Source organism: Sylvia atricapilla, chromosome 1, assembly GCF_009819655.1.
Source record: "Sylvia atricapilla isolate bSylAtr1 chromosome 1, bSylAtr1.pri, whole genome shotgun sequence".
Classification (NCBI taxonomy): domain Eukaryota; kingdom Metazoa; phylum Chordata; class Aves; order Passeriformes; family Sylviidae; genus Sylvia; species Sylvia atricapilla.
The window spans coordinates 48,750,844-48,895,022 of record NC_089140.1 but is presented as its reverse complement, the minus strand read 5'-3'; positions in this window follow the sequence as shown (position 1 = coordinate 48,895,022).

The following is a 144,179-nucleotide window of genomic DNA, read 5'->3' as shown; positions in this document are numbered from 1 at the left end:
AGTCAGAGAGAGAACTAAGGGCTGAACTGACTTTGCTCTGATTCACTGCAGCCTATTTTCTCCTTTGGTCTCTGCAGATTATTGTTTAACTATCATTGAGATCTTTTTTCTAGGTGTGATAATATGATATGATTCTTGATATGTTCCTATTTTTGATAATGTGTAATTTTGAGACTTTATTCATTTTATCTCCTTTGTCTGTAGGACACCTAGTAAAAATATATGAAACCACATTTCTAACTAGGTCCTTTCAAAAGTGTTTATTTACAAGTTCTGAAAGGATCTGAAAACTATCCTCCCAATAATATAGAATATTTAGTTTTGATAAAATAACACAGGGGTGGTTAATAGCTTTACACATCCAGACCAATTAAGACAGCAGCAGATAAAACAGGATTTATTTCAGACCTCACTGTATTTTTGCCCTGGTAACAAGTAAAAGTAGTTCAGTTTAAATTCATATTGCTATTTTTTTAAACTTCACTCCTAGCCCTTTTGTTCTACCCAAATCAATAAGAGAGAGAATCACTAAACAAGATCCTGTTAAAAGAGTGACTTGTACTTCAGTGCTATCCAGATGGGTTTAAAAAGTCAAGCAATCATTTCTCTGAGGTGTTTTGACCTTGCTTGCAAAGATTCCCTCCTGGAGTACATACCAGGAGCAATCTGAAGTCATCTTTATACAAGTTTGTACTGGATGAAACTCATATGTAGGATCTTTTTCATTTTTTGGATCTGTTTTAAAGAATTCCGTCTGTCATAAACCACTTCCTAAAGTAAAACTGCAGCTTTGCAAAGGCCTCGAGTAAAAGATATGTGGATGTGGCTCTTAGGGATGTGGTTTGGTGGTGGACTTGGCAGTGTTAGGTTAATGATTGAACCTGATGACCTTTAAAGGCCTTTTCCAACTGAAATAATTTTATTAAGTATATCCTGCCAGAAATTTCCTAACAGACGTTCTCTCATTCAAAAACGCCAATTGATCAGAAGTTGAACTAAGCCCCAGTTTGAGTTGGATCAATAAAACCCCCAAAGCAAACACCACAACCATAATTCCAAAGCCTCAACAGAGCCCTGTGAAAACAGGAGTAAGGAACACACTTAGAATTTTGTCTTCAGATACATGTGGCCTGAACCTTTCAAATTGTGCTTTATGATTGAGGAAGTTGGAATCACAATGTTGCACTTAGCTCTTTTGAACTGAACAGTTTGGTCTAGATCTTTTATGATGAAGTGGTTGGGTTTTTCGGTCATTACTAATTTTATTACTTTTATGATTCTGCTCCTGGTGTAGACCTCTTTCGATGTGGACTTTTTTCTGAATTTAAATCAGAGGAGGTTTGTAAAGGAGAGACAAAATACAGATCCTGGAGTTCTTTGAGTAAAGGAGACCTGTATTTCTGCCTAGGTGAGAGGAACAGCCATCTAGAACATCAAAGAGAGGATGTCACCAAAATTAAAGGGCATACTGCTGGCTCTTTTATAGCAGTAAGTTTTTCTTGTTCAGAGGAGGTGAAGCAAGGACAGCTGTAGTTGACATAGGTGGGAAGAAGGAGCAGAAAAAGTGGAGTTTGTACCTGTGCAGGACATGATTGTATCCCAACCTTGTTTCTCAACCAGGAAATCTGTATCTGGGTGATGCAGTTCAAGGACAAACTCCTCTGGTTTTGGTGATTTTTAGAAGTAGATACACTTCTGCTGTTTTTCTTTCACAAGGCCATCCTGGGGTTCTCCTGGTTGTACCTTTGCATGCCTGGTGAGAACTGGAGCTCCCTGTCACACATATGACCTATAAGTGTTGTATTCTGGGAATCATCCATGTCGTGACCTTAGGTATTCTATACACAGTCATAGAGCAGAAAATTATAGTCTATTTCTTATCCAACTGTCTGCCTTATATAAAATGAGTGTGTCTGTAATTGGGCATGAAGTATTTTAAATTGGGCCATCAACCAAACTGCATCTGTTGTTCTTTTTATTATTATTCATTACACATCACAGACACTGATGTTGTGTTTTCATTAATTTTTCTATTAACTTTACCCCATCAATGTGATTAAAGATTCATTATTCTGAAACACAGTAAAACAACCTGCCACCAACTTCCAAACCTGAGATCAAATCAAAACCATCCTGCATATGACATTAGACAAAAATGGATTCAGCCTTATAAAAATGATTTCATATCTCTGAGAGCAGATATGTTAGCAAAGGATTAGCTGTTCAAATGGTCAAGTCAAACAAGGGGTAATCAGGGCTAACTTTACTGCTCCTCCTCATTTCACTTCTCCCATCTGTGATTTCGCAATCCTTTAGATGGGAGTTTAACTTAGTACCAATTATCTTGTACCAATTATCTATGTATTTAATTTGGCTATGTAATTGGCAGACATTTCCAGCTTAGCTAGTTTTTTTAATATGCTGTGTATTTAATGGAGCTGAAGGATTTTTTATTCCCTTTTGTTGTGATCTTTTAAGAAATATGTGAGCTCCTGCCGCTTCTTTTCTTCTGACTCTTATAAAAAATATTGCCCTTAAGTCTGAGAAGTACCCTTTCTAGAAGCTTAAAGAACATTCTATAAAAAATGAGAAAGTGATAGAAATAGAGCTTAGATTGTCCCTAGATGTGGTGCATTCATATGGACAATCAACTGTAAAGTTAGAAACCCGTTGATGACTGTAGTTTCATCACTGTTACTGTGTTAATAGAAGCATGCAGACATCAGTGATTCCACAATATAAGCCCTTCTGCCCCTATCCCAATAAGCCGCCAGTGAATACCTTAAGGATATCCACATTTTGGAAAAGCATATAAACTCTGTTGATTAAATGGCTTTTTCCAACCTTGTATGGAACATTGCGTGTGTGTGTATATGGGTTGTCCTTTATTTGGAGACCTGTGAGAGTACAGTTCTTCTTACTGTTCTCTTCTCCTGGGAAACAGTTGAGAAATAAAGCCATAAATTTAAAGCATTAATCTGAAATGGAAATGTGGAGAAGAAAGCTTTTGTTTGGGCTGTGGCTGTATAAGAGAGCTGAAAGGAAGTTGCTGTCCCAAGGTTACACTGAATTAAGGAATCAGTCCATCTAGGGGTTGTGTATCACCTGTGCTCCAGCTTATAGCTTTACTCCACCCAAATACTTTGCATATGTGTAGTGGTAACTGATATGCTTTCAGGAAAACAATATCTAGCTAGATCTTAATGTAGATGTGCTTCTCTTAGAGCTCCCTGTCTTTGCCAAGTCAGCTTCTGAAGCCAGGATTTTCAAAGGATCCTCAATTCAAAGGAGTTGCTCAATGAACTCTAATGATAACCTGCTGCTGTCAATAATGGCCTGGCTAATAACATTGTCCCATACCAATTTTCAGACATCTCAGTGCACAAACTGAGCAAGTGCTCAGTGAAAGAGCCGTGGCATGTTCTTGATGCATATGAAATGTGTGAATGTTGATGTCAGTCTCTGTATGGACCACCGTTCCTGGGAACAGGGACTTTCCTCCAGGTCCTGTGGTTGGTACCAGCTCTTCTCTAACAACATATTAATGGATCAACATCACAGTTCTAGAGAAGAACAAATTTCGTTTACTGTAAGGCAAAATTGACAAAACTTAGGTCTGCAGGCAGAGACCAATTAGAAAAAGGCAGGCTTGATAGCAAAATGATTCTGAAAGTTATCTTTAGTTTCACTCATCTCTCTGGTTGGGGTCGATGTTATTTGCAAAACTTTAGATGTTGTTTTAGATCATGCTTTCAATGACCATGTTTTGGGTGAAGCCTCTGCTGTTTTCTCATTGGAGAGGTCTTCAGCTTTCAGAATTTGCAATTCATTAAGGCATCAGGAGGAGGGAAGAGGGGAAACTTCTTGTTTCTTGCACTTTTTTGTCTCCAGGTGTACTTCTTGTCCCTGCTTAATTTTGAAAGAAGAAAAAAGTGCTGTTGTCCTCCAGACATGGCTGCATAGGGCCATCTTCTGGTCAGGCAATAAATGAAACTCTTTACTGACTGTTAATGCAGCCCAATGGCTAGGCACTAGCTTGGCTGTAAACACAGTTTTATACAGATAAATAAATGAGGCCAATGCAGGCCCATATTCCTCTTTTAAGGTGCTATACCATAGCATTTCACAGGTTTGAGATGACAAATTCTGCACGGGAAAATTCTTCAGGGGTATCCTAGGTCATATTTATATTATACTACATGTGAGCTCTAGGGTTTCATTGTTATACATGAATTTTTCATTTCAATTTTTTAAGAGAAGCGTGAAATGCATGTACTGGAAGTACTCAACTGAAATTCATTCAGCCTTCATGAGACAGTTAAGCACAGTACATCTGGAGGAAAGACAGACATGAGGCAATGGCCTAAAATTGTGTCAGGAGACATTTAGATTGGATATTTAAAAAAATTTCTTCACCCAGAGTGTGGTCAGGCACTGGAATAGGCTCTGCAGGGAAGCGGTCACAGCTCCAAGCCTGACAGAGTTCAAAAAGTGTTTGTACAATGCTGTCAGGTGCATGTTGGGGCTCTTGGGGCTGTCCTTTGCAGGTCAAAGAATTGGACTCTAATGATCCTTGTGAGTGCTTTCCAACTCAGCGTTTTCTGTGATTCTGTGAGAGTTTTATCTTAATTTACTGTACTGCTAATGATGGAGGAAGAGAATTGCCTGGAAATTTTCAATTTCATCATAATTGAGTACTGAAGAAAAGGCTATGTGGACTAGCTCTGGTCAAGTCGAAATGGCAGAGAAGTTGATATATAGATATAGATGCAGATACATACACACACACATCTTTAAGGTTTTACTTGATCTGATACCTGTGATTACATTTGGCACACAAATAGTACACTTAAAAGTGATGTGCTATTCAGCTGGAAAGAATTACAATTTAAGGTAGAATTGAATGGAAGAGATACAAGCAAAATTGTTTACAACTCTAAGAAAACATTTAGTACTTGGATGATGAAAAGTTAAACCACAAATTATAGGAGTAATATTGCAGTCAAGAGAGATATTGTTTCCCCTGGAGACAAGCCAGTAGGAGTTAACTGTATGGCTCTTCAGAGATGATGTCTTTTTATTCCCTTTTTTAACTTGTGAGGTAAATGCACTGCCTGAAGATGCCATGTACATCTGTGATCCTTTTAACATGACAAATTGCCAGAAATTCTGTGCTCCCTAAATGCTGACTGTACAATTTGTGTCTCCTGCTTGCTGTAACTATGTAAAGGCTATGGGGTACAAGATGGGAGTTTGATACACAGTGATGCAGGGAAGGAGCCCACCTCCTGGAGCAAGGAGACAGGTAAGGCAGAACAGTCAGCTGCAAGAGGTGCACTGCTGAGGGGTGTGGTGCATAGCAAAGCCCGGAAGTCGACACTGACTAGGAATGATGTTGTCTTCAAGTTTAAGGGGTTTGAATCCAGTATCCAACTGTTGGTGTGTATGATTTTGCTAGGATTTATTGCTTCTTGATGTGAACCTACACATGAACAAAAAAAAAAAAAAAAAAAAAAAAAAAAAAAAATTGGTGCCTGACTTATTCCAGTGTTTTAACAGACAGTAAAAGGCAACCTGGAAAATGCTGCATCATTTCTGTACATAAGCTCACCTCCACTCCTCCATGCTTACTGACCTCTCTTCCTAGTGCTTCAGCAAAACAGTACCTAAACAATTCTGTAGCTTCTAAGTGCATCATAAATTATCTATTTTACAGCTTATAAAGAGGATCACATGAAAAGGACTCATGAATTCACAAGTCCTATTTTTTTGTATTTTCATCAATTGGAAGCAAATTAATGAAACAGTTTATCCAACTCATTAAATGAACTGACCCCTGAAGGTTAATGTAGAGTGTCGAGAGTGCCCAAGTGATTAGCCAGAGCAGTATCAGAATGACAAAGGCACAGGCAACAATTTATTGCCTCTGTGCAGGGAGGGCTGTGGGGTGGGATTCAGTGGAATGACTGCTTTGTTTTTACCTCACTTCCTGAATAGTAGAACAGCTTGTTTCCCAAAATACCCCCTTGTGGTAGCAAGCAGCTTCTCCTATGTACTGTCCAAAAGCCATAGGTCTGAAACATGATGAGTTATACTCATCACAGGAAATGCAACATTTGTTGAACATAGAAGAATAAAAGCACACCACATGTAAAATAATAATGAAATCATAGAATGGTTTGTGTTGGAAGGGACTTAAAGATCATCTAGTTCCAATGCCCCTGCCATGAGTAGGGATACCTTCCACTGGACCAGGTTGCTCAATGCCTCATTCAGCCTGGCCTTGAACATTTCCAGGGATGGGGCATCCACAATCTCTGGACAGACTCTTCCACCCTTACACTAAAGAATTTCTTCCTAATATTTAACCTAATCCTACTATCAGTTTGATCCCATTCCCACTTGTCCTGGCACTACCTGCTACTGTGAGAATCTCTTCCTTCCTTGTAGGCTCACTTCAAGATTCTGGCAAGCTGCGATGAGGTCATTCCAAAAGAATAGTGATAAGAGCTGTTAACTACATATGGTTAACAGATGAATGGCAGCATACAGTGGGTGTTTCTGCTCCCAGATATCAGTTGTACAGTGGTGCAATTTTACTATATGCCTAAACCTAACTCTTTTATCTGAATAATAGAAGTGACAGGATATTTATTTAATGACATGCCAAACAAAACAACTTCCCATGCAGTAGATATAACTTGAAGTTGTCTGACTTATCTGACATGAGAAAAAAATAAACATCTCCCCAGCCACCGAATGTCTCTTCACAGATATGTCCATGACATGCTTATTCTTCTAGCCATGGTATCTCTAAAAATAATTCTGGATAATATATCAGAAAGAAAAAGGTAAAGAAAGTGTTAATCGTTCAGATGCAGCACATGCTTAAAATGTTGCTGTCTCAATTCAGTTTGCAGAAAGCAGGGGGTCGTGTGGGAGCAGGAAGGCTGGGATATCTCCAGCTGTTTGAAGAATTTCTGCTATTAGGCGTATACCTAAGGTCTGAAGATAAACTTTTTAAAGTGCACTTCCTGTTGATCTCTATTTCACTTAGGCTGATGTTCAGTGTTGACAACAAGCTGTTCTCTAGTAGCTCTTGTTATTTTCTCAGACAGCACCCTTAGGACTGTATAAATGACAGCCACAGGAAAAAAATATTGAGAACATCATTATTCTCTAAGTGAGTTTCTATTGTTGCTACAGAACTTGGAGAGTCAGGAGCACTGAGAATCATAAAAGTGTCTTTGATTTTTAGTTCTTATGATTTAATTTTTTTTTTCCTGTGTTGGAAATGAGCTGGGATCTTGAACGAAACATGCATTTAAGATGATGGTGTTTCCTGGAATTTATGGAACATACACTACAGCATGATGAATTGTTATAATATGTTTATCTTGAGTTTTCATAAGATAGAAATACTTATTTCACACTTACATGAAGAAAATTAGAAGTAGCTTAGAACTAAATCTAATGCCGGAAAAAAAAAAATCTTATAGGATATAAAGTAAGGAAAAATGTTGAAGAAAGGCTCCTTTTTTTTTTTTTTTCCTCTCCTTAAAACCACTGAAAATCGTGGTACTTTGTTTACTTATTTTCCTCACAGGTTTAAAAATATTTAACATTCCTATGTGCAAAATCCAAATGTAAGGAGCACTTGGTAATGCATCTACCTGCTTATCTTTTGAAATGTCACAACAGTTTAAGCTAGCTTGTGATGATGCACACATTGGCCAATATTACTGATGGCATCAGCATAACTGGCTTGAGAATTAAATTTTCTGCTTGCAAAAGATTTAGGTAAGACATATAATCTTGAGCAAGCTACCAAATCTGTTCCTGGAGACAGAAAGTTGGGTTGTTGTGGATTTTTTTTGTTTGTTTTGGGTTTTTTTCCTTTGTTTGGTTGGTGTTTTGTTATGGTTTGTTTTTAATTTAACTGCCTGGAGATGGGGTGAATTCTAAGGAAAGGAGCTGTCCTTCATGACAAGAAACTTTCAGTGCTCTTAGGCATCTCAGACTATCCATAACACCTCAAGATACCAGATGACATCTGGGTTCTAACTAAATGCTTGGTGTGTACAGCCTGAGTTATAACTGGGCTGCAACTCTCTGTACATGCACTTCTGGTGACCAGGAAATGTGAGGTAATTTACTCTTGCCCGCCTTGCAAAGGAAGAGTGTATAGTTGAGCTGTATTACCTTGCTTCTCCTGTGGGCTAATAACAGCTAATAGCAATCAGATCTTGGTAAGAGAAAGGCTTTTCCCTTCTTAAGAAGGCCCTTTTTAATGCAAACCAGGAGAAAGGTGTCTTGAGATTTTCCTTGTCTTCCTCACAGGTCTTAGAGTACCTTATTATCTGATCAGGCTTTTCCATGTTCATTGATGTCATACTTAGGGATGTAGTTAAATAATTATATAAATTCTTCCCAGGGAAAATTTAAAGACTTACCAGGTTTGACAGAGGCTCTTAGGCTCTTTCTCCACAAGGAATTCCAGGCAGGCAAATCTTTTGCTCCATGTTATTTCCATAATAAATGCAGCTCTTTGTGTGCTGCTGTCCCTCTCGCTAGAAGTTGGACTCAAAACCAGATAGATCCAGGCATACTATTGCAGCCCAGGCATAGGAACTGCCAGCTCATTTCTGTCATATGAACAAGTGATGGGACTGACAAGAGTGAAGCCTCTATTATGGGTTATAACCAACATGATACTTCACTGCCTCAATCTCTTCTTGCATGCTAAATTTCTTCAGAAAAAATGTTGGCTTATCTGCATAATTATTTCCAGCCTCGTTTTGCCAGGCTTTGTCCATTAAAATATTGTCATTGGCATTAAATAAAAGTATTGTCATTAAATTATTCAGGCTTTGTCATTAAAATACTGTCTGTTACTGAGCAAAATCCTGAGGACAAATCTCTTCAGGGCTTGTTTATGCAAAGTAAAACAGTTCAGAGACTGCTGCCCTTGTACCAAAAGGGATGGATTTGAAACCAAAACTGGCACAAGTACACCCCTAACAGACAGTTATTTGTCTAGGGTACAGAAATAGTCTGCTGTGCTTCTGAGATGCATACGGTTGCCTGCAAAGCAGCAGTCAGGCCTTTAGAGAGAATCTGGAGAGCTTTTGTGGCATATCATGGACGTATCTGTAAAGGTTGTTCCAACACCCAATCAGAGGAACAAATTGCTAGACAAATGTTGAACCTGAAGAAATATGATCACTGAAATTTGGGGTCATACCAGAAATTATTTCCCCATAAGTTCGGTGTAAAGTTGTAAAACTTAATTATTCTCTCACCATAGATTGCTGTACTGGCTGTTTTCCTTTAGGATGACTGCACAAAGGGTACTGATTGAGCAAGACCTTCTCAATCTGTGTGGTTTCTTGTGGCCTATATATCTTAGGCTCCTGTAGTCCTTGCAATATTTCCCCACGAAAAAGCTCTAAATGGCCAACAGTCAGTTATTGCAGGAGGTATTCAGAGCCAAGGCAGAGGAACTTTAGCTCCACGCTGTAAATGTAATGGATGTTGCAATGAATCCCCTGCTGCAGCAAGGTACCCAGCAGAAGGACACCTACTGACATACAGTACTGGGGAATATGTTAATCATGATGACATAGGAAAAGTAGCCAGCTGTCAACAAATATCACTGCAAAGCAGGGCAGCTGCGGTTTCTGCAGGTGTATAGAAAGTGTCCTACGATGCTGTGAGAGACTAATCCACAATCTGTTAGGTACTTCATGATAAAATGGATACCTGGAAGAGACTACTTGTTTTTTTATGATTTCCCTTGGTCAAAGCCATAATTTTGTTGTCTACTGCAAGGGGAATAGGTGGATAAGATGTTGTAAAAGCTGTGCAGGAGCTGCCTTTTATGATGAGGTTTCAGCTGAAGGTCAAGGCATATATCTACACGAGTCTATTAGATGAAGTTGTTAGTAAGATGATGCTCCTTGAAGAAATTCCTTTCACTGAGAAAGGCCAGTTGACAGTGGATATGTTTCGGAGGAGAAATTGCACAACTGGAACTGGAAACTGGAACTACAGCGCTAAGGAAATGAGTGAGCAAGATTTTGGCATCTGCTACAGGTTTCCTCCTAGAGGAAGCTTCTAGGGTGCTAAGAAAATAACTGTTAAGCAAAAGCAAAGTTTGCAAAGTAAACCTTCTTGACAGACAAGTACAAACCTGAATATAGCAAATGCTGCTACAGAACAACATATGTTCCTGACTAGGAAATGTTGCTGTAGAACCCCAGACAATTGTCCCACTTGGCTAAGGATAAAAAGGTGTTTGCTGAGGGAAAATTGATTTGAGTGGCTGCCCTCTTGACTTAGTTTCCTTGAAGCTGTAGTATCAGAACTAGACCATGCCATCATGAGAGCAGGATGAGATGCTGCAAGGTGGTTCCAGGTGGCTTCAGGCTCAGAGTGGAGAAGCACTGTGGTGGCATTTTCACCTGGAAAACTTTGATAAGATATGATGTGCTAGACTGGACAAAACACAGCTGAGTCAACTCCCTTCCTTGCAGGGGATTTAGTGTGGCTGGCAATGCTTGGTGAGCCTAGTTCATATCTGTAGCCCACCACAAAAAGTCACTTTCCCTGAGTGGTGAAAGAAGGCTTTGTGTAGCCTTTCACTGCCATATTTGAGTTTTCGTCTTCTGCTTGGTCTTGTTGCTTTAAGTGCTCAGCTGCAATCTTGGTGGATGGAAATTGGGCATTTCTCAGGGGCTAAATTTTTTTTTTAGTAGCTCTGCATTAAAAGCCTTTATACAAGCAATGTAATTAATCTTTGCTAAATTGAAAGCTGCAACTTTCCATTTGAAGAGAAACTGAATAAAAATTGAGTTCTCTGAAAGTCTTTCCCTTGTCTTAAATTTTTGACCTTGTTTTTTCCCTCAAGCTACAGAGAAGCATGTGGTCAAGGTAGATGACTCATATGTGTGCCCTTCATTTTCTCATTAGAAAATGTAAGATCAGAGATCTGCTCATAATTCTTCTTTGTCCTCTTAGCAACACTTCTTTTGCATAAAATTTTATTATGACTTTAGGATTTCCCATTACACTCCAGAAAAAATTATCAGTTTGCTGATCAAGTTTGGGAAATCTGAGTTCTTTCTCTCAATACTGACCTCAAGTTCAAGCTCTTCTTGTAACTCTGTGCTATGGAGAAAGCCTGGAGTTGTCTGATTACTTCATTCTGCTCTGCAATGACAGATAGTTAACCATTTCCTGCTTAAAGGGGCAACATCCTTCACATGCATTTTGTTTGCTTTCAAAGACTGTTCTCATCCATCTTCACCCTGATATATCAGTGTTGTAGCTGCAGCTCAGCAAGCCAGCAGTAACACAGGGGGAAAAGGGCTGCCTCTTTCCTGGCTGTAATAGTCTGCAAAGTGGTGTGTGTCACTTCGAATTTTACACCAGCTGAAAGTCTTTGGTGATTTGTGTCTTGCAGTTATTCCCAGGGTGGGAATACATCTTCCCATGTAATTGTGCCTTGATTGGTAGTGGGAGAGGTTAGCTTGCTTCACTGTTGGTGAGCAAATGGGGATAAGAATGCAATCATTACTAAACAAGGCTCAACACCTTACCTTCTTTCCTTTTTTAGGGATATTAAGATTCCCACACTTGACCACATTAATCATTTCATTGGAGATTTGTTGTTGTTTGGTTTTTCTAACCCGGTGAGTGATTTATTGACATTACAATTAAATAATCTCCAGGAAAATCACTGTAGTGTACTTCAGCAGAAACAGAATTTAATATGTCAGTTTTATTAAGCAAGAGTGATTATGTAGTTAAATACTAGAGTGAAGATTTCCATGTAAGGCTGAGCGCAGTGTGCTTTCCTAGAAACTGTACTCATGGCCTAATAAATGGATTTAAAAGTTTAAAGTGGGTGTAATAATGGAAACAGTCTCTTGCTCCTAAGAAGGAAGAAGAGTCAACGGTAGAAAGTATACTGTAAATAAATCTCCTTCATTGCCTATAAACTCAAGCAGTACATGAGCTTGTGTTAGCTCTGTGCAAAGGCTGGAATTGAAATCTCTACCAAGAGCAGCACCCAAAGCAGCACATGAAGCTTCTGGGTTTAAGCAGTGACAGCACTCTTGGAAATAGAATAAAAGAGTTTGGTGGGATAACTTCTAGCAGAACTTGCAAAGTCACACAGTTCAGCCTCCAATTCTGAATCAACCTTTGCAAGGGTCTCCTGGTCTCCATTCAAGGCAGAGGGAATGTAGACATTCAGAAGAGTGATTATATTATTATATTATTATTATTATTATTATTATTATCATCATCATCATCATCATCATCAAAGTTTTCTCCTCCTCCACACTAGGAAACTACATGAGGTTGAAACTGGAATTATCCCATCACAACAGAAGTTTTAAAGGATATTTTCACTGCAAGCACACTTCAAAAAAAAAAAAAAAAAAGGCATTTTTAATGTCTGAACACAACTATGGACTCAAACCAGTGACTAGTGTTTCTTGTCTGGCAGGCTCCATGCTTACCTGATTTCTCCATCTCCAAAGAAGCGTACTGTGGTTCAGATGTGGCTTCATGCGTGGTTTACATGCATAGAAACTTCTTTTCTATGCATCCTTATGCCTGGGATAGACACCATCACAGAACAGACCTACAGTCATCTAAGGGGTCAGAAATTTGAATGGTGAGGCCCAAAAGGCCCAATCAGTCTGACACTTTAAACCACTGGATCATGACCTGTGTCAAAGATAGCTTCTAATTTTCATAGCATGGTGGTCATTGAAAAAAAAAAAAAAAAAAAAAAAAAAACAAAAAAAAAAAATATTAATGGTGTTAAACACTGAAGAAAAGCATAAGATATCCAAATTTTGTGCCATTGTTTTTGAGTTCATAGATTGTCCAGATGCAACAAGTGTTTAATCACTTTTTCCTGTTAAAGCAGAATGTTGTCTTTGAAGTTATCCAGATAAAGTCAGGGTTCAACACTTCCCTTTTTACTAAAAATAATAGTTATGATCATATTTCTGAGATTTCCTTGACTAAGGCTCCACTTTCTGGGATGGATGCTGTGTTTATGTGTGCAGTAATCAATGCTGAACTGGGGTTCTTTGCAGCATCACTTCTGGGAATCCCATGGCTGCTACAACAACAATTCTAGCTATTGAACCAGTCTCCTAGGTAATCAGACTCTCCCATATCATGTGCAAGATTTCTTTTTAATTAGAAAAAATGCTGTTTCTTACAAGCAAAGGGCTTCTGTCATTAGCAGTGTGTGTCTGTCTGGGCATTTGGTCCCAGATTAATTTAGAAGCTGAAGCAGGAGCAGTCTCCTGAGCGAATTGAGGTTTTTCCCCTGTCATCGTGAAAGATCAGTACTGCTCTAAAACACTTTCAGGAAGGTCCCGCTTTGAAATGGCCTTTAAACCAGCGATTTCTAATGGGATGCTGAAATATGACAGCAGGAATGTGTGCAATGAGTTCCAAAAGTCTAATGACAGTCTAACATTTATCTTTTGTGTTGCTAATCTCTTTGCCGACAGCAGAATAAATTTTGGCATGTTGAAATAAAAGCCCATTCACCCTTTCAGGTCCCAATGCTGTATAATTATATGGACGTTCTGCTTGCTCTTTTCTGTCTGTGGGTACCTTATTACATTTTTTACTTTTTGCTTTTTGTGCTGTTTTGTCGGCCCTTTTTGTTCTCCTGTTATCTCTTCACACAACAAATAAGTATGGATCCAGTTCAGCTTGCCACTTCCCAATTTCCAGCTTGTTTTGATGTTTCCCATTTACACCTGAACCTGTTCCTGTATGGATCCACCTTTCTGGTAAAATCTACCCCATCCACCAGCTCTTTTTCTTTGCTCACCACCAGTAGACACTGCTAAAGCAGAGTTTTGCCCAGGCCTTACTGCAACTCCAAATATTGCGCCAGTGTGTCTGAGTAACGTGGCCTCTTGCTCTTTGCTCATCTGACCATATTTTTGTCTTCCTGCCTCTCAGGGAATTCAAATGGAAAGAGGTTAAATGGCAGCTACTGTGGGATTATAGCCTTTTCTTCATAAAACTGGTTTACAAACCTATGCTGTACCACGATTAAAGTGACACTATTACTTGGCTGAGGAGACTAACAACATGTTTTGCATGCAGATCATATTCTTCAGGATGTTCTTCATTTAGGTTTTTCTTGCAATATTGTCTTCCAATGTTTGGTCTCATTTGTGTCACTTGGCAGAGATTAATGATGCTGCAGCTCTGAATAATTTCATTACCTACTAGTGTGTATTGACGCTAATGAATTATGCTGTTCCTGCACCATTATGTGTTATCATCCTTCAGTACAATTGAGACACAATGTATCAGTTCTTGAAAGATGTCCTGCCACTTCTTGTGACTTGAATTGTATTTTATTTCTGTGGGTTTAGATCTTAAACTTTACTTGATTTATCCGGCTCATCTGATGGTACATTGTGAAGTCCCTGAATGACTGCCTAGAAACTATTTCTTTCAGAAAAAATACAGATTATGAAACATTTAGGACCATGTTCAGACTTCACAATGTATTCCCATCAACCCAGTGATGTGAAAATTCATTCATTCTCAGATATGTTTTTTGGAATTTTTTACTATATTTCACAGGTAAATTTGGACTCATTGATTCAATATAGTGTGCAAGGTTATATGTTTTAGGCACCACAAAGTTAACTGAATTAAGCAATTCGAAAATCTTTGGAGATTAATGTTATAGTTTAGGTTTGCTTATCTGAGTCACGACACCATTTGTGTGGTGGTTTTACATGTGCTGAATTTGTTTGCTAACTGGGAGATAGGATTTTGGGAGAAAAAGGCAAAAGCGGGCTCAACTTAGAAGTAAAAACAGATAGATTTTATTAACATACACTAAGAGAAGAAAATAAGAAAATATAAAAAAAACCAAAAATTAAATTCTAAAACCAAACCCTTCTCTCACTACAAATTGTTCATTTTCTACAAACAATGTAAAGAGGCAAAACTCAGAACTCCAGATCAGTACCACTTATAAAACAGTCTTTTATTCAGTCTTTGAGAGAGAGAAGTCATTCCTGCTCGGTAACTTTCCACAAGAGAAACAGTTTGCTTGTGGCTTCCAACTCACACAAAAGCAGCCTGCCTGGGGAACTTCTGCCATTGCAGAACTTCCCATATCACATAGCCTTTCCCATGACTACATATGGGCCATAGATTCACAGATAGGGGTGATACCTTTTAGAAATGAGCTATTTCAAAAAGCAAAAGATCTTTTTCTACTCAGGGAACAGAGATGATCTTCTCATTCTCTCATGGCAGAGGGGCTTCTTCTCATCTCTCTCTGTTCAACCTCTCATGGCGGCACAAAAAATATTCACTCAGGTCATCACAGATAGTTTTGCTCAAATCCACAAATCATCTCCTCAATTTATAATATCCACGATTTAAAAGATTATCCTGTTACCAAAATCCATAGGATCCATATAAAATCATTTAACTACAGTCATACTGGTCTGTAACAAAAATAATGTTATTTTTACTGGGGAAGTGGGAAGAACAGTAAATAAACTACACTGTTGCTGTAATAACTGTCTTGATTTGTTTGTTGTTGTTTAGTGTCCTTCAGAACTATGTCATTTGAGCAGTACTGCTAGTAAGAAATCAATTTGCTCAGACAATTACCAAATAAGGCAATTGTGTAAGATACGTTGTGTTGGTAGTCATAAAAAGAATGAAACATTGTCTCTGAAGGTAATAAAAAACTGCCATGGCAAGCCTGGCTAATTATGTTTTCCTGCAATTTTAGTTGATAAAACCACCTCAATAGGTATTTAAACTTCTGAATGACTAAACTAATTTGGGGGCAAGGGAGATGATATCCACAGCATTTACCAGGTTATGAGGTCATATAGATAGAGTATTAATTTTAGGTAAAGTCTGCTGTCACATGGAGTATCAGCCAATGTAGGTTTGTTCAGGTAAAATGGAAATGTTTTTCTTCAACATGATGAAATTTTTATTAAAAAGGTGAAACAGGTAAATCACTAGCTCAAACTGTCAAGCTTCCATAAATTCATCCCTACTTGTGATGCTAGACTCTATGTTAGTAATGAAGTTTGATTTTTAGGATAGGTGATCTTTTAATTCTAGGTGGTTTTAAAATGTTTGAAGGGATAGGTTTTTTTCTACAACCAAAATAAATGTTGTAGAAAAGTACCAGGGCAGGGACCTGGGAGATAAGTTGTGGACTGGGTCTTAGGTGGATCCTCAAAGAGCTTTTCCTCAAAAGCCGGCATTTGCAGCATCGCGTTTCCCTGCAAATTTTCAGCTTCTCAAGATGCACATGCTAATTCTCGACACTTTCAAACTCACCTAAACTTACAGGAGTAGTGTATCTGCATGATATTTCTATTCCTTTTCTCTGATAAGGCAGCCTCACCTAAACACCTGTAGTCCTTTAGGAAACTGTAAGTTATTTTTATTCAAGTCAATGTACTCCGGAGCACAGAACTGGGAAAGAAGTTATGAATTAAATAAAAATCTCCAGCACTAACCTCTCTTCAACCTGCAATTAGTGTGTTATAGACAGATTTCTGAGTTTTCCCACACCTTCCCTTTATGGTTTTTTGACACTTAGGATGAACTAGGTGCTACATCTGGAAATTTTAACATCTTTCTAAATCTGTAAGCCTGTGAACTCTACAGCATAAGGAAACTTCCATGAGCTAAACAACTAATGCAACCTTTAATTAAATAGAGTAGGTTTTGTTGTTGTGTTGTGTTTTTTTATTGTCTGGATGATGCACATGCTTCTAGTTTAAAAACATTAGTATTTGTAATTATTTAACAAGTTGTCTCTAGGAGCATATTCAAACCTGTTAGGTATTTCTGCTACTGCATTTACAATGTTATTTTCATGGCAAGCAAGAGGCCATGCACTGATTGAATTTCCTAGCTGCAGCATGCCAGCCACAATGTATTATGGCTCTTTCAATGTAATTTCCCATTTGCCTGGACAGTTATGATAATTTCCATGGATGTTCCTAAAGATAAAATCCACCAGAGAGTAGTAGATACCAAATACATGGAGGGGGAAGTTTTAGCCAGTTCTTTTTCCACCAATAAGTATTCACAAACATTAGACTTTGCAGAATTTCCTAGAGGCATTGATAGATTTGATATATAGGGATATACAGGTATTTCACAAAATAGCCGGATATTAAAACTTTTAAGCCCCAAGTCAGAACTTCACAGACGACCACATCAAATAAAGAGGATTTATTGCTAAAAGTGGAATTAAATGCTAAGACTTGGAGCAGAATAAAGAACAGACAGTATAAAAGAGCAAATCAGAAGAGAAAGAGGGGTTCAGAGGAAAGAGGGATCGGTTAGAAGAATAAGGACTTTTAGCAGTTTTATTTTCATAAATAGTGGCACACAGAAGATATGTCCTAGTGCAATAGCACACACATATATAATGTAATTTTCTGCAACCACTTCCAGGATTTCATTTTAATTTTTCTTTATTTCAGCTCTGGCCAGCATTATTCTAGGTCCATAGACATTTATCCATTCATGTCCTTCACATCCACTCACTACTGTCTCCTCAAGTTCCTTTTTAACAGCTTTTTTGCAGTCATCTTTCTGTCTTTGTCTTTACAAACGTCCATCCACCTATTGTTAGAACTTTGGAGGGTAACACACCTACATCTATCTCACCCCCTCTAAATGCCCTTTTTATCTCTCTCTCCTCCCATTTTCCCACTACTTTCCATGTGACTACTTCTGGTGATATCTTTCAGAGTTTCCATCTTTCCCTGCTGCTTTTGTTCATCTTGCCATTGCAATTTTTTGCCCTGCAGTTGTCTATCCTTCCTGTAGCAAATGGAAAAAACTGGAGTGATGCAGAAAATCTGTTGTATTTCTTTCATTCCTCTCCAGGAACAGTCTAATTTCCTCACCTGATGCCCAGCATGACCCCATAAACTGTGGTGTCAGCAGAGCTGAGGGGTTGGAATTGTGATGTAAAGGCTTGGACTTTGCCCTTGCCAATGTTATGTTGCAGCTGGAAGTTTTTCTCTCCAGCACCCCTACCTCTTAGAACCAGCTTCCTTGACACATGGAAGACGTCACTGCAGGCTTTTCTGTTGCTTTTAGTAGCAATAGAATACAGACCCTTTTAAAGAGAGGCTAGAAACATCTAACACAGTAGCTACCTTGATGATGAGTGCAGTATTATTCCAGGCAAGGCTTTTAAAAACAAAGTTGGTTATGTGTCTCTATCTAGACATTCCATTACAACGGTATTTTTTTAGCCACCTCTCTATTTTACATCAACGTCTTTCTAATGGGAAGCTATTTCTGGGACACACCCTAGTAGTTCTCTTAATAGTATTTACTTTTTGTATATAATAATCTCTTCTTCTTGCTTTCTTATTCCTTGCATTTGTAGATATAGAATCAAGACTATTTCTTTGTCTCTAAAACTCAGCCTCAACAGTTAATGCTCAAAAATGAGTAGAAGTACCACCCTTTCAAACAGAACTTTTCCTTGACAGGCAGGTCAAGGAGTGCATTCAAAGGAATCCCACTGAAACATCAGACACTAGGAACAGAGTATTTCCTACTTGAATTCAAACTTTACCCTCATTGCTATTGTACTTACAACAGTAAAATAAGAGGATCAAGCACATAATGCTGAAAAGGGATAGGAATGAGAATGAGCATCCAACATCTCTGGAAGATGGAAATTCAGCATAGTTCATGCACATTTGGATACATGTCCTGGGGAACCAAAGTAAAGTCTGTGTAAGAGAAAAACAAAACAAGAGCAAAACTAAATGCAGTTATTACAGCTATTAAAGTATTCCATTGATTTATGTAATCCTGACAATAAGTTTCACTGCAGATTTCCTTAATCTTACATTTAGGATTAAACGATGTAATAACCATTTCCAGTAAAAATTAGTTCCCTAAATCTGATCTGGTACAGTTTTCTTGATGCTTTAAGAGATCAAAAAAACCCCAAACAAACCCTCATGAGCTCACAGCTGTGAATACGCACCCATTTTAACACGATGGTCTTTAAGTAGTAAGTCCTTTTTAGAGATTTCTATAATGGTTTGCAATCATCATAGATTAGAGAAGTAAAGAAAAGGCAAGGAGATAATGTTTATACCTTCTCCCTCTTCTAACTCCTCCATTTCATAGCAGGCTACATGGGAATGTGCTATAATTTTTAAAGAATCATGCTGCTGTGTGAAGCCAGTTGAAAACCAGAAGAGGCGCAGCTAAGAAGGATAACAAGATAAGATCAAATAAGTGAAGTGTGTCTTGTCAGGTGATCACAAATGGGAGGTTTCATGATTAAATAGTACAGGCTGAACTTGCCCCTCTTGGCTTCTTTGCATGCCTTCCTACTCTCCAAGGCTATGCATAATGAAATTGCATGCAAAGGAAGCCTGTTACTTCCAACTCCTCCACAGACTGAACACACACAAATAATGTGGATTTTTGGAGTATGGCTCTTTGCTTCATAGAGAATGATGCTACAATGGGTCTCAAGATATCTTTTCTTCTAACATCTCCTTTGAGACTAGAGAAAAATAATGCATTGCATTTTAAAGAGGCGATTTCAATCATGAGTGAAGCATGGCATTTTTTTCCAGCTGTACCTGTTTCTGTGTAGGCAGGATTTTTTCATTTTTTCCCCCTTTATTTTTCCTTATAGGAATCCTCTTCCTTTCCTGTGGGTATAATTTCATTTCAGTGTACTCATACACATTTATAGTAATAGCAATTTCCAGTGTGCTTTCTAGGTTTCAACTGATTTTGAGATGGTGTTTGTTTTCCAAGAATAACAAGTTAGAGTACCTCATGTGCTGGGAGCTTTGGGAAATTGAGGCTTTTTTTGGTGCTTTTTCTTTTTTGGCAGTGGTAGTACCAGTCATTTCATGTGGCTTTGATAGACGCTAAGGGCAAATGTAAAGATGCTGTCAAAACATTGTAATCACAGATTTAATGGCCACCTGTGAAAACCTACATGATTAAAAAATCTACCACTTGATAAATGTTTCTCTAGCTCTGATGACAAATCTTTCTCGTGACCTCCATTTCCAAGTACCCATTACAGTGTCTGGAGCACATCTGGCATCCCCAGATGTGTCAAGCCTGTGTTGGCCAGGTGAAAAGTCCTCAGCAAGCTGTGGTCTCTGGCACCTCCTCCAGGCTCACAGGGCTCTGCCCCTCCTGCTCTGACAGGCAACTCACTACCAACATCCAGTACAACTCCAAAAGTGTCCTGTAGTCATCTATTCCTGCCACAATTTCTCTGCGCTGGTACATTCTGTGTCACCTGCAACCTATGTAACAATGAGACACTGAAGAAGACAAGATGTGTGTTCCCAGCCCAGGCAAGAAGCCTGTTGCTGTCTCTTCCTTGGCCTATTTTTCTTGCTTCTCTTTGTCTACCTTTCCTCCTCTCCACACCCTTGAAGCACTGCTGCATGGCAGTGACACAGCTGGCCAGATAAAAGGAGTATAACCTGCACCACTTCCTCAGTTTCTGGGGAGAATGGCTTCTAAGTGACCTGCCTCATGACTTTCTTTGCCTTCCTCACTTTAGTAAATAATTTCTGTGATAGTTGCTGGACGTTACTTGTAATTAATCTATTTGGTAGCAGTGCATGTCATTTAATCCTTTAATGTCTTTAATCCTAACAAGGTTGCTCAAAGCACTTAAAAGTGTGGCAAGTAGCAGAGAAGTCAACTATAAGTTTTGCATACCTAATAGTAAAGAAACATAGTTTTTTTAAAATGGATTTTCCAAACACATATATTCCATAGTTAACAATAAACTCAAAGGATTTAAAATACAACTAAAAGGAAGCCAAATGAATGAACTTGGAATCAAGTAGGACCAGAAGGTTATTTGCCCTGGTGACATGTGTTTAACAGTGAGGATGTTCTGAGCCATTTAGCTATCTGCTGACCTCTGGCAGCTGAGAAAAAGATGGGTGAGCAGCCCCTAATGAGTGGGACTGTTTTGTTTGATATGGTGCTATGATGAGGCTGTAATTTGGGTTTACCAGCTGAAACCGTTCCACAAAACTGTTACCGTTTATCTGGTCTGAGCAATCAACTTGGCGGGTGAGCTGAATGTCATTGATATTTCTTGTCATCACCTTTAGGGATCATCAGCAACAGTGAGTTGTAGAATTAAATTTATGCTTGGTCTGATAAGTTTTCCTGACAGTTTTGCAAAGCTAATTCAGGCCTGTAGCTGCAGTGAATGAGCAGTGCTGGAAAAGAGCCTTTTCTCTCCAAAGCAATTCTTCTATTGGGTTGACTGGTCATCTCTGCCAGCAGGTGTTTTTTGTCTCTCAGGTAATACAACTTTGACAGCTGAATCACTGACCATAGAATGCATCTCAAAACCAGCTGTAGTTTCCCTAGCAAAGTGATGGCAGAAGTGGTCATATTCTTTTGTAGAAAACATAGCTGGAATAGCATTTGTTTCTTCAATGGACTAGTGTCCTGGTTTCTTAAGAGACATGGTAAATACTCTGCTGATGTCAAGTATAACATTTTTATAATCTAAATGTAGTTGTTATGTTGTATCAGACGCTCATAGTTAGAGTTCTTCTTGGCTCCATCTGTGAGATGAAATGCATTATTGGAATCTTGGAATCTTTCCTCCTGCCTCAGGAGTTTAAAATATGAGATTTGTCTCACATTAAACTAATCAGAATGAAATATCTTGAGTACCCTCAATCGTTTTGCATCAGGAATATTTACAGAGGAAGAAGGGCATTACAGGGTTAGCCATGTTTATAAAGCAATAACAAGCTCTTGCTTCCTGATAGTAAAAGAGGGCTTTTTTCCCTGTTTTTACTGCAGCCACACAGTTCTGCTAACCTCACTGTTGGGAGTGCAGGTAGAAGAGCACAGAGATCTCACCATGAAGGAGAACATGCATAACACTATGCAGTGGCAACAAAATCCCTTCTCCTTCCCAGATGAGCATATGAGTTCAGCTCAGGTTTGGGTCTGTCACAAATTTGGGTAATTGGTAGTTTTAATAAGTGCTGTGTATAGCACTTTGAACAGTGGTGCTCAAGGCCAGCAAATATCACCTAGCTCGTTTTCATGTATGTGTCTGCAGGAATATGTCCTCGGAGGCAGACAGTGTGATAGAACCCTTGTCCAAGCAGCAGAATTTGGTTAAATTGATTATTCGGGCACAGCAGCATCACACTGTCTTTCATTGGCATTTTTCTCAGGTGTACACAGCAGTAGATGTAGCTGAATTTTGCTCTTGCAGCAGTATATACACTCAAATGTTAGTGGGCAAATGCTTACCTGGTATAAATTGATGTGGCATTAACTTCAGTGAGCCCATGCTGATTTAGGGCCATAGAGAAGCTAGCTCTGTGAAGCAGTCAAATTTATAAAGGACTGCATAATCTACCAGAAAGTCAAGTCGGGCCAACCTCTGTGCTGTGACATTTCCTCTGAAATTCACTTTAATAAGGTAATATTTTCTTCCAGTTCCATAAATGCTAATCAGCTGAACTGCACTTCCACATACTTTCTCCTTTAATTAGAAGCTTAGTCCAACTATACTGCAAATGCAGGTGGAAGTGAATGATTCTAACAATTTTTCATTTTAATTATCTTGATTAACTTTTTCTTCTTTGCAATTTTATTATATTTCTTTTCAGAAATGTCCTTTTAATTTAAGACAATAAGATGTTATTTAGCAAGCTGGGGAAACTAGAGGATGTGATGCAAAGAAGATTTAAGTCATTAAGCATTAATGTTACTAATATTCTTCTACTAATTATTCATTAAGTTGATTGTCTTAGCAGAAAAGTAGGCTTGACTTCTCTTGTGGATCACCACATTTTATTTGCATATGGCACAAAAAAAGGTAGAAATAGCAAATCTTACCAAAGTTAATGATGAAATACTTCAGAGGACATAACACACATAATGAATTTCTCATCACTAGATGTACTTAAGATCTCCCATTTGATTTTTAGCTAGAAAACTCGAGATATGTCCTTCTATATACTTTTAGAGGTAGTGATATCTATTTCTTCATGGTTTCTTTGTTTCTGACAAAAAAAAGGTACATACAAGGGAAGAAAAAGGTCAAAAAAAGAAAAATAAAACTAAAAATGAACAAAAACCCAACAAAGCACCTGGAAGGATGTTACTGTGTCCTCTAAGGATTTTGTTGATATGTATTTTACAGGGGAACTAGTGTGCCTCTCTTTTCCCAGGAAGTTCACACATTTTGAATTTCAAAGACAGCTTTAAGAATGGAACATGGGAAAAAATACTAAACCTGTAGTCAGCTCTTTATGTAACCTAGGAGAAAAAGCATGACTTGATTATGGAACCTGTAAAGTCTCTAGCTACTAAAATGCCTGACCTAGATAGCATGCATGTAAAATTTAGATCTCTACATCTAAACATGCACTCTTGTAAACCTTCCTCTTACCTGCTGTAGTGCCTGGAGATGCCTGCATTTCACAGATACTTTCCCTGTTCCAATTCTAAGCTCTCTCAGGACTGCAGATCAGAATGTCTCTCAGCAAGTGGTGCCTAGGTTATGTCTTGGCCTGACTAACACCCTCAACATCTGGTTCCATCCCTGTGTGTTTCCCAGAGGTTCCACTGGTGAGAGCCGTAAGAATGACAGATGAAAGGAGCCAACACTGGGCTCCATGTTAAATACAGGGAGGTTCATGGTAGTGTGACTTCCTACTAAGCTGTGCACCTGCCTGGGAAGTACAAGACTGAAGTTCACTGTGATTTCATTTCCTAGAACAGTGCCATAATTACAAGACTTTCTTGAGATGTTTCTGATGATGGGAAGCACTTTTTTGCCTAATTTTGGGAACTGTGCCACTCTGCAGGAAACAATTCAAGAATTGAGAGGCTGGGGAGTGAGAAAACAAAATGGAACACAGGTCTCCATATATTCCAGTCTGGGGCACATGTCTTAAACATGGAAATGTTTCTGTGAATATGAACTTCTTCTGTTCTCTGCTCCATGGATGGATTTAAGCTTGAGTTTTCAGATTCCCATGTGAGCACTCAGTGAGCTGATTTAAAAGCCTGTTATCACCACTCTAGCATTCACGGTAGAAGAAAGCTGAATCCTGCATAGCTCTTCCATAGAATAGACACTGACTGATACCTAAAGGGAGATGATCCTTTCCTGATAAGTGTGGGGTTACAGATCCTCAGCAGTCAGAGGTGACTAGCTCCCAGATATCAGAGACACAGGTGTGGGTCTGTGCTATTTCCTCCTGAGTAACCTTCTATTGCATAGCAACAGTCTGTATCTTTCTGGCATGAGATACTACCCTTATCTATTGCATAGGGAAGCTAATGCATTTTTCTCCCAGTTATGGATTTTACTCTGTAAAGGATTAAGCTTTGCAACCTTTTTGTTGTTTGACCCGCAAGAAAAAGTTTTTCTGAAAGATAAGCTAAAGACCAAAATCTGAAATTAGTCAGTATCAGTAACAAATACTGACACAACTGTTTCTGTTAGAACATGTAACTCCTGGAAAAATTTGGGATGCTGTAGTAGGATGTCTGTGATAGAAGGTCTTTAAGCATTGGGACCCTTCCTATGTGATCTATTTGAGACAAAATGCTGTGAATAACATATCCTTGGCCTCTGATAAAACCTCATATCAGAGCTGCTCTGGATGTGTTTATTGATTTCTGTACAATTTATTCAGTCAGGCTTTTGAAATTTAGGTTGTGGCCCTCAACAAAAGGTCCATCAAACTTGTATTCTCATACAATGTTTTGTAAGGTCATATTCATGTGATGCTGCTTAATGTGTCAGGGAAACAGCTGAAATCAAATAACAAAGACTGCATTCTTCCCTTTCAATATGCTTTCCACTCTTGTTCTGTAGTGCTGGACTCTTTTACAACTTCGGACCTGTTGCTTGAAATACAATACAAGGTCTGGATAATGTGGCGAAAAAAAATTTCAAAACCCTAATCTATCCATGGTGGGTGTGCATCAAGAGACTCTTGTCCCACTTTAGCAACAAGGCATATCTCTTGAGATCTCATCTCACTCTTGAGATAGACAAGATGCAGAAGGGAGAGCCTTACTCAGTCTGTCTTGGAGAAATATCTTTCCAAGAGCTGTTCTTGAAGATCAGGAGAGACTTTAGAAAAATATCTAGATGATAAAAAGATGATTTGGCTCAGTTTAAGACTAGAAAAGAGATACACTAACATTCATAGAGGAAGAGTGGTTTTTTTCAGTAGCTGATGTTTCCCATTGCTTCTGGTTTTGACTGAGTTTGACTCTGGTCCTGTGCATGTCGAAAATTAAAATTTTGAAAAATGCTTCTCATTAATTTTCTACTTTTATAAAACAAAGTAAACTGAAAATTTGATAACAAATAAAGCTACACTTTGACACACGATTTTCAAACAGTGAAAATTAAATTTGCTTTTTATACAAATCTTTCAACCCTTCTGAACATCCAATGTCTCAAGCCTCCCACGGGTTGGCATGCCTCTTTCTCAAATTGACTCCCTTTCATCAGTTTTTTACCTTTCCTCCCAGCTTCTGCTACTTGCTACTGCTGGAAATAATTCCAGGCTCCTACTTAGTCTTTACTTTGCTCTCTGTGAGACTATTTGTTTTCCCAGCTGTTGTTGGAAATAATGCACAAATGTCATTCAATGTTTCAAATGCCTGGCCTGTCTATAGGAAAAGTATGTGGAACCAATCTGGTACTTAGTCTCTGTTATTTGAATAAGGTTTTTTGGTGAAATAAGTTTTCAGTGACAATATTTTTTGTGTTAGAAGCCTATCAATATCCAGTTGAACCCAGAGCTCATAAGGCAAGTTTGAGTTGAGCAGTTGAGAATCCATGATAGGCAGTCTTCTGTTGTGTTTCCATAAAACTTCACATTTCAAACAGAGGAGTCTTGACATGATGAACATAAATACAACTGAAGCAGAAATAAGATTTCAAAGGGATAGTAACATAAGGAATGGTGGAAATGACATAAACTAATGTACATTAATGTGAGCAAAAATTATTCTGTACTGCAAACCCTTTTACTCCTGACTTATTCCAAGTCAGCATGCAGAAATTAAATTTTCTGAGGAAAACTTGGCTTCCAGCACCACTGAAGTGGTAGGAAATTTTTTAAGAGATTCTTGTAGTGGATAGTCCTCTCTCCTCTTAGGACCTCTGAGCACGACTGCTCCTGTCCTCTGAGGGGGTGGCCCAAAGGCACCCATTACAGAGATGTGTCCCATGTTGTTTGTCTTTGAAATCTAATAATGTATGCTGAAAGACCTTTTAAATAACAAACTGGCCTTAGTTTCTGTGGAAGGATGGAAAGAACAGGTAACAGCCCTATTTAAAAATAGTAATTACTGGCTTGTATAGTTTTAACTTCTGTGCTTGTCTTTGTTTTGTCTTAGTTCTCCCCCTTTGTACCTTACTACTGATGGGTTTTATTCATCCACCTGCTTTATAGCTTTCATCACTGGTGGAAGTGGATCAGTAGCCCCATTTTTCTTTGACACTCTTCACCCTTATTTGATATGTTCTTGTTTAGAACTGATTGCCCACTGACAAAGTGAGAGCAGGGCTCAGGAGAAACATTTCTCATACAGATTCGTTCACTGAGAGGTAGGCGTCTTTTAATTTTCATATTTGACCTGGGTTTATATCATGAATTATTTCTAGAGCCACGAAGCAGCAGTTTCGGATGGTTCTGTAGTCACAAAGAATTCCACTACATTAGGAGTTTTAAATGTAATTTATTTCAGTTAAATATCTACTATATTAATTTTGCAGAATTGTATTAAATGTAGGTTTTAGTGCTTAGTACTTCTTGTGGTCTCCTACAACTCCTCTTTAAAGGAAGTGTTAAACCTGGGCTTTAGTTTTCTTGAAGAAAAGACCGGAAATATCTATGTGTCATGGGTGTGTTTTGTCTTATATGGCAGGGAATCTCTCTTCTGTGGTTCCTGCAGGCTTAGAGCTGTGTTGGGGCATCTCAGCCTGGCATTAACTCTTTACTGACTGGAAAGAAAATTTTAGCTCGGGGCATATACTTGCTTTCAGGAAGACCATATGTGACAGGTCGGATCTATCCAGTTATAAATACTAACAGCTGCCAAATGACAGGTTTAGGGTTGTGTTGTAGAGCTGGCCAAGGCAGCAATACTTGAATTTTAGCTAGAGCTGCACATTGGACTGTGGATACATTAGCTTTAGTGGAGATTATTTAGAGGCTCAGTGGCTTAAAAGCAGAAATCACTTACACGCATATTGGATATTATTACAGAGTCAGGAGAGTTGGCCATAAAACACTTAGCTTCCTGTAACAAAAGGACTCCTAGCCAAGCAAGTAAAATGTTAATGAGACAGCAAGCACGTCATTTTCATGCCTGTAGCCTTTTCCTCCAAGGTTTTGCTGCCTCATACTGAGGTTCATTAGAGTGGAAATGGTTGACTTTAAAAAGAAACACCAGCTAAATTGCTAGGGTGTAGAATTTCTTTTCAGATCATAATTATACGTGATCAACGGAGTGTGTAATTTGTAAGTTGGGTGAAGGATATTTCCAGAACAATCAGAAGCAATTTCCTCACTGCTGTTCCTTTCTCTGCTCTGAGGACCTTTGTCTGCTTTGGTAGTTGTGGCTTTATTTTAAGCCCAGAAAAAAACAAAAATAAAACTACTGTCAGATAAGAGTAACAAAGAGTAATAAATAATAATAAAATTTAAAAGCCCCTGCAACTGGATATTTGTCTTCCTTGTAATAGGCCTGACTGATTTTCACTATGTTTCCAGCACTTGAGCACAGGGGAGAACAGACAGGCTCATTTCTGGCCTCCCTTGACAAACCTGCAAAGACTCTTGTTGGAGCCTGGATTTGCAGTTTGCACAGCAAAAATGTGAGAAGCTGTCATTGTCTTCAAATACCATGGGAATGCCCAAGTTGTTTCCTGGAGCTATGAATAATTCATGGAATAATTCAATGAATCTGTCCAGCATGCTAAAAATAGCTGAGTAAACTAAGTGCTTTTGACCTTAAGAAACAAAATCTGTTTCAAATTTTAAAAGAAATAAATGAAAAGCCATTAAAGAATCATATGGAAGCAAAGATGTTATTCTGCAAAGATACTGTTTGGTATTGTATCCTGAAATGAAGTATTCCATCTTTTTCAGCTTGAAAAAGAGGCTTTCATCAACTCTGCACAGTTGTTTGGTTAGAAGAATGAACATTTCCCATAATTAGGGTGGTCAAGGCTTTTGCCCCTCTCTCCCGTCCCTGCAGTTAGCAGGCTCTTGGCAGGGCATAACTCTGCTGTGTCCCTGGCTAAGAGCTGTCCCCTCCGCCACTCAGCAGGGGAGTGATGCCGGAATGATGGTTGCGTAGAGGTCAGGGATGGCACCAGCACAGAGATATCGACCGCAGCCCAAGCCCTTCCTGCCCATGGAGTTGTGCAGATAAAGGCCCTCGGTGCTGCTGGCTGCGGCCATGTCACAGTGAGGGTGACAAACCTTTAGGTCCCCCGGCTTCAGGGCAGAGGGTGGCAAGGAAATAATTAGGAACGGGAACTAGAAAAACACACTTTAATAACAGATAAAAGAAAATAGGGACCGTGCCCCAAAACCGTGCACAGCACCCAAGAGAACTCTGTGGGGGTAACTAACTGAAGACCCGGAACTGAGGAAACGTGATAATGTATAGGGTAGGCGTGAGGGTCCAATCAGAAACTCTAGGAACATGACCATATTTGTACAACATAACTAACTAATCATAAGAACATAATCTTATATGGAGCAACTTCACTAACTCCATGAACCTTTACTACTCGCCACAACTAGAAAGGGGTTTCCCACGGCCTTAGGTTTAGAGTTGCTTCAGCTTGACCAACTCCCACAAGGTCAGGATCATGGATCCACTCAGCCTGCCCCCCTGCTTCTGACAGCAAGCACTGTGCCTTGTCACGGGCAGCTCTGGGGATCCTTCTGCTGTCAGGATGTCCCGCCACTCCTGCACTGAGAGACGTTTTCCTCATTCAGTTTCCACCAGTTTTAGGTATCTATGGGTGTGCCTTCTCATGATAGATTATTTTGTTCCCCAGACTGTTTTGGCACTTTCCACTGTATGTTCAAGGCCACCAACTAGTTTGATGTTGTGGTAATAGTAATGACAATAGTGCTTCCTTAAGTTAAACTTCAGTCCTTCTCTCCAGCAACATGGCTGGGGGACCTTTCATAGCCTCTCCTTCTTCTTTTGTAATATGGGAATATCTTTTCTTGACATAAAGAACAGGCCGTCAGTGTGGGTGTTAAGTTCAAAGAGTCTTTATTCCTCTGATCAGGATATATCCTGAGCATCTATAGAGTTTTGTCTCACTAGCATAACAAGCTCTTGCAAAGCCTGTGGATTGTGGAAACTGAATACCGTAGTCCTCACTAATCTGGCTTGTGAGGTTCACAGAAACAGCCAGCTTGAAAAACTGCCCTGGACTTGCCATCAGTAGGGTCAGACTCTGGTGTTCAGAACTAAACTATGCAACATCTTCAAAGAACTCGTTTAAAAATTTGTTTATGAGGAAAATCTCAACCTTAATTATCAGATTATGTGCTCTGTATGAGAATACATTCCCTTAAAAATATTTTTTTTTGCTGTATAAGGATGGGCATAATTTTTGGAAATTGTATTTGCTGTTCTAATCAATGTTGCAGCGCAATTAGTTAAAAGTGGCAATGGTTAAAAGTGAAGTTGAACTTGAAGACTCCAGATTTTGCATTCCTGTATTGATACAATGGTCAGATTATGCTTCTGCACCAGCTGATACAAGGAGCAGAAATAAAAAGACCCATATCTGATTCTGCAGATGTGTCAGACTACTTGCAAAGGCCTTTGTGTGGGTTCCAGGGAAGCAACTGGTGCTCTCCTTGCTCCTATCTGTTCCCCTCCCATTATATACAGAGTAGACAGTGCTCAGATCAGCCACTGGTTATGAACAACTGTAATGGTGGATTTCCTCTAATGTCTAGAAATAATAAGAAAGAAAATGTTTGGGGCATGTCTGCCATGCTATGCAACCAGACTGGCCAACTGCAAATGTGAACACACTGCACTGGCACCACTCGTCTGACAGAGATAGGCAGAAGTTTTCTCTTTAAACAGTTAATAAAATAAAAGCCCGTAGCAGATAAATACTCTTTTCCTTACAAAAGCATTTCTTGCACTTTCATTGAAAACTTAGATTCAATGAAATCCAAAAGTGTACACTTGACTGGGAGAAAAAAATCATGTTTTCTTTGCAGCTGCTTGATTTCAACATTGAAAGTTTCAGCACAATTAGTCTTCTGAAGACAGTGTGAATAAATGGTAGTTTCTATTGTTGCTATGCTAAGTCTTTGGCAGGGGAAAGGTGGGGTGGGAGGGTAGAGATGTACTTTGGTCACCACTCCAGTCTTTGTATTCTGCCACCATGATTTTTGAGTGTGAGGTGAACAGACGAGTAGAGCTGTAGGTTCACTCTGTGGGGCTTCCAAGGGAGAGATGTTGAATATGTTTTAAATAAATGGCACCTTCATTATTATTCATAACTAGCCTGCTAACTGAAAAATGAAACAGCTACAACAGTTATTTCAACAAAACTTTGGCTGATTTCAAATACAATTCCTGTCAGTGAAAAATATAGTACCTAATACTTCTGACCACTTCAGAGCTTTGCCCAAATTATCTGTTTACTCAGTGGCTGGTATAGTTTGTAGATACATGCATTTTGTTTAAATGTGGAGGGTTTTTTTAACATATGCATTAATAGTTAGAACTGTGACTTTGGGACATGGCTGATTCAGCAGCATAAATTATATATGTATAATTCAGTAGCTACTGATCTCTTTATGCAACACAGGATTATGAGTTGTGTTTTTCTGCTCTGAGATCATTGTGAGACTCAGTCCCTCTGCCACCTTGAATTAAAATTTCTTCTTTTCCAAGGAGTATGTGTTTAACCTGTTTCCCTTGAGCTAGAACTTGAGCACCTGACAGTGACAGGGCTTGACTGTATTTGTGACTACCTTCTGGAGCTCACAGAGGAAACGTTAATGTTGCTGAAACTAAGATCCAGACTGTTGTCATATAATATTTTCCTGAATATCAGAGCTGGGGAGCTTACATAAACTAGCGTAAAATCCTTTTTTTTTTTATGGATCTGCCACTCAGAGTTAATCTTTTTGGGGCAGGAATGGCTATGTGGAGAGTGAGCAACAAAAATTCTCTGAAATATGGCCTGTGCGTTGAGCAGGAAATATTTGATTATACTTTCATGGCTCAGAGATGAAGCTCTTGGACAGTGGATGTGGCAATATGACATTGCCCCAGGGGTACTAGGAAGTGCAGGCTTTGTTCCTGATGCTGTCCTGGACTTACATTGTGACTTTGGACAAGAGACATAATCTCCACAGTCTTTACATAATGAATATAAAGACACTCTTCTCAAATGGGGACTGTCCAACATGGCTATTTTGATGGACTGATTGTTTAGGCGGACTCTGGTGTTACATGGCAGATGTGGGAATACACACTGCCCTTCTGCACTTTCTAGGATTGTTCTTTTCTGCTCCCTGGCTCCAGGCACATCTTACAGAGGACAGATAGCCTGATCTGCAGTGTAGGAAGTGCTCACATCTGTGTCAGCGTGCCCCTTAACAGGCTTCAGGAGATCTGTCTGGATTTACTGCCCTTCCCCATTTTTTTTTCACAAACACCAGATACAATTTCCAGCAAATGACATGAGGCTGCTTTTGTCTCCAGATCAAAAAGTTAAATGCTTGAGAACCTTTCTTCAATGTGGGCTACATGTCAAAAACTACACCATGAATGGCCAAGTCTTATCTGCTGCTTCTTTCATAAACCCTAAAGACTTTTAGAATGTGGTGTCTTTTCCCTTGTTCCATCCTGATGGCATTTTTGAGTCCAGTGCTTTGGTTGCCCTTAGGGGACCCAGCTGGATTCAAGATAGAGGTGATCAGCTCATTATGGAATTTCTGTGATCCACAGCTGACAATGTGCCTGGTGGTCTTGGCAAAAGCATTGTATCTCATGCAGGGAGCATGCAGAGCCCTCTTAGAGGTCTCAATGCCTAGAGAGAGGGGAGCAGAAAGAGTCTTTGTGCCCCATGGTGGAAGATTGCTACTCCAGAAGACCTCAAAGCCTGCTTAAAGGGCTGGTGTGGGTTCTTTATTTTATTATTTTTAATTGCTTTTCTGTGGATGTATGCCTGTGTAAAAATAGTTCTGCATTTCCACCTGAAAAAAATTCATCATTTAACAAGGGAGAAGTGGTTTCTATTTTACTGCCTGAAGCCACCATTAGTCCTCTTGCTTCTGGTAAGCTAGAACACATAAAAATGTGTTGTTCCACAGAAATAAGATTGCTGCTTTTTGCTGAAGGGAGAGCTGGGCACCTCCAGGGTACAAAACTGGGCTTGAAGCAGGCCAGGACTGTGGACAGCATGGAGGATTACCGCCCTCTGTTGTTGTAAGGAAAAATAAATATCTGCAGCACAGCTAGCACTGTTCTTTCTCTGTCCTTTCTTTGACTTTTTTTCTTTTGTGGGTTTTTTTCCCTTGCCTTTTGTTTTTTACCTTTTCATGCAGTGGCTGGCTGCAGATTCACAGCTGACAGATGGCTGGTTTCATCTGGCCACCTGAGGGTCTCTGTTGCCAAGTAAATTCTTGTCACAAGTGGTCAGCAGGTCAAGGCTGCTCGTCTCTGCTGTCCTCGCCAGAGCATGGAGCAGAAAATCAGTCATGCAAATCTTTGTGCATTTTGTTTCTAGCATGAGTGTGTGCTGACAGAGTTCCAGATGGCAGAGGGACACGTCCTCTGGCTTGCTGGTACCTAAAGGGCAGTATTGCCACCTGCTCTGAGAAACACAGGTTGGCCCAGGGAGTCTGGTCTGCAGGGATCAACTTTTAGTCAATGCAGAGTATGAAGATGACCTTGTACATTCCTCTTTCAGTGACTGTTTTATAGTAGTTACTTTCTGGTGTCATTGTCTTTAGTGACAGTTAATTTCTTCTCCCCTCCTGCAGCTTATTTGCAGAAAAGCTGCTTTGCAGTTTCAAGTCATGAAGCCTTACCTGCTCCTACTTTTATTCTGAACACAAAGCCTTGCACTTCATCAGCATTAACTGATCCTGATGCATTCCAGACAATGAAATTATGTCTGTGGGGGCCATTAGGAGAAGCCTCCCTGGGCTGCTAGATGCAGAATTTATGGAGTCTGTCTTTAACCTTTTGGAAAATGGAGAAATGTCTCATTATCTAAAATGATAGTCTTGTACACTGGAGAGTTTAGCTATTTGAACTACTTAACCAACTCTACTTCTAATATATATATTTCATATTTGAAAACCTGAAGCTGCAAGAATTGTTATTTCTTCAGGTGAGAACACTTTCACCACACTTTCAGGATAGGGCTATACCCCTGTGTATTCCCATCTGTCATTCAAAGTGATCTCTTCTCTTGCTCTGCTTCGTACACCATCTCTTAATAGCAGCACTTTCAAAATCTCACCTGCAAGAGAGTAACTGTTACATAGTGAAGGCTTCACCTGCTGGAATTAAGTTATCTACCCAGGAAGAGGCAAAGATACTCAGCAGAGGTATTGTTAGAGGATTGATCCAAGGAGCACACTGTCATTTTGGGGGAGTTTTGTGAAAGGCCAGTTTGGTGCTGTGAATGCTGTGAGGTAGCAGTAGTCACAGAGGTCAGGTATGTTTACTTCTTGGCCAGCTTTTGTGCAGAGAAAGTAAATGCAAATAATCACAGTAGAGGATAAAGCCAAAGGCATGAAGTGATTTACCCAAAATCTCACAGGGTGCATGTGAAATAGGAATTATAGCTCAAGCTCTTAAATCTTGGGCTAGTGTTTCTGACAAAAGCTCAGCATTCATTTTGGAGCAGCAAAATGCACTGCAGTACAGTCAACATGGGAGAGTAGGGGTGAGCCCCTTGGACAAAACTGTCGCCCTGGGTTTGCCTGCTTTTCACTGTTTGCATTTTGTTCTCACACAGCTTCAAGAAAACTATGTATAATTTTAGAATTTATCTACTTTGTTTACATATTTCTCCTCTAGGAGGAGAAAGATGATTGATGGTGATGTTCACCAGCGAGGTCAAAGAGGTGGCTACCTGCGTAGCCAATCTTTGGCCTGCTTGTCAAAGTGTATATAAGTTAGAGTCAGAGAAATAAAGTTCAGAGCTTTCCTGCTGACCTTTCTGCTGCCTGCTTGTTCCTTTGTGTCCCTAACAGCGACCCCAACTCTAGTGCACTCTGGAGATGCTGTAAGAAAGCTAGCTAGACCTCAATGTGATTATGCCAGAGTGAAGTGCTCAGCCTGGCATCTGCCTATTCTGCCTTGGCAAATGCTCTACCACACAGGAGACAGAACCTCCTTCTCCTTCAATACAGCTCTGTGTGCTGCTCTGGGAAATACTAACAGGCAATGCAACTGCAGCCCTTTTCTTTCCCCTCTCCCTGGATTTATCCCTGGCCTTTGTTCAGCCTTGCTGTCTTTAAAAAGAGACATCAAAATTATGTGAAAACCAATGCCTCAAGAGAAAGGAATCCAGACAGGCCATGCTGCTATTCTAAACAGGCTTAGTTTTATATATTGTTTTGCTTTATGTGCTGCAATGCTTTTTGTTTGAGAGAATTCTCTTACAACTGTTTGCTTTTATATAGTGCTCTTAGAGGAAGTTGTCAGGAGCTGCAAATATTTTCTTCTCCTTTAATCCATTCTAAATCCAGCCCTTAAAATTGTTTTGCTCCAAGAGACCTTAGGCAGTGATATTTGGATTGAGACTAGCTCCCACTGTGGAGACATCCTGCTAGCCCTGCAACATCTGGAATGGCACAGGCTGAGGTGGGAAACACGTGTCAAGGTCCTCCTTCACAAGCCTATTGTAATAGGTAATTGCTCATAAATTGATGTTGTACTGCTCTGATTTCCTTTCTGATGAGCTCTTAGATGAGCTCAAGATGATACTTGTAGTAAGAAGAAAGTGAGGAGAAATGTTACATTCTGCATTGAAATACAATCAACCAGTATTGCAGTTTTACGGGTGGATGATCAAAACTGATGGGTTTTAATGTATTTTCAGAGGCCACATACTTGACAGATGATCCAAACAGATCCACCAACCTTATGCTGGTTGGTGGGCATTTAAAAGTAGATGATAGTGGTTTTTACCTTCTCAGGCTGTGAAATAGTCTTAAATATTTTCAGTTTGAAGTTTGAATGAATTGTATGATATATGAGAATTGCATACCTCCTAGCTCTGCAGAGTTGAATTTTTATCTTGCTAACTCATCTGTGAAATAATAGTCTGACAATTGCACAAAAAGGTACAGAACAGACCTGTTGTATCATATATATATGTGATCCCATGCTGCATACAGAACTTTAGTATGAATGCTCTAAAGGTGCAAGCAGGATTTCAGCCCACATTATCCCCAGGAGGAGATGAGAAGTCTACCTCTCCCCCAGTAAGCAGACAGTATCTTGTGACAGAGTTCCTCAAGAGGGTGTGAACTCCCAGCAAGGGAATACTTGGTTGCCAGCATACAAGTGCAAGCAGTGCACCACCTGCCTCTCCTGAAAGACTAAAAACGCACAGCATAAGTTTTCTTGCCTCTGCCAACAGGCTGATGGAGTGGTATAGAATGGCTGGAATGCCTCCAATCTCCATTGCAATTTATGGACAAAAAAATTAAACCTCTAGGGCCGTTTTTCTTTCTGCCAACCTCTGCCAACTTCTCCCATTCATAAGTCAGTTGCCTTCTATTTGAATGCTAGGTTATTCTGGTATAGGTTAAATGAAGATATAGAGACATCCAAGGAGGCTGTAAATGGCAAATGATAAAGGTAGTTAATAAATAAGTAGTAAAAGGGCTATTCAACACCTGAGAAACCTTTCACTGTGACCTTGGAAGTCAAGTATCTGCTGGGGCTTGTGTTCCTCTGTGGCTAGGTGTTAACTGGAGGAAAACCTATGCCTGGTCCCCCACACTTAGAGGAAGTTGTTTTAACTCTTACAATTTTTCAATAAGCAGACAAAGGTAAGCGATGAGGTACAGAGACAGAATAGCACTTTCTTTATTAAGAGACTTCAAAAAAAGCCTACTTGTGTAAATTTACTTCTGTCAATACTTGAAACATAGTCTTGGTTGTTACCTAATGCATCTTAAAGATGTCTTTCAGGCACCAAAGGAGTGCGGAGTTCGGATTGAATAGGAACAGGGTCACAATTCCTTGCAAATTCCTGCACTGCAAAGAGTGATGAATCTGATGGCTTCACAGCACAGAATATAGGAAACCCTGAGTTTTCCTTCTCCACTCTCATTTACAGCACTGCAAAACTCTGTCTTGTTCAAAGGAGGATTCAGCTTTAAAATTTCTTAATGGATTTGAAAGTGATTACCGGAATCCTTGTGAGCCAACTCAGTTGGCATGTCATTCTGTAACATACACTTGAGTTCCTTTTTTCCTTTGCTACAATCTCAGTTTGCTATCATTGTCTTGAATTCTGCAGGTGGCTTGATTCTCACTTTCCCACTCCTGGAAGCAGACTCTTTTATTCTTGTATAAAAATGATTGCTTTATCTTCCCTGCTGGAGCTGTGAATAGAGACTCCTTTCTGCCTTCCTGGACAGGTAGAAGGAGCATTTCTCTACTGCTCCCAGTGGCAGGACAAGTCCTCTTAGGCAGGTAAATTGGTAGAAGAATAAAATTATGCTGTCCTGCATGGCTTCTATGCCAGTTTTGTTACTGGCATATAGCACAGGCTGTTTGATGGGTAGCAGAGCTCTCTCTACTTGCTAGTATAAAATATATATATTGGGAAGCGAGCAAGTACTGCACCCAAGTTTCCCAACTCTTTTTGCTTGACCTCAAAGAAAAACTTTGCAATAAGGTTTATGACAACACTCTATTGACTTCATCTAATCATCCAGTGGGATAACTATGTCACCGGAGAAGTTGGAAAAGCCACCTAGAGTGGGCACATTGTGGAGCAAAATCTTTAAAGCATGTTCCAAAACTGTGAACAAAGCCTGCTGTGCAGTACGTAGGACAGATTTAAGTTCCAACCATAGGACACTTTTTAGGGGGGGAGTTGAGAACATCACACATCATCATTTCTTAAGATGCTTTGACAAATAGGAACATCTTTCTCTTAGCAGCTACTTGAATTTTTTTGCTAATGCTTCATCCCAGCAAGATAAAAGGGGTATTCAAATGTGTATATGAGAGGGATTTAGTTTTGTAGACAGAAGCTTCAATTTTATTTTCTCTTTGAAGACTTTTAAAGAGCAGCTGTGGAATGGGATTTTCTTACTAATTTGTTTAAAGATTTTGAGGACTTCTTTATGTGGAACAGGAGATGGAGCTATTTCCTAGCATGAGACATATTTTGCAGATTAGTTAAGCACAGGCAGTAGTTGTGTGTTGTTCTTGTTCTTGATACAATTCTTCCATTTTCGTGATTGCAGACCCCCTCTAAGCCCTCTTTTTCAAAGCTCAGTAGCAGCTGCCATCACACATCTATGACATTTTATTCACAATCTGGATTTGTGGTTAATGGAATCAATAACCAGCAAAACTTTGCTTATGTAGGTGGGGTAAGCAGCTCTCAGAGGTGCAAACTTCTTGTTTTGAGGTGAAAAAGATTATTTATAAGCCTTATAGTTTTGTAGCCTCATTTCAGCTACTAGGCTAGACATGAATTACTTTTGAAATCCTTTTCTGGTTTGTTCCTAGTCTTCTTTTACACAAGATTATATCATTATCCTCAAGTATTAAATTTACTGGGTTTTTTGTTTATTTTCCTAAAGAAATGAGGCTTGTGGAATCATATTACCTTTCTGTCTGTCAGATTTTGCAATTAACCATTGACCCACTGGTCAATTCTAGTGGTTTTTGGCAGAGGGGCAGAGGTCCTCAAAACAATAACATTCCTGCAAACAGCACACAAATTGACAGCTGGGTGATGGAGAGAAACCCTGTTAACATTCTTAGGGAGGGGAAAAATTCAGCATTCATATGTTGAAAAACATGAGAAAATCTGCTTAGAAATACTCATCTCTTAGAATACTCAATTCCTTGGTTTTGCTGGCCCTGGAATGCTTTTTGATTGTTTATTTTCACTCAAGGCCTATAAAAACCAAGGGAAATAAATATGTTTTATTTTTGTGTAATGAATTGTAAGGCTGTTTTGGGAGAAAAAGCTGGAAGAGAATTGATAGTTAATTTGGGGGTTTGTTGTTTTTATTTTTTTGCTTGGAAGATGTTCCCAAAGAAATAAATCATTCTCTTTCCTTCCTGGTTTTGGAAGGAAGTGGGAACAGAGTAGTATAAAACGAGACTGTCATTTCCAGTTTGCCTGGAAGCAGAAAAGCCTAAGAAGTAAGATAATCTGGTAACATTCAGCTATCCTATGCTATCTCTGTTATTCCTGGGACCAGGTGCACAGACCCTGAAATAATTTCTTAGGTTATCTGGCTCCCTTCTTCCAAAGCCCCTGTGGGCTTTACCTGATTTATGAACAAAAGAAGAGCAATGTCTAGCACAGGTTTATTTTACTTTTCTTGTTGTCATTGTGCTTTACTACGTTGTTCTTGTCAGACATGGAGATATGTCTTGACACTGCTGCTCTCCTTGTAGCTGCCATCCCAAGTCATGCAAATAGCACAGAACTGGTGCCTGCCCTGAGCAGGCTTTAGCTCAGGAATGCAAAGATGTGCAGGTTTGGGGAAACTGGGAGTGCTCCAGATAGTCATATTTCTCCATCTGCTAGGAAAGATCAGCCTTGCTAAGCAAGGAAGTGTCCTGCCTCCTCTCCCTGGGGACCTGAGCTGGGAGATAAGAAAGGAGTTATTAATTTACTTCATGTGCATGCGTGACAGAATAGAAAGAAGAAAATGCCAAGCAGTTCAATGAATTTGTTTTCCATTGGGAAATATGGGTTGCTTTTTTTTGTGATTTCCATGTGGTCATCTCAGTTATGAAGTTAGGAAACATTCTGTTTCTTTGGATGTGTCTTTCCTCCCAGCCCATCAATGCAGAGGCCCTTGATATTTCCCACAGGCTGCCTCAGCCACCACTGTGTCTGTTCAGCACCATTCCCAAATCCATTTTCTGCTGTTAATTGTTTCTGGCTACCATGCTCCATACACTTGACAAATGCAACAAGAGTAGTTCACATTTCATCTGACCGAATAAGAAGTTGTCTTTTCATATCCTATAAGCTTCAGTGTCGTTAAACTAAAGACCAGTCTTCAAACATTACTGGAGGCATTCTTATACAATTTGTGGTGGGAAAAATGATATATTTTTGTATGGAGTTTGGCACTATTCAGGCTTTGCCTGCATAATGTAGCTAGACCTCTGTTTGTTTATCCTGAGCCCAGATAACTAACTACCTTTTCAAATGTCTGGTTCATATCTATTCAAAAAGAAATTAACCCAAAATGTGTATGTATAAAGAACAGCTAAAGGAAGGGATACTTCACCAAAACATTTTAAGGTTGTATTTTCTCACAGATCAGTTAAATGTAGTGTACAAAATCTGTGCAATTATGGATCTTGTATTTACCATGAATTTGTTGTTGTTTTGTTGGAGGTTTTATACCTCAAGTTAATGAGGTATTAACTTGGGAAGCAGTCCTCCATATGTGGATAGTTTAAAAAAAAAAAAAAAAAGCCATCTGAAATCACTTTGAGTAGCAGAGCATGCACAGTTGCAGTATTATTCATTAGAGTTAGTTCAGTTAACTGTAAAAAAATATTTGAGGAGATGATGAATACATATTTTCTTGCAAATTCAATGAATATTACATAATAAGAGCAAAAAGAAAAGACAATACAAGACTTCCTTTTCTCCCAGAAAACTATTTCAGTCCTTTCTTCCACCAGTAAAGATGCTGACAAATGAGCTTATATTTTGTAAATGTTCACCAGGTAATTTGACATGTCCTGGCACACCCTCAAAAGTGGTACCATAGAGCAAGAAATAGAGTGTATACTTTCAGGATATTTTGATGTCACCTGTTCCTATTTCCCAGCTGTAGGGAGAAAGTATCTCAGCTAGCCCAAATAGCCAAGATCTTGTCGATCATCCAAGTTACCATCAATGAAGGTCTCCAGCATGTGTGGTTTATGAATGCAAGAAAAGGCATGATTGAGAGCAGATCTTTTGCTGCTATTATGAAGCTGGGTAAGAGCAAGTATACATTAGAAACTGTCTCAATTTGTCTCAAGCTTGCAATGGGCACAGGAGGAAAGGAGATAGTACACCTGTTGGGAGAACATATTTTATTGTTGCTGGGGAAGGAAGCCATGAAAGCTGGAAGATGTGGAAACTGTGAAATTTGAGCTATACTGCCTTAATCCTTTTTCTTTTTTTTTTTTTTTTTTTTTTTTTTTTTTTTTTTTTTTTTTTTTTTCCCTTAGCTGGTCCTGGTTTTGTCAAAGATTTTTGTTTTGTCAATTCCTTTCTCAAGACAGCTGAACTGTGTGACACAAGGATTGATGACAGACAGACATCTATTTATGCTGAGGAAGCATAAAAAAGCCTAAAATAAGAAAGATCTCCAAGAGGCTGACCATCTTCCCTGAAGTAAAATTTTCCCCCTAAATCTTAGAATTGTCAGGCTAAAGCACAGAAGCCTAATGTTTTATTAGAGTTATGGTGTTAATGTGGATACAAGAATAGGAATGAGATGATGCAGGTTTCCTTGCCTCATACTCTTGACCTAGTTTCCCACAAAAGCTTGGTTCTATTTTCTTCTTTTAAAACAGAATAACTTTCCTCTCACTATGGTGGCAAATCTGCCCCATTTACAAACATGTAGCCTTTTATCAGTGACATTACTACAGCTCAAAATTAAAATAGGTTTGAGCAATTACTGAAATCAATTTGATATTTTGAATCCTGGACTCAGTTGGGAGAAAATATGAAAACTTCACAGCTGTGCTATTGCTGAACTCCAAACCTGTGTTGTTGCCTCCCTGACTGAAATGTTCAATTGCCCTAGCTGCTGGGAGATTACACCATCTTTTAAGCTTTAATGTACTTAGCTCTAGCATAGAGCAAATTTAATTTTCTTACATTATCATCAACATAGTCACAAGTCCCCTGCCATTAAACATTTTCACCAAGTGGAAGCACTAGCACACAGTCATCCAATTACTTCTCAGTCTTCACTTTGATAGGCTGAATTAAACTTCTCAATCTACAAAACAGCAGTTCTGCCACCCTCTTTTGCTCTCTTTCGTATTTCCACAGTTGTCTCCAGTGTGGACACCAAACCAAAATAATCTAGTACTGTGTACTTAGGCCACACCACTTATTTTGCTGGAAATGTGAGATAAAGATATCAGTAGATGGTATTGGTTTTCGTTTTTGAGTCACATTATTTGGGATAAATGTATACAGTTTAAAAACAAAGCTACGTGAAAATGACATTCAGTGGATGAATGTGCTCCTTTAAAACAGGTCAAAACAAAGATACTGCAAAGGAGGAGGAATGACAAATGTAATCAGCATGAGTAAATGCAAATTTCATTTTTAATAACAAAACTAGTAGCTATAGAAATTTCAACTATGTTTCCTAGTGCCCCCTGAGAATGCCAGTAGTACTGCATGGGGTTTATCACTGGTTCTATATTCAAATAATCAATAATCAATAATATTTCTTTTGTGGATTCTGATTCTTAGAACAGTTAGTTTTAAGTATTTAATACTTATTTTAAAATAAGTCTTACTGTGAGTTGATGCTTCTTTCCTCGAAGGGAGATCAACAGAGGTTTTCAGTGCATGCTTCCAATCAATTCATGGCTTATTTATGGGTTTTGTCATTTAATTGTATTTGCTAGACAGGCTAGTAAAGCAATATTTGTTTTTCCAAGCAGTGTATAAGATTTCTATAAGATATCTATTTTCATGTCTTCTGATACAACACTTTGGGGTATTTTTCTTGAATTGTTACCTTGAAGGAAGAGGCTACTGCTCATTTCCGATTAATACCTCCATATTCAAATGTGGCATACATCATTCAAGTATCTGTCACTTGAATCAAACTACTTCCTCAGCACACTTCTGTGCTGCTTCCACCTACTCACAAATTAAATTAATCAGAGCTTCCTCTTGTTACTAATTAAACTCCCCCTCTTTTTCAGAGGAACTGTCCTTCATGCTTATCATCATGTCTGGGATTCTACTTTCCAAGTTTTCTATAACATCTGTTTTATACCTACTGTCTCATTTGATAGTAAAATAGCTGTTAGTATAGGTAGCACTATTCCCTGCCTGATAGTTATCTTCATGGCTTTTCCTGCTACCTCATAGCCACAAGTACCTCATCACTTGGTGATTTCCTCCCTTCCCAGCTCTCCTGCCACCCTGCAGCTATACATGAGCTGTCAGTCACACAGCAAATGAATGCTGCAGGAAATCCACAGTGCATTCTCATATAATCCAGCACTATAATTTCCTCATCTACATCTAGTAGTGTTAAAAAACCTACAAACACTATGTAGTGTTCTCAAGCCTGCTTTATTCTTGTGACTAGCCTGAGAGGGCTTTTCACTGAAGGACCATTTACTGCCTGGTACTCTGAATTAATCTGAGTGGCTTTGACAGGGAGAGGCTTTGTGGTTCTGAAACTTAATGAAAGGTAAAAGTCCCCCAAAAAAAGGCTCTGGGGGGAGGTATCTGACTAATGACAGTCCTTTAAGGTTCTCTGTTGAGCAAAAAATTAACCCACTCAGTATTTGAAAAATTTGTTCAGACACTGAGTCAATATGCCTCCAGAAAGGTTACTAGGCTTTTTTAAACAGGACATCAGCATGTCAAAGACAGGTAACAGTAATCAACCTTGAATTTAGAGGTCTTCAATTTAGTGTGGATGGTGGTGTGTAGCCATTCTGTCCTTTTTAGCAGGGCTGATTTAAAATATTGCAGCATATCATCCGTCCTTGGCTATCTTTTTGGTTGTCAGATTGTTTTACTCTCCTACTATGGAAAATCAGTTTAGTTGAAGTAAAATAGGAGTAAATCCATTTGTGAGCTGTGAGCGCATCTGAAATTATTTTTCTTCATTAATTCAGTGCTCTCTAATTACCTTTTTCCCATTGCCAGCATTTGATTAACAATATTTCAAGTTTCAGTTTCCTTGCCGCCTCCTCCAAAACCCTCAGAGTTGATTCTCTGATGTCTAATAAGGGAGTGTGTAGGCAGGGGCATATTTAGAGGTCTTTGCTAATGTGGATGAATCAGTATGGTCTTTGACTTGTTAAGGACCACCTATTTTCATTAAATAAAATTTTTGTTCCATTAAATTAAGTAGGAGTTTTCTTTAGGACTTCTACGGAGCATTCATACTCCAGAGACCGGTAAAACTGATGTGTTAAACCATGTTTTCCACCCTTTTATTTCTTAATATTTGTTCTCTTGCTCTTGAAAGATGCTGGTAGTGAAAGTAAACTGGCATATTCAGAGGGAGAAGCCCCATGGACATGCAGGAAGAGAAAGAGCTGCACATGAAAACTAGTGTTCGTATTCAGCTTAGTTATCTTTCCTCTTTCCCACTCAAGTGAAAATTTTTGGGATTGATAACCACATTAAGTACCAAGGACACAAAACACTGTGAGGTTAGCCTGAAAAGTAGCAATGTGTAGCGCTTTTGTAGGTGAGGGAAGAGACTCCTTCCCTGGTCTCTGCCCTATTCTCCCATGAAATACCAGAGATGTAGTTGAGTTCATGCTCTTCTTGCTGTAGCTGCAGACACAGGGTAAAGGAAAACACTGTATGATTGAAAAAGAACAAGCTTGCAACATTTTCAGGTTGTAAAATGTTATGTTTCCTCGTTTCCTTATAAATTAGCTACTGCTATTAAAGACCTATCTCTTATTACAGGGTAAAAAACAAGTCTTAACTGTATTGGTAGTGAACGCAATATTTTGTCTTAAAGAGCTTGTACTGCCACCAGACATCTCTCTGTCACAATTATTCAAACAAGAATTAACTAAACAGCAGATTGGCTGCATCAGTAATGTGCTTATTAGTTTGTACATATTTTAAAAGGGTGTGTTAGTGTTGTTTTCCATGTTTTCCCCTGCTCTTAAGGCTTGAATGAAAATTATAAGGCTTTCTCTGCAAAAAAGTCCTTAATTGGGTTACATTGCGCCAATTAGTAGAGATTAGAAAATAAGTTCCTTGCATTACTGCTCTCTTCACTATTGAAGAATGCAGTGACAATCACATATTTTTATCATGTGGGTACCATGTAGCAGATTATATATGGGGGTTTTGAACAGCAGCTAATTTCCTTTTTGTGATTCCTGAAGTGCCTTATATAAGATTAAATCCATTTCCTTGGTCAGCTTCTTTATAGATACAGATAATATCTCTACCTGAGAAGTAATCCTTGTGGAGAGACAGCTGGTTTCCTTCAGAGCTTTTCATGAAACAAACCTGATGCCCATCCTGTCCGAAAGGCTAATGGTGCTCTGCAAAGCAGCATACTTCAGATCCTGGCAAGGATGTATAAGGAGGAGGGTCTGACTGTGAGTATGATGTCAAACAATAGTAATGCACAAAAAAAGTGCCCAATGTTTCAGACGATTTGTGTAGTAGAATTGCTTGAGTGTGTACAAGTGTCATACAGAAAAATGCTAGTTTTCTACTGTCACCTTGAGTGAGGCAAAACAGAGTTCCAGAGGTTGTTCAGTGGTTTGATTTCCCCTTAATCCCTCCCAACCTAACAAATATACCAGAGGTCATTGGTATAGCTTTGGCATTGGTATAGCCCAGGAAGAGAGCCCACCTTTCATGTTGTAGTCCTTGAAAACTTTTAGTTGGGTGGCAACCTATGGCGTTAAGTGGGATGATGGAGCTATGGCACAGAAATTAAAATATTTATGTGTGTGCACACACACACACAAATATTATTGTTGATCTCAACTCACAGTCAGTTGAGATCATCCAGGGGTAATTGTTATTTTCACTGCTCTTTCAAATGAATTTATTTTGTTCTAGTATTGGTCAGTCTTCTGACATTTATGGTAGGAAAAATAATGGAGAACTGTGATATCACATGCTACAGCTTGTGATTTGCTTTGGGGGGGTTTTTCCCCTTTCAAAAATAGTGCTGCTCCTCAGAGTATCTTGGATGGGCTTTTTGAGGAGAAAATGTTCCTTGTGTTATTTCTTTCCTGTCTCTTTCTCATCAGTAGAACTCAAATAAAAGCCAGAGGCAGGATTGTGAAAAAAACAGCTGCTACTGAAAAAACCCAGTGTGATTAGTGTGCTGGATGCTTTCCTGTTAGCGTGGAGTGAGAAACAAACTTGTTAGCAGAGCTCAGGCTGTCAGGCCAACCATTTGCTATCTATCCTGGGTACTCACAGGCAAAAGACGTGGATGCATGCTGCCTTCCAAAAAACAAGCAAACACCAGCTTCCGTTTGGAACTTCCAGGTTATAAATCTTCACTAAAACAAGAAAGTTTGTCACTAAAACTAAGTAGTTCACATTATTCAACTGAGCTAGCAAAATTTGTAATAACTAATAGTGAAATACTGTCTGTGTCAAAATCAACAAAGTAAGCAAATTAGTTTCAGTGCTTGATTAGTTATATCACCATGCTAATATGGCAGAATAATCAATCTTTGTTTACCGTTGTGTATAAATCTCACTAGGAAACCATATTACAGTCAGTCAATCCTCTAATTGGAATCTGGGAAAGTATCTTCTTCCATCTTCAAGAGAGCTGTCATGGTCTTGTCAGGATCAGATATCTTAAATTATGTTACAGTCTTGTAAAAAAAGTCCAATTTAAGATAACTATAGAAGTATCTAAAGATATGCTGATGTAAAAAAAACCCAAAAAAACCAAAAAAAAACCAAAAAAAACCAAAACTGGCTTAATGTTCAACTAAAAGCTAGAAAAACCAACAGACTGCGATACACTTGAGCTATACTCTGTGCTAAAGACAATATTCTTACTGATTTGGCAAGCAAGGAAATTAAGAATATTTTTGAACATCAAGAGAGACAACTTTAGACCTTGATAGAGAATATTTCTCTATTTTATACAGGAAGATGAACCCAGTAAGCACTAAAAAATTTAAAATTTTGTAGGTTTGCATGCTCCCTAAGTATCTCCCTCACAGCAATAAATTTGTTTGCAATTGTAAAATATGTTGTAGATTCCTTTTGTTTTAAAAAACAATAATATCTAGATATTTAGTATCTTCTGTCTTGTATTCAAGACAAACAAGGAGTTTTATTTTTCCTTCTTAGATCCTACTTTTAACACAGGAATTTAAAATAGTATCTTCTATTGCCTAAATGGCTGTGAATTAAATCCCAAGTTAGCTTAGCAAAGGGGGTAAGCACCTGGCAAATGTGTTGAGAACCAACTGGTCATGCATTAAACACACAGTGACAATTTGTATTGTACTAAGGATTTCTTCAGTAGGTTTCAAGACAGGTAAAGTTCGGCCCTTTCTCAAAATCAAGGGGAGCTTGTTGTACCTACATTTTATGAAGATAAGAGCTGACAGTGTTATTATTGGTTTAGCAGGGGGTTATATTTAAGGCAATTTTAATGAGGCCTGGCATCTTCAAATTAATTGAGGCATTTGATTCAACATGTATTTGTACCTTTTCCATGTCAGCAGAGCAGTGATTTGTAATTTCGAAAACCACACATAAAATATGGAAGAGAAAAATTCTATTTTAAGGGCATTTTGCACAGACTTGCTCACAAATGTGCTCTTGGAGAAGTTCTGGGCTGCTGACTTGCAGCAGCAAGCAGAATGAAAAAAAACACTTCTTCCTGTTTCCTCAAAAATACCATGTGTGAGAAATCAGACGGGGGGGGGGGGGGAATAGCTGCAACAAAATGTTACAATATTTTTGTCAGACATATTGCGTTTGGACTGCGTGTATTCTCTAATTTTAAAACTGTGCAGAGCGCCGATGTGACAACATTATTTTTTGCTTAACATAAAGAATTTGGTAAAAACTAGTATTTCCTTTCTTGTATATTACAGCTGGAGTCACAAAAATATCAGAAGTGGCTGCTTAGATAGAAGTCATAGGGATGGAACACATATTCCTTAACCTCTAGTTTTTTTAGAAAGACTGAAATTTATTTAACTTTAGATTTTAAAAGGAGCCTCAGAAGCTTCCATGTGACTAAATTATTTGAAATAATCCTGGAATTGTTACGTTTTGATGACCTGAAGTGAAGTGTTACTTGGATTTTTTTTTTTTTTTGTCATATTACATTACAGGATTATGCTGTCAGGTTTAGTTTTCAAGAAAGTTTTGATTTACTGATACTTTTTGAGATTGTACTTAGAGTGGAGAACTTTTGATAAGAAATTTTTGATAATATCTTGTGGAACCAGCATGTGGAGTGAACTCAGATATAATGTGTGATATGCACCAAGAGGAGCAGACCATCCATGGCTGGAATCAGTGCTGGAACTCTGGTAGATTTAACACGCACCTTTTTAACTTCCTCTGCACCTGTGTTACATTCTGATGTGACTGATCAGCTTTGGAAGGTGATAGATAAATTAGGAAGTCAGTAGATGAGGGAGGAGGAGGGCAGTCCCTCAGCTGAAAAAACCTGCATTAACTAATTTATCATAATTCATTGACTTCACAACCATGACATCAATTTATCTAGCTGAGCACCTAAGCCTTTCTTGAAAAGATTACAGTGGCTTTTGCAAAGCTGTGATGATTTATTCTATTTTAAATCTGTCCTCTGCAACAATGAGTGCCTGATCTTATCGTAATATGCACTCAGAAACTGGTTTGAAAAGGAGAGAGAGATGCTGCCGTACACTTGATGTGTAGTGACTGCAGAGAAGACAGAAATAGCATGTAAACCACAGCCAGGATCTCAGTAACTTCCTTTCTATCCATAAATGCATTTTTGTCAACTACAGCTCTAACAGCACAACTCTCTGTCAACTCAGGCCTCTAACAAAACCCTATCACATGTTCCCCTTTCCTCTCAATCAGTGCTAGTTGTGGATTATTAGAATGATCATGATTATAACTAATTGTATTGATCCAGTATGAAAAACAGTACTGAAGGTGTTCTGGTGTGACTGTGTGACTGGATTTTTATGGGTGTGGAGGACTGACCAGATCTCATCCATACCAGGCTTACTCAACACAGCTGTACCTTTCCTCTCTGGTTCCCAACATCACTAATGAGATCTGAGTATGCCTGCTCTTGAACTGCTGGTTGCACTGGTGTGGACTGGGATCAGGCAGCCACTAAGTGGGAGCATTATTTGTCCATCACCAATGTTCAGGCCTTGAATATGCAGAGCTTGGTCTAATGTCACCTGATGGGATGCATCTTTCTCGGAGGGGAAAAGAGATTTTAGCAGCAGAGCTAGCAGGGTTCATCAATAGAGCTTTAAACTCCATGATAAGGTGTAAAGGGGCAAAGTGTCAATTCAGAAGGCAGACTTGGCTGAGGCAGAGATCTTCTTTTGGAGATAAGGCAAGTAAAGGAAGGTGACATGAAAGGAATGCAGAGATTCTCTTTACCACTCTAGGCAGAAAATTCATATGGTCAAAGCTCATTTGGAGATGAAGCTGATCAGAACTGTGGGGGACAATAAAAAGAGTTTTTTCAAATGCATTAATGGCAAAAGGCAGTGTAAAAATAACGTCAGCCCACTACAGAATGAGGGTGGTCACCTCAAAGACAGGGACAAGGACAAAGGAGAGGTGTTTCATATTTTTTTGCATCTGTCTTCAATACTGGTGACAGACCAAGGGGAATTCAGTGCCCTGAGCTGGAGAACCGTGATGGCAAAAAAGATAATCTCCCAGTTGACCCTGAACTTGTACAATACTTTTAGTTAACCCTGAACCTACAGAACCTTGTGTGGTACCTTTTAGGGTCCAGCTGTATCCCTAAAAGTCTATGAGGCCTCATGGGATTTATCTGACAATACTCAAACAGCTGGCTGATGTCATTGTGAGGACTCAAAGATTTTTGAACAGCCTGAGGCATCTAAAGTTTACTGGGAGCTGGCTAACATTGCCCCAATTTTCAAGAAGGGCGAAAATTATGACCCTGGTAACTATAGGCATGTCAGTTTCACTTCAGTGACTGGAAAACTTATGGAGAAATCACCCTGGGAGGTATTGAAAAAACACCTGAAGGACAACACAGTCATTGGTCCCAGCCAGCACAGCTTCACAAGGGGAAAATCCTCCTTGTCATACTTTATTTCCTTTTATGACAAGGTAACACACCTAGTTCATTAAGAGAAGCCAGTTGATGTAATCCTTTTGGATTTCAGTAAAGCTTTTGGTAATGTCTCTAAGAGTAACTTTCTGGACAAAATGTTCAGCACACAGCTGGAAAAACACACTATGGGTAAGTAACTGGCTCATTTGTCAGGCACAAAGGGTAAATGTAGTTCCATCAGACTGGTCACCATTCACCCACAAGGTTCTGCAATGACCAGTGACAGAACCCAAGGGAAGGTTGTGTCAGGGGAGGTTTAGGTTGGATATTACAAAAGCATTCTTCATCCAAGGGGGGTTGGGCACTGGAACAGGTTCCCCAGGGAAATGGCCACAACACCAGCCTGACAGAGCTCAGGAAGTGTTTGGACAATGCTGTTGAACATCTGGGACGCGTGACTCTTGGGATGTCTTGCATAGGGCTAAGAGTAGGACTTTTATGATCCCTGTGGATCCCTTCCAGCTCAGGATGTTCTATGATTTCAGTTCTGTTTAGGATCAAAGATGTTACCAGCCCAAGCCAAAGTCTTTAAAAATACTGCACTTAGTGACTAGATATAAAGCTTCCTCTCATGGAACTACTGAAATCAGACTTTGACCTTGGAAAATCCTGGTGTGCCCTTACCTAAAATGCGGTCTTAAAGGAGGAACAATTATAATGGGAGCTGATTGTTAGCTCTACAGTGCTTTCCACCTCTGTATTATTCTGTTATGTTGTCATTTGGAGAAGCGAAAGGAAATCGTGGCATGATCCAATTATCAATCCCTTTCAGAAAACCTAGGGCTGCTGAATGTGTTTGGTGCTCCATGATTGTTTAGACAGATAATATAGCTTTGTGGCCACATTTTCCCCAGCCTATATGAAGTAAGGATGCTCAGCACATGATGTATATCACTTCCTGTCAAAATTACTTTTTCTCTTCTAACATTTTTTTCCACAGTAATTTGTAATAATTTGTCTGGAAATGCAGCATGGCTGCGCTGTATTGTCTCATCTGTCTTCAACTGTTTGTTCAAGAACAAGCTACATACATTATTTTTCAGTACATTTGTAAATTCTAATTGTACTCCTTCAAGTCTGAACATCACCTAAACCTTCCTTTGTATCTTAGACATTAGCTAGAATGTCTCTCATTCAGTGGTAGAAGAACCAATATAAATTATGATGACACATAGACTGAATGCTACTTAGCAAGTGTCAGTTTAGTTGTCAGAATAAACTTCAGCTTGACATAGTCTATTTAACCATGCCACGTTTGTCTTCTTTGGAAGGGAGTGTTTGCATTAAATTAGACATACATAGTTGAGCACAAGATACACATAAAATCTGAACACATTGAAGATTTTCCTGTGGCTTTGACATTCAACTGAAATTCTCCATTGGAAGAGATCACTGCTTTGTTGAACTTGTATTGGGTGTATGACTGCTCAGATGTAGAAGCGATTCCCTAATTCTCATGGATGAGCAGGCAGATCTGTTTTAACTAGGTCCCTCAGCTGTGCGTATAGACTGACAGAGGTGTGTGCTCTTCAGATTATACCCTTTCTCATGGAGAGAGAAGGGACAAGAAGCCCAGAAAAAAGGTTTAAAGAATTGAAGATTGAGATATGAACTGAACTCATCATTTTCCTCAAGATCCTAATTATGCTGCTCTACCAGGGGCTGTTTTTTATGGCACTCCACTGCAGCCCCTGATGGACTTACAAAAACACATGCAGTGGAGTCATGCAAGATTTTCTTAGGAAAACTGCCTCAGCAAGAAATATTTATGTTGGATACAGTTTAGTAGGGAGAAATGGATGCATTTTGTCAAGGAGGTCATTTCCAATGACCTTCAAAGGAAGTAATTTTATTGTCAATTTTGTCATTATTCAAAAATCACTCAAGATGAGCTGCTGTGGGAGTAGACCCCCCACCCTCCATACTGAGGTGGCCTAAGCATTTCTCAGGACTAGGGTTACAGTCATCTTTTTATCAACTTTCAGTGATAATTTCCTCTATTGTAAGCTAGATGACAATTATCACTTTTGAAAAAGCCTAGACATATTTTTTTTTCTGTAATAGTTGTATTCTCTTTCTCGGTGAAACTTAATCAACATACATTTACATATTTCTTGTAATCAGGACAAGTGGAGGTGCATGATAGAAGGGTGATATTATGGCCAGAGTGCACAGCTTCATCTTGGTATAATGCAACTAATTAGAAAAAAAGCAACTGCAAAAAATTGAAAAAAAATTTGCAAAAAGCTTAACTGGTGCATGCTTTTTTATTAATTTGTACTTGAATCTGTACTTTTTTATAGTACAGTCCTTCTAGAGACTTTGGAAAGATAACATATTCTTGCTGGAAAAACAGGCTCACACAATGCATTGTCAGATCTGCCAGCTTTAGCAGTGAAAATAATGCTTACTGATTTTCACTCTGTTCAGCTATAGGGAGCAGTTCAGACGAGAGTTAGCTGAATGCCTCTTCATGTCATGAATTATCATCTAAGCACTTAATGATTAATATTTTCAAATCCTTTTGAAGAAAATGTGCTAGGACAGATGCTGTCCAGGATGTAATTAGAATACAACAGAATTGCGCAGTTTTAACTGGCTTAATTTATCTTCTATGAGCTACTCTACTACTGAGAATTATGAAAGGGAAAGAACACGTCTGATTTTCTCAAAGACTTCAGAAAATGCCACATAAATAATCCAGGTGTCTTATTCTTGACAGTTCCCAAATTGATGAACAGAACAATCTGTTTCATAGGCTTGAGATAAACACAAGGTTTCTAGTGATGAGAGCTCTTGCACCCCTTGATGCTTGCCCATTCAAAGGTTTATTTAACTATATTTATTTATTTAACTATAAAAATATACTCAGCCAGAGGAAGCTATGATTTTTTGCTTCTGATAACTACATTTTCTGCTCATTAAAACTGCACCATCCAAGGAGCAAATAGATAAACATTTTTTAACGTTTTTTTAAATATATCTAAGTAAGTATACAAGAATATATATTTTATACATATATCCTTAATATATAAAATGTATGAGTTTTATAAATATGTACATTTTTATATAAAATATAAATACAGATACACCTCAGAAAATAAAAACAGCACAATTTAGAAAATCTGATTAGACTTGAGCATCCTGTCCTTAATTCCACAACATGTATCCTGATATCTGGTCTTTGTGATGGAGTCATAGATTTCTTCAGTGGAGTAATAAATTAATTGCCACCATTACTTTTAATTTTTTTTTTAAAGTACACATCTCAGTCTTTTTTTTTTTTTTTTTTTTTTTTTTGCTGCCACAGAAGCAATTCTCCATTTCTTCAAAGTCTGTGAGCAAGAGTCAGCTCCAGCACCTGCTCCTTCCTGCCTTAGATGATGTGGCTCGGGCTTGTTCCATGGGTAGGAGCCTGCCAGGGCCCTCCATGCTCATTTTGTGGATACACGTCAGCAGTCTGAATCTGCTCTCCTAGTCCCCACACAGGAACAGCTCAGCTTGTTACCATTTCCAGCACATCTTCATCTGTTGCTTGGTTTACTGCAGCCATAAAGCAGCAATTTCCTTCTATTTCTGTTTCTATGGGAGGCAAAAAAGGAGGCATCGTTATGGCTTTCAAAGGCACCAGAAGTTATTCACATCACCATCATGCTGTGTTTTTCTATTCCATGTACCTGTCAAAGCAGAATGCTTTCCCATATAGAAAGAGTTTGTTTCCCAGTAACTCCCAGCACTGTTTTCTAGCAAAGAGCTTAACAGCTGTAATGAATTCTCTCATGAACAGTGAAATTATGGATGTAGCTCATACAGACTGTGTCCCAAAGCTCATTGAGTTGAGGCATCAGCTGAGAAGGTAGGAGCTCAGACTGGTTTTTCTCATGGCTAATATATCTGAGTGTTCCTTAAGGATTCTCTGCTGCCTAATGAGGTGCACCCTCACACTCCAATAATTTCCTTGATTACAGCACTAAAATAACCCCTTTTCAATCTGCCTGATGAGAGAATTCAATATGGTTGAGTTGTCCTCCTTGCTGATATTTTCTTGCATTTTGGCAGCAGGTTCAGAAGCGCATAACAAAGAAGAGACAGCAAAATAAAGCCCAAGTCTCATAGTCTCTTTTTTAATAAGTTCTTTTCTTATTCAGGAGTTAGCAGCTTTCACTTGTGCTTGCTGTGCTTTATTTCCCAGGATGGGTAATGCAGTGTGGAAGCAGTAAGAGCAATTGAGAATGGATACCACCAGTAGCAATATGTGTAACAAAACCCTTCATTATATAAGCATGGCAGAAGTGTCCTTTAAAGAAGACTTTAAAAACTGAAACCAGTACAAGGATCAGAACTGGTCAAAACTACTCCACCTAATTATCATGCAATTGGAAACCATGGCACCAATAAATCCAAAATATTTAATTGTGAGGGATGGAGTGATCTTGAAAGAAATCTGAGTTTGTTAGCACAGGAAAAAAATATGGTTTCTTTGTATTTGTTGGAACAACTTTGTTTAAATATGGCATTTCAATTGTTTCTTCCACAAAATTGTCAATTAAACAAATCTCTTCTTTCATCATAGTTTAGCATCACTGAATCAGCATTTTCCACTGAAAAAGTAATTTTTTAGAAAATGTTCTGTTTTGATCTTTATAATACTTTCCATCGGTCTAAGATGAAGTTTGTTTCAAGTAGGGTGGTCCAAGATTCTTTCCATAAACACTTCTTGTCTTAAGTTGGCAATGCTGGTGTGAAGGAGTAAGTTAGTAAGTAGTCTTAAACACATTTAGGATAGGGATTGAAAAAAGTTTTCATGTCCTTATTGTCTCCTCCTCCAATTTCTGTTTCTTCAGTGGGGAAAAGTATGCTTTTTCTTCATGCTCAGAGGTTTGTCTCATATAATTGTTATGAAATAATAACTCTGCTTTGGTTTTAATTTGGGGTTGGGTTTTTTTTTAAATTGTTTCTTTGTTGCTTTGTTTGTTTGTGTGTTTTTGGGGTTTTTTACCCACTTATAAGTTAGTCTCCCTTATGAGAAGTATGTGCACCCAGAACTGTGGGTTGATAGATTGCTTTGTTTCCTACCTACCATGAGTCGATTTTTTTTTATTATTAATCAAATGTTAAATGAAGAGTAGAAGATAGGCAGCATTTTAAATAGTTCATAACACTAATCACAATCTGTGGTTCTGTTAATGTTTTGTTAGGGAAGAAAATAAATCCAGAAAACACTGACCAACAGGGAACAGCGGGTATTTATTAGAAGTGTTAAACTGAACATTAATAATACTGTTGTGTGCTCAGAAACCATGGCAACAGTAGGGAGTAGCAATAAAGACAATTTTCTAATATCTAAATACATTATTTAAAACCTCTATTCACCTCTACTCTTGAGCCTAATGGCAGATAACTCATCTAAAATAATGGCATATTGCCCATGGATGTTAAAGAAGAAAATGCCACTGAATGATTGGTTAAAAAAAAAAAAAAAAAAAAAAAAAAAAAGTGTGACGACAAGGTGAGGCATTTAATTTCGGTTCTCCAAACTTTCTAAGCCAAAGATTAAAAATATTTGGAAAGTTTTGGTCCTAATGAAGGTACAAAAGTCTCAGCCAGCTGACTGCAGTAGTCATTAAGTCTTCTGATAGTAAATCTCAGGAATTGTTTGCCTGAGAAAAGCTTCCTTCTCTGGAAAATGATTTTTAGGAACAAGTTGTATAAATATCTGTCAGGAATAAAATACAGTTTATTCTGGTTTAGGATGAAGGAATAAACTAGGTGGTGAGTTGAGTCCAGCAGGAGTTCTTAGGTATGTTGAACCATGGAGGAAGATCTCCTGAGGATGCACCCGTGCTGTGACTTTTGAGTGCTGGCACTTGGGACGGAGGAAAATCCTTGATCTCACAGGATGCCAGCTGAATACAAACCAATAGCCAGTGAAGAGTCAAACAACAATTGCTGCTCATTATTTGTATTTCTGGCTTGAGTAACTATTTAATTAGTGGGCTGTGCATAGATGGTAACCTCACATTTAATATTTAACACTTTAAATGAGGTTTTCTTTCTCAGACTAAATAATAGCTCTGGGAAGGGGTGGGTCTCCATTCCTAACCTGGCCAGGTGCATACCTTGTTGTAAATCACAGAAGAACACAAGGAGCAGTGAAACACTAGGCTTCCTCTTTTCTTCTGTGCAATGGATACCAATTCCTGGACAGACACTTTGTGGATGTGGAGGGAAAAGTGGAGTCCCCTGTTTATACTGTGGGGAGAGGGTATTTCCTGAAGGGAGCAGGATGTGAGGACTTGATGGCTGGCTGAGTAAATGTGAAGGCAGTTAAATCTGTCTGTATTTCCCACATGGAATCTGATGAATACATGAATATGCTACCAGCATCAGGAAATCAATTCCAATGGATACCAATGGAATTTGATCAAAGATCTGGAAATTAAATTCTTTTCCCACTGGGTGTAGCAACCAGTTCAGTATCAAGGTGCTGATATTGGCTAGAAAGGGACCCTCTCTGCTGAGGACAGCAGTGACTTCTTTGCTTCCTAAATCTGTGTATAGCATCTTAAAAATGCATGCCAAAGCCACAATCTGCATGCAATTCACAGGCACATTTCTTCCGTGTGTCTGTCTTAAGTAGCCACCAAGGGAACAGAATAGTACCAAATTTAGATCTGTGTAGTAGATCATGAAGGGAGAAATAAGCATCTTTTCATCTTATAGACAGCTGGTATATGGGAAGAGAAACAAGAAAATGGGAAAGTGTTTGCTTTTTAAAAAAGCATGCATCTTGGTGGCCATGTAAGCTGCCAGATGGAGAGGAGAGGGCTGGCTACAGAGGCACTCTTTTCCTATTTCTTTGTGGCAAAGACCAGGAGGATAGTTACTAGGCAAAGGCATGAACAGCATTTATTGAGCTCTTTTTAAAAATTAAAGTGGTTAAATACTCATGCCACTGATTGCACATGACAGACACCTTAACTAAAAAAAAAATTGATTTCTTAATCTAAATATTTCTTTGTTTTGTTCATCTAGTAATACTGTGTTTTTTCAGATGTATAAAAATCTAGCCAGCCTCTGCAGAATGTAGTCACTAATTTTCTACTGCACAGTATATTTTCTCTCCTGCAGCATTTCTATCTCAACTTTTGCTAAATATTCTCTCCTGGACTTTTATTCTGGTCATGAATCTCAGAAGTCATCAATGCTATTGATAAACTAAATGGATACTGTAAATAATCGAAAAGTCAGCTTGAATTTTGTTTGGTTTTGATTACCAGTTGGGTTATTCCTAACCTTTCCTTGAATGCTAACTGTTGTTGTTAAAGAAATCTGCAGAAATTGAGGCTATAAAAGCAGAATTATGGCACCTGTATTCTGACCTTTTTTTTTTTTTTTTTTTGTTAGTTTTAGACTTACACTTCCTCCCCACCTGTCTGAAAAAAATAATATATCATCCTGGATGTGGGCAGGTCAGCCTTCACCTGATGTAAAGCAGCATAGTTCTAATGATCTTGTGGCAGTTAGCCATATGGAAGAGTTTGAGAAGTCAGCCTGGTGAAACACCTCCTGAAATCTAGTGAGCTGCTAAACTTTTCTCTACACTTTTTTGACAGTTTTTTCTTCAAAATTATCTACTTAGTGCAAGAGCCTAGCTGACTGTGCTAGTGGAACTTTTTCAGTAATAAGTAATTTTGCATACTCCCTTTTCTCAGCTGCAGTTTGAATTACACTGGTACATGGCAAGAGAAAACGGTGCAACCTCTTCAATTAAATTGAGGGCTATACTGTGTTTCCATGATGGAAAAAAAAAAAATAAAAAAAAAAATAAAGAGAGAGAGACATGAAATGTATGTGCAACAGATATGTGGCAAAGTGCTAAAGCTGATTATTAAGACATAAATCTAAGAAGGAGATATTAGTCACTGCCAGGTGACTTCCAGGATGTCATGCTAAATAGTGCTTTTTCAGAGAGTAACTTGTTATGAAGCAAGCTAACTTTCTCTGACTGGTTACAATTGATTATTCAGTAAGAGATGATTGTCTCACAGCTTCAAGGTAAAAAATTGCTGTCTTATTTTGATTCTAAAACCTGCAAGCTAACTCCATGAGAGGGGAAGAGGTGCCTTCAGTAGAAACTAGGCTGCCTTCACCAAGGGGGAATTTGTGCACAAGGGGAGAGACTAAGTTTTGCTCCAGGATCAGAGGCTGTAGGTGAGAAACCAGGATGAAGGACAGGAGAGGAAGTGGGAATTTATTCCCCTGCTTAAATGAATATGGTGCGGCAGATCTCCTAAGAAAAATCTAGGAATATAGCTTTTGTCTCAAAAAATTCCAGCTCCCAAGTTTTAACTTGTGTGGACTTAAACTTGGATTTGAGAAGACCTATTGGGGGAGATTTCATTTGTTACTCTAATAGATCTGCCTTTTGACCAATCCTTTTTCCTTAGCTTGAGTTACTATAAGGGAAACTATCATTGGTTAAAGACTAATGATCCTGGGTGTCTGGGCACAAATGTGAGAGTGCTGCAGAGCACAGTATCAATCACCATGGAACTGCGAGGTACTTCTTGCTTTTACACATTCCCAATAAATTATTTATGTGTTTTCCACCAAGCAAAGTTGTTAAGGAAACTTTCCTGTCTGTCCAATCACGCTGACAATCACATTCCCACTACCTGAGACTTTTCAGCCGTGCTGTGACTGAAGCCCCTTTGCAGAGGGTGTCTCAACTGAGCTTTTGGGTAGCCCACCTGACTCTCTAGACACACCACTCATGCACTGTCAGACAAGGTTTCCTTATTGATTTCACCACAGTTTCCCATAGCAGAGTCTCAGACCTCTGGTTCTTTCGGGAAATTTTATCTTGGTGCAAAAACCAAATTACAGCTCAAGCTGACAACTCTGAGGGGGTGTTGCAAACAAAGGAAACCCCCTGGCTTTTGTACTCTCACAGTCTATTCATGCCAGGGTGGGGGATCTTCCTCCAGAGTCATTGGCTCTTGCTGATCCCTCAGGGCCCCTTTCTTGTGCAAAGGGTCTGCAACTGTTCATGTTTTCTTGCCCTGGGTTCCCAGCACCCAGAGTTCAACCTGCAGCTGGTACTTCAGCTGTACACTGAGCCTGAGCCAACTACATCAAATGTATTTTTCAAGAAAAACAAATCTTCAAGGGTGTGTAAAACCCAACAGCTCTTCTGGCTTTTAACTAAGCATCTGCCTCAGGTACCTCAGCCATGAACCCATTTCTTTGTCAGCTGCACAACACCTGTTAGACCACTCACCAGGGAGTTGTATCCACCCTCCTTTTTCCTGACATCCAGCGGGGTGAGACAGGTGTACAGGGATGAGAACAATGGGAAGAATGCTCCCAGCATTGATTCAAAGGAAAAGATTAGGAGAACAGTAGTCTGTTGTCTATTCCCACTTCAAAAAAAAGGACTTCTCATAAGTGGATGTGGTTACTTCCTTTTTTATAGGAATCAGAGAAACAGGGAAAGCCACTGTTTGTTACTACTTTTTTACTGCCAAAGGTTTGAATAACAAACTGGAGGATGGATCTTATAATTGATGCTTCTGGTGCAAAAACTGTATCTCCCCAGGAGCCTGCCGAAGTAGACAACATTATAGAAGCCTCCTTTATGCATTATGTGCAGTTAAAGTTGCAGTTTCAGTTGTAGTTGTCTATTCATCTGTAGATAAATAGGCATAACAGCCCCAGTGTGCCTCTTTGCTTTACGTTCTGCTGGACATCCTACAATGTCTTTTCCACTTATTCATTTTTTTCCCTGCTCTCAAATTACATAAGTCTTGGATTCTTACTGAAATTATGTCAACAAGTTTAGCTCTCATTCACTGAGCTAAAAGTACCTCCTGTGGCAGTGCATCCCTTTTCCTATTTCAATTTCTTTTGCACAATATATGTCAGTCAAATGCAGTTAATTTTCACACCAGCTAAGCCGATTAATGTATTTCACTAGCTTAATTACACTGTTATTAACCTTGCAGGGATGTTTTGATGAGTTCATTTTGAAATACTTAGTTATCTGACAAAAAATATTGAGATATCCATACAAGTGTTCCCCCAGGCTACTATCAGGGATTTCATACACTGGGAGTTGTACTGGGAATCTGTGACCCACTGAAAAATCTGCTAGCAATGGCATGCTGCTCAAAGATGTATCATCCTCAGACAAAACACAATTCACCCAGATAGGTAGAAAGTTACTATTCATGAGACGATTTTCCTAGCTGTGATTGGCATGACAATCTGGTTTGTAAATGCAGTTCAAGGTAGATCCAACAGTGCATTTGGATCACTGGAGTGCATTTGGATGGAGGATTTGTCAGTGTAATCTTGTTTGCTCTGGAAAGTGGATGCCACTAGCCAGAAAACCATAATGTTGCAAGTTTGGAGATGGGATACTTGTGCAAATAATTATAAGCCATGTGACAAAATAAACAGAGTCCTGAAGTCACAGGGAAAGACTTTAGCAGTGTTCCAGCCTTTCTGGCTGATGATCTGTGGATAATCAGAGACTTTGCTGACCATTTAGCTAGGTCATGATAGGGAACTTGTATTCTAAACAAAGTTTCTGCCTAACCTCCTAGGTGTTACAGGTTTCCTGCACAAATTCTTTGAATTTTGGAAAGAGACACATACTGAGCATCCCAAAGAAGCTCTTCAGCATTTGTGGCTGAAAGAATAGGGGATGCAAAAGGGGGCTATAAGATGGCACTGCATCAATCCATGTCAGCAGAGCTGCAACAGTGTTTGTTGACAGGTGCCTGGGAAAAAACAGGATGGGTCCTGTAGGACGCCTTTGTTGTGCACCTAAAATTTTGCTGGAGTGAAGCAGTGATAACCTCTGTGCTGAGGAGGCATTGCCTCCCCTCTAAGCTCTCTCTCAGCATGGGCTCCTTCAGGAAATGGCCCCTCCAAACTGGACAACAGTTGGATAGGTAGAGAAGGAGGTCTCTGTTGCTGTTGTAACTAGCCAGTGTTAAACTGCCTACAATTAGTGTTTAGTGTGCAAACTTAGGAGAATTTCTCTCTGTTTCTTCTTCTATTAATTCTGCTTGGTCCTCAGTTGATACAAATCACAACTGTTGCTCTAAGGACAGCACAGTAGCACTGCTTTTCCCAGCTGGAGATTTGTTGCCCCATGTCAAAACCAAGAATGCTGAAGAAATAGAATAGTCATTGCAAGAACCCAGAAAATGCTTCTAATTTACTGCTTGTGATCCTTGCTGTTAACTGCTTATGGCTCCATGGTGGCTGGCACAATCACTTTGGAAAATGGGTGCATAGAGGATTAAGAAAGATCAAGATGTTTTGGATGACTGTGAGGCATGCCACCACATGGGTATTTTCATGAAGGTTTATGGGCAAATGAGAGAGACTGAAAGAGAGTTTCTAGCAGGAGAACAGGAAAAGCAAAATGATTGTTCAAATCCCTTCTAATAGCAAGGTTTATCACTGTAGGAGAGGATTCTCCTGTCTTTGATGTCGGGATTGTTTTGCCAGAGAAAAACATCAAAAGACACTGATCCACTAGACCAGCCATCACAGTGAGAGCTGGAGAAACACCAAAACACGTGTTGCTGAAGGAATTGGAATTTGTCCCCACAGCCCTAATGAAGATTTTAAAAAGAATGCTAATAACAGCTATCAGCACACTCAGGCGCTGTCACTTCAGAGAGCCTTTTGGAGTCCTAGCCACCCACATCCTTTAGGAAAAGGGTTTCTTATGTTGCTGCATTGCACCCTGTCAGTGCTTCCAGAAGAGTTCTGATGGTGCCAGGGAGTTAAGCTCCATGCTGGCACTGTTGTCTGTGGCAGGATTGTCACCTGGGGAATCTGTTGCACAGAAATAGAGGCAGAAGCAAGCACTAAAGAAAGCCTAGGGGAGCAATTCTCCTGGGCTCTGAGCTCTCAAGAAGGGCTGTTCCATCCAGTGCTCTGGCAGAGGCTGAGACATCAGAAGAGGGAAAAGCCAAATATAACAAGGATGGTGTTCAAGAATCCAGAGGAAATATTTCTTCTTTGCTGGTCATCAGTTTGTAGAATTAATACAAATAATACAACTGTTTTCCAAACCCAGGCATGACTTTCACTTCACATTACTCCATAATGGCTGAATTGGGTAATGATGGGTCGGTGCTGTAGGGTGCAGGGCTGCAGCCTGCTGAGATGTCAGAGTGAGTGCAACAGAGAAGGACTGGAGTGTGGTAATATTATCTACATCAATCTTGACCAATAATTCTTAAATTCACAGCCCAGCAACAGAATATCAGTAATCATAAAGTCCTTTTGTTACAATGCTTCCTTATCCTATTGGTAGATATTTTTTCTCAATATTAAGGTTAAATATGATCTTTTTTCCTTAAGTTCTTTACTTATTTTTCCATCTTTAATGAATGTGGGAAAATATTTATCCTTTTTCTGAGTAGAGCTACATTTCAAATATTAAGGTCCATTATCATATCTCTCCTAAATTGTCTCTTCTCTAAACTAAATAACCAGAATTCTTCTTCTCTTTCTTATAGGATATTTTTTCCAGGTGTCCAAAAATTCTCTTTAGTGTCTTTCAGCCTCCCCTTAATTGAACTGTATCCTTCCTAAATTATATTAGCTATATGCCAGCTGAGGCCTTACTGATAAAGGACTGCTTCATTTCACAGACAATACTCCTGTTACGTTCCCATATGGAGTTTTTAAACAAACTTTAGTCTTACATTTTGCTTGTGATTGAAAATGATATCTTAGTTCCTTACTGCAATATCAATGACATTCATTCCCTCTATGGTCCTTATACAGATGATTATCCATACCTATGTGCAGTTTTTTATTTCCCTTATTGAATTACAATCTTCTTAGCCCAGACCAACTCTTCCATTTTCAAGATAGCTTTGAATTTTCTTCCTCTTATGGACTTTATTTGCCACCCCTCTAACTAGCTGAATTTGCAGATTTAATGAGCACTTTTTGATCATTCTTTCCAAACCACTGAGGTAAATCTGGGAAGCTTCAGGCCCAGAGCAGGCCATAATCCTCTTGATGCAACCCACTAATCAGAAAGTCAGTCACTGATAATTAGTCTTCATAAATGCAATTTGCTCCCCATTCATGCACATACATAGTAAATCTATCTATTATCTTTTATCTGGTAATTTCATAGACGTACAGAGCCATCAGTAATATTTCATCTGCATTCCCACGTGAGGAGACTGAGCATTCGCAGTCTCCTCTTGCAGGACAGACTTGTCACTTTTATGAATTTCTGATTGCCCTTCTCTGCTACAGCTCCAGTGTAAATTCCATTTTGATTTTTTTTCTTGAATATTAATGTCCCAAAACACACTTGGTATGCCAGATGTCTCAGGATGCTGGATAATTTTTTCTTTTTCAACTGAAAATACCTTTCCAGTTACATCAAGGAATATATCTATCATTTCCGATAAAAAATCTAATCACTGGTTCATAGTCATCCTGTGATTGATAACAGGTTGTTCTACTTCTTTAGTTTTTGTTTTAGGAATCATTTGTTTACTAGGCTATAATTCTCCTTTCCTGGTCTTGGAAAGAGAGGTTGAAATAATTTCCTTACATGGTTCAGTTTGACAGTAGCATCCACCAGAATGAATTGTATTGGTTTGCTGTGTGAGTAATGATCTGAATGTTCTTAGTCTATACTTTTACCATGTACTGTTTCTTCAAACTGAGGACACTGAAAATTATAAGCATACAACTAAGTGATATAATGATATTTTACAAAAAACCTATAAGAGATGATGGGAATAACTTTAAATGTTCATGTGAAATCTTAAAACTCTTTGTTGGAGGAACAAACATATATGAGAGAACTTTTCTTTCTTGCAGCTAAAATTAAACATTCCTTAGCTCAATAATGACTAGAAAGATGTAGCAGGCTGTTAGCATATGTTTCATTCTGTGACCTTGTAGGATTTAAAGTTCTCTTTCCTTAAGTCACCCAAGCAAGTTGAATTGGTAAATATTACTAAAGATCTTAAAATCTGCTGATCTTATTGAAAAAGGCCTTGTATTTTGAAAATCTTTTTTTTTTTTTTTTTTTTTTTTTTTTTTCAAATACCCTTCTAGTATTTGGCAATGTTTTGGTGTTTTCTAATGGGACGTTTCTTTCTTTTGTCTTTCATCTATTCATATAATAACTTTTTCTTCTCTATCTCAGTATGTTTTTTCTACCTTCCATTTCTCTATGCACCATTACATGTATGAGGACCAAAGTTTTTTGGGGTTTGGTTTGGTTGTATTTTGTTTTTTTAAAAAACTCAATTGGTGAAATACAACAGGTGAAATACGTGATTAAAGATAGATCCTCTTTCATAGAGCTTTGACAAATTAGGGTAGGCAGCACAGTGACCTGGGCAGGTTGCCATGTTAGTCTCTGACTTGTATAGTGCCTGGACCCTCATCAAACCGGCTCATTTCATATCTGTCTTCTAAGGATGGGTGCAACTTCATGTTTCAGTGACCATGAAAACATAACCAGGGCTACCTTTGATAAGTCTTAAGCTTCTAAAGAATGACTCAGCCCAAGCTCCTACTACCATACTGTCAGGGGACGAAGAGAAAGGTGTTGCCCTCCTTTGGAACAGAGTACAAAAAACCTTGTCCTTCTCAGGCCAAGCACATTGGAGGAAGGTTCTGGAAGCCCAGAGGCAGAAACTAGGACAATGTCATCAGGTATAAATCTTTGGGGAAATATTCCAGAACTGGATTCCATCTGAATAAGTCAACAATGAGGCAGATTCTATTAAACTTTTCTAGGGCCTCTGAAACTCACCTCTGTCCTGCTTCTAGTTATAACACTAACTTGTGCTCTACAGGCAGCTTACAGATGGTACTGGGCTTTCTCTTCTGCCAACTCCATTTTCAGTCCTCCTCCCTCATCAGGACGAACCACAATAAAGAAATGATGGTTCCCTCCCACAGGCCAGTCTAGACTGCAAAACAGTGTACTGTAGCTTAAATCTGTCCAGCTTGAAAATCAGGTCTTCTTCAGAGACATGAAGACCAACTTTATGCAGTAAGATATCATGGACACTGACTTCTATGTGTAGTGTTTTTATGTGTTGGATGAGACCCTTTGTAAGGTTGGGGTTTTTGAGTTTTTTTCTCAACATTTTTAGTTGTTTTTCTTATTTCAGATACATTATAAACAAGTTTGGTAGGCCTTTTCTTTCCTGAAGGTTGTATTTAATAATTCTTAGGTACATTTTTTTCTTTATTTTTCAGACTGTTTAACATTTTTCTAGTGGCACTTCAAGTCTCAGTGCAACAGGTACATGCCAGGTTTTATTAATGACTTTCCCTTAGAAGCTACCAGTAAACATCCAGCGGTCCTTCACTGACCCCCATTTTCACACTACTCAGTAAGAATGGAAAGCATGAGTCTTCTTCTGCTGAGTCTTCTATGACATGTGGCTGTGATGATGTTTTTCTAGGGGAAGAAAAGCTTTTATTTTTATACTTCTGTTACTAAAGTAATGGAATAGAGAGCACTGGCAAACTTTTTTTTCTCCTGAGACATGTTTGAGCAGATTAGTGAGGCTGCCATCTGGAACAGCAGACAATTACATTTTGATTGTAATAGCTAATCAATATGATCATTGTATTATTAAACACGTTATTTTCAGAAGAGGAAAATCTAGTCAGCTAAGGATCAGAAAATCTGACTCTGCCATCAACTTTCTATGTGATTTTGAGCCAGATCATTTAAACTCTTAGCGTTTAAGCTTGTTTATATGTAAAACAGAAATAACAAAGCTTTTGGTCCAGTAGATGAGTTTGAAAACAGCTACAGAAATAAAATTGTCTGACTCGCTTTCTGGCTTTTAAAGAGTTGTAAGCATAGTGATACAAAGAAAATATGATGTCTACCTATTTATATTGAGGTGATACAAGTTAATTGGGAAAAAAATCAATTAACTCAAATTATCTTTATTGAGCAATGCTAATGATACAATTCAGGACTCGTATAATAAGGCCATATAATAAGACCCTCCATGCCTTATTCATTGTCTTTTACAAATACGTGCATGGGAGAACTCTTCCCTTTAGCACGAATCATGGGCTTTTTCTCCCCAACAGTTTGTACTCTCTGTTCATTGTAGATGTCAGTCATTTGTTTTCATGTCTTGGTACAACTCCTCAAAACTGTCTTGAGAAGGGTTTCAAAATGCTTCTAGAAAGATGAAAAGGATTAGAAAAAAAATGGAGGATTGAAGACTTTGTGGGTGGAGTTTGAGCAGAATTGGACAGGGACTTTAAGTGGAAGATTCAGAGCAGCTTGGAGATTTTGGCACCAAGAACAGCTCTGCATATCCCACAGACTTTAAAATTATATTTATCCTGGTTCTAACCTTGACTTGACGTAGATGCTGTTTTAATTTTCTAGAAGCTTTGTTTCAATATTTGTTGGATCTTCAACAAGAATTTTCCTAGAGCTCAAAATTTCTGATGATTTTCATCAAGGTTTTCACCTAGAAAATTTTTGGTATCTCTCTGCAGGAACTTCTTCAGTTTTACTTTACTTTACTAATGCAATTTCATTTGACCTGAATGTGCTCAGGACCTTCATAGTAAACTGCAAACTCAAAGTAGCTGAGTAGTCAGAACTAAAAGACTAGTACTGCTACTAATAGATAGCACTATTTATAAAACTAACTGTGGCTTCCACATGTGCTACTTTGTTTAAAAGTTATGAATCTCTTTGGTCTGAACATCTACAGTTTGTAGCATATTTAATATTCTATTAATTTTGTGGTTTTCTTCTTCTGATAACAATGATGGATTTCTCCGAAGAAAGTGCAGCAAGAATGAAGAGACTTGCATGGGTTCAGAAATTATGCTAATATATTTCGGTCTATATTTTACTTTGAGTATAAAGAGATAAATCCTGCAGCTTCTGCTTAACCCTGAAAATTATAAGAATATGTTTTGTGTCCATAAAATAAGAAATGTTCTAATAATCCTGTGTCTTAGGAGTCAATGACATGCTTTTTGTAATAGACACTGAGGAAGCTCTTCTCACAGGTTCATAGTACAGTACTGTAATTCCAACTTTTTGCAAACCTTTATAGAAAAAAAAAAAAATTACTTCTAAATTCAAATCAAATTGCCAAACATTTGTCTGGGATTGAAGAGGAAGAATGATGAAAGGAAAAAGCAAATCAGCATGTGTTATTTTACTGACACTTTGTTCAAAAAAGAGTCCTGAATTTTTTAGTCTGCAAGGAGAAAAAAAGAATTATAGAAACCTTAATGGAGAACAGAGGTTTGCAGAAAAGAAAATACTCCCAAAATTTACCTGAATTTTAAAAAAAGAGGGAGTAAGTCTTTTTATCTCTGGAAGGTAGTGCATTTCAAAATTGTCACTAGAAAAGTAGCTGCAATATGGAAAATGGCAACATTTTCTATAACATTTCTACTGACGGATGTGTTACAGAATATAGGAAACTGAGAAAAAAGGGTACAATGTGCAAGAGTTTATTTTATGACTCACATAAACCTCTGATTGACATTTGCCCAGAGTACCACAATTGCAGACAAACCTAAGGAGCGGCAGAAAAGCTGGGCTTTGTGTGACTATCCAGAAAGGCAGTAGTAGTGCAGAGAGATGCTTGCTGTGTAGTAATTCCTCTTTATGTAAGCAGCCATCAATGAGTTCACATAATTTCCCTCCGCCCCCGCTGTTCTTCCACTCAGCAATGCTCTGCCAGCACCCACACAGTGACTCACCCTGACAGCCCTTTCTACTACACACTTACAAAAAGGTTAGAAACATTAGGCTGTTCCTTTCCTGTTCTCCCTCTCCTTACCCCCCCTTCCTAAAAATCACTTCAAGCTACTTGCAAAGACAGATACTTTTGAAAGTTTTGCTTTGAAATAGTTAGATGGTTGACGTTGCTAGAATTAAACATTGATTGTTTCTGTCTTACTTTCAATGAACTGATCCTTTAATGATCATGACAGTGTATATGCTGGCAAAAATGCCTTCTGGCCTTAAAAAATGGATATCCATAGCCTCATGATTTTGCTATGAAGCTGCTATTTCCTTGTCTTAATTTTTAAGGGAATGTGATGAAGAATTCAAGACTACACTAATTTTTGGTCTCTTGGAGATAGATTAATAACAGTTGAAAATTGTACCATTTGTTTTTTTGTGTTTTTATGATCTACAGACAAATCTTGGTGTGGCAAATCCTTCTTCTTCCTCCCCATGCCCTCCCCCCAATCGCTGAATGTTACAGAAATAAACATTCCAACAGTTTGTTCAGTCCCAGAGAGGGTGATGTTTCTAGTGGTCTTAGATGGGAAAGAGTTTATATTGAACTACCTGGTAATAAACAAAGGTCATAAATGTGAGATAATAATTTTTCCCCTTTAGGCAACCAGCTGTTCCACCTTGGGTCTTGCTCTAGGAGGACTTGAAGGTGGAATGAAATGAGAATTAGTAGTTTATTCCTGATAGCCTTATTCCTGACTGCCAGCTCTTCATTTCTTATTTTGTAAGTCCATTCAACATCCTCTGTGAAAATGTTTCAGATGGATTTGCGTCAAATTGCTTGTTATGTTGTTGTGTTCCAATTTCTTAAGTATTAACCTTCTGTTTACTTACAAATGAAATATTAAATGAAATGACAGGGTGGACAGAAAGATAAAAAGAAGATCTGTGCAGATGTAAGGCTTGTCATCCACAAATACAACAAACTTTTTTACCAGTGACAGCTATCTCCCAAGATTCAAGTACTCACAAGAGTTCTCTTAAAAAGAGCAAAACAACATGGAGATATAAGTGAAGAGAAAGTATTTTGCAGAAATGGCTCTTGATTTCAATTCCAGCCTGGGCTTATTACTGCATAATGGTTCTGTGGGTTATTCACAGGAAACCCCTATATATACTTTAGTACACACTCATTTGCAACAGAGCCAAACCAAATTCTTTTCTGTAGGAGCATTTGTGATATGAAAGAAATTCAATGCGTTGAGCAGAAATAAGGTTTTATTCCAGAAACAGCTTGACCCAGACTACTTCACATATCTCTTCTGTTTGCACTGAGATTGCAGATCAGAGAATATGTTCTGCATGCATTTTTATTTTCACTTCTTTTCACAAAATGTCTAAAAAATGTGCCCAGGTAAATTTCAAGCACGTCACCACCTGCTCAGAGGGAAAAATGAAGCAGCCAAATTTTAAACGTGTCTGCAGCATGATCCCATGAATGTTCTCTGTTGCAGAGACAGAGAACATATCTCTGGGTATATGAACTATTCAAAGCACAGACTGTCTGCTCAGCCCAGAAGGTCTCAGCAAGATCTTGTATTTAAAACCTTAACAGAACATCAGAATCTGATGTGAGCACAATATTCTCTTTCCATGGTGTTCAAGCTTAGAGACCTCTGCATTCTGCATCACTTTTACCTTGGAGACCAGCCTCCTCTGCTCTGCTCATTCCCAGAATAACTTTGTTTTCCCTTCTACCTCTTTGGGAATTTCAGGGCAATAGGGAAGGTTCTCTCACTCCTCTTCACCATCACTTTGCGTTGCTTTCTGTAGTCTGCTGTTTTTATAGTTACGATGAAATATTGATATTTAGCAAGTTCCTGAGGGAAGATAAGGTCTGACTCTTTATGTGAACAACTTTCTTTGCAAGTCCCATACACTTTAATATACCCACATACTTTAATATACAACAAGAAAAGAAAATGACTCACCAGGATACATTTAATAAAGGCAAAAGTAACAAAACAAGTCAGCATTTCTTCTCTAAGGACAACAGAAATTAAAACATAAATTAGCACAAATAAATAACACAAATCATCAGTAAGTTCATAGATTCGATCAACAGTATTCATTAGTTACCACAATCCAATTCTGCCCTGAGGCCCAGGAGTGCTCCAAGACTCAGGCTTCATGCATCTTTGCTGCTCGTAGGTCTTGCCTGCCCAACTTGCAGAAATGGCCATCTACTTCTCATCTGATAAGCACTGACTGCCAGGGCAGTGGGAATTTGGGGTAGCCAAGTTGGGTGCTTGAGAGGATGAGTACCTCTTCATGCATAGTTTGAGTGAGAGGGCAATTTACTCTCAAACCTTATGTTTGGTAATAGGTTGACGAGATTTATCTGAGGGCTGCAGAGCAGGGTTATCCCTGTGGCACCAGCTTGGCCAGTGTGCATTTGGCTGGAACTGGAGATGCTGTCATGCATGGAGATGGTCCCTTGGAGGGTGCCTGCAGGGCATAGTGATCAAGGTCACCTGCATAACCTTCCCCTCCAGGGGAGAAAGGGTGGGGTGATGTGTGTGCAAACCTTTTAATAGTGGACACTGCTGGAATGGCTATTTCTTTTTCTCTTTTAAAAAATCTATAGAAATGTATTGTCCCAAATTTAATTGGATGGTTAAAGTTCACTTGTCACCACAACCGTTTTTAAATGAGACAATTACTGATGACTAGAGGAAAATCTGCATGTTTCAACAAATCACATTTACTTGGCAGTTCTGGAACTCACAAGATGTGTATTTCCACCTGAGAATAGCTTTCCAGGTGCTTTTTCCCAGCTTGCTTCTCAACAGACATGTCTTGCTTCAGTGTTCTCTAAATGTATTCTCTGTCTTTTTTATGCACTAATCGTTTAGTGGTGCCTGGATCTGCTCCTGCAGATCATGACAAGAACTCCAGTCTGCTGTGGAGTACGCTCATGAATTTTTGTGCTGCAGAGCTCCTTTGGGAGTTAGTCTGAGCATCTCTGGACTTTGTGAAGTAAATATGTATATGTATATTTGAATAGAGATAGATGATCACACCGTAGATTTCAAATTCAAATGGCAGCTGGGAGCCCAGCTCCTTACTATACTTTAATGAAATATGAATCCTTTATGGTCTTGCAGGCCTTTGGAGAATCTCCTAACATTTCAGGAGGGAAATACCCTTTTTCTTCTAACCCTGGAGTTTCAGTCTGTCAAACACATAGTCTAATATTTTCTGCAGAATGGGAAAAGAAGGTAAGTCATTTCCCTCTCAATTTCCCTGCAGCCTTGCTAGTTACATTTACAGATGAATGCTAAAAAACAGTTAGCCATGCATGCCCCCTTCAATATAGTAGAATAAAGAAAAGCCAGACAGATGAAAAACAGATTTGACTCAGGGGAAAATGCTTCTTTCTTTTATCAACTTTTTGCTGCTTTTCCACTCATCAGTCTTCACACTCATTTTCTTCACCCATTTTCTGAATAATATCTGGGGTAGAGATTTGTTCCCATGGAGCTACCTTTCCTTACTCAGTTAGAAGACTGTATCTCTCCTGCTTTTTGGTTTCTCGTGTGCTTCTCTCCATGCAACCATCAGACTGATGGTACCCAGTTTTGGAAGGCATCTCATTTCCCAGGGTTTGACCAGATTTGCAGACTGTTTTTCCAGTGCTTTTTCTGGTTCTATCAGTATAAGAAGCCAAGGGTTGTTTTCTTTTTCTTTCTCCTGCTTGTTGTTTTTTGTTGTTGGTTTTGGGTTTTTTTACTCACCAGCAAGGAACATTTGAGAGGCTTAAACATGAAATTAACAGTTACTGTTGTAGGCTAATTCTATGGTCTAGGCAAGCAAAGAAATCGTCACAACCATCAAGCAGTAATAAAATGTATACATTGGCAAAGATAAACTCTATTATGTACTCAGATAAATGCGAGTTTTGTTAATTGAGCTTAAATATTTTCACCCTGTAGATTGGTTATTGTCAGTCCTTATACTTTCCTGCAGTGGTTGGGAGTTCTGACATTAAACGGGGAGCTTGCTACTGACTGCAATGCAGCTGGGCCTCGTGCCTCTACCATTGAAAGATTACTGAAAAAATTTTAAAACTATTAAATAGAGAAGGATTAAGAATGATCTCTTGCTTGTGTTACCATGAGGAATTCCATGAGCTCAAGCTGCTGAACTTATCAAAAAAGGTTAAGAAACTACTAGTCAAAAATTTTAGACACCTCAACAGGGTGACAGTATTTGATATTAGAAGTCTTTTTAATCTCCCTTACTTATCCTTTTCAAAATGATGTTTAAGTATTTCTAAATGTTTATGTGAGTAAAATTTTTCATGACAATCGTTTTTGCTTAAAATAGCCCCTTTAGCTGAAGTTTCTGTGGATTCCCTTCATGCTGAAATAGTCCATGCTTTTAATGAAAAACTGAAAATTAATTTTAGTTTTATAACACTTAAACTGAATGTTATTCTCTTTTCCAATGGATAAAATTTACAAATTTTAAATTATTTTTCTAATGTAGGGTTTTGGGCATTTTTCATAGTGTACACTAACTTCTGTTCAGTCCAAATTTTACTGCCATATCAAGTACATAATCAATGGAATTTGAAGAACTATTATTTACAGACAGGTGTATTGTTTGGGTTTAAAATATAGGGATTAATTTGAGGCTGGAGCAACCATCACATTACATGGCCAAGGCTAGCAAATGGATGTTCATATATATGACTTCTGAGGTTTCTTCTTTTCCTTGTGCTCATATAATACAATAAGACTTTTCACGTTCAGATGCTGTAATTATCTTCTACTAGACTTGTGATGTGTTCTCTCCCATTTTTCTAAAGCATTGAAATAGAGCTATTCACACATTCACTGTGATTTAAGTCTCCTTATTTTTTAGTTTCATCCCTCATTAAAAGAGTCCTCTTAGTTGTTGTGTTTGTTTGTTTGTTTTTGTTTTGGTTTGGTTTTTGTTTTTTTTTTTGTTAACACTCACTCATACTTTTTGTTTTTACCTGAAAATCATTAATGACTCATCATTTTCCAGTACTAGCAACTCAACATCTTATGGCACTAATTTGCCTTGCAACAATCTGTTCTCTCTGCCTACAGCTGGAATGCTCTGGCATCTCTTACTAAGAGCATTAGTCTTCAAATCATTAGTTGTTCTGATGGGTGATATTCACTTTAGGCCCTCCTTTCCATTAAATCCCTTCCATAACTTTTTTATTTACTAGAAAATCAGCTTTCATTTGCTTTTTACCACTATCTGGGAAGGTGTTATCACAAATTTAAAATTAAATGTTTTACTTAATTATTTATGCCTTGACAAATGCTAGGTTTTTTTTCAGTCCAAGTGTCTCTATTGTCTAACCACTTAATTTTTGGAAGGAATTAAAATATTATGATACTGTTTTATTTGTCTGCAGTCAAAACTGTCTCCTGATGAATTTCTTGATCACTGATATATAAAATATCTCCACCATCATACCAGACGTTGATGAGATAGGATAATAGGAGGAACACTGTTAGTGCAAGTTTGTGTTTTGCTCCTTAGGCAGCAAATGCAGGGCACTGTGCCCAACTCCAGAATGTACTGATATATCTGCTAAAGTCCTGTGGAAGTTATAAATTGTGGTTCACTGCAGGCTGAAGACAAAGCCTCAGAAATTGTCTCAGGTTTAAAGTGTATTTCTATGTTGACATGTTAGCTACTCCTCTGCTTTTGGGTTTATTTTGAGCTACTTCTCTTATGCTGTTAGAACTAGGTCCTTCTTCAGTCAAGGCCATGCGCTGCCTTCCTGAACAATATTCCAGAATCTAGTTTCAAGAGAGTAGTTTTTCTTCTTCTGGCCTGTATTACAACCTGGGGATAATTTCATATTCTCCATTAACTTGATGTATTGTGTACTGTGTCCTTTTCCAGCACCCAGATTAAGGTTCTGTGGCATGAGTGAGGAATCCTTTCTGAACAGCAGAGTATTCAACAATCAGTACAGTTAACAAACATGTATACTTTCTTAAATAGCCCTTAAAAAAAGGAGTAATTAATGCTCCTTGCCATACCTGTCAAACGTTTTTCCAAATGGAAATGTTAGCTATGTCTCTGTACTTCTCTTTACAGCACATTTTTGTTGTCCAGTCTAACCACAAGGGGCACTTATCAGGCAAATGATCACTACTCTGGCATATATTCTGTGTTCCAAGAATTTTATTCTTCAACTTCGGATAATTCCATCATGTCAAAGAAAAGTAAAGTTGATTCCTATATCTTCTTTTGGTCCTGCTCCACTAGTTTGTTAAATAGTCACCAGCGGTCCCCTCCAAACAACTTATCTGTTGTTCTGTGTCAGGCAACGGTGTCTCTGTTCAAACTCAATATAAGGAAATCTTAGTTCATACAAATACAAAGCTTTGCAAAGGCAATTAAAAGTTTGATCTAAATATTCTAGTTTTTTTTATTTTTTTATTCCCCAATGGCTGATTGTGGTCCTGACCCTATATTCAAGTAACAAAGTTCTTGATGTGGACCTCTACAGTACTTCAAAAAGCTGCATCTAAGAGACTGCAATTGTAGAAAAATTTAGACAGGAGTCTCCACCTGCTAGAGTATTGACATGGGCACTTCTTGAAAGTTTTGGGGTTTTTTTCATAAGTAGGTGTTGATTTGTAGAGTAAGAAACCTTCTTTTGAGAACATGTTAGTTTAATTTAGATATTTAAAGAGATGGTGTCAATTTAAGGGACAAAGACAACTTTCTAAAGCAAGGCCTAGAATGTGATCTCTGATAGAATGTGAAACAGGAGAATTCCTGAATGTAAAATATGGCTTATGGGAAATGAAAGAGGAAAGTATTCATCTTCCAGATACAAAATCAAAACATGTTCTAGACTTGGAGAAAATGCAGTGGTTGATGATGAAATTTTATTTGCTACAGTGATTTTTTGTTGGTTTTGGATATATGTATTCATTTTTTTCAGTCAAATAAGCCTGTTATGCATATTAGTTAGCTGTAATTGCTTTAAGTAACTTTGGAAATGCAATGATTCATAAAATTATAAACAAATTTAACTTGGACAGCTTATTAAAGAGCCCAAGGAAATCAGATCCATTTTCTCCTATTGCTTGCTTACTTAAGGAAAAACAGTATCTCATTGCTGCTAAATTTATTTAGAATATTTATTTAATTATTTTCTATGTCTCCATACAGTCATGCTGAGCTGTTTTCTTCCCTAGTATCTCTAAGCTACTGGAATTTCAAGCCAGACAAAATAAGAGTTGAACGAGACCTATTATTGTTTCATTGACTTTGAAGTACTCTGCATTTCCATTCCTCTTCATGGAAAAGGTCATTTTAATCAGTGGTGAATACTTCAGAGTTGATAGCACAAAATAATCTTAACAGGTTATTTGAATAGCAATCTGGTTCAGATGAAATTTCGTTAATTGGAAGAACATGCATCTGCAGCACACTGTAACATACACTGGAGAGCTCCAAGAGGAGAATGCTGCTTTCTGGTCTTGACAATCAAGAACTGCTTGACAGAGCTAGTATTGCTTCTTCCAAAGAGAGAATGATTAAAAGAACATGTGAGAGCACTCCCTAAAGACATACAATGGCATTGCAAAAGAGGAGAATGCAGTATTCAGATGATCAAAGGGATGAGAAGTAAATTTCAGTAAGCAGGACTCAGATTTGATAGTAGGGAATCTTCCCACCATTTAAGGTAGTCAGTGAAGTGGGGATAGCTTTTCTAGGGAGGATATGGGAATTTCAATGCTGATGGCGTTAAAAGCAGAATCAGTGTCTGACAAAGCCCAGCCTGGGTGTAAGACACAACATGATTCTTTTCTGAAGCAAGAGAGGAATTAGAAATCCTCTCAAGGATTCTCCTAGATATATTTTCCATGTTTCCTCTCATTCTTAGATTTCAAACTTGCTCCTGTCAATATCTGTGTCCAGAAAACATAATTCAGTAAGGACAGAGTGAGGCTTCTGTTTACTTACATACAATAACATGGTTTCCAAATCAGTTTGCTTTTCAGGATGGGTTTCTGTTTTCGCATTTTTTCACCATTCCAAACCACTCAGGCTTTCAGAGTCTCCTTCTAAATTGAACCTAAATTTTTTTTTATGCTTTCAGCCTCCTAAGTGAGACTCACCACAACATTAGACACTAAAAGCCAAGTGTCTAACCTAACATGGACATCCAGGCCCCTTCTGTAGTCTATAGGGAGAGGACAGATGCTGTTAGAGTTCTTGTCTTATATCCAAACTGTTACTTATTGAAAAAAGGATCACTTCTCCAGCAAAATATACATTTCCATGTAGAAAGGTTTCTTATATATGAAATTCATCAAAATCATTTCATGACTTTTAACTTAGTTCAGAGAAAGTGTACTAAAATGTCACACAAGAATAATACAAGTCATACAGAGTCTGTGATAATATTCACTGCTTCTGAATATGCCTCTATTTCTCCTGATTACATGGAATAAGTAAATGTGCAAATTTGACTTTTTCATAATTGTTGCATTTTCATTCAGTGTGAAATAAAAGCAGGATCATCTGATTTTATATGCAAACTAATCACATAAAGTCGTTTTGGTAAGTATGAAACTGACACTGAAGGATGCTCACCTCACCCACCAGAACAGACTTCGTTGGTACTGGTGGAACTGTCGAGATCTTTATGTGTTATGCAATCTTCAAAATTCTGACATTGATATCCCACTCTCAGCAAGAAGGACCTGTTTCTGTTAGAACTATTTCCAAAGAAACTGTTTGTTGCTGTGGCTCTCCAGCAAGGAAAACATATATGGATCTATGTTTTCAACGGTGTGGCAGCAAATCTACCATTGGCTGTGGTGAAGCCTCTGTAGAGCACCATGACTGGCCCTTACAAGCAGTGAGAAGTTGAGGTTGTATCTTGAGCTCATTCCTTGAACTTTTAAATTTTTTTTCCACAGTTGTTCCTCCCTTGATCAGTGGGAAAAAAAAAAAAAAAAAAAAAAAAAAAAAAAAAAAAAAAAAAAAAAAAAAAAAAGGAATTATGTGAAGAGTAACCATCTCCTTCAGCACGTTTGTATTTTTTGGGAGGCATGCTACAGGCTGCTGTTCAAGAAATCATTCCCATATTTGGACAGTCAAACACCAAATAAAAAAGGACCAAACCAAAAGTTACTTCCTTCTGATGTAGAACTTCACTTACATCTCAAAGTCACAGAGGAATTGACTGACTTCTGCCGTGTTTCCAGATTTTACCAGAACTCATACCTAGATTTCTTATTCAGTTCAAACTTACAGTGAAGTCAAAGTGGATTTAATTAATCAATTCTTCTTCTGAGAGTAAAAAAGTACCACTTGTTAATAAGATTCAGTATATTAGAGTATTGCAGGAAAGCTCAGGGGATTTCCTTCTGACTAGAAGTTAGTAAAAATGAAGAAAAACTTTAGATGCCGCTTTAAGTGGCATATATAGTGGAATATAATAAATACACCTAAAAATCCATTACCTTTGAACAGACAGGTCTGAAATGAAGTAAGAAAGTATTCTCTTGCAGAAAGGCGTCTTTGAAAATAATTTGTTTTAATGCTGAACCATGAGAAATTATAGTGGAGAAAAATACTAGGATGGAAAGAAAACAGAATTTGATATATTTGTCTTCTTAAGCATCCTTCCACATGTTACAAATAAACAAGTACTTACCTCGCATCTAAAAAACTATGAAATAATCAACTGACAGTGAATAAATGATTTCTTTTCTTTTCATACAAAAAGAATCAGATCTTATATCCATCTCACATCTAGTAATATCTTCTTGTTGAAGTAAACCAATTTTAGCAGCATCTAAAGTAGATGTACTGCGATACTGCCACAGGGTTTCATCCACTGAACTCATCCTTTAGTTCTCCATGGCTGAGGCAGAATCTTGCTGCTACTGGGCAAAACGAGCTCCTCTTGCAAAATACCTTTCCAGCCTTCTCTTTTAGTCTGTGGTTCCCTAGGCTGCACCTCAGGCTCATTTAGGAGCTCTGTTGGAATTTCTGTCTGTGACCAACCGTTCCTATTCTTTGGGGTGTAGACAGCCGGTTTTGCGTGCCCTGGAGAAGAGCTAAGTACTTATGTACATAGATGTTCTGATGGCCCCTGTAATGCAGAATGCATGGCTGTATCTACTTCACTGAAGGAAGAGGAGACAGATAAATCCCTGGCCTCAAAACCATGTGAACTGACTGCATCATATATGCAGATCATATACACAAATTTAAAGCCAGCTCTTTCTACAGTGTATTAGTTTTGGAGGGAGCTGGCAGGAGCGGTTCGGAACTGAGCTGGTAAGAGAGCTTACAGTAAAATGGTGTAGATAATCAGGGACCATTTCTTCAGTCTGCTCCTTGGCCCTTTTCAGGGTACTTGTCAGGGTAACTGTGGTCTATGGCTAAGTGCCATATGGCAATGATACTTAAAAACCAAACCAAAAACAATGCTGTGTTCTGAAGTACAAACCTTTATTTAGTTGAACTGTTAGAATACCCTGATGTGACTTCATCCTGGGTAAACTGGTGTTTATCCAAAAAGGTTCACTGCACTAGTTTTGGAAGTCACAATGTCTGGACACCCTTTATAAGAAGTATGTAGCTGCCTTATTGTGAAAACTAAAAAAAAAAAAAAAATTGCAACATGGACCTGAGCCATTTATTGCTTGTTGCTGTGAATCCCAAAGAACGGTCCAGAGCAAATTTACTTTGCTAGTGTGTAACATTTATACTATCATGCCTGAAAGTCCAGGAAGGTCCTTCTCCAGCAGAAGGCTCTGCTGTGCCCAGCTGCTGCTCATTTCCAAATACTGAGGTGGCACAACCCTGCTTTTTGTGTTTGTGTTGTGCTTGTGCCAGTATTTCTGTAATTTGCTTCAGGCAAAAGCACTTATTTAAAATGGGTAAACTAACCTGATTTTATCAGCAGTGAATTAGAGAGCTAAAAGGGAGGCAGTAGACTGTCCTACACTGCTTTATGATTTCAATTCTCAGCAATTTTTGCCCCAAACTCTTTCCTTATTATTTTTTCTGCTCTGAGGTATCACTAGGCTATGAGTAGACCAACTGTAATTGTTTCCATAGTAACGAAGACTTCAAAATATGGAATGAGCTGGCAAATAAACAACAAACAAGCAACAAAAAGTTGTAAACATAAGTTGTAAACAAAATTAAAATTAGTAGCAGAGACACAATATCTGAAGTCTAAAGGTTTTATGGCTCCTTTACAATGACCCAGCCTAATGTGAGAGTGATGCTACAAGTTCATCTCAAATTCACTAAAATATCCTCTTTCTAGAAGTCCATACTGCCATGGCATTTGCATTCACTGACTCATTTCCTCTCCTCTGGCTCAGACTCTTTAACACCTGAACCTGCAGGCAGATCAGATCCTTATCTGGAGATGACAACCTAGGTGTCATCCTGCCAGTACTGCCCCTAAAAGCTGCTTAATCCAAATGCAGGATCTGTTGGACAAAGTTGTGTTGCTTGTTTCAAGGATACTGATTTATACCAGGTTCACATTATGTAGTCTGACCTCTAACTCGATGCATATTCCCGGATTGGTTAATTTGGGTTTTGTTGTGGGTTTTGGTGGTTTTTTTACACTAACTAGCACAGGAGTGGTTATTAGGAAACGTGCATTCTGCTTTTGAATTTGCTACTGGTATATATTATTTATGTTAAAAACTACTATTATATTTTATGTTGTTTATGTGTTCATGCCTTGATTCCCCACATATATAAAGGGAAGTGTAACTTCTTTGCTGTCTGCTGTAACTTTTAATACTTCTTTGCTGTCTACTGTTTTTGAAGGGAGGTTGTTTCAAGATGAACAGTTGGAAATCTTTTCTCTCATTTAATAGGCTTTGCATCAAAATATATATAGTTAGCTGCAATATGCCTGATGCCTAAATATTATAACAATCTGTAACAGATTTTTTTTTTTTAGTTCTGTGAACTCTCATACTTGTTTTGAAATATTTCAGAAGGAATGCTTAGCATTTTGCCTAAACTTGGTGCTAGAAATAGCTAAACTAAGATGCATTCTGTCTACATAATACATGTCAGAATGTTACAGTAAATGATTTTTGGCTGTGTAGTGTGTGATACTGTCTAAAATAATACAGATCATTTAAAATACAATGCACTGCAACTTGATGCCTGGCTGTGAAGATGAAAATGTTTTCTATTTGTGAACCCAGAACTCCTTGGAGATTATCACGGCCCCACGCAAGGGAGTGGAAGCTCTTGTGTCAGGAATCCAGTCACATTTCAGAGGAAATGAACTAGGGAAGGTTTTGCCCACTGTCTCTAGTAATTGCTCCTGCAGTCAACCTATCACTCTGCTTAAGAAGTTATTGGAGTTCCCACATTTGCAAAGCTCTTCGGATTTTACAGCTGAGACCTCCCAGGCACATGCCTTCACATCTCAGAATTAAAATATAATTTGTTTTGGCTAAACAGCCTCTAAATCTTTCCTTCCCCCAGATGGAAGCATTTGTGCAATTAAGCATTTGGCCATGTTGGCATAAGTAACCATGTCCCCATTGGAATATTTTCAAAACAAATGCACAGTAAATGTGGATAGAGTGATCCAAAGTCATTGAGTCATTGTTTTTTCAGGAAAGAGCTGTTTGTTTTCTGGTTAGGTTTACTTTTGCTTTATTTTCAGGCTGCATACTCCTTTAAAAAACTAGTAAAAAACACAGCCCTCTGGGGTAGTTTTCACCAAGCCTGGTGTTGGGGTTGATGAAGAATGTTAATGTTGTCTGTCTTCTGTATTAGGATGTCAAACTTTACTACAGGAAAAATTAATAAAAGAGCACGGGGCAAGAAAGTTTTGTCTAAATGTAACGTGGCTAATCCAGTTCTTCAGTGATCACCCACTCAAAGCCAGGAGATCGAGTAAGTTTGTTGATTTGTCATGATATCCAAGCTGCATTTAAGCTACATACAGTGAGTAAAACACAACTGATAATGGGCTTTTCTCATATCCCCAAGGGCTCTCATACCATGTCCAGTGGTAAAAATGACAGCAGAAGTGAGTTTGAGGCCTCCAAGTTGTAATATGCTATCAAAAATTTGTTGGGAAGTCTTGAATCTAAGTCTATACTGATAAAACTTTAGTTAGATTTGCTAAAGATTTATCAGTATGAAGCTGGAGTCTGATTTTCACAGATGCCAAAGGAAAGAACAGTAAGATCATTGGTACCTCATGAATTTAATGAACCCTGAAACTTAATTAAAGTTGCTGACAGTAGATGTCTCTCATATCTCTGCCCACACCACACAGAGTCAATTATTTCCTGTGTCTCTTAAAATGAGAAAACTGTACAATAGCAAGTCCTTCTTTGTAATGACTCTTGGCATGTTGCAACTTCCAAATAGTTATTACTGCAATTTACTTATTAGATTATTTTGAATTTATTCTGAGATGGCCTGTCTGGATAGGATAAACTTAAAGTCTTACAGACCAGAGTCTACTCTGGCTCCAAATACGTTTCATAGGAAGTCAGGGAGGGACAGGAGAAAGGTGTTAGTATAAACAACAGGAAGGAGAAACTTGATAACTGAGTTTCCTAGAACATTCACCTCCACATGGTTTTAAATACTGGTGATCTTTCTTAGAAATTATTTTCACCGCCTCTATATCAGATATGTATAGGGTTTCTGCAATGGAAAAGAATTTTTGAGGTTTTTGTCCTTTGCCTGAGTTCTGATGTCCAGTTTGGAATATATTTTTTTTTTTTTTTAGTACTTTACAAACAGTGATGGGGGAGGGGGGCAGGTTATTGTTTGGTTTTGTTTTGTCACTGATATTTTTTCTGCACTTACATGAAAACTCAATTACTTCATTGCCTCTAGTGAGTCTCCATTAGATCTGAAGACTTCCAATATGCCTTTCTGGAAATACAAGTTTGGGGATTTGTGTGGAAGCTGGGGCTGCTTCATCTGATTCTATAAAAACTCAGACTTCTGTATGTTTGGTATTTTGCTCCAGCTTTAAGGGATATAGTTTTAGCCCGCTTTAACATGAATCAGCTTTGAGGTTGCATGAGACATCAGACTTTCAAGTTAAAAAACTTTGAATGGATTTTGTTTTCATTTTTGTTGTTCCAAAGTACTGAGCCCTAAGTGAATAGTGGAGGAGACAAGGAAACAATAAAACAGTAATTGCTGTTCCTTTGACCCAAAGAGTGAAATAACTGATCCCATGAAAATTTTATTTCAACTCCTTGGACAAAGGTGATTAGATAAACTAGAGATAAAAAGACACTGTGAAACAAGTCTGCAAAGCTTTTCCTTCTTAGTTTTCATCTTAATTAGTTTAATTTTAAAGTCTCACAAGCCTCGTGAATTTTTCCTCACATAAAATGGAAGAAGGGTAAATGAGGCTTTGAGATTTGTGAAGGAGACAATGTGGTTGGAAAATCGGAGAAATAGTTTTGACCATTTTTTTTCCATTACCCCATAAGGCAAATCACTTTTTGGTGAGCACTGTTACCTCAAGAACTCTCTGTCAAGGGCAGGAAGGCAGCTGTGTACATCCTTTTTGGTTACTTTCTTTTCCTGAGTGAGGGCTTTGTTTCATGGGAGGAGAGCACTGAGGTGAACATACAGCATGTTTGACATAAATCATAGTCTATTTGACAGTGAGTATAATATTCAAAGTATAAAAACAATCTTTAGGAAATAATGGCAGTTTCTGCATTTCTGGATTTTGGAAACACTTAACTTCTTGCCTCAGAATATATCACTAAATGGATGTCATTTTAAAGAGCTAATGTTGGGAATATTTACATGGTCTGATTTACAGATCAGCCATTGGCCTCAGTGACTGCTTTGAAAAAAAAGTCCCCTAATATCATCCTAGAGTAAAATAAAGAGTGCACCAAATCTTTGATGCATTATGTAGTGTGAGGAGAATTTTTCCTTGACAGTTAAAATCTCCATGCACTGCCTGAATGCCTGAGAGGATTGCCTCCCTGTTAGCACATACAGACAGATACATCAGCACAACTCCTGGAAATAAGCACATCCCTTGATAGCACAAAAACACAGCAAAAAAAATTTGTTCTTCATGGGTGTACTGGAGAGTCTGTGACATTTTACAAAATTCCTATCATTAGGGTATTCTAGTGGATGGCCAGTCTGAAATACCCTCATCCCTGTCTAACTGTGGGAAAAGCAGTGATAAATTGAGGTGAGATGTGCATCTTGTTGCTTAGGAGAAGATCCTGCAGTTCTGGCTGGTTATGCATATTTTTCTTCATGGGGGCATCTATAAAAGGATGGAATTGTTTCCTTTTGTACTGTTTAGGGGGTGTTCACAGCCACAGAGGTACTGCATTACGGATCTCAACCAACATAGTCTTGGGAGACAATGCGGTGGGGCAGAGCAGACACTTGCATTTTGGAGTTGTTCCTTGCTGCCATCCTTCCAGAATATTTTCTGTGTTACTGTTTGTTACTGCTTAATTTAAAAGACCTGTCTGTAGCATGCTTCTCTTCAAAATTGGAAGATAATTATAAATTATCCTCCAAATTATAGTACACCCACTACCTAATGCCTCTCCCTTTAATGAGGTTCACGACCATCTCAGCAGGGCTTCCCAGATTGCCTGCCTCAGTTCTGCTTTCTGGCATCAAGGGATTTTGTTTTGAAGAGCTGCACCACAAGAGCTATTAATGATGCTCTACTTCCTATGCTTTACTTTCTTCTGAATTCAGGTCAGTGCTACAACTCTGCTTTTAAAATTCTGTTGTCCCCACACACTTTTCATAACCAGACTACAAACCTTATTCCCTGTTTATTTTTTCTTCAATTAATTTTAACCTATAGGGCAATAACAGGAGTTTGGCAGTTGGAGCTACTCCTTAAATGCCGTTGTATCATACTAAACAGCTGACATTTATTTTGTAATCTGCGATTATTTTATTGTATTTCCAAGAAGGCCATGTCGTCACAATCAAATTGTGCCATCAGATTTTTTTCTTTCACAATCTCTAGAACTGGATACAATTGGGACATGAATGTTTTGAGCCACAAGTCTTTAGGCAATGTTCAAGGAGAAGAAATATTGATGACTGCTCTCATGAATTTTGGTTCTAAATCTTAGTTGCCTTAGGGATAAGTTTTTCAAACTGTCATCCAAGCTAGAAGGACAAAAGTGCAAACCTTGAGTTTTCTTCTGGGCTCATTTCTATTATGATATCTGGGTTATGCTCCTTTGAAGAATTTTTCTTTCTCAGTCCAACTCTTTGAAGATGATTATGCTGTTGGTAAGGTTTTTTGTGAAGTTATTCAGTCTTTTTTGTGACATTTAATGATCGTATACACCATTTTTCTATTTGGGAAGCATGAAATGTTCAGGTTGATTTCTTATCCATAGTTTTTCTATGGAACGGAGCTATTAGACCAAAAAGCTGAGAAATAAGCAATGTTTCTGTGTTGGTGCTGGTCTTCCTTGCTCATTTACATTCTGAAATTATAAGTAATTTGCAGTTGAAAAGCACAGCATGTTCATGTGGAAGGTCTGAGTTTAAATCAAAGACTTTAAATATTTATAGCAACAAGTCTTAGAGATCAAACTTGGCCCTCAGAAAGCTGTCATGCTTCAGGTTGTGAACCTCACACAGCCTCCTTGTATCTTGCAGAAAATAATGTGCTGGGGTTTGGATGTAATACACTGATCCAAATACATGGGTAAGCTGTCCTCTCTAGTGAATGGAAGAATGCCAGATTAAAAAAAAAAAAAAAAAAAAAAAAAAAGGTAGTTTTTCTGCAGTTTTTCAGACTCATTTTGCCTTTAGGTAGTTCTTTTTGTCTCTAGCTTCATTGGAAGCTGGATGAAGGTGTGCTAGTAAAATTGTGGCATTTGGTCTCCATTTATCAAACTCAATTAATAAATCAAACTTTTACATTCACACTTGATATTTCTCACCTTTGGATATGAAGTATGTCTGCTACATAAAGATGCTGATAATTCTCCTGATCTTAATGACTTTTTTGGCTTGTTGGGTTGTTAAAGCCGAGTCATTAAAACTACAGAAAGATCAGGCCATGAGCTAGCAGCAGGGCTGTACATCAGTCCCAACCCCTCCAAGACTATCATGATGTTCTCAATGTCTCCTACTGGAGAGACTGCATTTATGGCCTTGTCAGAGCTTCAGGTTACAAGGCTAGAAATGTTTGTGTTCAGATGTCCCTGTGTTTGCCTGTGGGTGTCATCTTCTTTGCAGGGATTCAATCTACTTCACTGAAATATAATCAGATGGAAGCTATTGCAGGGGGGAAGAGAATAGCCCCATCCATGCAAGAGCTGCCAAAGCCTCCCCCCTGGGGAGCTATCTAAAGGCAGCTATTATCATTATTCTCCAGGTCTAATTCCTTTCATTTCTTTCCCTCCCTCACTTTCCTGCAAAATATTGAGGAGAGACAATGCTACAGCTATTGACTCCTTTTTTCTCCCGTTAATGACACCACTCTTTCCTCAGGTGACTCTGTATTAGCGTCATTAATCAAATGTCATGGCATAAAAGCATATGGTCTCTGTTCATTGCCAGGAAACAGTAATTGGTGGCAAGGTAGCCGTAGTACACTCTGGAGATAAGTATTTCTTAAAAGTGAAAATGCCATTCTCCACTCCCATGATAAGAATCACTGGAGTGCATATGTGCAGCTGTATATAGCCCTTCCTTACAGCAGCCATGCCATTTGTAATCCTCTTTTGGCTATAATGCTACAGTCGCTTGGATTGCAACCTACCATTTTTAGCACTTATCACAGAGAAGCAGACAGCTGGGCTTTTACATTACAAAACAGCCACCACTACAGCAGTGGCTTAAGCGACAGTGAAGTACTGTCCATAATGTATGATCTTGAGCAATGTCTAGTGTCCGGGATGAAAATCAGTCTGACTTCTCAAAAGACTAAATGCAGCTGAAAGGGCTGTTAAAATGGGCCATAAAAAGTGAAGTAGGCAGCTGAACCAGGAAAAGAAAACATACATTTTCTGTCAGGTCAGCTAAATTACCCAGGTTACAGAGTACTTTAAGGTTTTAGAGAATAAGGTCACAATAGGAGCTGAAGGAGTGCTGCAGAGTGGACGGGTTAGGCTGGGTCTCTTGGAGAGTTATTCTGCTGCATCACCTTTACCTCAGGACAGATCATGACCACTTCACATGGTCCCTTATTCAGGAGGTGACCAGGGTGCCTGTTGTTGTTCATTCACCGTTAGTGGTAATTTGGATGAACAATTTCATTTCCTAGTTATATTTCAAGAATGACTTCACAAACACATGATTTTACTTTTCAGAATTGATGCAAGTGTAAACTGTCCCCGTGAGGATGCCTCTTTATCTCCATTCAGTGTTAGCCACTCAGATAAAAAAAGACTAAAAAAGTGTGGCTGATAATACTTATTTAAATAAAAAGATGCAATTGTTAGGGCCCAGATATTTTTGAACAATTCAAAGGAGACAGATTCTCTCTGAATAAGCCAAAGCGAAGAATTTAAATCCCTAAACAACAGACATGGAATCAAAGAATTTGCTGAGTTGGAAGGGACCCACAAAGATCATAAATGTCCAACTCCTGCCCCTGCACAGGACACTCCAAGAGTCATACCACGTGCCTGAGTGCATTGTCCAAATGCTTCTTGAACTCTGTCAGGGTGCTGCTGTGATCATTTCCGTGGGGAGCCTGTTCCAGTGCCTGACCACCCTCTGGGTGAAGAACCTTTTTCTAGTATGCAGCTTAACCTCCTCTAACACAACTTCAGGCCATGAATCTCCTAAACCCAAAAGTGCTAGTCAAGAACATTTTACAATCAAGTTTCAGCAGTTTAGAGAGAAAGGAAGATTAGAAGTTATTGTCCATGACAGCAGATTGCATGTAGCCTTCCCCTCTGAGCAGAACTGAACCTTAAAGCATCATTGCTGAGGGAGTCACCCATCTACAGAGGTTTGATGTTAGTGTGAGTAGGTCTCTTTCCCTCCAAAGTATGGTTGAGATCTTTGTATCATGAAGACTGAATGTCAGAACAGTATAACTGTTCAGAAAATTGAAATACTGTGCTCCCCTCAGGCAAACCTCCTGATCAAATTTGCTCAAAGATTTGCTATTTCCTTTAGCAGCTAGCACAACTCAAAAGCATTGCCATTTGCCTTGTGCAACTTCGCAGCAGTGGCTGGAAGTGGTGAAGAAGAGCTCAGCTGGGTTAGTGCCAACCTGCTACTTCAGGCTCTTCATTGACACACACAAAGGGAATGCTGCTAGGACATGAATAAATTCATTCGACTACTTCCAGTGAAGCTGCAGTGAGAATTCAGGAGTGAAGGACTTAGTGCAGAAGCACAGTAGGTCCTGAAAGAAAGGGAAGATTTGGGGGCAGCACAAGTCGTAAAGCCTGAATTGAGGTAAAAACTTGAACTGAAGATTAGTGTGGATCTCTAGAAGACAAAAATCTGGAGTGTTGCACAGCTGCAGCTACAGCTGCCTGCAGAGCACCATGGTGAAAAAAATCCATTATCTGTGATGAAATTGCAACAATACTTAGTCAAAAGCCCATTGCAGTGTACATAGGCCTTGTTATCAATTTCAGTGTGCTTTGGATCAAGCTTTTAATCTCTAAGTGTATCTCAAATCAGCATTTCTGATACTTCTAAGTTGTGCTGAACTCAGAGGTTGCATTGGGTGCAGGATGGATACGGTATGTCAATATTGCTTTCTTCATATGTAAATAGGTCTAATTTGTAAGATGTTCAAGAAACTTTAGTCAGCTGCCTTTAAATGTAGGCATTTCCTTTACATTTTTCTGCACATGTAACTAAAGAATACATATTTAAAGACTGAGAAAAGAACACCTTAAAATGTGTTCTCTCACTCTTACAAGGAAGCATAATTCTTCTTCACAGACAAACTTCACACATAAGTACAAGTCCTGTCACAATATTAATGCCCTTTGTGTGGGATTTCTTTTTTTAATCTTTGGTGGTTTTGTGCTGTTTCACACATTGTTTTGTTGCACTTGGAGGATCAAGGCAAAATACAACAGCAAAAATAAACCATGAGAGAAGAAAGAAAAGGAAGCAAAATTCGGAGACTAACTAAAGTTAAGTTACATCATTAAAATCATCTTGTCTATCCTTTTTTTCATCTGGAAAATCCAAGAAACCAAAAACAGTCTTCACTGCTGGCTGCAGAGAATCTTAATTTTCTGGCTTAGATTTTTCCCCATTAAAATCAGCAGTACTCTCCCTTACCAATTTCAGAAGTTCATGTTTTAGACCTCATAATCTTCTATGTGTTCTGCTGCTCCTCAAAGGTACCTTGGAAATTTTGAGGGTTCTGCAGTGAGAAAGGCAGCTTAGTCACGCTTAAAACGCTGTGACTTTTTAGGCTGCTTATCATAATAGAAAAATCTATGTCATGCTATCTTCGTGATATCCTCACAAAATGTGAATGAACTGTGAGAAGCCTGGATAAGCAATCATGTGTTTGGGGGAGTAGAAAGAGCAGGGATGGTGGAGCTGGCCAGGATGGGTCCAAAGCCCCAGCTGTGGATGGTGTAGAACCAAGCAGCTGCATGGTGGTAAATTGCTGGAGTCCAGGACATCCCCTTGAATGAACTGGGACCTGAGGAAGGGAATTTGAGCCCTGGACAGGGGGGTGTGGACCTGGTTCAGGGGGCTCAGAGATCATGGCACAGAGCCCAGGAAAACACCGGGTTTGATTTTAGTCCATGGGAGAGGTTTCCAACACAGAGAGAGGAATTGCAAACCACTGGGATGTGAAAACAGTAGTTTAGCACAGTAGACAATACAGAATACAGTAGTTTTAGAGTTTATAGAATGGAGGTAAATGGGGACAAGATGATGGAATTTGGGTGGTACCTCATGTACTTCTCCTTCTTCCTCGTCCTCCATCTTTTGGGGTAGTGATGGCACAAAATAGTTAGAGTGGATTGGGTCAAAGTAGAAATGACACTTTTAGTGTGGGCACTGGGCATTGGTACAAAATAATAAATAACCACAAGTAGTTATCTGTATAAATGTAAGGGAACATCCCATCGGGAGGCAGTTGCTCGTGTCCCAGCTGCTGTCCAGACCTTGGCTGGGAGCAGAGAAAATTTTGAGATACCAAATAATAAACAACATGAGAAACCTGAAAACAGACCTTGAAGACTGCTTTTTTTATACCAACTCAACTCGGGGCTCTTAGAGGGCCAAGGACTTTAAACGATCTAAATCTCGGGTGAGGAACACCCCCTGCGAGAGTAAATGAGGTGTTGCCTGTCCAGTGCACTTTTATTCATCTCTGTTAACTGCAACTCCACCAGCAAAAAGGACAAATCCAAAGTGCTTATCTCTGTGAGGGAAAAAAAAAAAAAAAAAAAAAAAAAAAAAAAACAAAAACAAAAAAAAAAAACAAACCAAAAAACCACAAAATGTTGGATTGATTCATCACAGGCTTTTCATTCAGTGGTCCTGTCAATACACCTATAATTGTAAGAGTCCTGTAAGCACCCCACGAGCTTCAGTTTCACTAATTTAAAATGCAGAAGTATCTAGGTGTTTTCCAAGATGTCTCAATGGGAAGAATTTCATTTAAAATTACCAGGGCAAATATTTTTTTTCTCCCATATCATAATTGCCCTGGATGATAGACTGAGAAGACCTATAGCTCACTGAAGACATACCCATAGCTCACTGAGTTCTACAAGAAGGCAAAAATTTGCATGTTAGGCTACACTGCTGAAACGACTTTTTTGATGTGTGAAAGGTGTTGCAGAGAAAAATGAGGAATTTCAGGGGAAAAAAATCCTGGTCTTACCTGAAGATTTGAAGGGAAGACTTCTGAAATTTTCACCAAGACTTTTGTGATCAGGAAAGGCAGTCTTTATGAAATAAGTGAAAATTGCATTTATAGACATAATTTTTGTATTTTTCAATATCCAATATTATTTTTATTGTAACAAACCTCAGTTGCTACTTAAAATCTTTTTATGCATCTAATTTGATCTGCAAAGAAGTACTTTGATGCATACTTAGCTCAAGATATTTTAACTAGTTAGTGATGGCCAGAGAGCAAAATAAGCTCATTTGATATTTGCTTCCTGAAATAGAACAGAATGAAATGGTGGCACAGTGTTAATGTTCCAAAGAGAGCATTCTCCTATACTGGGTTTGAGAGAATTCAGTTTAATGAGCAATTCAGAGAAGGGGAGAAGTGGGGAATGCAAACAACCATCACCTTTGCTTTTATTTTTGTTTAGAAAAATATTAAATTCTGCAACTGAGAATTTAAAGTTTGGAGGGCTTTGCTTTCATTTCACTTGTGCCATAATCTTGTGTCTTTACAAAGCAATGGAGCACATCCATAACATAAATGTATGAACTGACTTATAACTCTCTTGTGGTTATAATCAGCAGCACATGAACTACCTTTGTGGGACTTCCACAGTGTGAAGCATAATAAGTCAATAAAAGCTGGGTAAGTCATAGCGAATTTTGGCCAGAATTAAGCAGAGGAGAAACATGACCGTGGTCTTCTATGGGTCATATGCCTCTCACTTTACTTGACAAAATTCAAACAAAATCACAAAGATCTAAGCATCATGATTTCCCCTGAGGTAGTATACGGATAAGTTTTTAACATTCTCCCATCACTTATCCATACTTTAGGTCAGTTATTATATGAAAATATGTCATAAAAATTTATTTAGCAGTAGTTATTAAGGAATGCTGCAATAATTTTGATAGTAACACTGCAATTATCAGTAGTAACTACAGTCATGATACATTGCTAATAGATGGTGAGTGTCTTGGCTGGCATATCAGTAGGCTGGAGCTGATCAATGCTGGTATTTTATTGCATCATGCTCAACACATGCTGCATCCCTTAGAAGGTGGAGATGCCACAGTTGTTTATTCATACAGATGAAATTGCTTACTAATGAGCAGTCAGTAACATTGTGAGGGGTTTGGGAACAAATCAGACAGTCAGCACTGTTTCTCCCTCTGGGCTCTTGCCCAGTGGTCCAGGGCTACCCTTGAGCCACTCCTGAACCCAGATGTTTCATGACACAAACCCCAGCCAAAGCACTGACCTGTTTCAGTGTGAGCTGGAAGTTTCCTGTGTGTCTGTGCTCAGCCTGAGCCTGCACCAGCAGATGGGGTGGTTACAGTGCATTTACAGCCCACTCCACAGTATCTCATTATTCATGGAGCGTGCTTTCCCCTGAAGAGCTCTAGAAATCAGCTTTTTGTGGTTAATGGTATTATTGGTTATTGCCTGGCTTAATTCAGCAGTCACTGCTGATGCACGAGTGTTTGAGGCAGTGTTTTTCAGAGCAGTCTCAAGGGCTACAGCCTAACAGTGTTTCCTAAAACAACACAGAGGAGTGGCCCATAGCAATAGTGACAAAACTCCCGATTTCTGTTTAGTGGGACAGCTAATGTTCCTAACAAGCTTCTCACCTCTCAGGCTGTTTACAAGCCTGAGATATGTACCAGACTTAAAACTTGGGTAGTGGGCTTTCACTGAGAAGGCATAGTTTGTAGATAAACTTCAGTAATAACATTTTGCTATGCAAAGTAGTGTAGACCTTTAGTATTTGGCCTTGCCAAAAAAGGTTGGTCTTTATACAGCATACAAAAATACAATGCTTTCTTTTTTCTTTCTTCCAGACAGATGATAAATTAATAATCTAGGTCTTTTTTATATCCGCAAGGAATTACATATGTTGTTGCAACTAGACATTACATTCTCAGTACCCTGCTATTTACTGAAATATAAGGAAGTCCAAATAGACTGGTTTTCTAAGGGTAGTGTAGGGGTTTGAAAGCAAAACGAGTGAGAGGCTCCAAGTCAGAAATACAATTTAATGAGAAGAAAAGGGAAAAAAAGTTAAAATAAAATAAACGCAATAATACAAAAGACCACTGACAGAGTCAGAATACAACCAGAGCAGGGTGATAGAAGCAATTCCTGGAGCAGTGATCTCATAGAAAGGTCTTGTAGCTCTGGTCCTCTGGGAATCCAATGGGTAAGGGCTGCCTGTACTGTCCCAAATCCCAGTTTATATCGAGGTGAGAATGCTTGGCTCCTCCCCCTGGGTGGAGCATCTCATAACGGGATGATGAGTCATACATGGGGTCCTTGATGGCCCATTACAGAGAGATAGCTCCCGGAGGGAGTTGTCTATGAGTCATGCACAAGGCATTGATGGGCCATTAACTGAAGGCACCCCAGAGGGCGGGGGGCCTGGGAAGAGCACTGCTCCAACAATTGGATTCATCAGTTCATGAAGATGGTGATAGAATACTTTGTGCACACCTTATACTACAACCCAGGACAGATAGCAATTACTTACTCTCTAGAAAAAAATGTAATTTCCTGAAATTCAAGCCCCTTGCAGAAAAGAATGTGCTTTTACATTTGTTTCATAAGGGGAAGAGAAAGTTTCTTTAGAAAAGATAACACTTCCAGCGTGAAAATCACTAGCCAGAGCAGTAGACTGGGGTATTGGAAATTCAAGTACAAGTTCATCCTGCTCAGCTGAGAACTTAGACATTCAATATTTTTTTTTCCTATTCAAGGCAGGGGTTTCTTAGCTCCAGACTAGGGATCCTATGGTACATGTGTGAGCTAATTTCTGTGATGTACCCACTTCTGATGTAAGTATTCTTGCCTATATATGTTTGATTATGCATTGAAAAATATCTGCATAATGGCATTATCACTTGTCAGTTTATCAATTTGCAAGTGTGCAAGAAGGATTCCCTTCTCCAAAAGGAGTTGTTCTTCATATATATTTGCTACATCATTCACTTCCCTCAAATGTCCCATAACTGAAATCTTGCTAATTGTCTATTCTGTTAAAGAAAAAATGCAGATACCATGATTCAGTTTCTTCAGTTTCTTCCTGAAGCAGTTTTCAATTAAAGCCTCTTGGCTGAGTTCTTTCTTTCATTTAATGTTCCTGCCACAATCTAAGATATCCTTTCACCTTAAGAAGGGGACAGGGATACAAGACAGGAAAGTTTAGTCCAACTGTTAAGCTGAACTTGTAGAAAATAACGAGATTCTGGAGCACTTGAAGAACAGCGGCAGAAAGAGAAGAATAACCACCACAAGGACATTGCTGTGTTAAATGATGTGACAAATGGAAAAGAAGCTCAAGGTAACTTAAATGGGATCCCGTAGAAAGCACAAATAAAAATCACATCCACTTCAGAGAAAATGGAATTATATAACCCATTTTAGCTATTGAATCTACAGGTTCTGTTTCAGACATGAGGAAGTGTTTGTATACCTTTCAGCTTTTCTAAGTTAAAAAAAAAAGGACATGGTTTCCAATACTTATTTTTCTTCTGTGCCTTTAGACCATAGCAGCCACAGCAATATTCCATTTGTGTAGTCCTATATGGAATAACTACTTATTTTTAACATTTGCTGAGAAAGTGACCCCACCAAGAATATCAGATATTAAAAATCAGGGTGTTTGCCAGATGGCCCATAAAGACATTTTGACTTATGATGTGATCAAAATTAAGACTTTGTTGCAGATATAATTCTAAAACACATTAAAATCATTTTACTAAGGCGTCAGGTGCTCATGGCTTAGGATTAGTGTTCTATATGCAAACAGTATAAATATCTATTTAGAAACATGATAGAGCTAACCCCCTTAGCATCTTTAAGTGAAGCAGTGCTACATATATGGGATGAAGAACTGGCATTCAATTTACCATACAATGTGTTTTTTTCACCATTCATTTCCTTTGGTAGCTCTGAAAGGCAAACAGTTGCCATAGAAACAGTAAAATAAGTCCATTTTCAGGACTAGATGATGTGCTTCTTTCAGAAATGTAAAGAAAATTTCACTAGATAGATTTTTGTCAAGTATGTATCCTGCAGGAACTTTGGGGTTGGGATAATATGCATCTGGTTGTGTTTGTTTCATTTAAAAGGCTAATCCATTCTGTGCCGGTTGGATTTTCACAGCACGTTGTTCTAGTTCCTGTGATTTCTTATTGCAACTTGTAATCTTAGAAATTTCAGACAATATCTGCCATCCTACAGCCCCCACATAGGGGCCTTTGAAAATTTGCCTGGAAGCAAACATGTCGGGACCTCTCAGGATCCATTTGTTACTGTGGTCTTAGCCTTTATTACTGCTGTTGTGGAAACTGAAGGCACAGACTGCAATCAGACTTTGCAAGCCTTTAAGCTTTCAATCCTGTGTCTGTTTAAAGGGCTAACAAATGCAGAAACTGCTCTTTCAGGGACCCCATTCTTTGTCTAGTATGCTATGGAACAAATGGCTTAGGGATTTTTGGGAAGGACACAGAAGGGTAAATTATATCACTTCCTTAGCACCAGACAAAATCTGGTGATTTCCTGAATATTTCCTAGACTCTGGAAGAAGCAGAAGTAAAGGTGCAGACTCACTGCAGTGATAGCAGTACTGTATACACTTCCAGCCTTTCTTTTAAACTGTTTGTTTTCATTACCAGTGTCATGGATGAAGCATGGTGCAGTCCAAGTTAATTTGGTTTTTTGACAAGGGTTCTGTGTTTCCCTTTTCAGACTGTTACTGGTACTCAGGCCAGCTGGTATGAAGCAAATCAGACCTTCCTAGATGTACTGAAGAAGCTGGTTCAGGGCCCTCAGAACACCTCAAGATACATTTGAGCCAGCACATGCCATGCTTGCATACTGGCCTATCAAAATAAATCACATAATGAAATTTTATAGGTATTTTCTGGGAATAGATTTACTTTATAGTGGAACTCTGAATAACTATCTTCTCAGTGCCCATGGTTGCTATATCTCATATGACACAAGGTATCAGTGCAGTTACAATATTACGTTTGTAAACAAAGTGTTCATGAAATATCTAATCATGTTTTCCACAAGTTCCGAGCAATAGAGAAGAACTGAACTAAGACTTTGGAAATACATTACCACTTAGTTTCCTGTTCTGTTTCCCCAGTTCCAAATACAGAAAAAAGGTTTGATCTTCCTTGTTGAAAAGTCAAATTTGAATCTGTAGTCACCTTTGGAATATCAAATTCCTGGCTCTGGCCTATTTTCATGTTGCTCAGGTGAGTCCTGGGATCTGAGAAAACCTTACTTGACTGAACAAGTGCTGATTTGGTGAATTTAGGACCACTTATAAGACATTGAAAGTAAAGTGTTTCACAGAGGTCTTGCAGAGAAAAGTGAACTTCTGACTGAAAGAAGTCAATCATGCTTTTACCACTGATTTTAAGACCTCTAAGTTTCACATTAAATGTTTGTCTAACTATGAGAACTGCTTTTTGAAAAAAAAAATCATAAGCCTATCATTTTAAATGTTAAATATTTCACCTTTTTGCCAAGCTCTATTTCTAACAGTTGTGCAGTATTATATATATATATATATACACATATATATCAGATGGAACAGGAAAAGATCAATTTAGTGAGTACACTTAAAAAGCTATAATTCTTTTATATGTAGAGTAATAACAATATCTTGAGAGAGTTTCATATTTTTTATTTTATGCCCAGTGACTAGCAAAAAGGAAAAGATTAGCAATCCTTTAACTTCACGTAGAGAATGCCAGTGAAAAACTCTTCATCCAGTTTTGCAAACATAGCTCTTGTGAAGCAAATATTTGCATCATTTTTTCCCTTACTTTTCCTGGAGCTCCCAATTTTATAGGCAAGTTACAGCCACATGGCTTCTTCACTTCAGAGAGGAACATGAAAATAGACACATAGACAAGTATGGAAGGATTTGAAGTAATCGTTAAAAAAGGCTACACTTTCACCCAGCATGCTAGTCTTCAAAATGTGTTTTTTTCATATGCTGCTCATCTCTACATGGCTGTGGCTCTTGGTGCAGTCTGGCCAAGACTAGAGGCAGTACTGACACAGTATTGTAAGAGCTGTCCTCCTGAGACTTCTTCCTTCAGCAGAACTGCAGCATTCTCAAAGTCTTCTTATGAAACTTGCTATTCATAGGGTTTCATTCCAGCATTTTAAATGCCAAAAACTTCAATGCCAATTAGAGAACCCTCTGCATTTCAAGTGTTTTCTTTTCAATACCTGAAACTCCATATCTTCTAAAGTTCACCTTTTACTGGTACGCTTTGATGAGAACTAGTAGTGAAAAGTGATGAGAACTAGCAGTGAGAAGTAGTGGTGAGAACAGTCCCCTGTCACTAGGGGGACAGCACAAACTGAACTGGTTTGCTTCAGGAATATCTGAGGATGAAAACTGTATGCATAAGTGTAAAAGCTGGAAAATTAGGATAGCTGTTATCTACATTGCTAGCTGCAGAGAGCAGGCAGGTGCAGAGACTCACAGGGCAGACAGATAAGCATCTGGCCTTTGGCATATTACTGATAAATTCTACATCTGTCTTCTGGGAGTACATACAAAAAAAAAAAACATTTTCAGTCTCTATTATTTTTAGTGAGTGATTTTTTTGGGAGAGAGGGGTTTTTGTGTTTGGGGTTTGTTAGTTTTTTTTTCATTTAACAACTGCAGATATTATTTGAATTTGGAGAATGCTTAGGGGAAGGGCAGTTGACAAATTTTAATCAAGAAACCACTTGCATAATGAAGGAAACAATGGAGCAACTGAATGGAGGCAGCACCATCTGGAGAAAAAGATTGATAGCTTATTGAGCAGCCAAGGGTCTGTGAAAGAGCTGTCCCTGGGCTATACAATTAACCTGATATTTTATGTCTTTGTGGTATGTGGTTTGTGGGCTAGTTTAGAGACCAATGAATCTAATGCAATACTCTCTGAAGACTGGGAGGAGACATGTCCAAAGTTTAAAACAAAGCTGGGCCATTTCCTTTTTTTCCATTTCCTGGAAACAAATTTAAGTATTTGAATTTCCTGGAATCAGAGTAGTCTGAAATAACTCACTTTGTTTAAACCTTTCATCATCTGTGTGATTTTATGTCTCTCCTGGGTGTGCTAGTTCCAAACACTCCCATGAGTTGACAAATGTCACAACTGTTCTTAATATTTGTCATAGCTCAGTGACCTATGAGAGCAAGTGGAGGCCAAAAAAAAAAATAAATTAGGCTATCCAAATCCTTTATGTTACAAATCAAGTTTTTTCTTATGTTAATCACCACATTAATAATCTGCTCCATGCTTTGTTGAAGGTTTTCCATGACATAAGAACTTTGCTTCAATACTTATGGGGATAAAAGGGAAATTGGTGCCACACAATTTTTATTATAATGTTTCTCCTTTTTATTAGGCTAGAACATATATTTTCAAAAACAAAATACTATGTGAGAACTACAGTTAGTTTTCATGAAAGTAATCTATTTTTTCCGCGAACCCAGTAAGGATTTTTTAATGAAATTATGTTAATGGTTGGTTTTCTGAGTATTCTCTCTCTACTGTTTTTCTGAAGTGCTTTTGTGAGCAGTATGTTAAATAAACTTTTTTTCTTTCATATTTTGATTTTTTCTGTTGTTTTTTTGCTTTTGAGAAATGTGCTATGTTTGTAACACAAATGCATCTCCTATGTTGAAAGACAGTTGAAAAGCACATTCTGTGGCTTTAGTGCTGTTCTAAACAGAAGTATAGGTGGGTCTTAAGCATATGTTCACTGTGATGCTTTAATATTTAATTCCATCAAAGTTGATTTGAGAAACCTCTTTTTAACATTTTCCTGAGGTTTCTAGGAGTGTTACAGACTTTAGGCTATATATAAATCTGAAAAAACTGGAAGTGCACTGAGGGATTGAGGGAAACAGGAGAATATCTTTTAACTACATTGGGAACCATTTCTCCTTGTAAAAATGCAGGTGAATCTGCACAAGATAACAATTGCTGTGTGCATTTCTGGGCATGACAGTGCATTTCTGGGTATGACAATATAGATTAAATTGCTTTTAGGGAGAAAAGCTTTACACCTAAATGGGATCACCAGCATAACAAGCCTGTATAACAGTAAATATCAAAAGCTTCAGCTGAGTTTGATTGAGAAGTCATAATTCCCAGTTTCTGTGCTGAGTGTGGAATGGCTGTGCTGTGATAGCATAGATCTGGTGTAAAATAGTGGAGAATAAGCCTGACAGATTTTACCCAAGCTCAACCCATTATTACATGAGAAATATCTAACATAACTCATCAGAAAAAAAAAATCTCTCAGGAATCCCTAAGGCTGATCAAGGTAGCAGTCTTTTAGTAGAGAACATGTTTTTATTTCCTTCCCAAGGAAATACAAAGTACTAAGAAAGTTACATTTCACAGTAAGTCGTGCTGGTGAAGAGCTTACTTTCCAGTGAAGTCCAGTTTCACCAGGCACTGGAGGGGTTCACATATACTCACATGTTTTCCTCCACACAAGTGAATGTGACTTTTTGTGTTTCGGACCAGACTTCAGCTGTAAACAACTAATACCTCAAATCTGTGTTTCTCCCCAGCCTGTACATGCTGACCCATTGTCATCCCCTTGCTGCAAACTTAATCATTCCCCACTACCCTACACCATGCAAAAACAGTAAGGGCGAGGAGGGAATGAAGGTTTCTTTTTAAAAAGCAGATACACTGACAGCTTTCTAGTGATAGTAATGGGGGGAATTTTAGTTCTGATAGGGAAATACGGTTGGAGCTCTGAATGACATCAGTTGGCTAAAAGATGCTTTTAGGGAAGGTTGTTTCTTTGAGTGTGAAATAAACAATATAGCAACTCAAATTTCAGGCAAAGCTAAAGGAAGTAAAATCCAAACACATGCAAAGGATAAGGAGTCCATTTACATCCATACGTATTTTGGAGTTGTTCATGCTTTTTTGGTGGTTTCTAGTGGGCTTTATATTACAGATTATATTTCTATCTAATTAACTTGGTTATCGAAACGCCAAAAGTAGAGTAATGCAAAAGTGAGAGACTCATACAATGGTTTGGGTTGTAAGAGATTGTTAAAGGTTGTCTAGTTCAACCCCCCTGCAAATGGGCAGGGACATCTCAACTAGATCAGGTTGCTCAGAGCCCTGTACAATGATTCCAAGAGATGGGACGTCTACCACTTCTCTGGACAACCTGTTCCAGTGTTTCACCACCCTCACAATAAAAAATTTCTTCCTTATATCTAATATGAATAGACCATCCTCCAGTAAAAACCATTACCCTTTGTCTTGTCACAACAGGCCCTAGCAAAAAGTCTATTTGCATCTTTCTTATAAGACCACTTTAGGTACTGAAAGGTCACACTTAGGTCTTCCCAGAGCACTCAGTTCTCCAGGCTGAATATTCCCAACTCTTTCCTCTTAGGAGAGGCACTACAGCCCTGTGATTATCTTAGTTGCTCTTCTCTAGACATGCTCCAACAAGTCCATGTCTTTTCTGTGCCGTGGAGTGCAGAGCTGGATGCAGCCCTCCAGGTGGGGTGTCACCAGAGCAGAGGGGCAGAAACCCCTCCCTCACCCTGCTTTGGGTGCAGCCCAATTGCAGATACAATTGCTGGGTTGTGTCAAACTTTTCATTCACCAACACCTCCAAGTCCAACACAGGGCAGCAGCCCTCAATCCCTTCATCCCCCAGCTTGTATTGATAATGAGGATGGCCCCAACCCAGGTGCAGGACCAGGCACTTGGTCTTGTTGAACCACTTAGGTTCCCATGGCCTCACTTTTTTACCTTGTCCAGGTGCCTCTGGACGGCATCCTGTTCTTCAGACTCATTAGCTGCACATCTAAGCCTGGTGTCATCTACAAACTTCTGTATATACTCATTACCAGTGTCATCAGTGAAGATATTAAACACCACTGGTCTCAATAAGGACCCCTGAAGGACACCAGTTGTCACTGACCTTCATCTGGATGTTGAGAGCTGTTAACCACTACCCTCTGGATCAAGCCAATTTCCTGTGCCCAGATCTGTCCACACATCAAATCCATCCTCCTCCAATTTACAGAGGATCTTGTGGGGAACTAAGTCTAAAGCTGGACAGAAGTCCAAACATACTATATCCATAACCCTTCCTTGCCCATTGCTGTGGTCACTCTGTCACAGAAGGCCACTAGGGTTGGTCAGGCAGCCCTCGATGATGCCATGCTGTCTGTCTTGAATCACTTCACTGAATTCCATGTGCCTTAGCATAACTTCCAGGAGGATCTGTTCCAGGATCTTTCCAGACACAGAGGTAAGGCTTGGTAGTTCCCAGGATCTGCATTTCCACCTCTTTTAAAAATGTGTGCAATAATTCTTCTCTTTTACCAGTCACCCAGCTCTTCACCTAATTCCCATGACTTTTCAGATATCATGTGGAGTAGCTTGATTTAGCTACTTAGTAGCTTGATTACAGCTACTTCAGTTTAGCATGAGCAAAAAGTGAAAGTTGAATCAGGGTGTGTGGGGTGTGTGTAGAATGTGTGGCAATGTAAATGAGGGCACAGAAAAAAAATTAAGATCTGGCAAAATAAACAATACATCACAGGTGTTGTGGGTTTTGATGGAAAGAATGAAATGGGAAGAAGGAGCTGAAACAGCTCTTCTTTTCTCTCTCTTGCTGGCAACATATCAGACGCTTTGGTGGAACCTGCCAGCCCAAGGACATCTCTATAGCTGTGTTACCTGCTTACTCAAAAGGTATCTTGGCTAAATAAACTAAAATTGTCGTTGGCTGCCCTTGAAAATGTCAGTGGTTTTGGTCTGAAGATAAGGTCTTTTTGCACAGGTTTTACTTCAAGTTCTACAACGTTGGTACAGATGGTACTTATTCCTTTATACAAAATCTGTTAAACATCGTACTTAAAAGTGACACAGAGATATTTCTCTTTCTGTCCTTTCTTTGTCTATACAAGTGCTGGAAGTAGAACTACAAAAGGCCCTTATGCAGGCTGTAAAAGATAAAGGACAAGTGGCAGGGTTTCAATACTTATTCACTACCTCCTCCTTTCCCCCCTATCACCCAGCTGTTTGAGTGATTGTTTGCTTGTCCACACCTGTTAAAATCTGGTTCTTGCTGAAAATTACCTTTATTTTTCACATGTATCTTCAGAATACCATGGTTGGGCACTTTCCCTGGTAAATTGTCTGACAGGTAATTTTTTGGTACATTAGCACTGTAGATGAAGAAGATGCTAGAAAGTAGATTTTGTATTTTATTTGTGTTATTGTGGGGTAGTTCATGACAGCTCTTTAAATTTTAAGCCATTTTAGCCCTTCTACTGTAAATGGAACACTGATTTCCCACTATTCCCACTAGAGGAAGGCCTGTAGAAAGATGTAATCATGCATTCAAATGTGTTTTGCATGCAGGGTTGCTAGTGACTGAAATGCCAACTCCTGGAAAATCTAAAGAAGACCTGCTTTTAATGCTCAGATTGTTTCCGTATAAAATGGGTTCACAAAAATGTTCACACAGGCTAGGCTCAGAGGAAGTCAACACCCATCTAAAAGGCAAGTGAAAGAAAAATAGTTCAATTAGGAGAATAGCTCCATGCTTTTCTATTGAAAAACCTGATAATTACATCAAATTGCTATTTTTAGGCAGATTATAAAGAGGAACATTGGGTTAATGAAAGCAGCCTGCACAAGCTGAGGGCTATGGAATGTTCACCCAACACCCAGCATATGCATGGTGCTCTATATGTCTGAGAGAAACACATGCAATTTGCCTGTGATGCCTTAGAATTTTGCCAGAGTAGAAAAGCAGGCTTTATTGGCAAAAGAGAAAACATAACTGGAAACAACTTCTCTCTTAAATTACTTGAATTTATTTTAGACCTGAGGGAGAGTTCATCATAGAAAGGTTTGGATTAGAAGAGACCTTAAAGATTATCCAGTTCCAAGTCACCTGCCATGGGCAGGGACACCTTTCATTAGACCAGGTTACTCACAGCCCCATACAGCCTGGCCTAGAACACTTCCAGGGATCCACAACTTTTTGGGAAACCTGTCTCAGTGCCTCACCACCCTCACAGTAAAGAATTTCTTCCTAATATCTAATCTAAACTCACTTTCTGTCAGTGGATCCATTTGGATCCATTCCCCCTTGTACTGTCACCACACGTAAATAGTCTTTCCATCGTTCTTTTAGGCTCCCTTAACATACTGGAAGGTCCCAATTAGGTAACCACAGATGTCTTCTTTTCTGCAGGCTGAACAATGCTAATTCTCTCAGCCTTTCCTCATAGGTGCTCCATCCCTCTCATCATATTGATGACCCTCCTCTGGACATGCTCAACCACTCCATGTCCCTGTGTTTAGGACTCCACAGCTGGGAACTCACCAACGTGAAGTAGAAAGGTAGAGTGCCCTCCTTTGACCTGCTGGCTACACTGCTTTTGATGCAGCTCAGGACACATTTGGCTTTTTTAGCTGAGTGCACATTGTCAGCTCATGTCCAGCCTCTCATCCACCAGCACCCCAAGTCCTTCTTGACACTCCCAAATCCTCTTCCTCCTTCTTTATCTATTCATCTCCCAGCCCGCATTGACAGTGGGAGTTGCCCTGACACAGGTGCAGCACCTTCTACTTGATCTTATTAAATCTCATGAGATTCCCATGGGCAAACTTCTTAAGCTTGTCCAGGTACCTCTGGATGGTGTCCTATCCTTCAGGTGTGTCAACTGCACCATGCCATGCCATCCTCTGATAACCAAATGGTGTCAAGTTGTAGAAAGGGAGAATTTGATACATGCACTGGTATTCACAGTATTCTGCTGCAAATGATCTATGTGTTTATTCCACAGTGCAATTCCCTAAAAATTAAAAAAAAAAAAAAAAAAAAAAAAAAAAGGAAAAACAACAAACAAACAAACAAAACAAAACAAACTCAATTTTGCAACTCCACCGAGCACTCTCTAGTAGGCTACACAAAGTTTTTAAGATTTTTCTGTTTGAAAGTCTTGTGGAACACAATTGGTGGTGATGTTTGGCCAAATAAGAGTTGAAGTAACATCTATGGTCATAACGCTTTTCATGATTGCTGATGTCTCAGTTTCTGATATCAGGGATATCTTGTAGATTCGTTGAAATCCAAATGGTTGTAGGCTTTGCTAATACAGTCAAAAGGGAGTAAACTCAGCCCTAAGATATGCAAATATATAGGTAATGCTAGAAGTGGCATTAGAAAGTAGGGTTATAGCTTAATGTAATCTGTACAAGAGGGGACTTGCAGGGTTGTTGACATCTTTATCAGTTGCTATTAGATATGATGATCTGGATGCAACCTCTTCTGTAAGAAAATCCTGAATTCCTGATTGCCGGACCCTTGTAGATCACACAGGGGAGAGAAGCACTCTATACCTGCCCTATCTCTTCCCATTTTCACTGAGTATCCTCCCTCCCAGTTGTGGTCAAGGATTTCCTTGCCTAAAACAGGGATTTTGAATTCTGGGTGACAAGAAGGCGGCCAGGTGCTCTCAGTGTCTGGGAATATGGTGAAGCACTCACTTTAATGAGATGAATCATATGCTAAAAGAGAAGCAGACACCACAGACCTTGTTGAAATTTGCTGTGTGTGGCACAGCAAGCAGTCGTTGAGTTAGAGAGAATTTGCCTGGGTGGGAGAAGAGAACTTTCTGTGAAGCTCTCCTACCTCTCAAGGCCTAATATGGATGAATTATAGGCTCTAGAGAAAACAGAAATTCTTTTATATGAAATATTTTTTTACTCCTAGAATGAACCAGTTAAAAGTTGATTAATTCATACTGATTTTCAACTTAATGAAGAATGTACAGATCACAGGGGAAAATGGAGTTCTCTCTGACTTAGAGAGTCTGATTAGAGCAGTCATCTGGAAAGCATAAGTTATGACAGTACTTCTCTGTTTCCAAGAATAGATTAATAACTAAATTGGTTGGTCTGTTATAGCCTTTTTAAACAGCTACACTGTCTCCTGTTATTACACTCCAGGTATTGTATGAGTGCATTTCCAAAGGCTGCTGCTCAGTCTAAAGATCAGCATGTACTCAAATTTATTTCCATTGAAAGTGGCACTTATTAGCCCCTGGGTAAAGGATCCCTCAGAGGCTGCTGAAGTCTCTCAGTAGCATGGAGTAAGAGCAGAGAAAATAGAGTGGGTACCTGGATGGAGCCAGGGTTATTCTTCCAGCCTTGTAGAAGGATTAGAGATCTTTAGAACCTTATCCCCACCAAGGTCCCCTGTCTCCCAGAGCAGGAACCACCACCTAATATTTTTCCATCGTTTTTTGTTCTAGCAGTATAGCTGGATACACATTCTAATATTTTCCTTTATTTCTCATTGGCTTCTGGCTGTCTCCCACCTTAGGCAACTGGTAAATTTGTCTGTGCCTAAGAGATAGCCAATGAGTAGATGCAGGATGATGACATTCCCTCCCCCTAGCCCTCCTGCCCCATTTTTTTTCTCTGGAGATATTCTTTTCTTCTAACTCAGCATTATAACATTAGAGCTCCAGTTTTGTGACACAGAATCACAGAAATTAAAACAGATTCACAGAATATTCTGGGTTAGAAATGACCTACAAGGATCATCCTTTTTTGCTTTACCTGGTCAGCCAAGCTGGCATTCTGCCTCATCTGTTAGACTCCCAACATCCAGGAATCTCCCACTCCTCTGCCTTTAGGAGGTGGTGCTTGAAAAATGACTAGCACTGATAGACCCCAGCACTTCCAAAAGCATTTTCCCAGTCGACCTCACTCACTATTTCCCTGAGCCCAGCTGAAAGTTATTGATGATTTTTACTTTCAAACTTGCTGTTTTACTGATACTTGCAGACAGAAGCAAACCAAAATACATTTGCCAATTCTGCTGTTCAGTGTAGATCCAGCTCTAGCCTATATATATATTTGCCATAATTACAAGTTTATGTAGCTAAACCTTATTCCTGATGGGTGGCCTAGTACATAAATATGCTACTAATGCTTGTAGTTTAGTTTTGACTTGACATGTTTTGATTCAAAACATAACTTTTACGGGTTTTATACTTTTAACTGGCAGCCAGACATAATCTTGGTTTTGCCCACTTGTTTCCCCATGCTTTTGAAGTTTGTTAGAAATTCTGTGTCTTTCAATCTATGACCTGATTTAGATGCTGAGAGAGTTGGAAGGAGTTTTCCCACTGCCTTCATCCAAAACAGGTTCAGGCCACTAGAGAGCAAATGATAAATTGCATTCATAACTGGATGTTACCAGAGGCATTAGTCAATACACACACAAATTTCTGCCTAGGCAGGGTTTGTAATTCAATATGCTTCCCTCAGTAACTTCAGAATGCCCTCTGATACCTTGAAAGGTGTGTCTCTAGAGTGAGACTGGGTTTCACTGTCCATCTGGGGCATTTTCTGGGGCAAATGTTGAGACCTTGACAAAGGAATTGTTGGGAAAGCTGTGCTGCTTCAGAGGTGCCTGGACACAAATAGCAGCATGTATTACTAAAGTTTCTCTTCTTTATATTTAAGACCACCAAGTTCATCGATCTGTCCCATGCAATTTTTTTTCCTGTTTTTATCACTATCAATAACAAAAGCTAATATCTTTTTGGCATGAGAATATTACTTTTTCTCATCAAAAATCGTTACTTCTTCAGAAAAATGGTGTGCTTAAGTCAATTTCTAAAAGCATATAATTTCAGAATTCTTTACCAAAATAGACTATTCCTCAGCTTAAATGTCTTTCAGTCTTTAAAAGTGTTTTTTAACCTATTAAGACCAGCTATTAAGTATTTTTCAACTTCAGAGAGCAAAAATATCATTGAATGTATAGAGTGAAGTACTCTTTTAAACTAAAAGCATGAATGTAATCTATTTTTTCCAGGGATCGTTTTCCCCATTATCTGCCTTAACAAACAACTAGTCTCACTAATAAATAATTCAGCAGCAAGAGACTCCAGGGCTGTCTGTGTAAAATTATGGCATACATTAGCTGATCCCCTCAGCTAGGCATGAGGCTCTGGGAGGTTTAGCCTTGACAAAATGGCATTGCTAAATCCCTGATGTGTCCTTAAAAACTGTCCCCTAAATTTTTTAGGGGGGGAAACCAGCTAGTTTTTAGCTGCTCCACTGGAAAAACAGTTTTCAGGTTCTTTTACCCCTAAAGCTTAGTTTATTCAGATTCTATTATGGCTGTCTGAATATTATATTTTACAGAATCCTTCATCTGAATGAAGATTAATTGGGCTGTTGTTTTTAAACTGTTTGCGTGGTTTTTCTTTTACCTTGCTAATAGAAATATTTTAAGTGCCTGGGAAGCTAAAAGAAAAATAAAAAACACCATCATTGATAAAGTATACTCTGTACCCAAACTATCTGTGTTAAATTGTCTGTGGGTACAGAATATCCAACATAAATCCTTGAAAGCTTGAGGGTCATAGTAATTTCAAACGAAGCCATTTTCTCAAGGATCTTTTTCAGATCTGGAGATTTTTCTTAAGGAAGGAAAAGGCTGAGAATAATTAGGACTGTCCTTGCACACACATTACCATAGGTTTGCTATTAAAAGAGGCCATTCAGGAGCAGCATCAGCAGTGCAGGTATCCTGAGTGGAAGCCAACCCTGGGAGTTTCCCTGCCTTGCAAGACTCTCGCTTTCTGCACTTGTGAACCCCCAGTTCTGACTTCTCACTGCTTCCTCCTCCAGGGCTGTGCAGTGTTGGAAGTCTTGGACTATGTGAAGTGACAACATAGTAACTTTGATGTGGTGAAAGCTCTACTAACAAATGCATATCATTTAGACAAGACCCTGTTTTTAAAAGCAATTTTATTCTTAAATGATACATTTTCAGCAAATTTTCTGTGAAGGCTTTTTGCTGCAGGTAGGCTCTCAAGCTTTATGGGAATGTGAAGACAATGTCGAAATTGATGTATACATCTTCTGGCCTCAGCTAGATGTTGATATGATACACTTTCATTCTGGATTTGGGAAGAGAGGGCCATATGTATGCAGGATCCCATAGAGAACTTAATGATAACCAAGGCCATATCTATCCACACACTTGAAACTAAAACATCACACAAGCAAGATATACAGAGACTGGATGGAGAAAGATTTTATTGTTGGGGTATTTTTGGTGCTGGAATTGGTGGTGGGCTTTGTTTGTTTGTTTGTTTGTTTTTGGATTTTTTTAGTGAATTCACTTGGAAGTGAATGAAGTAATTTAAGCAAGGTTGAAATAAATCCCTGCAGTCCTCCCGAGGCTCTTTGGCTAGGTCAGCTCCTTGGGAGGCTTTGGGGGAGTATCACAGGGACAAGCCAAAAGATTCCAAAAGAGACTCTTGGGATTAGCCCAAGGTGTTCATTCTCAAAGATTTCCAGGGGGGAAAGAGGACAGACAAGGAAGAACAGGGCCTTATCTAGTCTCCTGCTCAGGAGGGATAGCTGGACCTCAGCCAACTGGGTCAAGAAAGGAAGGAAGGGTCAAACTACATGGTTACAGGCTTCCGGGGTCCTGGGGAAAAACCATTCGTTAGAGAAATACAACATAATGTCACACAGGAGATGGCTCAAACATTAAACTGCACATTCTAATGAGTCTAATTATCAGTCACTCATAAACTAATTCTCAGTGTCCACTGCAAAAAAGTCTGAAAGCCTTCGTTGTATGGACTTTGAGCAGTAGGCCAAAGAAATCACGATTTAGTGCTCCTATTCAATTTTCAAATTAGTTTATCTTTTGAAATTAGCAGTTGGAAAGAAAATTCTGGAGCATGTAATCACTCAGGGAGAGCTAATGGTAAAAAGGGGTTAGAAAACTTTAGAACTTGGTCATGTTTTGATTTTCTAGGGCACGCAGACCTCACCAGAAGCATCCTTTAAACAAACAAAACAAACCAACCAAACAAACAAAAACCCTAAAACAAACAAACAAAAAACCTTCTAATCATATGAAAGACTAAAGCAAAGTTAACTAGATCAGTACCTAGTTGTAGTTTAAACTTTCTCTTGACACAGAAATGTTGCATGTTCCTTTTGTTGTCTTACATCCAGAAGATGTAGCTAATTTTATTTGTTCTGGCTACTGTGGAACTATTTTGAGAGTCCTGTGCTTTTTCTGCAAAAACACTTGATGGACAAAACAAACTCTTTCTTCCACAGGTATTCCCATGTGCAAGTGTAATGTTCATTTCCTGTGCTACAGAGAGCAGTAAAGGCTTCTTGTTCCTTTGCTTGCTGAAAAGGAATATAAAGGAGACTAAGGAATTAAAGACAAAAGCTGCTGCCTAACAGAGAAATATTTTTTAGAATCACAGTCTGAAATTTGCCATGACTACAAATTTTCAGGGCAACAGTTTTGTGAATAAGCAGACACTGAAGTGAGAATTTTCAGTTACTCTTGTTAGTTAGGTGATGAAGGTAAATTGATATTCAATATAGAAGCTCAAAAGAACTTTGCCAAATCTCTGTTTAATGCATGAACTGCAGACTAAATGAATGTAGTGTAGAAAAATTATGACAGTATGTCCAGTTACAAGAACGTCTATTATTTTGCCATTTTAATGGGAAAAATACATTCTTTCCAAATTCATAAAAATAGAGCCAAGCTGGCATAAGATTCCACATGCATACGATCTATATCTATGATTGTGCACTAAACACACAATATTTGTTATTTACTTCCTCTTACATTTTATTATTATTGATGTAAAGGCCAATAAATATTGAGTTTTTGGTTTCAGGAAATTCCACTTCTTTGATCCTAACCTAGTATAAGAGCAGGACCAGAACCTTGCAACTCACTAGCTAAAAAGAAGCTCAGACCTTTCTTTTGTTTCATTCTAGATCTGAACCCATTTTTGAAAAAATCCTAAAATGACTTCTAAATTTTCACCCAAAATTATTCTGAAATGCAGTGTCCAGCGGAGTTTGGAATAGTCCACCACTTGGTTTCTGTTTTTTCAAAAGAGCTGTGAAAAATTGTCCTGTAGAAACAATCCAATTTTGGATTAGCAGTTAAAAAAAACCAAACAAACAAAAAAATAAAACCAGAAAAAAACAAAAACAAAAAACAAAATAACAAACAAAAAAAACCACCTCCAATTTCATTTAAATAATGACTAACATTTTAAGCCTGAGTATAAGGTCTGTTGTTAAGTGCTCATCTCATCTTTTGGAAGAAACATAGATGTGTTTTCCTTAAAATTCCATGTAAATGCTGTCCAACTTTATCATGTACTGATCAGATATTTCAGGATATGTTTGCTTTTCTCCCTCCCAACTTTCTTCCCTTAATTATCCCTTTGCTTTACTCCATTTGTTTCTTTTAAAAATATAGATAAAGCAGTGCTCTCAAAGGGATAAAAACCAAGATTCTGATCCTTTCTGCAAGTAATTTCTTTTATAGGTGGCTTGTTCAGTGATGTGTAGACTATTCTTGTAACCCTCTAGCCTTGCATTTCACTTCTGGCTGTCAAAAAGCACAGCTTTGGGAAGTGAACCATCGAGCAGCCCATGCAGCCGGAGCCCTCTACCTCCTTAAGGAAGAAGACAAGGTATTTTGAAGAGTAACAGCAAAAGTCAATACTTTCATTTTCGGAAATCTCTCTGCTGTACCCTAGGTCCTCAGAGGAAAGAATAAAGAGCAGAGAAACCAAATTATCTCTGTAAATATGAGAGGCTGAGCTGACCTCTGCAGGAGAAGTTTTGTAACCTGTGAGACCCTGGAGAACTAGCTGGTCCTGCTCTGTCAACTGTAAAAGCACAGTGGTGTTGAAAGTCATCCCTGACTGTGATTTACAACCGGAAAACTTAGACTGAGCCATGTGCCAGATGGAAAGGGACAGGGCTGAGAATTAAGTTTTTGAAGAGAAATATTTGAGTCTCAGACGGTGAAACCTTCAGATTACTTTCAAAATGTATTAAGAACAGAGAAGTGTGAGTTTTGAGAAGAAATTTTTCTCTTTTTTTGATTGCTGTCTCAGTGAGTTATGCTGATTGATTATGGAAGGATGCCTAGCAGAGGGACTCTCCCACAGATGCCAGGGTGTTCCTCCTCTGCACTGGTGTAAGAGGCATCTCTCCTCTGGCTGATCCACAGTGTGGGCACATTTGTCACAAAGCTGTTAGAACATTCCATTTGGGGAGCAGGAGTGATACTGACCAGCATGATGTGCCAGATTCTGAAGGTATTTAAATGTCTTTGGGTATTGTTATGGAAACTGAGCAAAACTTTGTGCTATAAACTGTCCTTTTTTCTAGGTGGTCTGATACCCGGCAGTAATACTAGCCAAAAATACTCTGTAACTGACTTGTTTGGAGACTTATTTAGCAATGGAGCAAATATTGTGCTCAGTGACAATAAACTCCAGTTTTTTTGTGATCTTGTTAGAAGAGTTAAGACATAAAAGATTTTTTTTTCCATTCTCCACAAATTACATTTGACTCACCTTTTTTGCTTCAAGAGACACCCAGGATGGATATTTTGTATTTGGCAGACACTAGAAAACCCCCATGTGCACAATACCTTTTTCTGATTTTTTTTTCTTTCTTTTGGTGGGGGGAAGTGTATCAAAAAGGGAAGTGGGACGTAAGTGTGGGGCTCACAGAATGTTTCCTTTCAGAAGAAGATGCAGGTGCAAGACACAGACATAGGCATTGACACTGATTCATGCCTGAGAGAGAGAGAGACAGGATTTGAAGAAGTCATGAAAGTTCTGTATATCTCTGTTCCTTCTGGAGTTGCCCACTGTCTTGCAGGGAGTAATATTCTGCAGTGAAGAATTCAGGTACAAGGCAATCTTTCTGAATAAACAAACAAATAAAAACAATCCAGAAAGTTATAAACACACACAAAAGTAGAAGATGAAGTATGCTGATCTGAAGTCATCAAGAAACTCAGTAAGAACAAGACACCAGGAACATCTTTACTTGACCATTGCTGCTTAGAGTGTCAATGTGATTAGCAACACAAGCATTTTTGCGTATACAGAGCATTGCTAATTGGCTCAGCTGTTGGGCTGAGTGAAGCTGCGTGATAAATTCATTTCAGTATCATGTATAGAAAGTTGGACCTGCCATTTCTAGGCAGATCAGCTGTGTCCTGAACAAACACTGAGAACAGACTTGTTGCATGCACATTGTGATGTGTGGCCTTTGCTTGCTGTGTGGTGACCTTGTTGATCACAGCACAAGAGGCTCAGAGTGTCTCTCTGGTGCTGTGGGAGGAGGCTGTGCTGATGATGGGTACCATTTCGAGCAAAGCAAATGGTGTCTGACATTAGACTGCATTGAGCAGATGGGTCACTGGGGTTTGCTTTGAGTCCAGCAGTAGAGTCTTTGGTATGGCTCAGGTACTGTGGCCACCGTAAATTATTCCATGGAACTTTGGATCTCTGAAGCTGAGGTTTTGAAATTTGAGGTTAGCAATAATAAGGGAGCCCACATGAGAAGTCTCCTTTACTAGGGAAGTATCCATTTCTGCTATTGCCTAGGGCAGTAAGAGTCTGGAGAGACAAGAATGTGTTCACCAAGATAGTGAGCAAAGGGGAGTTTGAGAGTGGGACCTGGATGCCCCTGAAAGCTCACAGGTGAGTGTCAGGCAGGAGAAAACACTGAAGGATGTCAGCAAAGGGAGGTCTGCCTTAGCCAGGCAGCAGCCATCTGAAACCCTACTGCAGGGGTGGGGCAAGTTCAGAAATCTAAAGAGGAAAATTAAATCATTGTGTTTAAAAGGGAGTTCCTTTAAGAGTCCGAGAATCGGCAAAATTATCTGAGGGTGAAAAGGTGTCAGGGTGAGCAAGTAATGGGAAGCAGCCAAGGGGGACTTTGTGAGTGGAGAGTTGAAAGCAAAATTGGAAGACTTAGTGGATTAAGAGTTAACAGGGGTCTGCATTCTTATTGATAGATCTTTGGTTTAGGTCAGTGCTGAAGGGAAACTTCTGGTTTAATTAACAATTGTGTCTGCACTTGGTATGTACTTACTTTCCTGACTTATGTGTTCATTTTTGCCTTTGTTTCTGTTTTCTGATTCAAGCTGTTTAATGCTGACATCACTTTTTTTTTTTTTTTTTTTTTTTTTTTTTTTTAATATGCCAACCCACTGTGAGGAAATATAGTGAAAATTGGTCAGTATTGCCTAATTGTGAGTCACAAACATGATCCACATGTATGGCTCACACATGTTAATAAAATGAGTGGCAGGTGTCTGGAAATAGCACTCACATGTAGCCATCATTCATTGTGTAACCAGCAAGCAGAATGTTGTTGCTTTTTATAGTTTTTTTTAAAAAAAGGTGTCAAAATCGGCTGACTTTTTATGAAAATGAACCTTTACCAATAGCTTGTCAGCTCTGTTGTAATTTTCAAGTAAATTAAGATGATGATTTTTTTAAAAAGTAGTAAAAACCTGGAGTATGACGTGTTGAAATATAAGTAAGAGCAATGGTAAATGTTGATAGTCTGTGCTTGTGGATTTTAATGTCTTGCAGCAAACAGCTCTTCAGCAAAGTTCTAATGCAGCCTTTATTTTCAGTTTTATGATGTGCACCAGACAGTGCCAAAATATGAGTGCAGATGTCTAAGAATGGCTAAGGAATTGTGAAAGATTTGTGCCTAATGTGCTTAAAAATTTAAGAACATTTTTGGAGCACAATAAAAGTAAAACCTATGGCTCATAACATTTTACTGAGGACAGACAAAAAGTTACAAATGCAGGACATACTCATAGCTTTCTCACAGAATGAAAACAAAAAAAATGAAAATGAAAAGAAGAAACGTATGGTCTCTCCTCAAACAATATCCTTTTTTACTACAGTGATACTGCTGTTGTGATTATAAAACCTTAGATGCGGGCATTCTGAGTAAGGGAGAACATCCCTAAAAATAACTGTGTGATGTACTAGTTTGAGTGTTTTTAGAATGTGACCCAAACACCTATTCTTTGAAAGACATATCCAGATCACAGGGGGAAGAGGGGTGAAAACATATGTTTGGGAAATTTTATCTCTGAAAGACAGAAACAGCCTCTGCTAAATCCTATTTCTTGCACATATGAAAATTGTACTCTGACTTGTAATTTGCATTATACAGAAAGAGCTGAAATTTGGTTTTGGTCTGTTAAAGGGGGAAGAGATTTTAAGGCATGTAGTATCTAAATCAGTTAATGCTTTTTTGAGTTTTCTGCTCTGTAGTTTAATTGAGAAATTCAGAAGAGAACCTTGTTGTTTGTCAAAGTCAGCCTAGATCTTGGAGGTCTCAGTAACATATATCAGGCCATAGTTGATGCCATAAAAAAATAGGGATGCAAATGTCACAATTGTTTAGTTTAACAGGTTAATTTTCTTACTTTAGCTTCCATTTGAAACTAACTTGTTTGCTTGTCTGTTTTTCTCTCACCTGAACATTATATTGTGTAATGTGGGAGCAAAAATTATGCACAAATTATGTACAAATACTCCATGCCATGTAAAACTATTTTCTTGACTCAGTCCTGGGCCCTCTACCTGGACCTTATTAGCTTCAATATAAAGACCAACTAAAGGTTATAATGGCTGAAAAGATCAGAGGATGATTATTAAAAAAATTACCTGAAAGCATTTCATCAGATATGTAGTGGGGTTTTTTTTATAATTTAGTCATCAAATATATCATTAATCTCTTAATGGTCAGATTGCTCAGTTTTTCCTCTACACGCAGACTCACTGACTCCCTCTGTGCCATTAAATATTATGCAGGTGAAAACCCAATATTAGTTAACATTAAGTCACAAAATTAGTTCAGTGGCTGTACTTTTCATATTGGGAATTGGAATATACTGGCAACGACTGAGGAAACAACCTCCCAATGTTCAGTCTGTAGTTATAAACTGCCTCATTAAATTTTTAATATCTCTGATGTCAGCGTTCAAGGGTCTTTGGTTTTTAGCATGGCTGATTCATGCTTTGAGAATCCTTAAATAATAAGTCAGGTGTTAGTGACTGCTTTAATCTTTTCTCCTGATGAAACCCCCCTGATTTTAATGTATAATGATGAAGGCTTAAAGCTCCATCTCTTTTTCCTCTGGAGAGGTGCCTCTAATAGTTTTAGTGATATATATTAGATATCCTGTTCATTTTCTTATAGTAGTGGTGGTTTAAAAAGCCTTTGGATTTGCATGAGGCAAGTTTCTGATACCTACTGGCATTTTTGCCTGGGAGATTTTTGGGGACAGTGACAGTAGTAGAATGCATGGTCATTAAAGCCCATAACCTGGGTGAAATGGATCATAGTTTTAAAAATTTGCTTTCAGATTTCACTCTAATGAGTAGTTGCAGACCTCATGGAATGTTGCTGCTTGGAGCACTGCTTCAGCCATGATGTATTATGTGTGCCTGAGGGGTGCACTCCTTCCATCTGTGAGCCCCTAAGCAGAAGTGAGAGGAAACTCCCAGTTTTCCTCTTTATTCTTTTGTGGAATGCAAATCACAGGCTGTCTCAACTCTCCTGCTGCTGGCTAGTAGTATTACCTGACCATTATACACAATGTGGAAATAATATATGCTTTGAAATTAAAGCCTTTTTCTTCATCTACTGTGCTGTGATATAGTATACTCTTATCTATGAGTAACAAAATGTTGTTGGAAAGCAATACTATGTAATTTTTAAAAATCTCCATTACAAATGCATCTATAAATAGAAGAGAGTAAATTTTGTAGACTACTTGCAATATGTCTTTATGTTATCTGTGAGGCTATAGCATATATAGTGGGTTATTACACATGCAAATTGAGTGTCTAGTAATTTACTTTTTTCCATCTTTCTTACTGTTTATTAGTTGGCATTCTCTAATATGAGTCCCATGTTAAACAATTACTTTGCCACTTCCCTTTTCTTTCACAATCTTAGTTATTTCAGATTTCAAATAACTATAATAATTTAGAAGCTACTGTAGTGGATTTATAGTAACTAAAATGGTGAAAATTATAGGGTTGTAGAAATAAGAATACTCTACTATGTTCGAAAGCTCTAATATTTGCCTTGATTTTTAGAAGAAAACGTAAGGCTTTTTTTTTTTTTTTTTTTTTTTCTTCCCCTAAGGTGTGGGGGAGAATGACCATAGGGCCAGCCATTGCAAATCTGGAAAGTGTAGTAATGAGACTTTGGTTCTTTGTGTACACCATTCCCTTTCTTTACCAAGACACTGCTTTTGTGACATGGTTTGGTACATGGCTTGCTATGTCAGCTAGGAGGGAATCATTGTAGCAGGCCCAGTACAGCCCTAGCATATGCAGAGAGCAGCCTGGCAAGCCAGCAAGCCTCATGTCCCTTTAGGTAGGGAAGTAATCTCCAGAAAGCTGGCACACTGAATGTTTTTTCTGTCTCTGAAAGCAAATATAGAGCTGGCACTGGGAAGTGGTGCTGTCAAACCCCCCCCACCCCCCCCGCTCCTGCAGGAACAAACAGATGTGAAGTAATATTTTCCAAGTGATTTTGGAGTCCACATGACACAAAATTACCTTCTGAAGTCACTTTTGAAACTGTTCCCTCCTATTTTTTTCTGATTATGGGACTCCTGCCCACATCTTTATTTTGGAAGCACTGCCTACTTGTGCCAATACATGAGGCTGTGTCACGGCAGTCTGCCTGCTTCATCCCATGTCTCTAGGGATAGTGAACCATGTATGGCCAAAGGCAGTGGCTGAAATTTCAGCCTTGACCTTTATTTATTTGTTTGCAAAATTGGTCTGAGGTTTACTGTAGCTACTTAACCATGAATGTGTTGATGCAAAGCTCTCCTATCCTTGACACAGAAGCATTCCCAACAGAGAAATGTATTGTGATTGATTGCTGTTGCAGCCCACACGTATACAGGGGTGAGGTGGGGTTTAGTGTGTTTATTTTTTGTTTTTTTGCAACTCCTCTTTCTCACTTGTCCTTCTTGTGGGTGTCTCTTTAAATTTAGACAAGACAGAAAGCTCCTGGTTCAAAGTAACTTTTTTAACTGCATGCTTGTTGTTACATCCCCTCTTTGCCTTTCTGGTGAATATTTTTTAACTTCTCTCATGTTGTCGGTAAGTGTTTCCTTTATATTCCTGGAAGTTCATGCTATAAAGTTTGGATCCAGCAGGAGAAGTGATCAAGTTCTGTGAATGCCTCTTCCCATGATACTCTCATCCCCATGTTAATCCACCATTGTTGCAAGTATTTTGAAAGTTCAGGTTCTTTCTACTGCGGTTTTATACAATGTAGAATATTCAAGAAAAATAAAAAGAATAGTTTGACAGATGAACAACCTAAAATTTACAGGTTATGGTTTTTGGTACCCATTCTAAGCCAAACCATCTGGCAGAGGTTGGCTTTGCTCAGTAGCTACATTAAACTCTTTGGTGCTTGCAGCTACAGCCTCTCTGCAGAGCACAGCAGCCATTTCTGAATGGTTTGGTGAGATTGCCCAAAAGGTGTTTTTCCCCTTTCATCATCCATCAGAAGTTTCAGTAATAAAATTAATAACAATGCATAGCTGTGATACATAAAATAATTGTTGCTAAAGGAACAGCCATGTGATAGAGCATTTTAAATGTATATGAACAGCCTGCTACTTAGGAGTTTTCTGGGGCTTTCTGCATAGATATTTTGCAGTTTTGCACAGCTTAGCTGGTAAATAAAAGTCTTTGTGCCATATTTTATCTTGGAGAGTTTGTGTGGCCACAACCCAGCAGCCAGGTCTCTGCTTCTGGCTTGAAGCTAAGCCTAAAGCAGCTGCAAAGGGTGTTGTGTTTTGCCCCCAAAGTATCCATTTGACTGCAAGTCTCACATAATACTGCTGCTTGCTTCTGATAGTGAAAATTCATGCTAAATGCATGTGAATAATCCCTTACACCACTGATAACTGGTGAGACACATGCTGGACTGACAGAGACCTATTACGTATATGATGTCTAGTGAGAATGAGCAAGTAATAAATCCAGTGACTTCTTAAGTCCTACTGTCTGTTGTTAAAGATAGCTGAACACAGTGAATAGATTTGCTTGTATGCACATGCTCTGCAAAAAGGTCTTGTGCATTATTTCCCCCTCTGGGGCCAGTTTTTCCTGTGGTACTGCATTGAATTCTTTTGCTTGACTTGGATTGTGTTTTTGTCATACATGACAGCCTTAATAGTTTATTCAATATTTCTGTTCATCTGAGGATTCACATAGAATATATTTGGCCCTTTTCCTAGGTCTATAAATAACCTCTGTATCCTTTATAACATGTTCCTCTGTAACATCTAAGGAGTCAACATTCCTTCAGCATTAAACAAAATCCTCTCTTGTCCCCACAACTGCTTTTTAAATTGATAATACTGCTGAGGCATTTTTTTCCCTGACCACCCTATGCTTACAGAAGGAATTAGATTCCTCAGACTCTACTCTACTCTTCAGCAGACACTCTGGCTATTGTAATTCACACACTCTTTGAGACCAGATATTTGTTTATCTGTTTCCTTAAATACAACAGAAGGTGTATTGATCACATTTATTGAATGCTCCAGAGAATGTGTGCATGTAATCACTGAAATTCTCCCTCTTTGGGTTTTCCTATTTTAGATTTGTAACTGAAAATGCAATTCCTTTGTTCTCAGGGGTGGGAGTGTTTGCTATGCCCTTGTATCTCTGAGTGCTTTCATGTGTCTGGTGGGGCACTAAACTGCTCTGTCCTTCCTCTAAGAATATTCCAGTTTGTTTAAATCCAGGTCTCCAGCATTCTTCAATAATCACTTGGAGCCAAGCTGCCTGGAAGAGTTTGGTTTCATTGGGTGCCTGACTGTCCAGTACCACATGGTGTAAACTGCTGCAGAGCACAGTGTCCGATTACAAACAGCTTTCATCCTGGAGTTGCCCATACCCATGGCTCCTTTTCTGAAGGCAATATATTTTAGCTTAATATTTCTTCTGTCAAAACACAGAGGACCAGAGATTCTCTGTGCCTTTCTGGAAATGAGGTCAGTCAGCCTTGCTAGTAGGAAATCTCCTCATCTTCCACAATCAGGCAAAGTAAGGTTTGCCTGAAACAAGTATCAATAGACACCAGAATATATTTCGAGAGAATTATGGGTCCTTGCATAGAATTTTTTCTTTCTCATTGTTTTTTTCCTTCCTGGAATATTATTCTCTTTGGTGTCCTTAAATACATTCTTAGTTATGTGCCTGCGTTTTAGCCATCCCTATATTGCTAACACTTTTTGTCCCCTTTCTTATACAGACATAAAAGCTTGCTGTGGTTTTATTGAAATCTTGAACATATCAGTATGCATTTCAGTACTTACCCAGGACATTTTTAACATTTGCCTAAGTTGGTCACATTAGTGCAGATCCAGGAAAAATATCAAACTGAAAAATGCGTATTACTTAATACAGCAATAGCTTTAAAAAGGGCCTTGATTATGGTAAGTAGAGCAAAAGGTTATTGTCTCTAGGGAAATAAAACCGATTAATAAGCAGTAACTGCAGAACAATATATTTTGGTAAAAAAAATGAGAGATCTCTATAATGTTCACTTTCCACAGCCTCAAGAGAGTAAAATACAGTATAACACAATGATAAATTTCTGAGTGTTTCCCAGTCTAGTTTTTGGCTTGCTGAAGAAGGAAAGTAATATGCAGAGTGTTGTATAGCTTTTATCATCAGGAAATAAATGCTTTCTCTGTTTTTTGGATTAAAAATCTTAAAACATTTTTAACTCACAAGTTTTAAAGGGTGACTTTCTTGTTTTGTTGTCAGCATTCCTGATATTTACAATATTTCCTTGAGTGTATGATTGATTTCTTTGGGAACCTAATTTATTGTTGTGTGAGTGAATATTTTTAATGTCATAAGAAATTTAAAAAGGAAATATTAAAAAAAATAAACAGCAATCAAACAAAAAGCAAAACCCACCTTGGCCAGTCATTACTGTTGTGATGTCAAAGGTCATTTGTCAAGCTTTTGAAAAAACTTGAGTCACTAGTCTTTGGGAGAATGTTCATGGCAGTAGTTCCTCAAAGTTGCTTTAGTCTTGGGACATATATTACTAGAAGCTCCACTTTTGGGAATTTTGCAAAGAAACGCACTTTTAACGCTGCTCAGTGTTGTCATGAAATCAGTTTTCACAGGAGATAAATACTCTTTATCTGACACTGAAGACTGGAGAAATCTCAGGGAAACTAATGAAAATATCCGGCCTTAGTGGTATCTCAGGATAGTATCAGCAAAACATGCATCAGAGGAAGGTGTTTAAAAGTAAAAATTCTTCTATGCAAAATAATGAAGTCATTTTCTTAACAGAAAAGAGTGTAGTTTGATAGCTTCAGAATGTTTTGATCATGATATTTATAGGCCTTCCTACATTCTTTCCGTCTCAAGAATGCCTTGTCTTATTAAATACTTTGTGTAAATATTTATTTTTATTATTTTTTCAATTTTATGCAGAGCTCCCTTTCTATATTCTGATATCAGAAAGCAATGATGTCTGGTTGACTTTGCATTTAAAGCAACAAATTTTTCTGAAAATCTCCTCAACCTGCCCCCTACATGCAGTTTATATAGGCCTTTAATTCATTTTTCCCTTTGCTGGAAATCTTTCCATTTTCTTTCCTTTACTTTTACATATTTTTTGATGATCTCTTTTTCAAAACAGGCCTGGTAAATTTATATAATATACAAAAATATATGTTATATGTAGTCAGAGAGCAATGCTGGCTTCTTAATTGCAAGAAAGACTGGAATCAGTGCCAACACCCAGTGTTAGTTCAGGTTCCATTTTCACAGGTGAACATCTTTCTTTGTTCTTGCTGCCACTTTTTGCTGACAGCATGGTCTTGCTTCACTGCCCACTGTGGCATTCCTGTCCTCTCTCTGAGACGTTACAGATGACAGGTAAATCACATGTAAGCAGCACAAAATGCTGTTTCCCCGTGTTCTCAGTCTGAGTTCCTAAAGCAGAAATTTGTCTCCTATTTTGCTCCATTCTGTTCTGTATAAGACCCTTCCCCATCATCCATGTATGAAGTTAAATGTCTCTATGCAGATCACAGGGTTTTTATTCCTCAGATGGTTTTAAACTCTGATATAGTCCAGCCTGTTATTCTGTACTAGTGCCTTAAAAATTTTTGTTCATATAGCACCTTGTCCCATCGATTCCCTTGACACAGAATTGGGCCGAAACCTGAACCAAGAATAAAATTTAAAAATTGAGAAAAGATCAGAGGTGAATTTAGTTTAATCTCTGTTTTCCAAGTTGCAGATTAGTTTTCCAAATATAGTTTTCCACTTAAGTAGTGAAAGGAAGAAAATTTCTCAGACATTGAGATCATGAGGATAGTAATTTTGCTGCAGATAACATTTGTCAGAAAGAGGAGGTAATGAAAAATAAGATTAAATACCAGAGAAAAACAGGTGTAGATCAATAAAAAAAAAAATATGGAAAATTATGACAAATTACAGAGATTGCATATTATGCCATCCCGTTTCTCAAGGGAATGTGGTGAAATCTTTCACTCAAAGTATGAAAGATTTATAATTTTTGAAGTATCTGATGCTATTTAAAAATGGTGAGCTATAATACTCTCTCTATGCAGAAATGGGTTGTTTAAGCTTCATCAGCTCATGTGAGATAAGCATGTGTTTAAGTGTACTTCTGAATTAAATACTTCAGTTATTTCTACAGCTGGTCTGGTATTCTTCTAAACAAGGCTTGATGCTATCCTGTTCCATGAACCTCTTTGTGTTCTCTTGAGCCACATTTTTGCTCATGCAGAGGCTGCTGTGTATTAGAACTGAAACCCACATTTCCTGGCAGAAGTGAAATTTCATGCTCTGGATTGCTGCAATCCTTGGATCAGAGGTGCCTCTGCACACTTTGCTGAGTATCAGACAGAAGAGAGGGTAATCCAGTGAAGACTATAGGATGGTATTTCAGGATGAGTCTTGGCCACCATGTTTTAATAAAGTCTTGCCTAGGAGATCCATCAGTTCACATTGCTGAGAGAACACACAGCACTGTGACTTTTAACTTTTTGGTTTGGGGTGTGTTTACAACGTTATGGTGAGTAGCCTCAAACCTCTAGCACTGACATGCAGGATAATTTCTGACTTATATGAGAGACTCTAGTTCAAGCAGCCTGTGGAGGGACTACCCAGTGACAGCTATTGAGAAATGTGCTCTTTTTAAAATCTTTCCCCACAGGAGACTGAGCTGGGGACTGTGCCATGTGCAGGTAAAAGGCTCTGACAACAGAGTGCTCAGTGCAAGCATGCAGGGTGAGGGTTCAGTGAGAATCTGAAGGTAATCAGTGATATGGGAGCCTGACCTGGCACATTTTACTTCCATTACAAGAAGTTAATCCCCCAAAGTTAAACCAAACAAAAATAGAAGCTCTTTTGCCTGCCTGGTAATTTGCCTCTTGCATATTTGCATCTCATTCATTTTTTCTCTGCACTTAATGGCACAGCTGCCTTTTGCACAGGATAAAGTAGAATGGGTATCAGCAAAACACATCCATCTGACAGTAATGGAATGAATGTCTAACAAACTTGTTGCTTTTTGAGCTACTAATTTGTATTGGTAATCTCCTATTAGTCCCAGGAATGCTCATCTTCTTTCCTTCCTCCCTCTCTTCCCTGTTAGTTAAAGTAGGGGTTTGTTAAATCAAATCCCTACATTAGCCTTCTACTGAAATATCACCTATTATTGAAAAGTTCCTATATCCCATCAGACATTCTAAATTGGTGCCTACACAAATCATCAAACAATAGGAAAGGGAAGGAAAAGCAAGATAGGGAGCAAATAGCTAGTACAATTTAAGCAAGAAACATTTTTTGCTCGATTACTGTTCACCTAAAAGCTTCCTATCACCAAATTAATACTTTCCATATCTGCTGTTTCCATGAAATTACCATAAACTTTCCTTCTACAGCATGATTTCTATGCCCTGAAAATCCTGTTTCAGCCAACAGAAAAAACAGCCAGACCCTACTATGTAAAAACATGCTGTTTCTCTCAGCCTTCAATGAAAGTAATTAGCACAGTGGGGGAATTAATAAAAATAAATTTCTATCTCTTTTATTTGGATAGCTGATAAGAGTTTAAGATCTTAATTAGGAAGAAATATCAGTGTTAGTGCAGTGATTCATAGCAAAACTCTGTTGACTTACCGGGGGTAAGTCTGAAGCTGCTTCATTGAGGGCAGAGAGAGTCAAATAGCTGGAGACAGCTTTCTTGATAAATAAACCAAAGGAAAAATAAGCCGACTTAGGCTGTATGAAATTTAATTTAAAGGCTGGAATCCAAACTTGTTCTGCACTGGATTGTGTTGTGTTGAAAATGCTGCAGGAGAGCAGGGGCTGCAAGAATAGCTCTCTCACTGAAGCATTACCAAGGAATACCATGGTTGCCTTATCTCTGTAGTACTCCTGGGCAGCCTTAGCAAGCTCAGTATCAACACTGGACTCAGTGGTAGTGGTAAATGTAAGTTTTTATTAGCCAGAATATCTTGAAGTTTACGTTCTCTATACTGGTTTTTGTTTTTTTTTTGATTGTCTTTCTTTGAAAGTATTAATTTTTCTAGTTTTGTTTTTAGTATCAATGTTTTTCCTATTCTGTTTCAATTTTCTCCTTTGACCCAAAACTACTTTTTGTGACTATTTTGCTCTTTCTAATAATATTGTAACATTTGTGATCAATCTCTGCAGAAAAAGTAAATTGAACTGCATGTTTTGATCCCTGTTTTTTCCAACCTTAAAATGACATTACTAGTTTTTTTACTCAGTCAAGAAGTATTGGAAATGTCTTGACATTTCTGCTTTTTGCTTTGACATTCATTAGTCTAAATCAAGTGACAAATCTGTTGGTAGAACTAGCGGATTAATTAATTTCACCTTTCACCTTCTCAGAATCTGTTATCGCAAAAAAAAAAAAATGTATGCTGTAGATGGTGAATTTGTTATAAAACATGAAAACCATTAAAGCCACATTTACAATTTGTCACACTGGGGACTTAAAAGGAGTTTCTGATTTGCTACATGACATCATGTTGAATCCTGAACTGAACTCACAGGAACACGGCATAAAAAGGAAGAGTAATCCAGCCCGGATTCTCACTGATGTCACTGGTGGATTGGAGTCTCCACAACTCATGAGAAAAAGGACTGAAAAAGGCCAACCATAAATACCTAAAAGCACAGAGATAACATAGCCAGGAGCTGTGTTGAGGGGGAAAATGAAACCTGGAGGCAGTCATGAGAGAAACTGTTGCAAATTTAGGTGAAGAGCTAACTAGTTGAACATATGTACACAATTGGAATGGGTTTATATCTGAGATTTTTATGTACTATGAGAAGTGTATAGAGACTTTTTTTCTCCAAACCTTGTAAGGGTGCTGAGCACCTTTTCTGGATAACAAGGCAGAGGAAAGGGATGACTCTGGACAAAACAAAAGAAAAAAGAGAAAGTCTTGGCACATCTGCAGACCCCACTGAACTTTAAAAATGCAAGAGATTTGGAAAAGCCATAGACAAATTGTTTAAATTCACTCTTCTTGGCCAGTAGATGTTAGCCCTTACTCCAGAGGAAATACCCACCAGGATTTAGCCTTAAGTGATCAGGCAGTCCAAGAAAGAGCAAAAGAGAATTGCAGTGTTGAGGATGCCCTGGGCTTTCTTTAGCAGATCTTTGTAATATTTATCATTAGTGTGAAAAGGAGAGGAGCTAGTTGCTTGCTTGCTTCTGAATTATAAAGATGAGTCTTGCAGTGTCAATGAACAATGGATTAAATAATAATGTTTTTAATGTGCAATTCTTATTTCTCAACTGAAGAGGAGAAAATTTCTTGTATCAGAAGAGAGAAGGAAAGAGATCAGACCTCCGCAGATCTCTCTCTCCTCGCTCTCTAATTGCCCAAAGAAGAAGAGTTTAATTCCTATTGCCTTCATCTCAAGCAACCCTGAGCTGTGAGTTCCACCCATGTCATGTCAGAGACATTAGCATATTTTTTGAATTCCCGAGTTTAGGAAAATGTGGAAACAAAGTCTCTGGTGTACACAGAAGTAGTATTTTATTGTTCTGGGGTTGTGCCTTTGCTGATTTTCAGATATCTCCTTATGGTCCAACAAAAGGAAATTTTTTTTTTCTCATTGCACACTGGGAGCTTAAATAAGGATGATTTTCTTCGAAGAGCAGGTAAAAAATCAGGAACATAGAGAAAAGGGAAGCAAAGGATGATAGTGCACAGTGGTTAAGATGTTTCTCAAATATATAAATTGATCCATCTCACTATTAATGTAGCTCTTGTAGAACTACTGCAGAACTAGAACATCCTCCTGCTGTAACAATACCTGAAAAATCCCTTCTTATCAAAGATCCTAGTTTAAGGGACACTTTTGCTAAAATATAGTGGGTTTTTTTCCTATAAAGTTTGTTAGCTTGTTTAAAAAAACCCAAGGGGACAAGGCCATGGGTAACCTGCTCTAGCTGATGCTGCTTTAGGCAGGGATGGTTAGCCATAAATCTTGAAAGGTCCTCTTCAACCATAACTACTCTGTGATTCTGTCATGACATTTGCTGCTTTGTGAATGCACCAGCTATGCAGGATAAAAGGATGATGACCCCTGGGCAGCATTGATAAGACTGTTGCAGATTAAAGCAATAAAGATGATTTCAGCCTAACTTAAGTGCCAGCAGACCTTCTGTCTGAGAACTCGTATGATTTGTTGTAATAAAGTAACGGGTCTAAGTACATTTGCAACTCTAAAAATAGCATTTCTTTTCAAAATTAGCATATTTTCAATTAAGACTCTCTTGCCTATTTCAAAACTGGAAACATGTCCAATAAGTAGTAATCATTCTGTCATGGAAAAGTCTATGAATTAACCTGGTAGGAATTGAGCACTCTCTAGATAGAGGAGTTATGTGTGTGAAAGCTGTGAAACAAAGCATGAAGAAGATTGAAAATTGGTTAAACAAAAGCTGGAGGAAGGTAGGAAAATGAAGGAGGTGAGATATAGTCATCAAGGAGCAAGCAATATGACACATGGTGTTGGTTATCTTTCCAAATGTTAAGAAATTCTGAAGATTTCTGAATGTAATCTGTTGAGAAGTCATCTTTGTCACTGTTCAAAGATGCAGAAGCTGCTTGGAAATTAGATGAAGTTGTGCTGTACATGAATTGATAATATGTGTGCAGCTGCTGTACAAAAATGACTGAATTTATTGTGAGAGGAGTACTATGTTCCTTCTCCATAAATATGGATTTATTAATTTTGATCACTTTTTTTAAGCTATAGCAAACCACTTTGGGCTACTCTGTGCCATGTAGATACTCTTCTGTGTGGGGAATGCTTGCTGCCAGCCTGCCTGGTTGAGCACTGTGACAATCTGTGCAGAACACCAGACCCTTCAGGAGGCAACACTTCCTTAGGCTATGCCAGGTTTGGACACCCATTAGCCCTCTGCAAGCACAGAGAGGGATGAGTATACTGGTAATTTACCAAGCCATACTGTCACTTGTAGATGTGCCCTGAAATTTCTAGCTTAAAAATTCTAAATGCTTGCAAGACCAGGCTTACAGCTTGTGAAGGAATTTTATCTGTGGAAGAGTGTGAAAAGTGAATCCACGACTAAAAAAAGTTATGCATCTTATCTGAAAAAGTGGAACCAAGCAAATAGCAGTTATTGAAAAATTTTGTAAAACAGGAAGAATGGAAACTTTGGGAGGAAAGAGGGCAAACCAATAATTCATTTATATCTTTAGATTTGCACTTCTACAGGTTATGGCTGTTATTTGAAGATAAACTAATGCAGACCAGTTTTTTTATTTAATAATTTTGTTTAGGTTTTTTTTTTAGGGGGGATTGTTTTGCTTTGTTTTGTTTTGCTTAATAATCTCTGGACTTTGAGATAATTTCTATTAGTATTTATTCAACATGTGACAGTTGTCTTGATCACTGTGTTCTGGGCTGGGCATGGTTGGGAGGTTTTTTGAGGTTTTTCTCTGAAATATTGCAAAGCCTCAGTGTTTGGAACCAAGATTTCAAAACTGGAGATAAGATTGCAGGAGCTTCTTTAACTTCTTAGGCTTAGCAGCACTTAATATTTTATTTGTTGCAAATTATTTGCTCAGTAGTCATAGTGAATACAACCTCCTTCAAAGCAAATATGATCTAGACAGATGGTGACATCACCAAGAAACTTTTCTCTGAAAGGTTAATCTGTTTCATAACTAGGAAGCCTCATTAGCCAGGAGCTGTCATTCTAATTCCAAAGCTTGCACCTGTAGTAGAAGAAATGCCAAGTTGCACAGAGACTTTAATCACCTTTCAGCAATCTTACTTCTTTCCAATAGATTCTTGTATGGCTTTTCCCTATCTGCTCCTAAGAACTCATGTTTTAATATTCACTCTTTGCAACACAGTTAATTAATCTAAATTAACTTCAACACATTTAGACTGAAGTCTGGGTTCTGAAATTTGATCTACCTGAGCAAATAGTTATTTTTCCCCAGCTAAACTGAGACACACACACTATTCTATTGAGATACCAGCAAATTAAACTGCAGTGGCGTAGGAAGATGTGAATGACCCTTACTGGGACTTGCTTTATTTAAGCAACTTCAGTACCATAGATAATGTTACATAATACATTCAGTCTGGGTGATACACTGCACTGATGCTTATGCCAAAATCCCAGATGTACATTTTGCAAGAATTTGGACCTAGATGTTGTTTGTTGTTTATTTACTCTGGTTGATAAATCTATAACAGTTTCTCCTTTCTCATTTAGCTTTCAGACCATTCAAAAGGTGATGCCCTCATGCCCATCTCTTTTATTATAAGAGGCATGATCACAGGTAGTGTGAAGATGGAAAAGCTAGTCATAGAAACCAGGTGGGTGGATGGGCTGCCAGCCAGCCTAATCAAGCTGAGATCATAGGCACAAGACATTGCCCTCCTCCAGTGTTTTCTCACCATGTTATCCCTCACAAAGAAATTCTCCAAATACACAGCATTATAGCACTGGGCTCTGAACTCCTAGAGTCCAGCTTTAGCTTTCTTTGATGAGCAAGTAAAATAATCTATGAAGGCTATTTCTAGGCATGAAATATCAGCACCTAAATAGGTTGATGAAGTGCCATATTTATGGATTTTATATGTGTATATATGTGTGTGTGTGTATATGTATATATATATGGGTAACCCTGTTATTCTGTTCCAGTTTTATTTTTTAATTAAAACTGGATACACAACATGTTTGCACTATCAGGTTATTTGCAGGGGAACTTTTCTGTCATCTTTTTACACTCTACCTGATGTCAATCTCTGTGTTAGCCCATCACTTTTGTCAACATCAATCCAATGTGTATTTGAATTACCTGTGCTTTAGAAACCATATACAATATTAATGAGATATTTTGGTTTTCTCTAACTGTAGACAATTTAGCATCACATTAGCCCACCTCTACAGTAGACTTTTTTTTTTTTTAAACAGGGCTTTATAAGATTATTGGAGTATCATTGGAGACTATTAATTCCTGTCTGCTCTTTAGAAATCCATCCTAAGAGAATCCTCCAGTTTCAAATCTACTTTTCCTATTTTAATCAATTTGAGATGTCCAGCCTAAGCTCTCCATGAGATAAGTTCCCTGATCTGAGCATGACCTTCAAGGATCACCACAAAGTGTATGTTTTGTACTTTCAATGTTGAAAAAAAAAAAAGGCTGCTGAAAAGCTTTTTGACATTGCTTTAATTAATAGGTTTTTATTTAATTGCCTTCAAGGGTTTCTTAGCAGTACTGCTCGTCCCTCCAACCACTTTCCAGGTGAGAGGTGGGGCTATGGCCCAGCTCATTATTTGAGTGATCTATTAAGACAGGTACAGCAAAGGCTAGAATTGCTTCTTAAGTGAGCAGACAGCAAGTAAAGCTTGGATGGTTGGGCTGGGTTTTGTTTTCCTTCTTTTCTTAGGACAAAATCCTTAAAGACTTGAAGAGAAAACAGAGTTGAGAGGAGTTGAAGAAGGTGTATGAGTTTAAAGAGAAATAGATGCAAAATTCCCTTTTCTGTGAAAACCAGGGCTTCTGCTGGCTGTTGTTTTCTTTCTTAGTAGAGACTGGGAGATTCTGTCTTGTGTCTAAATGTTATTTGCTGTAGCTAAATTGAATCACAAGAAAGGAAGACAAGAGGAAATTACCTTCTGTTATGGTCTGATGGATGCAACATGAAAATGTCAGATACTGCTTTTTTAAGAAATTTCAGTTGGGAAAAGGTTGTGGGAAATGCTTTTTTTCAAACAACACGTAAAGGAGGTAGACTCAAGCACACTTCAGGGTAGTAACAGAACTGTTTATGAAGGTTGGTAGACAGGTGACATGACTACTATGATTCAATGTAGGCAAATAAACTTCTGGATTGATTAAGAAGAAACCAAAGACTTTATTAGGTAAATAATGTGAACTTGGTTATTTGGTTATATATATGTATATATGTCGAATGGTGAATATTTTAGCTTCCTAAACGTTATCATTTGTTTCAAGCTCAAGGAGCTCATGTGACACAATACAATAATCAGTGGGTTTGTGTATGTTTGTTGTTTGTTTTTCTGAATGGTTACCTTGATCCTGATTGAATGTCTATGAAAGTTAATGGAAAGCTGTTTTACCTTCTGTGACTTTTTTTTTTTTTTTCTTTCTTTCTCCTGCTCGCTTAAAAATACTCACTTAAAATAAAGAATTTTCCCCACTGGTTCATCAGGAGAGGTAAGTGTCTCAAATAACATTGTTTGGGCTAAATGTCTTATATTTTCTTTTGATAAGATTATAATTTATGATATGCTTAATTATGTAAAAAGTTTATCTGTTCTCCAGCACTAGCACTAAAGTCAGCAATTGTCATGGCAGCAAATCGATTGCTGAGAGAAGTAACAGGTTCACCCCAAAAGATTTTTAAGAATACTGAACTGATTTTTAACTACTAATACTTAGAGAAAACATCTCTTCCACACCTTCCCATTCCCCAGGTAATAATTTTTGCTCTAAGGGTGTTTTAGTTTCACAGTGTTTGCCTAGGGCTTGGATGATGCAGACATGTGAACCTCACACACTGTTCTCTCACTGGAATTTTCTTTTTAACACATCCCTTTTTTACTGTTTATTGCCATTTATGATAATGTTGGAAACCACATTTTATATTATTCTGAAATTGCTAATTATTCATAATGGTGACTGCTAGGGCCCTGCTCATTTAGGGAGCCATGTTCACATGGTCAATTTGGACAGACTCTTAGTAGCTCTGTCCCAATCCAAAACCAGTTCTCACCCTAGTCTTGATTGTTGCTACTTGCCCACACTGTTATCTCCTGTTCCACATGGACTTCTCATAGAGTGAGGCTGATGCTTGAAGAGTCTGGATGTGAAACTGGAAAAGGCCCAGGGTGTTTTTTTTTTCCCCTTCCTCAAGTCGTAAATAACACAGACTTGTTGCAATCTGTTTCTCTAACTACAGAGTAAGTATTTTAGGTCAGTTAGAGGGAATTGACAATTATGCACCAATATTTGCACTTCCAGCTCAACAGTTCAGTGACTGATACCACTTTGCTTTAGTTCTGCATGTCATTAACAGTCCCAGTGAATAGAAACCTGAGCATAAATAACTGTGAATGGATAAAGTCAAGTATAAAGACACAAATACCCACCATTTATAGAGATGCAGAGCATGAGAGCTAGAGTTACCTACAGTCAGCATGTGCTAAAAAAAATTGATAAAGCTGGTAAGAACTCCAATAGATAGACGACTGTAGTTCTCTCATAACTTTAAACCGTGGGTAAAAGCAGAAATGTTTTCATTAGGATTGCTATAGACCACTTATATAGTGATACTATCTTGTCACAATGCAGTGCCACGGGGAGCATTCAACGATTTCTTATACTGCAAGGAAAATAAGCATCAACAGTCTTTAACATCTTTGATTCATGGAAGTACTATTGCTATAAGGAGTCCTCAGAGAGGAGGGTTTGCATTGTACGAATGATTTCTCAGTTTTATTGACCATTAAAATAATTTTATGTCTTGAAACCTCTGAATCCATCACAAGAAAATATGACTTTTCTTTTCTCTGTGTGTTGTGTGCTTGATGTGTTCCACATCTTCCCTGTCCTTGTCCCTCAGAAAAAAATTCACATTTACTGTTGCAAGTGGTAGGATTTTGTTGCTAGTAAAAATTATGCTGAGTTAAAAAACAGTCACTGAACTGCAGTGTTCGATGCTTAATCTCTGAATAGGTGTTTCTAAATCATAGCTTCAAAAATTGTTACATCTATGAGTCTGAACACCGCTGCAGGCACACTTTTTCCCCCATCCTATAAAAACATTTGCCAAGAGATGAAACATAGTACACACAGTACCAAGTAGACTTGATGGTGCTGAAAGAAAAATGAGATGGGCAGTAGCCTTGACATCTCTGAGTTTACAGACCATCTTTGTCAGAAAAATGACCACAATGACACATATAGGTTGTCCAATTTGAGAAGCTGGCAATCTGAGCAGTTGCCCAGACAAGAAGCTATTCCGTGGTGCTGATCCGGTATCACGACATCAAGACAGATGATTGCAGGAGCTGGGCCTGACACCACTGACTAAACTCAGGCATGTCCAGAGGGGAGTGATTATATATTGGCCAGTAGTCTGATGTAGTGAGAGAAAAGATGCAAGGCTGTTCTGTAAGGCCTCGCAGCAGCCCAGTAACATATGAATAAGATGTACAGAATTGCCTGAAATATGCTAGCCCCAAATTGAAGAGGGCCTAATTTGCCAGGAGAAACTAGTAACTGTCACAGGCCATTTCTACTCTAGGACCAAAATAAGCTGGTATTTGAGGTGCTGCATGCAGAATACATTTAATTTGCATACACAGATTTATCACCTCTCTTGAAATTTTCTGGTCTCTGCTAGTGACTGACAACAGCTCTGTGCTGTTTCCTTGACTTCTCGCTTGGTTTCTTCACAAGCTGAACCAATTGACTCCTTCCTTGAGAGGAAAGCACAGAATTTGTGCAAACCATGTGTTTTACCTTGTCCTTACCTTCTTTGTCTGCAATATTGATTAGATAATAAATCAATACACTAATTCAAGTTATCCCTTGGCCATAATCTCAAATTTTGCATCACATCTTCCTCTTAATACAAGGAAAGAACTTCCCTAGATAAAGGTGGTACTTGGGTTTCTTGCTAAATGATACTGCAGGTATTTCACTGCAAGTGGGATATATTCAGCCACTCTGAATATAAATGTGGATTCCTGCCTTCTCATTTCTTGCTGTGCTGAACTTTGTCTAAAGTAATGTGCTTAAAAAATGGTTGAATTTCATCCCAGAAAGCTCCTGTAAAGCCTGAAATAATAAACATACTGCAGTGCATGTGTGTAACAATACACATACACATAATATAGTTCAGCAATAACATGGAAGAGGTTCAGCATGAATTCTCTGCCTCATGGAGTGATGTCTACCTTTTTCTACTTTTTACCTTTTGGTATGTATATAAGCTGCATAAAATGTTTTGTTTTCCTTCCTTTTATTTTTTTGCTTGAAATCCTGAGGTAGCTGGAGTTACAGCAGTAGGGATAAAATAGCACTTAATTTATATTCTGCAGGGTTTGGAAGAAATATAATCTTGTAATTCATAATTAGCTATAAGACATTTACAAAACTATACTCACATTGACGGAATAACTTTTATTTTAACTCTTCACACTGCTTTTACTTTGAATTCCTCTGCTTTGATCTGTGCTTTGGATCTCATACTGGGTTTTGCCATGAACCATTGGGCAGTTTAGAGCCTCTAATAAAGCTGTGCTGTCCTCTTTTTAGCAGGATTCAAAAAAGCCTGTATTCAAGAGCAGGCTAAGAAAGCACATCTTACTTCTCATTACTCCAGTGGTCTGGGCATATATGTTGGTTGTTAGACTTCAGCAGTGTTTCAGTAAATTCTGAACAGCATAAGCACACATTCCAACGTGTTATACAAAATTGTGCTCTTTCTATCAGTGGGAATTTCCATGTTTGTTGGACCTCTGTGGTGTTTAGCTTCTTTCTTTTTGCCTTCTTTTTGTTTGTTGGGGTTTTTTTTATCTTTTACTGATCAATCAGTCCCAAGCACACTTGTAGCTGTACCTGCATAAAATTTTTTGTAGCCCTGAACCTATGCTACAAATAATGTATTCATAAATATACTTACAACAATATGGCATATAGACAAGACTTGTATTTTACTTCTAAAATCAAGTGGAGAGAAGAAGATTTTTAAGTGTTTCCTCAGAATCTTATTGCTCTGCACTCATTTGTATCACCTTATACAACCAGCTATATTTTTCCTCAATCCAGGGCTTGCGTGTACATGGTAAAACATGAAATTCTCTTCTACTTGAATAACTGTCTTCTAATTACAATATGAAGAAGAAATTGTTGTGGGATTTATTTTGTTTTTCAATTAACCAAGAAACTTAACATCCTGCTTTGTATTTTGCAGCATGCTTTCTATTATACCTGCCAGATGGGTTCAGATGTCTGTAGGGAGCTTTGGGGAAACTAAAACACTTGGCAATGTCAAGACATCCAGGGAAAAATGTAATGAACTCCTATCTTCAGTGTTTATTTATAAACAAGGTATAAATATGAGATTTTTTCCCAGAATTTTCTCTTGGTTTTTGACATTCAAGCACTCAAAAATTCCCACTGTATTTTTCAGAAAGCACTCTGAGTCATGTTTTGTTAATGCTGTGGTGTAAAACCTGTATTTCAATTGATCAACAGTTTACAGGCTTCTTACCTTCAAGCAGTTGCTAAAATTAGTAACAACACATGAAGACTCTGTAAGCTAGGGTATATGTGTTTGAAATAAAAGATTAGGTTATTCACTTGGAGGTAAAGTTTATGCAAGCTATTCTTGTTTTGTTCAGAGTACATTCTCAAGAAGATGAGATTGCTGCAATCTGTAATTAATGAACGTGTGGTGCTTTGAGATCTATCAAGAAAAAATAGCTTCTCACTATTACATTTGTTGACAATTAGAAAATCCAGCATCTTAGAATTAGTCTGGATAATTTCATTAGCTGTAATTTTACTGTGGAACGTTATGAACGAGAGCTCCAACCTGAATGCTTTCAGAGTTCCTACTATAGAAATTATTAAGGAAAGTGTGTCTGTTTTGTAATGACACCCAAAATGCATTTTTCCTTGGTTATTTTGCAGGCATCAAGATGAAACACTTCTATCTTCAAAATTATGCAAAAATCTTCTGATATCTGCTGTTTCTATTTTTTTTTTCCTCCTTTTGATATCTTCTGTTTCTGTTGGGTTTTCCTCCTTCCTCTTCTTATCACTGAATATACTAAAAACTAAGATAATTTAAAAAAAAACCCAAACAAACAACTATAGCTGCAAACTGTCTGAAACAGCTCAAATTTTGAAAATGTTAAAGAAAATAATAAAAATTATGTCATGACTGGAAGTAAGAAGAAAGAATTATTTTTATATCCTAATTCAGTTCTTTTTCTCCACCACAGTTCCTGGTCACATTTTGTCTTTGGAGTATTTTTTTGTCTTTGGCAACTTCTAACATTTTCTAGAATGTTTAGTCCTGTATTGGTAGGAGAAAATTCCAATTTCTCTGGAACACAATTTAGCTTTTTCAAACACTTGCCAATTCTTTGAGTTAAAATATCAGGTGGCCACATGTCTTATGATTATTTTAGGTAGTAATGCATTTTAATGATTCTGAACTTCCAGGCAAGAACTCCAGTTGAATTTAATGCCTATCAGGTCTACAGGTCTATGTAGCAATAGAAAAAAAAAAAAAAAAAAAAAAAAAGATAACTCACTTTGACATATGAAAGTATAGAGAGTTCTTCTCAATTTTCCAATCTTTTCTTGACTGTATCAATTAATATATCCCAAGCTCAGTATTTTCACTGTTTCTCATTATGGATGAATACGACAGATGAATATGTCTTCCTTGCCTTACCCTTAGACATACTGATTTTTTGTGATATTTATTTCACAGTTCTATCAGAAGGTGTCAGGCACAGATGAACCAATGTAGGGATACAAGTGCATGACAATGGGAATAGGGTTCTTATTATGTTCTCCTGGGATTGAAAATACTGGCTGTGGAGAAGAGAGAAGAGATTTTGTCCTCTTGGGAAACTCACTTTAAAATTCTTAATAGAATTATCTCTGAGCTTTCTAATTGGTCTAATTCAAGATAGGGGTTTTTTGTTTCATTTTTTGGGTTTTTTTTCTTCTAATAGCTTTTGAAAATAATGGAAGGAAATGCTTGTCTCTGGTACTTTTCATTTTATAGTTTGTATCATTGGGCTACATGCCATGATTTCCAGCTCTGTATAAGCTGAAGTGTTTGGAGATCTGAATGACATAAATATTTAATTAGAAAACAAAAGACTCACTGCTGCCCAATGCATATTTATGGAATTTTTCATCTTGTGAACTCATCTCAGAAGACTTTGAAGAACAAAGTCAAACTTTGGTATTGTGACAACAAACTGTAATATAGTTTATAAAACAGAGGGTAATTTTTACTAGTTCAAAGCCTCTATTAAACAAGTGTTCCTCTTAAGTTTCAAATGCTCTTCTCCTTTCTCTAAAGGTAGACTGAGTTAAAATGATGAAGAGGAAAACAGACATGTTCTAATTAAACCAGAGGAAACTTAATACATATTTTCTGTCTGTCATTCATTATTCTTGTCAATTCAGATTGAATGTAGCCCAGATATCCTAAACCTTTTATTTAAATATTGAATTAATTAATAGATAAAAGACACTAATTTATATTGGCCTTTGAGTTTCAAGAGAGAAGATAAAACATGTGGTCCAGGTTTTCCCTATGCACTATGTAGAAACTCCTTTTGTTCTAAGACTCAAGCTTTTGGTAAACTGTTTATATTTGTAAGATGGACAACAGATATAGGACTAAGAGGACAATTCGAAAATAAGGATCTTCCCTACCATTCTGTTGCAGAGCAGAGGAGGGAAAAGGTGTTGATGAACCTTTTCCTTCTCTGATATGGATTAGATACCTGTAGACCCACTGAAGATGAGCAGTTGAAGTTGCAGTATGACACCCATTAGGAGTTTTCAAAATTAATCTGCATTTTTAAGTAGCTAAATATATTTTAAGAAAGTGTAAATTCTCAATTTCTTAAATTGTTTCTATTTCACTGCAGTAAAACAGTCTTTCTTCAGAGCTGAAATAAGCTTAGAGTGCCGTAACACCAGTTTTCGTTATGTACTAGAATAACCAGCACCCAACCCTGTGGAACACTGCACTTTGTCAGTGGAACCTCAGCCTATCATGAAGTCATTCTCCCTTGCAATTCAGCAAGACAGACAACAACTGTTCTCTCAGAGATTTGTGCCCTGCAAGCCACTGTCAATGCCAGTTTAGCCTACGGTCCTTAAGCACATTCCAGTAGAAGCGTGCAGCCATTTTGTGCACTTGGCTTTTGGGAGCTGTAGGTACTTTCACCGAGGACGATGTTAATCTCTATTTAAACCAGAGACTTGCAATATCATCATGGATTTCTTTTGCTCTCTTTTTGACTCTACCCTTTCTGGGATTTACTGGAAAGTTCCACTGGGTCATTAGAATTTGGCCTTTTCTCCCAGGGCATCTGTGACATCCACAACAAATGCTGGCTTAGAGGCTTTGTAATTTCCCTCATTTCTATCATTGCACAGACTGGATACAGCATGGCAAATTATTCACAGGTGACAATAAGCATAAAACTGGGAACCCTAGGAAGCCTAAGGGATTTGCATAAATATATGCTCTGACTCTGTATTGCATGTTAGCATCTCAGTTGTCCTATGTTAACAATAAGTAAGGCTTTATAAAAGGGAGGTCTTGTAAAATCATGTCTCGGGCCTATTACTTTGGCTGAGTAAGAAAAGGACTATGGGAAAGAGACTCAGCTGAATTAGAGGTAAAAAGCATGTTACATAATGATTGCATGTTCACATGGTGGTGTATGGTGGTTGGTTGAATTATGTGTGTTATGATTTAAAAGCATGTAACTGATAACTAGCTAATGGTCTAGAAAGGTCAAGTTTTTGGGATAAAGGTGCTCTCCTTTGCACCTGTTTGGATACCCTCACAGTCCTGTAACGTTCCAGTACTCTAAAATGTCATTAATAATCACTAAGGGCCATTCAGGATTCTACACAGTTGTAAAGCTGCAAGACAAATCATATTTGTTTGAAAAGGAGGGCCAAATACACCTTTACAGTTACACAGGTGATCAGTCTCTTCTTTCCTATCAGAGTGCATTTTCCTAAAATATGTCTAGGAAAACAGTCCCTGAGGCAAAGATTCAGCTAGACCTTTGGCAATGCTCATAAGCTGATCCTCAGGGAGGTATGGTTAATGAGTGGAAACATGTAATGTTGTTTATCTCAAGGAGAGTTTTCAAATAACCTGGGGCTCTGCCACAAAGCTGTTTGGTTTTTCAGTGAAGATAGTATCCTTTTAGTTGCTTCAAATTGGTTCCAGTTTCATGAACCTGTTCAATCAAGCCTTGAGACTGTGCCAGCTTTCAGTACCTACAATATGATGCAGCAAGAAATTTCATTTTTGTGATCTGAGGCATTAATTTTTTCTTTGTCTTCTGCCTGACCACTGTTAGTGTTAGTCAATGTCTCTGCTTCTGGGAACACTTGATGGTCATTCATGTTTTCTCTTCCAGTCCATTTCATTTGGCCAGTAGATCTTTTTGGCAGTCTCCTCCTGCCCTACCTCTGCCTATAGTGACCTCCATGTTGTTATTTCAGCTTCGTAAAAATGGTAACCACTACTCACTCTCTCACAATATTTTTTTTATGAGGCAGAATGTTCATCATAAATGTACATGGGGTGTAGATGTTTAAGTTAATTAGGAAAGGTGGCTTGGGACCCCTAATTCATAATCACCTTCTTAAATTTTCATATCATCCTCTCCATGTTTGTCATCTAATGTCACATAATGTGTGACAGAATGTCACTTTGAGTGATCATCACTGCACAAAACAAGCCTCTATCCTTCACTGTTTATATTTTACAAACTGAATCATATGTCTCCCAAGGTTTTCAGCTTAATCTTACTCTTTGGACTGTTTCAGTAATGAATCTGGGTCATAGTATTTGATCAGGGTGACTGGTGTCTTATGGTTTATGACTGGAAGGAGGGAAATGCACCAAATAAAGAGAGAATTCAGAAGAAATACTTCAAGCAGGGGGAGGGGCACATGTAAATTCCTAGTCCCTTTATAGATGAGCTCTGTCCCCCATGCAGGAACTGTGGGATATCTCCTTTGTAGGAATAGGACAGCAGGGAGAGGGAACTCTGCAAACCTGAGACCCTTACAGAACACGTGGTTTCATTGCAAGGGTCATGGGTAATAGGGCCTACAGCAACCAGCCTTGGCGTAAGGGAAGCCCCAAGGAGAGAGAGGGAGGAAAAAGCTACGAGGTGAGAGCAGGGTAAGAGAGTAAGGTAAGAGCAGGGTAAGAGGGGGGGCAGGGATAAGGGAGGTGAGCGAGGTAAGGTAAGAGAGTAAATAAAGAGGTGTAAGAGAGTAAGGTAAGGGCAGGAGGTAAGAGAGCGAAGTCCTTGTTACAATACATCTCCTTTTGTGTTGAATATTCTGATTTATATAGACCAACTGGCACAAGATACAAAACCTACAAACCTTGCATACAGCCTATGAGAACTACTATATTACCATATCATTCTGTATTCTAAACTCTAAAGACTACTTTTCTTATCTACCTTTTCCCAGATACCTTGGGGCAGCTACTCCCTCGAGGTCCTTTGTTTGCTACCACCCAACCCATCACCAGCTAATCGCTGTCTTCATGCCTGGTATGTTTACATCCCAAAAGTAGCTTTCATTTCTATTTCACTCACACGTTTTATATTTTTAGTATCTTTTGCCAGGCAATCATATTTGTAGGCTTTTCCTGCCTCACCTTTCCCAACACTCTTTTATCAAAGGAACAGCAGCATCCATTATCATTGCATTAGGGAAGAGATAGGATACCTTTTTGACTGTCTCCTATGGTTTATGCTCCTGCTGTGTCCTGGAGTTTGACTGTGCAGAGAAACTCCCTTGATAATGAATTTTGTGATTAGCCAGTTGTTGTCATTCTAGACACCTCCTGCTCCTTTACGAATCTTACTTTTAAGGGAAATAATTTGGCAGCAAAGAGGACAGGGATCAGGTAAGAGGGACAAAGAGTCACATTATTGCATGGCCAAACATAGGCTGAATAACTTGGTAGCTGTAGATACTTAATTTTTCCAGTTAATTTTGTTTCTGACACTATTCTGACAGTACATTTTCATTTATATTGCAGTATACCCTAAGACAGAAATCTCCCTGGACTGGGAGCATGCTACTAATAACAGAGAGCTGGTACTCTGCTAATCAGTTATGTGGCAAAAAGAGGATCTTAGTAGTACAGTGTTCAAATCTTTATAGGTTGTAGGAGGGAAAGGCAGGAGTTGAGAGAGAGATTAAGCAAAGGACATCACCATCACATGGATCCCTGCAGTGTCTCTCTGGTCTTTCTTCATCCTGTTCTTCTTATTGTTGGGGGTCCCAGAGTTGTTCTTCTGAAGGTATCACTTTTATACCGTCCAAATCCCAGGTACCCACAGGGTATAGATGTGGTGGTGGGAATTTCTGTCTGGATGGCAACCAAACCTTCATCTCCATTAGGCCTGGAATTAGTTCCTTCCTGTTGTGCCATCTGCACTTAACTCAAGTTCCTGTTGTGGTGGTTTATCTTTATGGGAAGCTCCTTCTTGTAGCTTTTACAGTGTTTTGAGACAGTTAAGCTGCATTCTTAAAGTCCTCACAACTAGGAAGCAGGTTCTTTGCAAACCACTACCTTTTTTTTTTTTTTTTTTTTTTTTTTTTTTTTTTTTTTTTTTTTTTTTTTTTTTTTTTTTTTTTTTTTTCCAGTGTTGCTTTGCAATGCCATGTTCTTTCTCCAAATTCCCTTTGGCATGGAGCGTACAAGCTTTAAGGAAGAAAGATATATTTCATAAGGTTTTGCATTCTTTAATTGCCTAGATCTCCACTATGCAATCAGCAGTATCTTTCTTCCTGAGATAAAGAATAAGATGAATGGCAAGAAAAGCTCTTGCTCTGATATCTCAATAAAGAGTTTCTAAAATATAGAGAAATACTCTCAGTACTAGGATGATATTCCTTCTTTGATTTTATATTTCCCACTTTTAATTCATAAGTCTCGTGCAACCCAGCGTCACTTTGACATTTGCCAAGACTGTGCAGTGAATTTGAACCAGATTACCTCAAAAGACTCTTTTCAATCTAAATGATTCTGGTATTCTAAAAACAACAGAAATATTATTCTATTATTCTCAAAACAAATAAACAAAAATCAACCCAAATGACCTAGTCTCAATCCAGTCTCAAGGAATAGATACTTATTCCTCTTTTTGCTCTATGTTCCTATGAAAAAAATTAATGCTAAGCCTAAAATTCTGTATACCTAGAGTGTTTCCAAGGACCAAGAAGAACCAGACGTGAATCATAAAATCATAAAATAATCTGAGCTGGAAGGGACCCATAAGGATTATCGTGTCCAACCCCTGGCCCTGCATAGGACACCCCAAGAATCACACCATGTGCCCAATAGCATTGCCAAATGCTGGTGCTGTGACCACTTCCCTGGGAGAGCCTGTTCCAGTGCCTGACCACCCTTTGGGGAAGAACTTTTTTTTAATACCCAACCTAAATCTTCTTTGACACAGCTTCAGGCCATTCCCTCAGGTCCTGTCACTGTCACCGCAGAGCAGAGATCAGTGCCTGCCCCTTCTCTTCCCCCTCACAAGGAAATTGCATACTGCTATGAGGTCTGCCCTCAGTGTCCTCTTCTCCAGGCTGAACAGACCAAATGACCTCAGTCACTCCTCATACAGCTTCCCCTCAAGGCCATTCACCACCCCTGTTGCCCCACTCTGGGCACTCTCTGATAGTTTAATATCTTTGTTGTATTGTGCCCAAAACTGCATCTAATATTCAAGGTGAGTCCACACCAGTCAATCTACAAAACAATCTAAATCCAGAGTTAGGGTCTCTTGAAATCTGGTATTGTCATGTTGTATCTAGTCAAGGACAAGATTCTAGGAAAAGTAGATCGTTGTTTGAAACATATGGAAGTTCTTTATCCTAGCTACTCCTGAAATTCCCATATAATGCAAAGGGTTGGGAAGCAAACAGGCAAATTGAATTGCAAGCTTGTTGCATCTTCTCAGTGACCCTTTTTGTGAGCTGATATGAGCATCAGAGGAAGAGGTAAATCTGTATCTGTATCTTTCAGTGTGTGGGGCCGGAATTGCAAGCAGACTTTTGAGTATATTTCTCTAGAATGTACTATTAGTTTATCTGAAACCTGGAGAACTTTTGGATTAACACCCCGGGGGAGTTAATGTAGATATAATTAGATTGAAAGGGCCATAATGAAGACAAAGGAAATATGGGAGAAATAGTGGGGAAGGCTTATTCTTTATTTAGCTCTTTGTGGCATCCTTGAGAACTTCAAACTTACATTGGTTGTTGAAGAAACTACAAGACAGAGAGGTAAGGACTGAAGCAGAATGACAGCAAATCATTGGAAAATATGCAAGTTAGAAAGGTGGGTGCAGAGTACACATAATAAATTAAAACTGTCTTGGTTGAGTCACTCTTTTATTGGCTACTAGGAACAAGTGGGACTTTACAGGTGTTCAAAATCATGCTCATAAGTATTTGTATTCATTCCTCCAAATAACTCCAGGACATCATCTGCTTAACACTTCCCAGATTACTTAAACCGACTTCTACATCAGCATCTTACCTGAAATGAGTAATGCTGAGGTGGAATACACAGCAACAGAGGAACAGCTTTAAAAATTAAAGTGATTCTTAACCAGATTGTAAAGGTTAAGGAAATGATGGTTAATGAAAATTATAAAGGTTAATGAAAAGGAAAGTGTTCATCAAATTTTCCAGTGCCTGCCTCCATTACCAATTTGGCCACAGTGTCTTCTGCTTGCTTCTCAACAGAATAAGACCACCATCACTATGCATCCTAAGTATGTACTTTTTTATGATAATCCTAGAAGTTCCTGGTGTGCTTTCCTTACTTTTATTTCCTGCAGAGGTTAAGCAACACAGTGTATTTATGGTGTCTACAATATCTGCTTTGAAATCAGGTTTTGAAAACATTTTTGAAACTGAACACCTGGGGAAAGTAGCAGAAAAAAAGAGAGGAATGGGGAGAAGCAGAACTTAAATGTGTTTCTAACACCATAAATTACTTGCCTACAATTCTCCATTGCTAGGACCTGGTGCTGCCCTCATTTCAGAAGGCAAACATGAGAATGCCCCTGAACAAGAACAAGAGTACTTAAGTCCACTTTGCCGAAAGGTGACTGAATGTGTGAGATGAAGCCAAATATAGCCATAACCTCTGCATGTACATTTTTTTCCTTTTACCCTACTAGAAGACAATCTAATCTGGGAGTTAATAGAGTAGTGCTTTGTGTTTCTAATTCCTTACTTTATTTTTCTGTAATGTATACTTATTCTTCTGAAAGTTTGTCTGAACTTCTTTTCTGCTTGTGATCCTCATGATGACAGATGATGACAAAACCAGATAAAATATTGCCCAAACTTTTTAATACATAGCATATCATTTATCTTCTATGGTTTATATGTTCTAAAGTCCTTCTTTATTTAAACATAATGTGAAATCATAGCTTTTTGAAAGCTACAAAATACTACCCATGTCTTTTCCAATATCAAAGATGTAGTATGAGTCACTGTTTCATTTAATTCAGCCAGTGACAGCTGCATTCATGCAGCCTTAAAGCAGGCAGAGCAATGTTATGCAGCCCTAGAAAAAAGCACGTTGTGAGAGGAATGACAAAGCCTCCACAGAGTGACCAGTCAGCTGCCTTGAAAGGCTTTGTTTAGGAAGACAAGCTTCACTTAAAGGAGAGGGCTTGCTCAGCTTTGCTATTACAGCCAGCTGATTTGGTGGAGTAATCAGAGTTTAGAGTAGATTAGAGTCTGAAAAGGAATTACAAAAGTGAAGTTATAGGGAGATGCTCTGTTTAAATCCATTTTGCCTTGAAACTTTTTGTGTAGCACAACACTTTCCTAAAACCATTTGTCTTTCCTTTCAGTCATTGCTACTAGATGAGAGTGGACATAGTTACATTACAAAGACATCTGGGAAAAAAGGAAAAGCAGAGACTGCTTTCTGTTCCTTTGTGGTTTGGTGAGTCAGTACTGCTCACAAGCAGGTAGTGCTTAAGCATGTTGTTCTGTCCCACACTCTCCTCCTGCAGTAACCAAGATGATTTAAAGCTTTGACTTCAGACTCACAGAAATTCATTCGTCGTATGTGAAAGTTTTGGGACTGAGACTGATGAGGCTAAGGAAGAAGAGACCAAGTGTGTTTCTATACATGGGACTCTGAGGCAGCTGCAGATATATCCCAAATATGTAGCGTTGAGCAAGTGTGAGGGCACAAGTGTACCTGTAGTCTCAGCACATAAAAGCAGTGAAAATATCCTGTGTTACTGACCAGGCCCCCAAAAGGGAGAATGGAAGACCAGGGATGCAGATGTAACATTTGCCACCAGGCCACGGTGGCAAACACAGCCCACCACAATTCTCTGTGGTGACAGGTCTGTGAGAGTGGTCAGGGAACACAGGATTAAACCTGAATTACCTTCAGGAAATGCAGTTGTCACAAACCTTTCACCAATGCAGGACATGGGAAGCCACAATTGTGGTTATCCTGGACCATGCCACACATCTGTTTCTCTAAATGACTCTTCTAGAGAATGAGGGAAAGACTTTTCCTGGGGAAGAGATACCAGCAAATGTTGGAGAGGGGGAAAACTTTAGATAACACAGGAAACCAGCTGTACTACATGTTTTTTATTGTTTAATTTTTGGTTTTTAATTTGTTCAGTTAAGGAAGAGGATGGAGGAGAAGGCATGTGTTGTGACCCATCTGTAGGGGTCATGATGTTTGAACAAAGACACCAGACCACCAGTCAGGTAACTCCTGTGCTTTACTGTACATCTCAAAGATGCTGGCTCAGAAGCAGAAACACTCTTCCATAAGCTCCCCAGTCCCACAGTGAACTTCAGTACAGAGTATGGAGTAGAATATGAGAGCTGTGCTTTGCCCAGGCAAAGCAAGGGAAGAGAAAAATAAAGGTGGAGGAGAGAGAGACAATAGAGAATATAGTCTATAGTCCATAGAGCCCGTGTTGTTCCTGCTGAGTCAATAATGACTAAAAAACCCTGGAATGTGTATGTGTTATTTATACCCAAGACTTTTAAACTCCACAAATTGACATATTTGGCTTCCTTAAGGATGATTCTGCTGAAAACACAGATTGTGTGATACAAAGATTTGCCTCATCGAATTTATGAATATCAAGTGTAGGAAAATCTGCTTTGCTCAGAATTTGTAATAAATCAGCATATGTTATTTTGTCACAGATTTTCATTTGAGAAAAGGAAATTGCTCTTAAACTGTTAGCATGGAATACATATATCTATATGGATATCTGAGAGAGATTTTCTCTTCTTGTATGAATTTTCTTTTGGCAATGTGTAGACTTATCTCTTTGGGGTTTCTATTCCTACTACAGAGAACTCAGACTGAATATAATTCTATAATAGCTGAACTGCATTGTATCCTGTGGACTTTTTTTCAGTGAAACAAATGGATGGAGTTAAGCTTGTTTCGTTTTAGTTCTTTTTTTTAAGAGAAGCTGAATGTCAGCTGCTCTTACACTGTGTAAGTGTTCACCTACTGGTTTTAAGATTGTGTGGCCAATCAACATTAAGAAATACTCCAGATGAACTTTCCTGAATGTCCTAACACAGATTAACTCTGATGTCTGAAATTTTTTTTCCCATCTCGAAATTCATGCCAGTTGTTTGCATCACTTTTGCTGGCTGAACCCATAGCTGTCAGCTGTGCACCTCAGTTATGGAGCTGAGCTGAGCTCTCTATGTATTTGCTTTCTGATCTCTTAGAAATCTAAGTTCTCACAAGCCTATTAACCTTGTCATGTATTCTGATGAGGCTGTCTGGCTGAAGAGGGTATTTGTGCCTATGGCACAAATGTTTCCAAAGTGAGCACATTCATAGAATTATATTGATGATGTGTGGCACACAGCATTGTGTGTATAGACTGGCAGATTCTCACAAAGCTGCATATGGACCAGGCCTGGATTAAATGTATTCTCTTCTTCCAGCAGTTTTTGCAGAGCTTTTATATAAATCTTCCCTCCTCTTTTCTCACCCCCCCCAAAAAACTGAATTTTTTCACTCCACAAATATTCCTTTCCACCTCCACTTTACTCTCCTCCCTAGCTCCCGGTGCTGTGGATGGAGCTGAAATTATCTCTGCTATTTTTATTTGATAACTTGAATCTGCAGCACATAGCATCTTATTTGACAAAACGTCACATTTGAGCACAAACATCCAGTGATACCAGCAGTGATTTGCAGTGTTTGCTCACTAATATTTCTATTAATTGTTAAAATCTTTCCCATTACTTTCTGGCAGCGCCCATGGCATTTGCTGAGAAAAAATCCTCTAAAGTCTGAAACTCAGAAGTAATCCCTTAATAATTTTACTGCTGCCTTCTTGTGCCAGTTTTAAATGGAGGACAAAGAAAAAAAAAAAAAAGAAAATAGTGTTTTATTTCAGGTCAAGGTAGCAGCCTAACTTTAGACCTCAGTCACTTTATTTTCCTCTCCTTAGTTAGATGCAGCAAGTTTTGAGTTCTGACTCATGTGCAATTTGATGGGTGCTTTTTATGGTGCAACTTTGTCATTCAGAAAGTCTTGCACCCCCTACTCTCCTCAGCTTCAATTTTGGTACTGCTGAATTAAACCAGCATCCCGGGGAGGTTGCACTGGTCCATCCCTGGCTCAGGTAAGAGG